The sequence below is a fragment of the Marmota monax genome, unplaced genomic scaffold, assembly GCF_021218885.2.
Source record: "Marmota monax isolate L192 unplaced genomic scaffold, Marmota_monax_Labrador192_F-V1.1 WCK01_AAM20220418_F8-fsc00050, whole genome shotgun sequence".
NCBI classification, from domain to species: domain Eukaryota; kingdom Metazoa; phylum Chordata; class Mammalia; order Rodentia; family Sciuridae; genus Marmota; species Marmota monax.
The window spans coordinates 11,546,981-11,691,159 of record NW_026694552.1 but is presented as its reverse complement, the minus strand read 5'-3'; positions in this window follow the sequence as shown (position 1 = coordinate 11,691,159).

Below are 144,179 nucleotides of genomic sequence, written 5' to 3'. Positions count from 1 at the left end.
TTCCTCTGTGAAGCCTTTACTGATTATACCAATTAGAGATAGCCACTCACTCTTCTGTGTCCCCAGACACTTTTGCACATCTCTACTTTAATAGCTATTACCTACTACTTTTATTTACTTATATATCTTGCTTTCCAAGTAGACTTTAAGCCATATTAGCATAATTTGAAAATCTTTGTATCCTCAGGGCCTAGCAGCAATCTCAACAAATGGTTGTTAAATGAATGAATGTTTGATTAAATATTTGAATTAGAATAAGAGATCTAAGGTGAGAGAAGAGGAAAGCAAAAAAGAGGAGGAGAAAAGGGGGTGAGCCCTCCACAACATGAATTTTGAATCTGAATTGAGGCTATAATATTTTCAAGTTGAAACAGAAGATAGGAAACTAAGGTGTTTATTTTGTAATGTCCAAATGCTTCACACTAGGCAATTATCTCTATAATAGGCTTCATTTCAATAGCTATATTTTGCGGCTATGTTTTAATTAAGTGAAAGTGATTCCACATGTCAAGGATTGGAAAACCTACAAGGTGACCTCATTATAGTTGATGAGAAAGGTCACATAGGCCACTGCTCACATGTGCAGTCTTACCTAGAAGCAGCCCAAGCAATAAAGGATATCTACGAACATTAATTTATAGTAAGTATCTCCTTTCTATAATAGTGCTATTATGTACAGTATCTGTGTAAATGCATTTTTTGTGAAAGGAATTTAACTCTTTAAACTAAACAGAAGGTGCTCACTTCCCAGAAGACTTATTTAGGGTGTTTCTGAGTTATTCCCAGCATCTCAGTTCTGCTTTGCTAATTCTCTCAAAGTAAGATTACTTTCTTTATTTAACCTTAAATGTGTTTCCAGTTATTCTTTTTGTATTTTATTTCTATTTAAGAATCTACTGTTATTAAAAATAGAGTAATAGAGAAAGAAGGTCTTTGGGATTAGTAGGAAAAGCACTGGGTGCTGCCATAGATAACCTAATTCCAATTCTTACTTTCTTAGCTAATTAAACAAATTGCTTTTAGCCTAAATCACTTTCATTTAGAACCCCAATTTTCTCTCTTGAAAAATGTATGTTTAAATACATTGGAGCTGGGGATGTGGCTCAAGCAGTAGCACACTCACCTGGCATGCGCGGGGGTGCTGGGTTAGATCCTCAGCACCACATACAAATAAAGATGTTGTGTCCACTGAAAACTAAACAATAAATATTTAAAAATTCTCTCTCTCTCTCTCTCTCTCTCTCTCTCTCTCTCTCTCTCTCTCTCTAAAAAATTAAATACATCATAGGTGGCAAACTAGAATATCACAGTTCAAGTGCCATATCAGATGGATTTTATTAAAAAACGCTTTGGTCTATGTAATGTTAGCAAATGAATTAGAAAGGTTCAGGTAGGCCTATGATCTCAGACTTGCCAGAGTCCTTCCCTTCACTCCTGAACTGCACATGCACAGAATATACCCAAAGAAAAAGTAACAAAGGCTTTGAGAACTGAATTTCAGTGTAAACATTGCCCAAACCCTATTCCCAACCTTGCTTTAATACTATCCCAATCTTTCTATCTTCACATATCAATCCTACTTCAAAGCTGTGGTACATTTGCAGATAATGTGCAAAATGAATTTGTAGCCTTTAGGATGAATGGCCGCTAAGGCCTCCTCCACTTTAAAATCTTGGATATTTTTCAGGAAAGTTCAGATAATTTTATATTTAGCTTGTCTCTGGGAAAGTCTGCCACTGCTATTATGAGGTTTAAATAGGTTTATGAAGGCAGTTTTACCCTATTCATTGACTTGAAGTTTAGCTGTCTGACGTCTTCTATAATATTGATACTTTCTGCTATTTCTTGAAAAGAGAACCAAATAAAATTATGTATTTTATATTCTTGAGTGTAGTTTTTTATATTCTTATCTACAACTTCTCATGGCACGTGGTACATAATCAACTACACACATACATACACATGCATTTTTCACTTTATTTTTACCAGGCTGGGGATGGAACCCAGGGCCTCATGCATGCTAAGAAAGTATTTTATCACTGTGTTGTACCCTCAACCCAATCAATAATGTGCAAAACAGAACCCAAAGTTACCAATAAGCAGAACTTAATTATAATTTGGGAGCACCCTATACACAAACTTGTATTTAACCAACATCTTCAAGTTAAAACATATTCAGGTTAAAAAGTATTGTGTATTTTAATAGCTCAATTATGGGCAGGGTGGAACTCAGTGGTAAAGTACTAGCATGTATGAGACCCGGGCATTCCCAGCACTGCTTAAAAACATAAAATAAAACAAAATTTAAAAAGTTTTTTTTTCTAAATAGCTACATTTAAAAAATAAAATGGAGAATGGTCAACCCAATTGGAAGCCAAAGGTAAGAGGAACTTCTGATAAATCAATTTAGATCACTGAACAATTATGTATTTCCAATTCTCTGAAGAAAGGACATCTCTAAATTTTAATAATATCATTCCCTGTGTTTTACTTATTTGTTTTGGTGTTAAGATAAGTAAATTAAATTATTTTAGGAGAACATTAGTGTCTTCTGACAGAGATTTGAGGATGCCTTTTACTTTATCTAACATTGCTCCTATATTAGCCAATCAGTAATTATTCAGAGTTTAGTTTCAAGGATTTGCTTATCTATAACTTTTAAACTTTCTTTTTTAAAATTTATGAATCACACCAATGTTTTTTAACGTGTGCAGAATTTTGGAGTTGAACTTACAGCTAAATATAATAGAATTAACAAGATGCTCTTATTTACTTGCATTTTCAATCTTTTTAAGTAAAGTGTAATTTTCTTAAAAAATAGTTTATATTTTAACTTAAAATCTTGAATGGTAATGACTGTAGGTCAGAGAAATAGGATGTAATGTAGGTTTTATTGGTGTACTGACTTGAGTAAATGTATCTACTAAAATGGGCTTCTGTCAATTTCTATGACCCATTTTATGACGAAAAAAAGCAGACTTATTCCATATTTTCACTTTCGGGGTTACTAAAGAAAAGTTTTATTAGTCTCTGATAATCATCAAAAATAGCAAACTCATAGGTTTGGTGATATGGCCATTTGCAGAAATTACCTGCTAAGAAAAAGTACGCAGTTATATTCTGAAAAATCACAAAATTATTACCTGTTATTTGAATATCTGAAATTTCAGTATGCCTGCTGAGGTGTGTCTTTTCCATTATGAGATCTCCAGTTTAGAAGGAATTGCATAGTGACTTCTAGTCGACTCAGATTGTTGGGGATACACTATATAAGCAATTGTTTAGAAAAGTGTTGTTTGGAAAATTGAAGATAACCTGACACCTGAAAAGTCGTTGCTAACTTTTTTTGGAAGCAAATTATAAGAACTTTCTCTTCTTCCTGTGTCTAGTTTGCTGACTGTGATTTGTCTCAAGATAAAACACTCTTGTTTTGTATTTAGGTTGAGATAAGTGAGATCTGCCTTCTCATTCAAAAGGAAAACCAGACAGCAGAATGAGAAGTGGAGTTCATGCAACTTTTCCTTCCTTCAACTTTAGGCAATGGTGATTAAAAAAAATTTAATGGGTGCATGATAACTATACATAATAGTGGGACTCATTGTGATATATTCACACATGCACATAGCATAATTTTGTCAACTTCATTTCCTCATAAGAACTGTAGATTTTTTAACTAATGGATTGCTGATGGTAAGGAGAGTTAGATTTCATTCAGAAAATATTAACATCAAGGTTTAGTATCTGCCATTACTTCACATTGTTATTTGTGAACTACATATAAAATTATCACTTAAAAATAAGAAGACAGGACATGATTCCAGCCACAATGAATAAGCCTACAGCATTACATTAATTACATATGAAAACTAAGACCAACAAATAAATAAATAAAATAAATTACCTGAGATTTAAAGTAAATGATAAAACTGGTTGTAGTGGTTCACGCTTGTAATCCCAGAGGTTTGGGAGGCAGAGGCAGGAGGATGGTGAGCAAAAAGCCAGCCTCAGCACAAGCAAGTTATTAAGCAACTCAGTGAGACCCTGTCTCTAAATAAAATACAAAATAGGGCTGGGGATGTGGCTAAGTGGTCGAGTGCCCCTGAGTTCAATCCCTGGTACCTGCCCCCCAAAAAAAGTAAATTATAAGCACATTGGAACAGGAAATCAAAACATAAGGAAAGACCTACATGTAGGAGGTAGTCTCTTGTTTTGTTTACCTTTTTCTCCTTGCTTCATCTTCCAGTTTTAACTCTGGGCCAGAACATATCAGTAAGTAGATAGCAGGCATCAGGAAATAGACCATAAATTTTTCTATCTTTCAGTGCAACAGAAAGGTAGAAATCTCCATTTTCTTTTACTGACTTTCTTTCTCTCAGCCCTGCCTTAACACTGGTCTCATCTAAGGCACATCAACTATGGCATGATCACCCAAAACCAAGACAGAAAGTCCATCTCTCTGAAAAGAGGAATCGGGAAGCAAGGGCCCTGTTTTGAACAGTGCAGGGGAAACCTCATAATTTGCATATGTATCTTTTCTCTTACCACCTCATAATTTGCATATTTGTATATTTTGCATATTTTCTCTTACCACTTGAACCGAAATACAGTCCAAGTGACAGGGACTTCTTGAATGGTTTCAAAATATTTAATACTCATGTCCATGAGGAGAAGAGATTCTTTATTTGCAGGAAAAATGTACTCGAAAAACTAATACTTGAAAAAAGCTAATGACAAAACTTATAAGATTTGGTAAAATATATAAATTAACATATTCATGAAGCTCTGTGAACCACAAACCAGAAAAACTCAAAAGAATGATGCTCATACACATCATAGGCTACTGAACACCAAAGATAAAGAAAAAAATCTTTCCTTCATAAAAGGGAACAACAATTGGAATAATTACAATATTTACAATTAGAAGCCATAGAGGCTAAAATACCTTTAAAGTGCTAGTGAAAATAACCTTTAGGAATGAAGGCAAAATCAGTCCATTTTTAGTTAAAAGAAAACTAAGAAGATTCACCACTAACAGAACTACTCTGAAAGAGTGCTAAAAGATCTTCTTCAAGCTGAAAGGAAAGGATACTAGAATAATCTTCAGATTATTTATTAATCTTCATATTGTTAAAGGAAGTAGTAATTGTTGTTGTTTGTTTGTTTGTTTTTTGGTACCAGGGATTGAACACAGGGGCACTCAACCACTGGGTCACATCCCCAGCACTTTTGTGTATTTTATTTAGAAACAGGATCTCACTGAGTTGCTTAGGGCTTCACCATTGCTGAGGCTGGCTTTGAACTAGTGATCTTTGTACCTCAGAACTCCCAAGTCACTGGGGTTACAGGTGTGTGCCACTGAGCCCAGCGGAAGTAGTAATCTTAAGTAATAATCTTCAGATTACTAAAGGAATAGTAAGAGGCATTAGCATCCAGGTAGATATAATGCATAATCCTTTTTCTCTTAAAATCTCTGAGCCAGGCATCACCCTCAAAGATACACCTGTAATTACAGATGATCTGGAGGCTGAGGCAGGAGGATCAAAAGTTCAAATCCAGCTTCAGCAAAGCTGAGGCACTAAGCAACTCAGTGACACCTTGTCTCTAAATAAAATATAAAATAGGGCTGGGGATATGACTCAGTGGTTGAGTGCCCCTGCGTTCAATCCCTAGTACAATATATATATATATATATATATATATATATATATATATATATATATATATATATACATATATATATATACACTTTTGGGGGGGGCATTTAAAAGTATATAGATGTTATACATATGAAAACTATAACATACAGGGGAGAGAATAATACATTTTTGTGGTTGTAAGACTGCAGTCACTTTAAGTAGACTGTGAAAATGTATACTAAAATCTGGAGTACAATCACAAAAAATGCAAGAGACAATGCATAAAAATCAATATAAGATAAAATGGGATATTAACAAAAATTCAAATAATCAAAACAATCAGAGCACTGTGGTTTTAGGAAAAAAATAGACACATAGATCAATACCATACTTCCAACAAGATAAAGATCCTTGTTACAACCACAAACTGGAGTATCATGCAGGTCTAAGATAGAATGAGGAAAAGAACTATAAACTGAGATTAAATGATTTCCAATCCTTATTAAATGAAAAAAAATCAAAAAGTATACATTTATAAAATCTTTTATGTAAAAAAAGGAAAGGTCCATAAGGAAATTGACAAGTTTTTATCTATTTGGCAAAATAAAAACAAGGAATGATCAAGAAACTAATGAGATTAGTCAAGTACAGGAAATGGGTAGGAATGAGGTGGACAGAACAGGGAAATGGGAACAGTGGCAAAAGTGATAAACACTTTTTATTAAAAAAAAGGGGATTTTTTGGGGATTTCAAAAACTACTTCTGACTTTTAGAACCATGATAGTGTTCTAAATGAACAAAAAAATTAGTAAATCAATGGACTCAAACAGAATACAGGGAATGAAGGAAAATAAAATGGAAATATCAACATGTCAATCTAACTTCATTATAAATCAATAACAGTCACAATGATGGAGGACAGTGAAGAATAGAATGAATCTAAGCAAATTTAGAAAATTGTGTTTTAACATATACATGGGTACGCTTTAGATATAATTTGAGAGTGTCCTTCAAAAGTTCATGTGTTGGAAGCATGGTTCTCAATGTGGGTAGCAATTGGTTCTCAACTATATGCTTGTGTGCCAATTTGTTTTTCATGAAGGTATGAGTTAGCTGTTCTAGAACTATGTGCATAATATGATTGAGCAAACATGTAAATACATTGTCAACAATGAGAGCTAGGTATTAGTGAAAATTTCTGGGTATTTTTGTTGTTTACTTCTTTTTCCTTTTCATATTTTTATTGGTGTATTATAGTTGAACATAATGATGGGATTTGTTGTTACATATTCATACATGCACACAATATAACTATATAATTTGACCAATACCAATCCCCAGGAATTCCCCTATCCCTTCCCTCCTCTCACCCCTTGATTCCTTACTTCTATGGATCTCTCTTTAACTTTCATTAGATCCCTGCCCCTCCCCCACACTTTTCTTTCCCTTTTTGCCCTCTAGCTTCCACAGATGAGAGAAAATATGTGACCCTTAACCTTCTGAGTTTGACTTATTTTGCTTAGCATAATGGTTTCAATTTCCATCCATTTTCCTGCAAATGACATAATTTAATTCTTCTTTAATATATATCACATTTTCTTTATCCATTTAATCATTGATGGACACCTAGATTGGTTCCATAGTTTGGCCATTGTGAATTGTGTTGCTATAAATATGGGTATTCAAGTATTACTATAGTACAGTGACTTTAATTCTTTAGGGTAAATACCAAGGAGTGGTATATGCCAATCTTTTGAGGAACCTCCATACTTATTCCCATAGTGGTTGTACTAATTTACAATCCCACCAACAGTGTAAAAGTTTTCCTTTTCCTCTATGTCCTTTCCAACAATTATTATTGTTTGCATTCTTGATGACTGCCATTTTGACTGGAGTGAGATGAAAAATTTTAATTTGTTTTATATATGACAGTAGAATGCATTTATGCACTTTGATATATCATACACAGATGGGATATCATTTCTCATTTTTCTGAGTGTACATGTTGCAGAATCATATTGGTCATGTACTCACATATCTGCATACAGTAATAATGTCTGTTTCATTCTACTATCTTTCCTATCCCCACATCCCCATCCCTTCCCTCCCATTACTTTCCTCTACCTAATCTAAGGTAACGCTATTCTTCTCTACTGCCCCCCCCCACCTTATTGTAATTAGCATCCACATGTTAGAGAAAACATTCGGCCTTTGGTTTTGTGGGATTGACTTATTTTGCTTAGCATGATATTCTCCAACTCCAACCATTTACTGGCAAATGCCATAATTTCACTCTTCTTTAAAGCTGAATAATATTCCATTGAGTACCACATTTTCTTCATCCATTCATTTATTGAGGGACACCTATGTTGGTTCCATAGTCTAGCTATTGTGAATTGAGCTGCTATAAATATTGATGTGACTGCATTACTGTAGTATCTTGATTTTAAGTCTTTTGGGTATAAACCAAGGAGTGGGATAGCTGAGTCAAATGGTGGTTCCATTTCAAGTTTTCTGAGGAATCTCCATACTGCTTTCCATAGTGGCTGCACAAATTTGCAGTTCCACCAGCAACGAATGAGTATAACTTTTTCCCCCCACATCCTCACCAACATTTATTGTTGCCTATATTCTTGATGATTGCCATTCTGACAGGAGTAAGATAAAATCTTAGAGTAGTTTTGATTTGTATTTCTCTAATTGCTAATAATATTTAACATTTTTTCATGTATTTATTGGCCACTTGTATTTCTTCTTTCAAGAGGTGTCTGTTTAATTTATTTGCCCATTTATAATTTGTGATTTTATTGACTAGACTATAGTTATATGAGGTTGCAATATTTGAGAAGGCTAAGGAATGGGTTAACAGAAAGTGTGTATTGTTTTTGGCACACACTTATAGTCTGAGCTAGTCTGGAAGCTGAGGCCAGAGGATCATTTGAACCCCCACATTTGAGACCAACCTGAGCAGTATAGTGAGATTATGTCTCAGAAAGAAAAAAAAGTATTTCACATCCTCATCTTAGTAATTACTAAGACAACGATACACAAATTGACAGAAATTTGAAAGAAATATATATATATATATATATTTTAAATTTTAGAATCATTTGAACTGACCAAAGGAAATTCTATGTAGCAAAACATGGGATACACAGCTTCTGTAACTACCTAGAGATTCTAAAATTACTTAAGTGTACAACTTCAGAAGTTAGAAAAAAATAAACATTACAGGTCCCAGTTAAACAAAAGTAATTTTTAAGAAAGGGCAAAAGTGGAAATTAACAGTATATAATTTAATCAAGAGAATCAACAAAGGCAAATTATTAAAATACTCTTGAAACAGTTGTCCACTTCACCTTTTGAATATAGCCTTTGCTGCTTATTTTAGAAGGGACATGTTTTTCTTTTCCTCTTCTTCCCTCTCCCCCTCCCTAACTTGGGGGCAAGGAAAAAGATTCCCCTGTGTTACCTGTGCTCCACAGGAAGAAGATGTCACCAGAAGAACCAGGAATTGACTTTCTCCCAATTAACAATTGACTTTCTCCCAAATTCAACACACCACCAGGGTGCATCTGGGAACCCCTGTCGAGCACACCTGGAATGTAGGCTTTAAAAATCTTGAAAAACCCTTTGTTTTCCTGAAGGGCAAAACCACATCCTCTGGGATGGGAGTCCACTGTGTTTCCCCTTTGCTAGCAAAGCAATAAAACTTATTTTTCTTTTTTTCTGGAAACCATGTCCTCATTATTAAATTGGCATGAATTGGTATCAGGGACAACGACTGAGCTTTCAGTAACATACAAATAACATTAAAAACCCTCAGGCACATTGATGGAGGCAAAAATCAAGAAGAGACACACATACATAAACACACAGCTTAGTAATTAAATAGGGAAATGTACAGAATTTACAATTATTGGTAGGTTACATACTTGAGGTAAATGGCAAAACTTTTTGAAAAATAGATGAAAATATATAAAATGTTAATATTATGAGTTTGGGGTAGGAAAAGGTTTCTTACAGAAGTCACACAAAATTGAAGCCAAAATGATAAAGACTGCAAAGTTCAACTACTTTGAAATTAAAAACTATTATTTATAAGACGATATAACAAAGACAGCAAAAAACAACCAGCAAATTGGGAAAAGATGGTGCTGTACATGTACCCATGTATAAGTACACTACGTATAATATATGTTTAAATATTCTACAAATCAACAAGTAGAAATTTAAAAAAAAAAATAGAAAGGGCAAAACACAGGAGCAGCCATGTCATAGAAAAGGGAAAAGTAGTGCCAATAAAAATCTATGAATAAAAGCATAATTTATTAAATAACATGGAAAATATATATTAAAATCTTACCATTTCACGCCCACAGATTATAAATCTGCTACTGTTGCTCATTTGTGATGATGTAAAACTGTTAAAACTTTCATACACTGCTGGTGGGAGTGGAAATTATTTCAACTCTTTTGAAAAATATATTAAGTATTATCTAGTCAAAATAGATGATATATGTACTATAATGTAATTATTCTGTCTATATATAGATCTAGACCTTAGAGAAACTTTCACATATGTCGTATGTATAAATATAGACAATGTGACATGTAGAAGAATGTGCATATCAGGATGTTAGAAACAAAACACTGAAAACAACCAAATTTATATAAAGAACAAAATTAATACATAAATAATAGTGTATTCATACAATGGAAAACCATATAGCAGTGAAATGGAAAGACTTATACCTATCCAACTTAACCCATTTTTGTCCCATTGTCCCAGATGTGGAATATCTATTAAGACTTAACTATAAACTGGGTACGCCTGTGATCCCACTGGCTCAGGAGGCTGAGGCAAGAGGATGGAGAATTCAAAGCCAACCTCAGCAAAAGCAAGGCCCTAAGCAACTCAGTGAGACCCTGTTTCTAAATAAAATATAAAAAAAAGGCCCCTGAGATGTGGCTCAGTGGTAAAGTGCCCCTGGGTTCAATCCTTGGTAGCAAAACAAACAAACAAACCAAAACAAAAACACAATAATAATAACATATACAAACTCTATATTAAATTTCCAACCCATTTTAATGCCCTCTGTGATTTCACTGAAATACTTGAAGAATTGAAAACTTTGGACTTAATGGGTTGATGCAGATGAATCTCACAAAGTTAATGAATAAAGTGATTACTGAAGAATACAGTTCAATCCTATTTATACAATTATGAATCCAAAATTAAAGAGTATTTTGTGTTGGGGCAACACCCAAATGGTAAATTATAACAAAAAGCAAAGCAATAATGGACAAAATTTAGTACTTATCTCTGGAAGGGAGGTAAATATGATCAGAGAGGGGTACACAGATGAACTAAAGCCTCAAAATATGGTATTTTGCTGCATGCTAGGTACACTATGCTGTTTTAAAAATTATTTTTAGATTATTTTAAGTGATGAAATATTTCATACTAAAGTAAAAATAAACATTATAAAATATAATGTGCTCCTGCTAATAGTCCAATCACATTTTTTTTATTTGATAGATGATGTTCAGCAAGTTTATAATAAAAGAATGCTGGAAAAATTAAGAGATTAGTATATAAGTTGATTTCAATGTGACCTTGATTCATTCTCCTTTAGCTAACTTGTTTATCTGTTAGAATGTTCAAGAAGATAGTCTATAATTACCTACCATGCAGGAGCTGTCTTTCCAAGTTGAAAGAAAGATGATACTGGTAACACAAGTAGCTTCATACATGTTTTTACCTTTTCATACTTTGTGATTAAGGATAAAGTAATATTTTCATAAAAGTCACTGAACCAGAACACTAGTAAGGACCCAGCCTTAGAGATGCCAAATAAAACGTGTATTTATTTGATTTGTTCATATTTTCTCTGAATGTGTCAAGGCTTATCTAAATAATTGCACTAGTAATTATCTCCACTTACTAAGAACCATTTAATCTTTCCCAGAGAGTTGAAATCAGGTTTTAAAGGGATCACATGCAAGCCAACAATCCCCTAAAAGCCAGTCCTGAAATGTTAACTTTGGTGATTCAGAGATCTTTGGGAGTACTAAATTGTAACAATAACCCTCAAACACATTTTCTAAATTCCCTGACTAATATACTGGAGATTAAATCCAATGAATCATAGTTTCTCTGATATTTATATGATTTTTTTAAGATTAATCCTTTAGTAGAAAATAAGTAGTGATTATTGTTATTATTTCTATGGAAGTTTGTTTTTAAAAACTTGAAGATGAGTCTTACCATTTACAAAATCCTACCTCATGAGCCTACTGTCCCACCTGAAGTACATGTCAGAACGGCATGAACTTTCTTTGTCTGTTTACTTACTGAAATATGCCACTTCTAAAATTGTGCTGATGCACAGTTTACTTTTAATGAACAAACAGATTTTTTTTGGGGGGGAGGGTAGGTATCAGGGGTTAAACTCAGGGGCACTTAAACACTGAGCAACATACCCAGATTTTTAAGTATTTTATTTAGAGATAGGGTCTTGCTAAGTTGCTTTGGGCCTTGCTAAATTCTTTGAAGTTGTGATCCTCCTGTCTCAGATTCCCAAACTGAACAGGCTATACCACTATGCCCAGTGAACAAATAGATTTTTAATGAAAATACAGTGGACTTAATCAGTTGAAGGAAAACAACTCCAAATTAACTCAGCTTCTCTAATTTTGATCATAAACATTCCTAAAGGATGTATTATCCATCAATGAAAATCAGTATGAGCTCTATGCTGCTACTATCAATACCCATATCCCTTGCAACACAGGGAGAGAATACAAAGTTCTTCATCTCCAGAGTTAAAGTGTATTTTCTTGTCTGTAGCTCAAAGTGATCTATATTCTGAGTATTATTCCTCTTAAAAACAGAGCCAGGTGTAGTGGAACATGCCTATAATTCCAGTTACTGGGGAGGCTGAGATAGCAGGACTGTGAGTTCAAAGCCAGCCTCAGCAACTTAGGAGCCACTTGCAACTCAGTGAGACCCTGTCTCTAAATAAAATATACAAAAAGGGTTGGGATTCAATTCCCAGTACCAAAAAAAAAAAAAAAAAAAAAAAAAAAACAGAAAATAATATTAATTCTAATTCTGGTTAAACTGATTACCATCTTTTAAAAAATTTTTAATTTGTTATATATCACAACAGAATGCATTACAATTTCTATTACACATATAGAGCACAATTTTTCATATTTCTGGTTGTACACCATTACCATCCTTTTAAAACATAATTAATTCAATTTTTTCCTTTGGTTTTCTTTCTTCCTTATGACCATTATATTTCTAGGAAAGTTATGGAACATCATGAAGGCTGGTCTTACATTAGCATCGTTTCACACTACGTCCTCTGTGATCATTCATTCTAGTTCTTGGATGTCATTACTCCTACATGTTGAAACGTGTCCAGATGTCCTCATTTGCATATGATAGTAGCACAGAACCAGCTTCAGAGATGAACCAGATGTTGGGATTACAAAACAGAGATTTAAAAATAACTGTGATTAAATCTACCAAAAGTTCTAGTGAAAAATGTGGACAATTTGAATGAATAGATATGGAATTTCAGCAAAAAGATGGAAATCATAAAAAACAATCAAATTAAAATGCTGAACATGAAAACTTGATAATACAAATGAAGAATGCATTTAATAGATCTTTAGATAGATGATGTTGAGAAAAGAATCAATGAATTAAAATGTAAGTCAAAAGAAATTACTCAAATTGATACACAAAAGGAAGACAATAATAGGAAAAAAAAAAGAATGAAGCATCCTAGAGCTGTAGAACAATATCAGTCTAACATTTGAGTCATATACCATAGCCAAGTATTAAAACAGGGAAGAAGAAATATTTGAAGAAATAAGAGCGTAGAAATTATTATAATCTAAAAGTTCAGAGAACCTTGAGCAAGATAATAAAGAACAAATTTAGAAACATCATCCTCAAACTGCTTAAACTTGTGATTAGGGGAAGATTTTGAAGGCAGTCAGAGAAAAATAAGACACATTTTATAGAAAAGAAGAAAGAAAATAATGTATATATCTTATCAGACAATATGAAACTAAGAAGACAATGAAATAACATATTTAAAGTAATCAAAGTAAATCATAGCAACTCAAATTCTTTATCAAGTGAAAATCCCTTAAAAATAAAAGAAAATATTATATACATATCAAGTTATCCTACTGTACCCCATAAATACATAGAGATTATGTGTTAACTGAAAATAAAAATTGAAAAGGAGAAATATACTTTCACATGTCAAATAAAAGTGAAAAAACTTTATTATAGGCCCCAAATGGATAAAGGATGAACTCATAGTAATAACAATTTTATTGCCACTTCTCTAAGCATAAGTATCTACAGAAAATAATTTGATATAGAAATAAAGACAAAACTAAGAACTACTGCAGATATAATTAAGGTGAAGATAAGTATAATGCACATTTTTACTCTAATCATTCTATAATATAAATGACTATAAAAAGAAATATGGAAGAACTGTGTGTCAATAATGTATGTAGAAGTAAGATGTGTTCACAGTACAAAAAAGGAGACAGAAGAAGGTATAAACATGTATGTTTGTTATAGTTATGGGACTGAATAATAGTGTAAACAAATGCAATAAGAAATAATTGAGGGCTGGGGTTGTGGTTCGCTGGTAGAGTGCTTGGCTAGCATGTATGAGGCACTGGGTTCCATTCTCAGCACCACATAAAAATAAATAAATAAAATAAAGGCCCATCAATAACTAATATATATATAATATATAATATAATATATATATGATGTAAAATATATATATCAGTTTTAACATCAAAGAAAAAAGCAGAAAATCAAAGTCATGCTTAGTCATGCTTTCATATTAGGTAAATATATTTAGAATTGTTATACAATCTTGAATAACTGATTCTTCTATTTTTGTGTAGTATCATTTTTATCACTGATATTTTTCTTGCTTTGAGCTCTACTTTCATGAAGTTTTTATAGAGCTAATAGAGCTACTCCAACTTTCTTTTGTTTAGTATTAGCCTCATACATCTTTCTCCATCCCATTATTTTTTATTTATGGACTCTTTAAAGGAGATTTGTTGTAGAAAGTTATATTTGGGTCTTGTCTTTTTATCTACATTAATAACCTCTGTATTTTAGTTGGCATGTTGGAACCATTCACATTTATAGTGATTATTGATAGATTAGAATTAATAGTGTGTACTAATTTCAAATGTATTTGTAACCACATTTATTCATTGACAAAAGTATCTTTTTCTGCCTTCTCTAGTTTTAACTGAGCACTTATATGATTATATTTAATCTATTCTCTTGGTGTAACAATTATTGTTATTTAAAAAAATAGCAGTTTCCCTAGAGCTAAAATATAGTTTTTTACCAATTCAAGTCGACCTTCAAATAATGCTATTCTCAATTACATGTATGCTAATACCTTCTAATAGAGTACACCTCATATCCTCTCTCCTTTCTCTTGAATGCTGTCATTCATTTCACTTATCCATGTGCTAAAATTATTCAATACATTGTCCCTCCTATTACATCAAAGTTATGTTTTAAATCATTAAATAATAATAATAAAAGATTTTATTTTACTTTCACTCATTTGTTCTCCAATACTCTTATTTTTATAGACTGAAGTTCCTGACCTATATCATTTTCCTTCTACCTGAAGAAAATATTTAATTAATATTATATTAATTTAATAAAGTTTAATATTTATTTAACAAAAATAAATATTTACTTTTAGAATAAATCTTCTGGTGACAAATTACTTCAGTTTTTGTCTGAGAAAGTCTTTGTTTTTCCTTCCCTTTTAAACAATTATACCACTGAGTATTGAATTCTGGATTGATAGATTTTTTTCTTTCAACACTAAATATTTTACTCCACACTCCTCATATGATTTTTGATTAGAATCCTGCTGTTTTCTTTTTTTTCTCCCAGTGCTGGGGATCAAACCCAGGGCCTCACATTTGCCAGGCAAACACTCTACCCCTGAGCCATATCCCCAGTTCTGCTATGATTCTTATTCTTGTTCCTGTATAAGTAATGGGCGTACCTCCTGTGCCTTCTTTCAAGTTGTTCTCTTTGCGTTTGTTTTTCTTCAGCTTGAACAGGATACTTCTAGTGTTTCTGGCACATATTCTAATTGGTGTTCTGTGAGTTTTCTTGATCTTTGGTTTGGCATCTGTCATTAATTCTGAATAGTTCGTGTCTACAATTATGTCAAAATTTCTTTCACTCATTTTTTTCTAATAATGCATATGTTACCCCTGTCTTTTTTTCTAATAATGCATATGTTACCCCTGTCTTTTTTTCTAATAATGCACAAGTCTTGGGTGTTCTTTTGCTTCATTTTTAAATTTGAATTTCAGTTTGAGAAAGTTTTTGTTAACTTATATTCAAGCTTATTGATTTTTTTCCTCACCTTGTCCTTTGGACTGATGTGCCCACTGAAAGTATTCCTTACTTTTTTTATGATGCTTTTGATTTCTAACATTTACCTTTGATTTTTCTCTCAGATATTTTTGTCTCTCTATGTACATTATGTATGTTCTTACATGCTGTCTATTTTTTCCATTAGAGCCCTCACCATATTAATCATAATTATTTTAAATTCCCTGTATGCATCTCTGTCATATCTGAATGTGGTTTTAATGCATTGTTTTTTTAGATCATGTTTTCACTTGACTTTTGGTGTGCCTTATACTTTTTTGATGAAAGCTGTGCATGATATATTAAGTAATAGGCACTGAGGTAAATAATCCTCTAATGTGAAAATTGATGGTGATGTGGCTAGCAATCAGGCCTTATTTAATATTTGCTTTAGCTATAGATGACAAAGTCTTCAAATTCCTCTGGTGTTCTTATTTTCATCTCCATTTTTGACTTGGTCTTTCCTAAGTACTCTTCCTTACAGTAAGATTCTGTATCTGGTAACTCTTTTGGCCATAATAATTTTTTATACTGAATTCCTGCTATTATGGTGGTTAGATATTGGGAAGCAGAAGAATTCTATAATCTTCCGATTAAATTTTTAGTACATCCGTCTTTGAACTATTACCTTCATAAATGTCTATTAGATAGACGGAAACATTTTTTTCCAGCTCCAAATTTAAATAAGACAGGAAGACTCTGGGACAAGGATTTTGCCCCTATGGAGAAGGCCTTTGTTATGGAGAATGCTCTGAAATATTTCACAAAGATTGCTCTTTTCCTTCCTCTTCCAGGGACTTGAGGAGATGTTACTTGGATTCTTATTGTGAAAATGTGGTGAGCTTCATAAGCTTCCCTAGACATAAAGCCTGAGAAATATTGGTGCCTCTCTGAGACTGCAGCCCCAGGAGTTTCTCAATCTGTCAGGCTCAGTCTCTAACAATTCATCAAAATTACCACTTGTTTCACTACAATCTCTACTACACTGAGTAATATATCTGAGCCAATATTGTACTAAAATTTTAGGAATAAATACTGATTCAATTCTACATATATTCCAAAATATTCTTATCTTAATATGGATTCTCTCTGTCAAAGTACAACATATAGAGCTAAGAAGGTAACTTGTAAATCTGTAAATAGCACAAACTGACTCTGCTATTTTGTAAACTTTTAGCATTGTAACAAATATTAAGTTGATATTTCCTGCCCATTTTTCCAGTTAAATTTTTCTAGATTAAGTTATGTTAACTAACTTACCTTTATTATCTGTACTTACTCTTCAGATTAAAAATAATCATGTTATATAATTTGTCCAATTTAAATGAAATAGTAAACATACTGAAGAAATAACACTCATAATCCTGGTATTAAATCAGTAATCTGAAAATTGGTAGAGAATGGAACAATTAAAATTATATCCTATGGGTTTTCTCAGGTCTTATGCCAAATGTTTGCATATAGATGTAGGTAGAGAATAGAAATTATCTCATTTTAGTGATGGCAAAAAGTAAAAAACAATTATAATACAATCAGTCCTAAAATGTATAATTGATGACTTTAAAGAGATCCAGACTATGTCACATACAATATGCATATTTGACATAAAATAATTTTTGAGCTAACAGCAATTGAGAAGCAGAAACTGGAGGAAAAGTTCTCCTTATCTTCCACTTTTTTTTTCTTTTTGCTTAAAGACAAGATATAAATTTTCCTTTGTAGAAATAACGCTTATTAGCACAGAAAAGGCACTACAAGAATTTGTAAAAAAAATTATTTCATTAAGTTTTTACCCATATATTTACTTTCCTACGGTTTTCCCACCTTTGGGAGCTGAAAACAACTTTGCCTTGTCTATCATTTCTCTCTGAATTTATTGTTCATTGTAGGAGATTCTATAAAAGCCACAATTCTAAATCACTGCCTTGAGTTATCTTTCATTAAGATTTCACCCATGTGATGTGCACTGCATCCATCAAGAAACTTGCTTGTTTTTCTCTTGTTAGTCTGTTTCTTTTTTGTTACAGGGACCTGTCCCACATACAAATTTATGAGGGTTAAGGAGAAATTATATTTCCTAATCAGCAGATTAAAAGTTCCTTGAGAAAACCATACATAAGAATGAACTCAAAATGTAAGGAGAGCAGTTAGCTGCCTCAAATGTGTAATTAGAGGGATGCTTCAAAAAATACCCTAAAGTCTCTATATATTCCTTACAAACTAACTACCATTAATTTTAGGAATTTTAATTTATATACTCTCTACATGTGATAGCTATGCTATTTGGCTATGTATAGTGAATATCCTTGAACCACTTCCTCCCCAACTCTATTTTCTCAAGTCTGACACCTGGTAAAGTTAGTAAGGTTATACTCTTTGTTACAATATTGAAATATTTCCTCATGGGTTAGCAAATGACTTTTTCCATAAGTTCCTGGGGTGCTACTTCCCACTACCCATTTACCCACCTGGCCTGGACTACAATCCTGCTTCTGCAGACACCTCAAAAATCACCCTTTATTTTCTGGGTTTACTATTCTGTCTCATGGCAGGGCATACATAATCCCAGTGTCTTGGGAGGCTGAGTCAGGAGAATTGCAAATTCAAAGCCAGCCTCAAGCAATGGCGAGGTGTTTAGAAACTCAGTGGGACCTTGCCAATTCCCACCCTAATATGTTTTCAGGATATGATATCAGTTCTTGATCTTTCTAGCTGCATGATTTTTATCTGTAATTTTCCCCACTCAAAAGTAAAATCAGGGGCTGAGGCTGTAGCTCAGTGGCAAAACGCTCGCCTAGCATGTGTGAGGCACTGGGTTTGTGCCCAAGCACCACATAAAAATAAATAAAGGCTTTCTATCCATCTACAACTACAAAAAAAAAATAAAGTAAAGTAAAATCAGGTAAGTCATGTGCCCAAACAAGAGTAGCTCTAATACTACCAGGAATAAATGAAATATAAAATAAAAAAATACATACATAGAAGCAGGGAAGTGTGTAATGTGAAATAAAATATTTTAAGTTTTTTTCTCCCTCTAAAATCCATAAGAAGATAAAGTAAGTATGGAGGTATGAGAGAGATAAAATCAGATTTATAAAATGTGAGTAATTAAGTGTGTAGCTAAGTACATGACAGCCCATTAAGCCAATATATCTGTTTTTTCAACCTTAAACATTGCCATAATAAAAGTTAAAATAAAAAAGAAAAGAAAAAATACACAAAATAGATGCAATCCAAAAGAAAGTGGGTATAGCAGAAATGATGTCAATACAGACATTTAGCTTAAAGGCATTTTGAAAAATAAAGAATGTATTTATATAACAAAATCACAAGGAGCATTTCACTAGGAAATATATAACTGTGGGCTTGATGCATCAAATAATCTGGTTTCAAGTATTAAAAAATTATACATATATACAGACATTATTAAGTCCAATTCATACTGGCAAGTTTTTAACACCTCTCTCAGATACTGAATATTTGTGCAAACCAATAATTCATAACAGTATAAAAATATTTGAATAACTTAATCAGCCAGTTTAATCTAGTGAATATATGTAAAATTGTGCACCCAATAGTTTTCAAATATTTGTTATTTTCAAGTACAAATAGAGTATTTCTAAAATCTGACCACATAAACAAAAAACAGTTTAACAAATACCCACAGTTAATACTATGTTGGCCACATTCTAGGACTACAGTGTATTAAAATTCATAATTAGTAATGATGATTAAAATAATTCTAGAAATTTAAAAATTTATTTAAATATTATTTGATCAATAGATAATCAGAAAGAAAGAACGTTGTTGGAGTAGATGACAATGACAACACTACACATAACTTGTAGAATACAGCTAAAGCACTACTTGGCTAATGGAGTTTATTATCTCTACAACATTTCTTCTGCTATTGTGCATGAAAGAGATTTTTCCCTTTTAACTTTATGTGTATATTCATATTAAGGGTTCCATCACTAATCTAGTCTCAAGTTTTCCATCATTCTTATGTGATCTGTCCTAGTTTTTCTGTATTTTTTGAAGTACTGGGTATTGAACCCAAGGGTGCTTAACCGCTGAGCCACATCCCCAGCTCTTTTAATTTTAAATTTTGAGAAAAGGTCTTTCTAAATTGCTTAGGGTTTCTATAAGTTGCTGAGGCTGGTCTCAAACTTGCCATCTTTCTGCCTTAGCCGCCTGAGTAGCTGGAATTAGAGGTGTGTGCTACCATGCCCAGCAGCTCTGTATGTTCTACAAATTTATCATTTGCATGATTTTATGAAGACTTACAATCCCACATAATCATGAATGTCATAAATTGCAATTTCCTCTGTAATCATCTGAATGAATTCCTCCAAAATTCACATGTTGCAGTCCTAACCATTAGTATCTCAGAATGTAACTATTTGGAGATAAGGCCTTTAAAGAGGTGATTAATTAAAAATAGGGTTACTAAGGTAAGGGCCCTAATCCCATATCACTAGGGCTCTTATAAAAAGAGGAATGGTGCCTGTGTGTACAGGGCAGCAGCAAGAAGGTAGTCATCAAGGCCTTAGAGAAAACCAACACTGTTATTACCTTGATCTTGGATTTCTAGCTTCCAGATCTGTTAGACAATAAATTTCTGTTGTTTAAGCCATCCAGTCAGTGCTATTTTGTTATGATAGCCCTAGAAAACTGGTACAATTAATTTGGACTCACCTTTTGTTCATTAAATAGTGAGAAACAATCCTATTTACCATAAAGGAAACCATTTCCAAATTAGAAAATTAATTATTCATTGAATTACTTTAGCCTACCCTACAACATTGATATTTTTTATTATTGGCTAACCAAAGGTAACTTTGATGTCATAGCCTACTTAAGCATCTTTCTAAGAGGTAAAATTTCAGATATGTTTTTGGTTATTTATCTTTTGTTGGGCAAAAATGAAACTAAAGTGAAACGTTGTGTGTGGTAAATCCACTTTCATACTTCAGTAATTGTGGGCTTAGGGAATCAAAATCCATTACATTTTCTAATCATCTACACAGAAATATTTACTCTCAGATATTTTTGATATTAAATTGAAAGGGTAATTCTGGAAGTTTTTAGAATGTGTTTAAGTACTTTTATTACTTATGATAAGGGACCAAATTAGTTAAATATTGCCCTAATATCTAAGTCCAATTTATTAATAAAATTTTTTACAAATAAAGAATATTAGAAAAGGATTTCAGATGGAAGAATAGATAACATTGAGTGGCCTTTTCTAATTTACAAGTAAGTTTCTCTTTTAGTAATTGCCCATTCATCAAATGAAGTAATTATATACAGGTCATAAACATGGGATGGATCCATGGAAAACTAGCCTCCACCTCAAATTCATCAATTAAAAGCTACTTATGATTCTATTATGTAAAGAAAAGTTTATAATTTTAAGTAGTACCTTCAGTCTTGTTGGATTCAGTCAAGTAAGAAAATTAAGGAAGTCTGAGCCCTAAGAAAGTAAAAATAAAGGACTATTCATTCATATGGGTGAAAATGTAGACTTTCAGGTTATTAATTCTTCCTCCATGGACTAATGACTATAATAAACTAGAGATGAATCAATCTAAACAAAATTAATAATAGAACTGAAAAATAAATGCTTAATAATGAACATATGACCATTTTCTCCATTTACTGTCACTCATTCTTGCTATCTGAATTCTAACAAATGGAATCATACATTTAGAAAGAACGTTAGAAATTAGTTATTTCAGTTTTTCCCAATGATAGAACTGTCTGCATCAGAATTCTGAAACACACAAAAAAATATAAATCTGGTGGTTCTACCCCATAGTCACTGAATTGAACATTCTGGATGTGGAGCCCTCAAATCGGTTTTAAGCCAGCATCATAGGTGGTTCTGATTTGAATCAGGTTACAGACAACTGAACCAGTCTAACGTCCAACACAATATAAAAATGTCTTCTAGGGCTGGGGCTGTAGCTCAGTAGGAGATACTAGCCTAGGATGCACGAGGCACTGGATTCAATCCTCAGCCCTACATTAAAAAAAATAAAGATATTGTGTCCACATAAAACTAAAAAATAAATATTAAAAAACTTCTGTAATAGAAATTGATACACTTTTTTCTGTATGTGGCTAAGTAATAAATATTTTAGAAATTGTAGCACATACAGTCTGTCATGACTAATCAGCTCTGTCATTGCAATGGCATACATAGACAATACATAAAGGAATGAGCATTGGCTGTGTCCTAATGAAATGTTATTTTAAAAAAAAATAGACAAAGAGAGGTCAGCAAAAATGGTGAAGTAAATTCCCTCCATAAAAGCATTGAGAAAGTGGACAGAAATTAATAGAATCAATCTTCTCAGAAGTGCAGAAATTCACTGAAAGCTTGCAGCAAACTGATGAACCTTTTATTCAAGCAAAAAAGAAAGCTGTCTTAGGAAGAACAGTAAGCTTGGTGGGTGGCATTTTAATTTGTCCTATTCCCATTCCCTTTTCTCTAGCTGCACAGTAGTCTTGAAAACCAAGATCCTTCAATCTCTCTCTCTCTCTCTCTCTCTCTCTCTCTCTCTCTCTCTCTCTCTCTCTCCATATATATATATATATATATATATATATAGTCATCAGAAGACCTATATTTTATTTATTTATATGGGGTGCTGAGAATTGAACCCAGTATCTCACACATGCCAGGCAAGTACTCTACCACTGAGCCACAACCCCTGCCCACATCCTTCAATCTTGTTGAACACAATAGCCTCATATCCAGGAGGCAGGATGGAATGGGAGCCCTTTCAGAGTTTCATCTCAGAGAATTTTCATTTTTCAACTTTCCTGTGGTTCTCTGGAAGATTCAACTTGCCAATCTTTCTTTATTTGACTAGATATAGAACTTGCTTAGTGTGAAAAACCTTTTCTCTGGGGAGATTGTCAAAAAAAAAAAAGAAAAGAAAAGAAAGGAAAATTGATTAAGGCAATGGCTGAATGAACAAAAAGCTTAAAAGGAAAATCTAGGATATTAAGATGGCCAAAGCGGTTTGGAAGCTCAGATATATTCCTGGAAATATAGAAGGCTGAATGCATGTGTTTACCAGTGTGCATATCCAAGAAAGATATGAGAAGTCGTTAAGCTTTCACTTTCTGCTAACTTTAAGACATTACACAAGTATAAAGTGAAAAATAAGTTGGAGTTTGCAATTGCCTGTCAAAGAGTTGAATGTGGACCTGAACAGTCACAGAGGGCTCTTTGGCAAACACTGGCAGAATTATTGGTTTCACATGACCACTAAGATAATTAAGTAAAAACTTCAGTGGCCACATACAACAAAGAATATAGATATCATGAGTCAGTTCAGAATAGTAACTAAACAAATGGATGACAATAAACAACTGCAAAATAGACCTTAGGGGTGATTATTAAAGTTACTATGTTAGAACATTTGAAAAGTCCTGTTTGCAAAAAAAAAAAAAATGAGATAAGGAAAGAAACAAGCAAAGTATGGCTCATGTACAGGGGGAAAATAATATAAATCTCCTTGAAAAGAGCCAGATGCTGTACTTGTCAGAAGAAGACTGTAAAATCAGCCATTTTAAGTATGATTAAAATAGGGCTGGGGATGCAGTTCAGTGGTAGAGACCTTGCCTACTATACACAAAGCTCTGGGTTTGATCACAGCATTGCCAAAAAAAAAAAAAAAAAAAAGGAAAAAACAAAACAAAACTACAACTGCAGAACTGATCTAAGCCATGTCTAAAGAACTTATATGAGGGATGGGGCTGTGGCTCAGTCGGGTAATGCACTTGCCTAGCATGTGTGAGGCACTTGATTCAATTCTGAGCACTGCATATAAATAAATAAAATAAAGGTCTATCAACAACTAAAAAAAATATTATAAAAAAGAACATATACGAACTATAAGAATGATATCTCACCAAATTGGGAATATCAATAAACAGAAATTATAAAAAGGAAACAAATTCTGAAGTTGAAATATATAAAAAAATGAAGGCTGAAATGAAAAATTCACTAGAAGGGTTCAATAACAGATTTAAGCAGTCAGGGAAAATAATAAGCAAACTGAAAGAAAGGTCAATTGAGAGTGTCTGATCTAAGAAACAAAGAAAAGATGAAGAAAAACAGAGACTCAAAGACCTGTGGGATACCATTAAGGATAATAACACGTTATCTAAAAGGGTATACCCAGAAGGACATGAAAGAGAAAGAAAAATGGGAAGAAATAACATTAGAATTAATAATGGGAAAATCTTATTAAATTTGATAAAAATCATTAGAGTACATCCAAGAAGCTCAACTAACTCCAAATAGAAGAAACTCAAAGAGATCTACAAAGAGATACCTTACATTCAAATGGTTGATTATCAGAGACAAAAAGAGAATCATGAAAGTGGAAACAAAGGAACAACTCATTATGTAGAAAGGATCCTCAAGAAAATGAACAGTTGTTTTCTTTTCAGAATCCATGAATACCAGAGGCAATGGGAAGACATATTTAAAACACTGAATTTAACAAAGAATTCATATCTGGCAAAACTATAATTCAAAAAGGGAAGAACTTAAGACATTCCCAGAAAAAAATATTGCTAATGGATTTGCTGCATAAGAAATACTACAGGGAGCCAGGTGCTGTGATGCACACCTGTAATCCCAGTGGCTCAGGAGACTGAGGCAAGAGGATTGTGAATTCAAAGCCAGCCTCAGCAATTTATTGAGGCCCTAAGCAACTCAGTGAGACCCTGTCTCTAAACAAAATATTAAAAAAGGGCTATGGCTATTGCTCAGTGGTAAAGGGCCCCTGGGTTCAATCCCCAGTACCCAAAACAAAAAACTCATATGAGTTTTAACTTGTTAACACAATCAAGTAATGACATCACAAGAAAACTACAAATCAATTTTTTATGTATAAGATGTAAAATTCATAAAGAAAAATGCTAGTAAGTTTAATCTACTGACATATTAAATGGAATACATATTGGGATCATATAGAATTTATTCTAGGAGTGCAAATGTTGTTGAATATATGAAAATCAGTCACTGCAATATACAATATTAACTAAAGGGACAAAAATATGTGATCAAGTCCATAAAGCAATAAAAACGATTTGAATACTCCAATACTCTTTCATGATAAAAATAATAAACTAAGAGTACAAAGGATCTCCCTCAAACCAAAAGGGATATCTATGAAAAGCACTATCTACTGTATGTTTTGGTAGAAGACAATGCCTATCCTGATCCTTAGGAACAAAACTATACTGTTCTGAAGGTTCTATTTAAGAAAATTAGACAGAAAAAAAATAAATAAAGGGTATCTATACGTGAAAGGAAGAAATAAAACTCTCTTTATTGAACATGATCTGACCTTGTATATAGAAAATCAAAAGGGACACACATCCACACACACACACACACACACACACACACATGCACACGTACAAGATTAGAGCTTATAAATGAGTGCAGTAAGATTTCAGGATACAAAATCAAAACACCCATCATTTTCTACACACTAGCAATGAATATCAGAAATTGACTTAAAAATTCATTTAAAGCAGTATGGAAAAGAGTAAAATACTGAATAATAGCTCTAAGCAAAGAAATACAAGACTTGATGTGGAGAAATTGGAACACTTGTGGATTGCTGGTGGTAGTATAATATGGTGCAGCCACTGCAGAAAATTATATGGCAGTTCCTCAAAATATTAAGCATAGAATTGCCATATAATACAGCAATTCAATTTCTGCAAATATACCCAAGAGAATTGAAAGCAAAGATTCAAACAGATATTTGTACACCAATGTTCATAGTAACATTATTCAAGATAGCCCCTAAGTATAACCCAAATGTCCATTGATGTATGGCTGGATAAAAACGAAAAAGTGCAGTGAATGTATAAACAGGAATGAAATTCCAAAGATATGCTCAATCCTGTAGGAAGCTTGAAGTTATGCTAAGTGATATAGTATCATTTCATTTATGAAGAAGCTATATACACAGTGGTCAAATTTATAAGGGCAAAAAGTATAGTGGTGATTGCTAAGGATGGCAGGGAAGGGAAAAATGGAATTGTTTAATGGTTTCCAATATGAGAAGATGAAAATATTCTGGATATTTTTGGTGCTGATGATTGTACAATAATGTGAATGTATACTTATAAGTGATCAGAATGGTAAATTTTATGAATATTTTTCTATAATACAAAAAGATCAGTGGAGAATCAGAGTAGAGGACAGAGTGACTGCAAGGAGTCATTAATGAAGTTTGGTAGTGATAAAACAAAAGCTCTGTATATTTACCCAGTGATAGCTAGAAGGGTATATGCTTTTATGTACTCATTCTATACATTGAAAAAAGTTTAATTATACTGTTTTCAAATTATACCTAAATAAAGTTGAAATAGAAAATTCTTTCAAAATATCACTTGCCTTTTAAGTTTGACAAAAGGATTAGACTGAACCTGAGTTGCAGTTGAGATCATAAATGCATAGACATTGCAGAGAAGCAGATGTCTTCTCTATACATTAAGAATTGAAAATAACATCTCACATTTATTGAGATCTTCCTACAAAGCAGGTATAATTCTAGTTTACATGTATTATCTGAACAGATAAAATCTCTCTAAAGTTAGTTGCTATTATTACACTCATTTTAAATATCAGGAAACTGAAGCTTAGTTTCTGTAGTTTCCCTGATGCCTTAAATATTGGATTCTAGTTTAGACAATCCATTACCAGAGCAAAAGTTATTAATCAGTATGCTATAGTGATAAATGGAGCATTTTAAAAATAAAAGTGTCAAAACAAGTAATTGTCTCCAATCTCTGGAAGTACTTGAGCAGGTATTGAGAAGCTATTTAATAAAGAAATTATAGAGCAGGAGCCAGGAATTAGCAAATTAAAGCCAGTTATCAAATCAAGAATTGTTTTTGTTGTTCTTTAATTGAGCTATAATTCACATACTATGAAATTGTCCTTTAAAAATTATGTTCAAGTTAGTGGTTTTAGTGTATTCTTCAAGTTAGGTAACTGTTACCACTATCTTATTCCAGAATATTTTCATCGCATTCCAAAACACAAAACACCATCTTCATTAAAAAGTCACTCTCCATTTTCTTCTTGACTCAGCTCTTGCTAACAATCCACTTTTTGCCTCTTTGAGTATGCATTCTATACATATTGTAAAAATGAAATTATACAATATATGTTTTTTTTGTGAGTTTATATGAGTTTTAGGATGGATTTTTATATTTCTGGAAAAATGTCAATAATTTGAATTTGATAGGGATTGTATTAAAGCCATAAATCACTTTGAGTAATATTAACCTAATAATGTTGTAGCAATATTAAATATTCCAATCCATGAACATGGGACTTCTTTCCATTTATTTTTGTCTTGTTTGATTTCTCTCAACATCATCCTATAGTTTTCAGTGTACAAGTCTTTCACCTCCTTAGTGAAGTTTGTTTCTAATTTTTTTCTATGCTATTGTAAATGGCATTGTTTTCTTGATTTCTTTTTCAGAATCTTCTCTATCGGTGTAATGAAATCCATCTTATTTTTGCATTTTGATTTTTTTGCAAACAGTCTTTTAAGCCAGCCGCCTAACCTACAGGTTAGAACATTGTAAAAATGTCTGCCTGACTTCCTCCTTTTTTTGTGGGGGGCATGGGGGTTCAACCCATGATTGAACACAGGGGCGCTCAACCACTGAGCCACATCCCCAGCTCTTTTTATTTTTTGAGACAGGGTTTTGCTAAGATGCTGAGGTTGGCTTTGAACTTGTGATCCTTCTGTCTCCAGCTCCCAAGCAGGTGGGCTTACAGGCATGCACCACTGCATCCAGGTACTTCCTCCCTCTTGAGTGATGGAATAGAGAGTTGGCCTGCTGCTTCTTCCCCACTGTATCCTGTCATGCTAGGGAGTGGGTGAGACAAGTGTGAGTACAACGGTTCCTCATTACATTCCTTGAATGTGACATTAACTTGGTTCCTACAGATTTTTGACTGTTTTCAGAGCTCCTATAAAGTTATTTCAGTCAGTCTCCAGGTTTCGTTGTTGTTGTTGGGGAACAAATGCCCATAGCATCCTATTGTGCTATCTCTGACATCATCCCAAATTCAAAAACAAGTGATTTTAAAAGCTAAAATGTGGCTTTTTATTTTCTAGGCTAAATATCCTATTTTCTTCAATTATCTTAGAAATAGCTATATAAATCCTCATGATTCTTGATACATGAACAGTGAAATTAGATTATTCCATTGACAGATTTTATGGGGGCTGGTAGATTCTCTTTGCCATCTTATAAACTCAAATTTCCTTCAGTTCTCTTTAATTACATTTTAAAGCTGTGCAATTACAACATATTTGAAAGAGCAGAACAGAATTTAAAAATGAGATCGCTTGTTCTTTCTTGTTGCCTACCAACATTGTATCATCTTCCCCAAATTCCACTTCATTTTGATCATGACCTGTCTAAATTCTCTTTTTGTATTCACCTTCAGTACAATTACAAAACTTTTTAAATCAATGTTCAACAAAAAGCTTTATTTGTAGTTTCACTGATTGCTTTAGGTGTTTGTTTTCTTTTATTCCTCCATGGTATTATTCATAGTCATACACTTGATTTATGAGAACTGCATCATCATTATCTTATGTTCTAGAGCCTCACATAATGGTATTAGACATGACACTTTGCTTAAACTTTGATCTCTTCCTTTCTGACATCCAAGAAATACGGCAGTATTCAGATATCTCAATTGCATGTGAATCTATAATTATCAAAATGAAGCTCACTTTTTGAAAAAAGGTGAATTTAAAAAAATGGAGCAGCCTCCTTGCAACTAATTATAAATGATAACCATTCCCCTATATGAACCAATTTGTGTCTCAGAAGCACAGGGTTACTCACTCCATAAGCACTTCCTCTCAGCCCCATCCAAGTCTGTATCTTAAAATTATATATCTTCATGTTCTTTATTCTCTTGAAAAAAATGTGCTTACACTCCTGTATAAGGTCACCAGGGCTATTGTAACAAAGTACCACAAACTGGGTGGCTTAAACCACCAGGGATTTATCCTTGCAGTGTTCTGGAAGCTGGAAGTCTGAAATGAAGGTGTTAACGCAGGGCCACACCCACTCTGAAATTTTTTCGGGCCTCCTCCTACCTTCTGGTGGTGGCCAGTCATGCTTAGTGTTCTTGAGTTTCAGGTGTATCCACTCCAATGTTTCTTTCTTTCATCACATGGTATACCCCCATGTGTCTCTGTGTCTTTTCTTATAAAGACATCAATTGCATTGTATTAGGACCACCTTGATGACCTCTGACTGCAGACATCATTTCCATGTAAGTTCAATTCACAGGTACTGGGGGTTAGAACTTCAGCATATCTTTTTATGGGGTACAATTTAATTCATAACACACAATGCAAAAAAGTGATTAATTCTAAAATAAAACCACCAGTTTTTCAATTACTTTGATAAGCATCACTGCAGACATGCTCCCTAAACTGCATCTTTCAGCAGTAAAGAAAATTGCTAAAGATGATGAGACATTTTAGGAGAACTAAATTCTAATTAACTTTGTTACTGATTAACTTTGTCAGTGTTCTTCAGGAAGCAGGGAAAGGATTTAAAGATTAATGCAGGTTGTCACAGGTGGCAGCAGACTAGGACCCAGATGCTTATGCATCCTTTCACCCCTTCGTGGAATATGTTTTGTTTCAAGTGAAAATACAAGGAAAAAAATTGGGAAAGCATGTAATACAAGTGACTTCTTAAAACTTTTCTCCTTTGTTGCTATCCATCTGTTAGTGAAAATAATAAGAAATAGAAATAGAACCAGAATCAAGGGATTGAAATAAAATTTTGATAAGAAATTTCATAAGAAAATCTGGCTTGGCTAATCAGTTCCTGAACAAAATAAATCTGTAATATATGTGTTAATATTTCTAATAAACATATTAGTATATTACTATTTTAGAGGTAAAACACATTGTCATTCATACCATACTATAAGAAAATGCTGTCCTGGCAATTTTGTACATTAAAATCAAAGCAATGTCTTTAAAATTTGGGAGGATTTTTCTCTTAGGAATTGGTGAGAAATAAAAAACTATAAGGCAAATTTGGACTTCTTCAGGACTCAAAATCCCATACTTAATAAGAATTGTGCCTCTAGATATTCAGATTATTGTTCTTTCAGATAGTGAATTATACATTTATTCAACCATTTATCCCTCCCCAATTAGAAGACAGTAAAGGGAAGGACTTTATACAAATTATTACTGTTTGACAGTGCACTTAGGATAATAATGAACACATAGTAGGTACTCAACAAGTACTTCTTGAATAACTAACTAGATTACAGGATCCTGGAAATGATGGGTATTAACTCCATATTAAGATTTGTACAGTCCTGATATTAACTAGATTTTTAATAATTTTTTAATTAAAACTGGATAATGAATATGAAAGAATTTTAAGTTATAAAGTCCCTTACAAATGTAAGCTATTCATATAATTAATGATTTGATAAATGACATTTTTAATAAATGAATGCTTTTTTTTCTTATGGGGCATTTATTGTTTCTCTTCAAGTATTTTATTTTTTTCATTAAATTAATTTATTTCTCTGGTTCTTATGGTAAGATAACTTTCAAATGTCTTTCATGGGAAATACATAGATATATATATGGCTGTGAGAATGGACAACTCTGCCTAATTATGTTGATATTGCAGGACTTGAAATACACTATTAAAATCAAGCTTCACCAAAGCTCAAATGTATTTATGAGAAAGCCACTTTGTAAAACTCTTCATAAAATCTGCACTGTTAAAATATGAGTTAACATAAGTTAATATTCTTTCAAAGAAATATAGGTAATTTGAAAAGTAGTGTCATGATAAGAGTTACTTTGAGGTAGTTATATAGAAACATGGTTAACGTTTAAACACTGTTTTTATTGGAAAGAGTAGTCTTAGGGTTTCCAATTCTGAATGAGAAAAGAAAAAAGAACTATGGGTGCGCAGGTTATATTGAACAGACAGCAGTGGGCTTGTCATCTCTTTACATTCTTGCTGCCATGCTCAAAACTTTTCTTGGCTAAATCACTGCAACAGACTCCTCCTTGGCTTCCATGATTCCAGTCTTGCCTCCCAACAAACCATTCTCTGTGGTCCCTCCAAAATTAACTTTCTGTGAGGTAAATGTGATCATGTTACTTTCCTGTTTAAAAATCTTTTAATGACAATCCATTTCCTTCTAAATAAAGGCCCAACTTGTTACCATAGCTTTTAAGATTCATTGCTCATGCTTTTCTATCTGGCCTCCCTTCTCAAGAACTTTCTGCTCACTGCTACCATCACTATCCCATCCTCAAGCTCCAGTTATAAAGAACTAATCAGAATTCCTCATTGTCAATATTTTCTCTGTAGCTCTGGGCCTTTATCACATGATAAACCTTTATTTATTTTTTGGTACTGAGGATCAAATCCAGGGCCTCACACATGCTAGGCAAGTGCTCTACCACTGTCTATATCACCAGCTCTCCTCTAATAATTATTTTGAACAGTTATAGGTTCACAGAAAACTGAATAGAAGGTACAGCCACCTCCCATATCCCCATATATCCTCTTTGCCACCCACATGAAGTGTTACCATTAACAACACCCACCACCCTAGTGTTATATTTGTTACAACTGATGAACCTCCATTAACACATACCTCCCAAAGACCATAGTTTACATTAGGGTTCACTCTTGGTGGTATAGTTTTGATGTCATGACAAACATATGACATGTATCCACCATTATGGTATTGTACAGAATAGTTTCACTGCCCTAAAAATCTTCTGTGCTTTTCCTATTCATCCTTTCCCCAAAACCCCTGCCCAACACTGAAGTTTAACTGTCTCCATAATTTCAACAGAATGCCATAAAATTGAACTCTTACAGTATGTAAACTTTTTTAGTTTGGCTTCTTTTAATTAATAATAATATGGAATTGAATTTTCTGTATGTTTCTTATGTTTTTGCATTCCCACCAGCAATGAATTGAGAGTTCTTGTTGCTCCACATCCTTGCCAGCAATCAGTGTTGTCAGTGTTCTGAATTTTGATCATTTGAATAGATACGTAGTGGTATCTCATTATTGTTTACTTTGCATTTCCCTGATGATATATTATGTGTATCATTTCTTGATATAGTCTTTTTCCATCTATGTATCTTCTTTAGTGAGTTGTCTTTTAAGACCTTTGGCCCATTTTAAAATCAGACTGTTTATTCCCTGATTGTTGAGTTTCACAGTTTCTTTGTATATTTTAGCCAACAGTCCATTCTTTATCAGATAAGTCTTTTGCAGATATTTTCTTTCAGTCTGATTCTTGTCTTTTCATTCTCTTTATAGTATTTTTGTAGAGAAGAAAATGTTAAATTTTAATTGAAGTCCAAATTATTGATTACTTCTTTCATTGATCCTGCCTTTGATGTTGTATCTAAAAAGTAACCTCCAAATCCAAGATCATCTACATTTTCTCCTATTTTATCTCAGCTCTAAAAGATTTATACTTTTGCATTTTGCATTTAGTACTGTAATCCATTTTGATTTAATTTCGAGGGGTATGAAATCTTTGTTTAGATTTAGATTTATTGCTCAGTTTAAAGAATGCTTCCTTGACATCTCTAGGCACAATTTAGCTTTTTTTCTTTGCACCTTTTACTCTATGAGCATTCCTCAATTATGATATTACTTTATTATATTTTTGTTCTTTGCTGTTTTAGTTAATGTTTGTGCTACTGTGAACAAAGTACCCCATAAGAACAACTTACAAGGGGAAAATATTCTTTAGGGCTCACAATGTCAAAGATCTTAGTATGTGGAAAACCAACTGCATTGTTCTGGGCCCAAGGTGAGAATGAGGGACCAGCCCAGTAGAAGAAATATGCTCAGATCATGGCAGGGTCAGTAAAGCAGAGAGGGAGGGGAAAGGACCACAGATGTACCCTTCCAGGGCATGCCGCCAGTGATCCATCTCCTCCAGCCACACCCCACCTGCCTACAGCTACAACCCAGGCAGTCCAGTCAAACAAAGATGGACTGGTTATATTACAGTTCATTTTATCTGTAAATATTCCTGCATTAACACTGGAGCTTTGAGGAGACATCTCATACCCAAACCATAAATTTGCTGCTCTCACTCTCTTCTTTATACATGGTATCCCAGCAATGTTTCTGATACAAAGCTGATGCTCAGTAAATATTTTTGGAATGCTAAACCTATCAATACCTCAACAAATCAACCCATAACACTTGTTATCTAAATAGTGATAAACAAGCAATAGATCTTAATGTAAAGAGGCACTAAAGCAGTTTCAATTGATTCTCAGAGCTGCAGAATAAAACAAAGAAAAAAGTATTATTTTTAGTGGTCAAAATTTATGAACAAGATATTTTTCTCATAGTATCATAGTTGAAACAAATTAATGTTTGTATTCACAACACAGATTTCTGAAACTATTTAGTGTTGAATTAATCTATAATAAACAATTATGGCAACTTAATTTTGAGAGGAAATTTACATGCTAAAGTAATTGTGTATCACTACGTATCACAAAAATTATTTTCTTACATGTGTTATACAAATATTTATAAATAGTATCAAGATAAATTTAATTACTAAACCAACTAGACTATTAGAGATGGGACATTTATAGCACTTTTATTCTTTCTAATTGTGGTGGACTATTTTGTTTTGGACCAATAATTTTTCTGAGAAAACTAGAAAATCTGAATAACATATAAAATAGCATCTGTTTGAATGCAGTTAAATGTACCAAGATGTTATGTAGTTATAGAGATAGGATCTCTAAGATAAGCAAAACCCAGAAGGTGAGACTCATTTAGCATAATTTTTCTTCTCAAAACATCTATCTGTTCACAGGCAGTGACTAAAAAGATAAGAGAGCTGTTTATAGAATCTCAAATCTGAAGGAGAAAAATTGGATGTTGAAACTTAACAAGAAGGAAGAGTCCTATTAAACACCTGGAGCCCTACTTTGGGACCCTGAAGGGTAAGGGTGAACTTAAAATAGGCCAGTCCTCACAAAAAGTAAAGCCCAACTTCAAATCAGTTAAACTTGGAATAAAATAATCTGCTTTGAGCTTAACTGCTTGCCAGAAGCAAAATTAAATTGTCCTTGGAGTGTAGCAATATATAGGGTTCAAATAATCTCAATTTTTTATATACAAAATAGTCAACAATCAAAACATAGAAGGCATGCCAAAGGTTAACAATTTAGTGAAAATCAAGAAAAATAAGCAATATAAATAATTCAAGTATAATCTAGATATTTACTTGTTAGACATAAACCTTTAAAACTGATTAATAAGTTTAAGAAATTCTATGACAACGTGAATAATACATCAGAAAACTAGAAAATAACCAAGTAGGAATTCTAGCATGAATATAATATAATACATATAATATATAATATAAATATAATAGTTAAACCTGAGAATTAATGGGTGAGTTTAACAGCACTGGAGATGAAGACAGAAGAAATAAATCGAAATAAGGGTAAGGACTAAGGAGAAGTTACACTGAAGCACTGAGCCAAAATGAGTGAAAAGAAAACAGGAAATCTATGGGACATGAGGAAGAATTCTGATGGACATGAAATTGGCATCACAAAAAGGGAGGAATCAAAAAATGATGTAGAATCAATACTTGCAGAGACAAAGGCTGAGAATTTTCCAAAGCTGATGGTAAGATCAAGCTAAAGATTCAAGATGTACTTATCTGATCATAATGGAATGAAACTGAAAATCAACGATAAAAGATGGAAGGAAAAAGCATACATCAATTGGAGAATGAACAATAGGTTACTGAATGATCAATGGGTTATAGAAGACATCAAGGAGGAAATTAAAAAATTCTTAGAGATAAATGAAAACACAGACACAACATATCAGAATCTATGGGACACATTGAAAGCAGTTCTAAGAGGAAAATTCATTGCTTGGAGTTCATTCCTTAAAAAAAGAAAAAACCAACAAATAAATGATCTCATACTTCATCTCAAAATCCTTGAAAAAGAAGAGCAAAACAACAGCAAAAGAAGTAGAAGGCAAGAAATAATTAAAATCAGAGCTGAAATTAATGAAATCGAAACAAAAGAAACAATTGAAAAAATTGACAAAACTAAAAGTTGGTTCTTTGAAAAAATAAACAAAATCGACAGACCCTTAGCCATGCTAGCGAAGAGAAGAAGAGAGAGAACTCAAATTACTAGCATACGGGATGAAAAAGGCAATATCACAACAGACACTTCAGAAATACAGAAGATAATCAAAAACTATTTTGAATCCTTATACTCCAATAAATTAGAAGATAGTGAAGGCATAGATAAATTTCTTAAGTCATATGATCTGCCCAGATTGAGTCAGGAGGATATAGAAAACCTAAACAGACCAATATCAATTGAGGAAATAGAAGAAACCATGAAAAGACTACCAACTAAGAAAAGCCCAGGTCCGCATGGGTATACAGCAGAATTTTACAAAACCTTTAAAGAAGAACTAATACCAATACTTTTCAAGCTACTTCAGGAAATAGAAAAGGAGGGAGAACTTCCAAATTCATTCTATGAGGCCAACATCACCCTGATACCTAAACCAGACAAAGACACTTCAAAGAAAGAAAACTACAGACCAATATCTCTAATGAACCTAGATGCAAAAATCCTCAATAAAATTCTGGCGAATCGGATACAAAAGCATATCAAAAAAATTGTACACCATGATCAAGTAGGATTCATCCCTGGGATGCAAGGCTGGTTCAATATACGGAAATCAATAAATGTTATTCACCACATCAATAGACTTAAAAATAAGAACCATATGATCATCTCGATAGATGCAGAAAAAGCATTCGACAAAGTACAGCATCCCTTTATGTTCAAAACTCTAGAAAAACTAGGGATAACAGGAACATACCTCAATATTGTAAAAGCAATCTATGCTAAGCCTCAGGCTAGCATCATTCTGAATGGAGAAAAACTGAAGGCATTCCCTCTAAAATCTGGAACAAGACAGGGATGCCCTCTCTCTCCACTTCTCTTCAACATAGTTCTCGAAACACTGGCCAGAGCAATTAGAGGAAAGAAATTAAAGGCATAAAAATAGGAAAAGAAGAAATTAAATTATCACTATTTGCAGATGATATGATTCTATATCTAGCAGACCCAAAAGGCTCTACAAAGAAACTATTAGAGCTAATAAATGAATTCAGCAAAGTGGCAGGATTTAAAATCAACACGCATAAATCAAAGGCATTCCTGTATATCAGCGACAAATCCTCTGAAATGGAAATGAGGACAACCACTCCATTCAAAATATCTTCAAAAAAAATAAAATACTTGGGAATCAACCTAACAAAAGAGGTGAAAGACTTATACAATGAAAACTACAGAACCCTAAAGAGAGAAATAGAAGAAGATCTTAGAAGATGGAAAAATATACCCTGTTCATGGATAGGCAGAACTAACATCATCAAAATGGCGATATTACCAAAAGTTCTCCATAGGTTTAATGCAATGCCAATCAAAATCCCAACGGCATTTCTTGTAGAAATAGAGAAAGCAATCATGAAATTCATATGGAAAAATAAAAGACCCAGAATAGCAAAAACAATGCTAAGCAGGAAGTGTGAATCAGGCGGTATAGCGATACCAGACTTCAAACTATACTACAGAGCAATAGTAACAAAAACAGCATGGTACTGGTACCAAAACAGGCGGGTGGACCAATGGTACAGAATAGAGGACACAGAAACCAATCCACAAAACTACAACTACCTTATATTTGATAAAGGGGCTAAAAGCATGCAATGGAGGAAGGATAGCATCTTCAACAAATGGTGCTGGGAAAACTGGAAATCCATATGCAACAAAATGAAACTGAATCCCTTTCTCTCGCCATGCACAAAAGTGAATTCAAAATGGATCAAGGAGCTTGATATCAAATCAGAGACGCGCCGTCTGATAGAAGAAAAAGTTGGCTATGATCTACATTCGGTGGGGTCGGGCTCCAAATTCCTCAATAGGACACCCATAGCACAAAAGTTAATTACTAGAATCAACAAATGGGACTTACTCAAACTAAAAAGTTTTTTCTCAGCAAAAGAAACAATAAGAGAGGTAAATAGGGAGCCTACATCCTGGGAACAAATCTTTACTCCTCACACTTCAGATAGAGCCCTAATATCCAGAGTATACAAAGAACTCAAAAAATTAGACAATAAGAGAACAAACAACCCAATCAACAAATGGGCCAAGGACCTGAACAGACACTTCTCAGAGGAGGACATACAGTCAATCAACAAGTACATGAAAAAATGCTCAACATCTCTAGCTGTCAGAGAAATGCAAATCAAAACCACCCTAAGATACCATCTCACTCCAGTAAGATCGGCAGCCATTAGGAAGTCAAACAACAACAAGTGCTGGCGAGGATGTGGGGAAAAGGTACACTTGTACATTGCTGGTGGGACTGCAGATTGGTGCAGCCAATTTGGAAAGCAGTATGGAGATTTCTTGGAAAGCTGGGAATGGAGCCACCATTTGACCCAGCTATTCCCCTTCTTGGTCTATTCCCTAAAGACCTAAAAAGAGCATGCTACAGGGACACTGCTACATCGATGTTCATAGCAGCACAGTTCACAATAGCAAGACTGTGGAACCAACCTAGATGCCCTTCAATAGACGAATGGATAAAAAAAATGTGGCATTTATACACAATGGAGTATTACTCTGCATTAAAAAATGACAAAATCATAGAATTTACAGGGAAATGGATGGCATTAGAGCAGATTATGCTAAGTGAAGCTAGCCAATCCCTAAAAAACAAATGCCAAATGTCTTCTTTGATATAAGGAAAGTAACTAAGAACAGAGTAGGGACGAAGAGTAGGAGAAGAAGATTAACATTAAACAGGGATGAGAGGTGGGAGGGAAAGGGAGAGAGAAGGGAAATTGCATGGAAATGGAAGGAGACCCTCAGGGCTATACAGTGGAGGGGGTAGAGAGAGAGGAGGTGAGGGGAGGGGAGAGGTGGGGGAGGGTGGATGATGGGAAAGGCAGCGGAGCACAACAGACACTAGTATGGCAATTTGTAAATCAATGGATGTGTAACTGATGTGAATCTGCAATCTGTGTATGGGGTGAAGGTGGGAGTTCATAACCCACTTGAATCAAAGTGTGGAATATGATATGTCAAGAAATTTGTAATGTTTTGAACAACCCACAATAAAAAATTAAAAAATAAATAAATAAAATAAATAAATAAATAAATATCCATGAAAATAAAAAAAAAAAAAGATTCAAGATGTAGTATAAAGTTCAAACAGGACAAATATAAAAAAAAGAAAGAGAAAATAAAAAGCCTCAACAACAAAAAAACAAAACACCACAGGTAGACTTCTCATAAGAAAACACCTGAAATTGATTTCTTTTTAAATAATAAAAGCAATCAATGGGAGGAGAAATATATTAGCTTCACATTTTGAGTCACTTGCCTCTATAGGTATTTCCCTTGGGATTACCCAAGTTGAGCTTTCTTCCGTGGGATTCACAACTATTCAAATAGGAAACATGGGAAGCACACACCTGTCTCTATACAGCCAACCTCTGAAGGTGTAGGCTATTTCTAAACAGTTGTGTCTTTTTTGTTCCACTACCTACATGCCTGATCCTATCTTCCACCTCTGATTTTTGAGACATGAATCAGGTACTAGCGACTTGTCCTCAAGATGTCCCTCTAGAAGACATGTTTTAATCTCCTCTGAAACACCATAATTTCGTTTGGTAAAGTATATTCCCCTTTCACATGGGATGGGGTTGGAGAAGTAGGTAAAGGTCATAACATCTAGTCCCTTATAGGCCATGATAAAGAATGTGTGCATGAGCTCATTTGTGTGGGTGGGCATATTCATGAATGTGTTTCCAAAATGCAGTTGGAAGCCTCACAGTGTGTTCAGAAATGATAAAATAAGTTTTGCATTTTAAAAATATCAATATATTTGGAATTTGGAAATAAGATTAGGTGGGGTAGTGTTTTAGTCAGCTATTTCACTTCTGCAACTAAAAGACCCTAACAGAACAATTTTAGAGAAGGTAAAGTTGACTTGGAGGTTCATGGTTTCATAGATTTCAATCCATAGGCAGCAAGCTCCATTGTTCCATGCTTAAGGTGAGACAGGCACCATGGTGGAAAAATGTGACAGAGAGAAGCAGCTCACATGGTGATCACAAGCAAAGAAAGAGACTCCACTTGACAGATACAAAATGTATACCACAAATCTATGCCCCCAATGCCCACCTCCTCCAGCCACTCCCTACCAGCCTTCAGTTAATCCCTATCAGGGAATTGATTCACTGATTGGGTTAAGACTCTCATAATCCAAACATTTCTCCTCTGAACCTTCTTATATTGTCTCACACATGAGCTTTTGGGGGATACCTCACATTTAACCACAACAGGTAGTAAAAGAAAACAGGGAAACTAATTTTAGGAGACTATTAAAGTAGTTCAAACTAAAGATTATGGTGGCTTGGACTTTAATGGTTACAGTAAATATAGAAATGAACAGATTATAAAAATATTTCGAGTGGTTCTCTAGAAAGTGGTCAGGGCTCCATTCTTTTCTGCTACTCTTATACATCATTTAAAAAAAATCTTTATTTTGTTTGTTTATTTTTATGTGGTGCTGATGATCAAATCCAAAGCCTAACATGTGCAAGCACCCTCCCACTGAGTCAAACCCCAGGCCCCCCATCCACATAACTTGTTTTTCAAGTCAGTGTATTCCAGCTTTTTGTATTTCTTCTTTTACATCAAATTCATGATTTCTATTACCATATAAGGAAACAAACTATTTTCTGAAATATTATATTTGCTAGTAGTTTACAGTGCTGTCCTTTATTTTTTCTGAAATATTTTTCTAAGTTTCTATATATGGTTCATTTCTCTACATCCCTTCTTGAAAGAGGTGATATTCATGTAGATGTAATAAATGATAATAGACACTAGCAATTCGTTTTTCTTTTTTGCTGTACTCACCATTTGCTTTCATGCAATCTTTTAAATAGAGACAAATAATGCAGAAAAGTTGCACTTCTGCTGTCCTTGAAGGGATTTACTTCTTTATCTACAAATTGGCTTTCTGATACTTGGATGCAAAATAGTTCTAGAAATGAAAAATAGTTGGAAACTGTGTTTGCCCTTAGAGCTGCTGACGAATCTGGTTTTCTATATAGGCATTGTAGGATGGTACTACCAATGGCTATTGAAGTTAGACAATGTATTTTCATTTGACTAATAAAACAGAGTGTCACTTATAGGGGAAGCCATGTTTAAAAATTCTTAAAAGTAATTTTTGTGTGTGTGTGTGGTACTGGGGATTGAACCCAGAGACACTCTACCACTGAGCTACATCCTTAGCCCTTTTTATTTTTATTTTTTTTTATTTTGAGATAGAAACTTTCTGAGTTACTCAGGCTGATCTTGAACTTGCCATCCTCCTGCCTCAGTCTCCTGAGTTGCTGGGATTACAGGCATGTGCCACTCTGCTTGGCACAGGAGAAACTTTTAAAGTCCAATTGGTGACTGACCACCTTCCTTTCCCAGTACTCTAGTGATAATGGAAGCTTCTGCCAAGATGAAGTATCCATCAACCTGAGTCCCAAAATAACAAAGGTAAGCAGAGCTGATTGTGCATCCCTGCCAACCTTCCTTGGGCTTTAAGCATGTGAAAAAACTTCTGTTGTCCTAAATCAATTTCAGAATTGTTTGTTAATATGGCAGCACCTAGGCCACCCTTATGTAGATGCCAACTTAGATCAATCTCTTGCTCCTAGTAGGACTTACCTCTAAAACAATGTAGTCTGGACATTTAACACTGATAGTGACTGAGAACTCACAAGCTTTTGAAGTAGTGTTTTCCAATTTTAAGCAATTAAAATGATTAAATTCCTGTCTTTGTTTTGAACCAAAAATTGCCTTTCTGTAACTTCCACTCAAGAACCAATTTATGTAGTGGGCTTAATTAATGAACAGGCACTTGTCTAAATTTTTTCACTGATATTCTGGAACTTAGAATTTATAACCTGCCTCAGGAACTGTTCTGCTAAAAATATTTTCTGAAAGAGCCTAAATCTCAAACAACAGAACACATTGAATATAAATTAAACAGCGCTCTTGAGCAGAAAATTAAATTGGTTCCATGACATGGATTTTAAGGAAGCCCACATAATGTAAACAGTGCTGCAATTGACTGATAAACCTGCAAACTCAATTGACACCCTACCTTGGTGATAATTGGTGGGGAAAATTAGAGTAATGTGCATGAGCATATCCCATTCAAATGCCTTGATTTTATTATCTAAACAGAACCAGAAAAATATTTTCAAGTAATTAATTACATTTTAGTCCTGAAATATCAATAGACTATATATTAATACATCCTTCTTTTAGTTTTTATAAGGAAGGATGACCAACTCAACACAACCCTGGTTTATAAGTCAAGTTTAATACTTCAGAATTCTTCATTTTAAGAGTCTGTTTTACAAGTAGTAGAGAGAAATATGTAACAACCTCCCCAGTATAATTTTAAAGGTACTAGAAGAGTGCCACTGCCTCAAATCTGTTTCCTAAGGTTCATTCACATTTTCTGGACTTATGTATAATTTATTAATTATTTTAAAGTACTTTAAATTAATATAAATTGGAGAATTCTTAACAGAATAATAGAAAAAGGAAAAGAATATAGTCTTCACAAAAGGAAAAATGGAAAAGGACATTGTAAGCATTTCCTTAAATTTCCTGGGAATTAAATAGCAAAATGAAAGGAACAAGATCCATTTTTCACTTGGTATTGACAATTGTGTTTTTAGTAATAATATCTATTAATCAGAGTTTGGAAAATGCACTCTTATTCACTGTTAATTGCAATGTAAAATGGGAGAGTAGAAGAGGGAGGATGGATATCAATTGTGTCCTCAGAATTAGTAACAGCAAACAAAGACTGAAGGTTGTATCACTAATCTTCCAGTATCAAGACTTGTATAATAATTGTGAATGGCCACCAACTTCAAGACAAATTCAACTGAACGGAAGGCATAATAGTGTTTGGTATCTCTTATATGTCAGTTCATATAATTTCATCTTCCACCCTGATTCCAGCCATGCCTATAGTGAACAGTTTTGCACAGGTGTCATCTTACTGATGGCCTATAATCAGCCATTGACATATGCTTTTCTACAATCTAGTATTCATTGTCTAAACCTTTCTGAAAAATTAGGTGGGACAGTAGAGCTTTACATATTGTTAGTTGGATTAAAGAGGAAGAAGTTGTGTTAGCTTTCCAGCACTGTGATAAGATACTGGAGATAAAAATCTTAAAGGAAGAAAGATTTATTTTAGCTCAGTTTCAGAGATTTCAGTCTAAGATTGGCTGGCTCTATTGAGGCAAAGCAGAATATTCATGGCTGCAGGAGCATGTGGCTGAGGAGAGGAAGTTGCTTATCTCATGGCAGCCAGGAAACAGAGAGGGTAAGAGGTGGGGTAGAGAGGGAGAGGGAGGGAGAAAAGAAGAGATTGGGAACAAAATAAACTCTTTAAAGGCATATCTTCAGTGCCCAACTCTTCTACTAGGCCCCTAAAGTTTCCAGCACTCCCAATAGTGCCACAAGCTGGGGACCAGACCTTCAACACATGAGCCTGTGGGGGACACTCCCAAACACAAGTAGATATTTAGCTTCAGGAATAGGGAATCCTTAAAGTAAATTAATTTTCCATCCTGACTATCTCTGAAACTTTAGAGAAAAATTAGCTAGACTAGTATATATACCTGTGGAAAATTGCAAGGCAATTTTCAAAGACAGTGGGATTTCGATATTTTGTGCATGTTTTCCAGATAAGAACAACCATATCATGGGTTTTATGGCTTAAATAAGAAAAAGAAGTGGGAGAATCAGAAAAGAGAAAAGCCTCTTACTCCTTTGATTGCTTCCCTGTCCACTTTTGTCTGTACCTGTTTCCTAGCCCCTCCCAAAACCAAAGAGGATAGAAAAATAATCTGATTTGTCATATACTAGGAAATAAATTAGTGAACAGTAACTTTGTGATAAAAGGTCATGAACTGCTTCATCCTTCTTCCTCTTTTTATATAGGGCAAGATTGGGAAGTTAATACTCTAGAATGTTTTCTCGTATGGATTCTTGGGAATTTAGGCTTTCTTATTACTTTGGGTTTAGTGAAAGGCTGTTTATAAATTTACGATTTGGGTTGAGGTCTAGTATGGTTTTCTCTTCCTCAGTCTTATGAGAGACGTGTGCATTTCAGTTTATATTGGCCTGGATAATAATAGAATAGTATTTTACATATTATTTATAATTTACAAGGGTACATATAGCTTTCTGATGAACTTCTGAGTATGATCTGGGACAGAGGCAGGATTTTGGGATCCCTAAATAATTTGGACATACTACCATCTAATACCACCACAAATTTAATTCCAAATACTAAGCACCATTCTTCTTTACCCAAAAATTAATAATAATAAGTCATTTGGACTTTCTACCTTGCTAGGTAGAAGAATGGATTCATGTAAAAAGTGCATTTCAAGTTAGGTGTCACTCTTAGATGTATGCATAGAATCCTCTACTTCTCATATTAGGTTTGTTGTTATTGCACATCACTCCTGTTATTTTCTAACTCCAAAAGGGTGAGAATTATTTTCAGCTTATTGTAGCTTATTTCTTATTCCCAGTAACACCTACATTTTCCTAGAATGAATTGATTATGAAATCAATAAATGAGTAAATTAGCATGTTTTGCATTATAAGAAAATTTTAAAAGTGTCTTAGTCTGCTCAGGCTTCTATGACAAATAACACCAGCTGGGGGGCTTCAATAACACATATTTGTTTCTTAAAGTTCTGGAGGCTTTGTTGAAGATCAAGGTGCCAATTGATTAGGCTAGCTTGAGGAGGGCAATCACCTTGCTATGCCTACACATAGATGGAGAAAGGGAGACACAGGGAAAACAGGAATGAAGGAGAGATACAGAGAGGGACACAGAGAAACAGACAGCTCTCTGATCTTTTCTTATGAAGCCGCTAATATCATAATGGGAACCACACCCTTATGACCTCATTTTAACTTAATTACTCATCCAAAGCCCCATCTCCAAATACTATTACAAAATTTAGTCCATGTAGAAAATAATTTGAAAAAAAATAGATATATTCTTCCCAGATCAAATCAGGGTTATAAGATCTTTTATGTAGGCTATAAAAACATGCTTATTTTTAAAGCTACTGTGAATCTGAAGGCTTGATTGATTAGACTGGTAAAATAACTTAATAAAATCAATCATAAAAATAATCACTATGACAATCTATTAGTTCTGGGGAAAATGGAAGGAGATGATTTCTTAAACTGTATTTTTTTTGTGACATGGCAACTGTTTTTTCAAATTATTTTGCACTTGAAATCACAACTGTAAGCTCGGTTTCATTTAGTTTTTGTTTATTTATTTAGAACTTGGGAAAATAACCTAAAAGCTGAATGTAAAGAAGTATTATTTATCTTTACTTTTGTCCTAGATAGATTTTAAAAGAGTTAACATTTTTATTCTCACTTTACAGGGACTGACAGATGCTTAAGACAACAAGATAATAACTTGAGGGAAATTAAAATGTTAACTTCAATTTTATTCTTGTTTTAATATATATGATAATAAGATATTCTGCAAATTCAGGGTAAATTATTCCTGATAGACTTGAGTCACAGGAGTCAAGCAATAGAAAAATAGCACCTTGCTGAGATAGCTGGGATATCAACCCAGGGGGCACCTCTAAAAGTATTAAATGCTCATTTACACCATAGTGAGTCAACTCCTTCTAAGTGATTCTTGAAAGTGAGCCGAGTACCTTTATTTGACCCAAATATATCTTCATTTGTCTGAATGCCTAATTGGATGATTCAGTTCATTTGCTCTTCTATTTAGCTGACAATTACCATATATACTTGATATGGATTACCCCTTTTCAACAAAATGACATTCCACGGTAAGGCAACACTGAACACAATTTATATTCTTTAATTACTGAGAAGGCACCTCATAATCCAGTTATAGGACCTCAGGGACGTCATACTAAATTTCAAACATCACAATGATGTATAAATGTCATGTAAGGAATTGATTGAATGGAATCTCTTGCAATTTCAGAAAAATATAAATCAGTTTGTATTTTATTTGGTAATATTCCCCACAATACAGTACATAAAACCATTATAAACACTTTAAACAAGTGAATTCCAGTGGCTCATCCATTTCAATCATTAACTCTTTTTTTTAAACCATAGAAATAGACATTATTTAAATTTTTACTATCATTAAAATGTGATTCTTTGCATTCTGGGAAGGTTTCTCTCCTTTTTCCCCTCAGTTTCAAAGCACTGAATAGTTTCAAAACATAGAAACTAGCCAAAATCTCTGTTAGGAAGGTTTACAATAAAAAACCTTTTAAATAAAAAACCTGTTCACCTCTCTTAAATAAAATATAGTAGTATAAGTTTAATACCCATAACTATGCAGTTTTATGTAAAATAGTATCACTTGGATAATTAGATAAACATTTAGGAATTGAACCTACCTAGTGAGTTGTGTTTTAGAAATTTTTTTATATAATTAACCTTCAACATTTAGTGGAAGAATTCACCAATTTGGGAGTAATAAATCTCAGCAGAGACCTGAGACACTATCACCTCTCTGACTGAATTAAATAATTAGATAACAACTGTCTAGTGGTAATTTCTGGACCTTTTGGTGATAAAAAGGAAACACACTATTTTTTATAATTGCTATAATTGAATGAAATATGAAAATAAAATGCCCAAGCAGAAATGTGATTTTTTCCCCCTATGGTCTCAATTTTCCCTAACTCAAAATTCTCTAGTAGTAAACAGGAGTCCTAAATGCTCTTCTTCTCTTTATTTCAAAAACCTAGAAATTCTGTTTATCTGTACTTGCCTGATAATCAAATCAGTGTGTTGAAGTGAGCCATTATATATATATATATATATATATATATATATATATATATATATATATATATATATATATATATATTTCATTCTCAGAAATTCAAAGTAAGACCTGATTGGAAATTTGTTTTTTAACAATGATTTGTTTTTACTGCAAAGCTTTACCTCTCTGGGCAATAAAAACAAAGTAAATTTCAGTGGTTGTGTTTTCTTTTTTAATTTTTGTTTTGGAGGAATAACTCTAAGTAAAATTGCTTTTAGCTTTCAAATACTATCAGTTTTGAACCTGGTGGACAGGGTTTCTTATTTGTTAACTCAATATATATTCTATCTTTGCTTAGTAACTGAACTATGGTTTTAATTGGGATTTCAACACACACACACACACACACACAGAATAAAAGACTCAATTTATTAGTTTCCCTTATAGGTAGATAAGGGCTCTAGTAAATATATATCTTGCAAGAAGAGATAAGTATTGGAATCAGAGAAGTGAGAACTCTAAGAGAAAATCTAACATGAATACTAGAAGTCAAAAACATTAAAACACAAATGAAGAAAGTCTTTGGTGGCACATCAGTAGATTGGACAAGGCAAGGAGAGAAGCATTGTGTTAAAGATAAATGAATAGAAAATCAAAACTACACCGAGATTCCATATCACTATGTTTAAACACTGACCCACATCTCACAGAATGGCAATCATCAGGAATACAAGCAATAATAAATGTTAGTGAGGTTGTGGGTAAAAGGTATATTCATACATTGCTGGTGGGACTGCAAATTGGTATAACCACTATGGGAAACAGTATGAAGATTCCTCAGAAAACTTAGAATGGAACCAAATTCTCAATTATCCCCCTCCTTGGTTTATATCCAAAGGACTTAGAATCAGCACACTACAGAGATGCAGCCACATCAATGTTTATAGCAGCTCAATTCACAGTAACTAAACTATGGAACCAACCTAGGTTCCCTTCAACAGATGAATGGATAAAGAAAACATGGTATATATACACAGTGGAAAGTTACTAAGTCTTAAAGAAGAATGAAATTATGGCATTTTCCAGTAAATGGATGGAACTGGAGACTATCATGCTAAGCAAAATAACTTAACCCCAAAGAATCAAAGGCCGAATGTTTTCTTTGATATGTGGATGCTAATTCACAATAAGTGGAGGTGGGGGGGGAGAAGGGAATAGAGGTATTTTGGACTAGACAGAGGGGAGGGAAGGGATAGAAGGGGTCACGGGGGTAGGAATTTTAGAGTGAATCAGACATTATTACCCTAGGTGCATATGTGATTACGTGTAACTCTACAACGTGTACAACATACATTTATGTATGATGTGTCAAAACACATTCTACTGTCACTTATGACTAATTAGAACAAATAAAATATAAATGCATAGACACTTCTATAAATTAAATGCAAAGAAAAAATATTGAAATTAGAGCACAGAATGTACATGAACTGCAGGACTAAATAAAAATATGCATATTTAAAATGTAATAAGATAAATTGCTTAGAACGTTATAAAATTAATGACACCAAGTGAACCATAGGCCCAGAAAGTTCAGGGAATACCAAACAATACATACAACCCCCCACACACATAAGTATACATAGATATATTATATTCAAATTTTAAAAATCCAAAGACAAAGATAAAACATTTAAGGAAGGCAGGGGAGTATGCTATTCAACTTATCCATACGGGAAAAAAATAAATGAGAATTTTAATAGACTTCTCATCCCAAATTATGAAAATGAGTAGAGTGAAACATTTAGTATTGAAGGAAAAACCACAAAACCCCCAAATTCTATCTCTAATGAAATTGACTTTCAAAAGTGAAAGAAAACAGCTAAATATCTACCAGGATAGCAAAACATTAAAATACTATTAACACCAAATTGTGATGAAGATGTGGAGAAAAAAGAACTCATATTCATGGCTGGTAGGAATGCAAAACTGATAGTCATTTTGGAAACCAGTTTGGCAATTTTTCACACAACTAAATATACTTTTATCATATGATACAGCAGTCATACTCCTTGATATTTACCAAAATGAGCTGAAAAGTTATATCCATTCAAAAACTGACACACAGATATCTGTAGCAGCTTTATTCATAATTGCCCAAACTTGGAAGCAATCAAAAAGATATGTAAACTATGGTGTATGCAGACAATGAAATAGCATTCAGCACCAAAGCAAACCAAGCAAAAAAACAAACAGAAAAAAATCTATCAAGCCATAAAAATATATGGAGGAATCTTAAATGTACATCACTACGTGAAAGCAGCCAAATTTAAAACGTTACATTCTGTATGGTTCCAACTACATAACATTCTGGAAAAAAATTAAAACTATGGAGACAGTATAAAGAACAATGATTGACAGGGGTTAGAGATGAATAGAAAAACACAGAGGGTTTTAAGGGTAGTGAAACTATTCCATATTATACTATGATGGGAGATGTGTGTCAGTATGCATTTGCTAAAACCTATAGACTGCATGAAACAAGAGTGAACTCTAATGTTAATTATGGATTTTGAATAATGGTAATGTGTAATAATCAGCTTATCAGTTGTAATCATTTTACCTCTCTAGCAGGGATGTTGATAATGACAGAAGTTGTGGATTTGGAGGCTGAGATACATAGAACTCTGTACTTCCCATTCAGTTTTGCTTAGAACCTGTAACTGTTCTAAAAAATAAAGTCTTTTTTTTTTTTTTGTAAAAAAGGAAATTCACTTGGAAGGGATATTAACATTTTTTTCTGCAGGCAGAATGAAAATAATCTAGATAAGAATCATGGAACCCCACAGGAAAAGAAAAAAACATTAGAGAAATAACAAAGACAAAATAACACATTTTCTTTTTGTTATTTTTCATTGATAAAAAACATAACTATTTATCTAACATGATGAAGATAATAACATGTTGAATAATTACAGCACATGAGTAAGTGAAATGAATGACAACAATGAAACATAGGACAGGAGGGAGAAAAGTTTTGAAAGTATTTTCACATACTGTGAGATGATTTAACTAGAAATCAATAATAGTAAGAGCCAGATAATCTCCAAATATTTGAAGAATAAACAACACACTTATAATTAACACATGGGTTTAAATAAGTCTGAGAAGAAATTTAATAATACTGTGAAATAAATAAAATTAAAATACAGCTTATCAAAACTTGTGGGATAGAGCAAAAGCAAGGTTTGGAGGGAAATTCATAACATTAAATACATACATTAGAAAAGAAAAAGTTCTAAAGTCAGTAATCTAAGCTTTTGCTTTATAAAAAGAAAAATTTAAACCTAAAGCAACCAGAAGAAAAGCCATTAGAATCAGAGTAGAAATCTACTATGGTTTGGATATTGTTTGTCCTCCAAGGTTCATGTGTTAGAAGATCAGTTCCTTACTGTTGTGGTGGGAGGTGGTGGACCTTTAAGAGGTGGAGCCTATTGGAAGGTTCTTAGGTCATTGGGGAAATGCCCTCAGAAAGACTGTGGGAGCTCAGTGTCTCTGGCTTCCTGTTTTAAGATGTGATCATCCTCACTCTCATTGCCATCCACCATGAGGTGACCCAGTGAAGGGATGCCCTCACACAAGCCTGATCCATGTTGTTTGGACTTTAAGCCTCCAAAAGTCCCAGTTCAATACAGCTGTTTTCTTTATGAAGTTAACCTGCCTCAGGTATTTTGTTAAACTAATGAAAAATTTATTAATACAAAAATTAATGAAATTGAAAATAGGCTATTAATAGAGAAAACCAACAAAACCTAACATGTGAAGATTTCATTAAGAAGGCCCTCACAAGATTCCAGCACCTTGATCTGGAACTTCCCAGCCTCCAGAACTGTGAGAAATAAATTTCTATTATTTTTAAATCATTCATCCTCAGTTATTCCACTATAAAAACACAAAATGGACAAAGATAGAAATCTGGAAGGGGAGAGTAGGATGGGGCGACATTTCTAAGTTATATCTAGATAGGAGAAATAAGATCTGATGTGCTATTGCAGTTGTGTTTCAAAAAGCTAGAAGAATTTTGAATGTTTTCACCATTCAATGTTTGAGAAGGCAGATATGTTTATCACAATTGAAACTTCACATTTTGTTACATGTACACACCCTATAAACATGTTCAATTTTGGAGTTTCTATGTATCTGTTAAAAATATTATCAGAAAAGAAATCTAGGTTTAGAACCACAAGTGTTTTGTTTAGAGTGCAAATATTACTCTTTGGGATTGGGCCAGGAATGAACAATTATAAGAAACATCACAGTTGACTCTGATATGAGGGTATATCTTAGGTTATAGTCCTCAAAAGTATATTTAAGATAAGAATTTACTTATTCAAAAGATGTTTTCAGGAGAAAATAAAATAAATGGAAAACAATAGAGAAAAAGGGAAAAAGCTAAACATAAGGGAACCTCCAGGCAAAGTACCAGATTTAGTCGGATTCCATGGAAAGCTCTGGAAGGATAAATTTCAACTTCAGTGTCTGTCCCAACTTCAGTCAAGAAAACCAGGTTTTCATACCCTGTCTCCATTGTCAGTCACAGGCTAAGATGTTAATTCCCAGGTATTAATGGTTTTGCATGTATATGTCTGAGTATGTTGGCTCCAGTAATTTAATCAGTCTCTCAGAGAAGTTTTGCCTGCAGGTTCTTATAAACAAATGTACATTCAAATTAGAGTAAAGAGAGATCCAAGGTGATGTCAACAAAGCACAAAATAATCATGTCTCCTACAAGGTTTGTGGAGTACATTTTGAGGGACACTGCTTTTTATTTTTGTTTGATTTGCCAAAACAGTAATCTGTGATAAAACTTGCATGATACTGGTACTTTTATAAAAGAGAAAATACTGGTACACCAAACGTTAGATCAAGGCAGTTTGAAACTAAGTGGAGATAATTTTCTGAATTAGAATAAAAAATTAATCCTGAAATTTGATAATGAAAGATCAGAGACTAAAGTGGGATCTGTAGGGATTAGATCATCCATAGAACTAAATTAGTATTCATGCTTCGTCTGTTCACTCATGAATTTGGGAGTAGAAAACATCTTCTGGGGGATCCCACCAGCCTTTTTAATGAGATTTGCTCATATTTCCCTCTATTTCTATTATTTGTGTCTTGCATTTAGCATAGGCAAGGTTAACATATGAGAAAATAAAGATTCTATCATCAAATCAATTTTTGTACAGATTTTCTTTCAGTTTTTTAAAAACATTTTCAATATTATCTCTGATAGAGTAATAAGCTTGTCTCCAAATCTTTGCTAGAATAAAGGGCTAAGTATGCTCTCAAAGCCTAAAGAAACTCAGAAACCCTTGATTGACTATAGAATACACAGTGAAGTAAGTTCAGCTAGGAAAATAGACTCTTCAAATGGAATCTGCTACTCATATGACATGTTTTAGAGGGCTTAGCATTCTATGTGAACATGATACCTGTTGGACACATGTTTGGGGAAGTTTAACAAATGGTAAAAAAAAAAAGTAGTAGATTGAATTTGACTTCTGGTACACCTACCTGTTCTGACTCTATTCAGAAAAGAGGGGGAAATGGTGAAATCTCTCAAGTTAAAGTAGAAAATAGATGTAAGAGTTTCTTACAATTTTAAGTTCACTTGTTTCTGTCCCACTTAGGTCTTTTTAAAAAAATACCTTTATATTGTTCATTTATATGTGGTGCTGAGGATTGAACCCAGCGCCTCACAAGTGCTAGGCAAGTACTCTACCACTGAGCTACAACCCCAGCCCCCAGCTAGGTCTTGATGCTGTAGAATAGTTTCTAAAAGTTGTGGGGAACAGGAAACTAAAAGTATTCAGATCAAAGATTAAGAACTGTTCTTCTGTGGCCATTCTGTAGGGATGCATGTATGAGAATAAATGCATAACAATATAAATGTGTGCCAATATGTGAATATTCATAATTGAGTAAGACTATAGAAATTTAAATCTGTCTCAAATACCCTGGTATTATCTAAGTGATATTCAATTATTGCCCTGGAAAAACATTTCCTAATGTGCTTATCTTTCTGAATTTCATATTCACTTTTATCTAGCACTAGAAATAAATTTCTATTTATCAAATTGCTGTGTAACTAATTGTACTATTAACCTCTTCACAAAATTCTTTCTTGTTTTTTTTTTTTTTTTTTTTTGCTTTATTTTTAGAGAGAGGGTCTTGCTATGTTGTTCAGGCTGGATCCAAGCTCCTGGGTTTAAGGAATCCTACTGCCTTAGCATCCCAAATAGCTGGGATTGAAGGAGCACACCAACATAACCTGCTTATGTTTTCTTTCTTATTCTTTCCACCTCCTTCAGAAGTTTATTTTCATAATAGAGAATTCTTTTTTTAATATTGAGAATTGAACCCAAGAATGCTTAACCACTGAGCTACATTCCCAGCCCTTTTTATTTTTTATTTTGAGACAGGGTCTCACTAAGTTGCTCATGGCCTTGCTAGGTTGCTGAGGTTGGCTTTGAACTTGTAATCTTCCTGCCTCCAGTCTTTGAGCCACTAGGATTTACAGGAGTGCATCATTGCACTTGGTCATAATGTGAAATTCTAACTTGAACACTCTGTCTTGAAATTACTGTAATAATCTCTCAATAAGCAACTGAGCAGGCAATATAAGATTTAGTCAATATAAGTCCTATGCTCCACTTGGCAATTTTATTGCTTGGTGTTAACAAATATATTGATCTTTTTTGCTTTTAAAAAATCACATTCTTAGGAGTTTAACTAGCAATCTCCAAGAGTCGAGTCCTCTCTAGTAAATTGATCAAATTGAGTGTCTGATTCTAAAATTGTGAAAATCTCATCAAGTATAGTCACTCTCTGGGGCCCTTTCTAAACAGTCAAATCATTCCCCTCCTCCCAAGACATTATCTACACACATGAACACATAAACACACATGCTTCCACACATAGTGCAGTAGTTCCTTTTCCCTTCCCCTTGAATATGAATGTTTTCCAATTTTATTTAAAAGTTAAATCTATTACCACCTCCATGCAGTGTAATTTCAAGCCTAGTTCAGATCTCCATACCTGACATTCTCAGGTGACCAAACATTCTTTACTCATGCCACTTATCAAAGTTTTATAATTCAAATTATATGTATAAAATATTTGGTTAAAATTTGTGTCTCCAAATAAGTGTAGGTACTACATGTGCCCAGAAGGCAGTACTATGCATGACATAGAGTGAACAGATATCTGTTAAATAAATGCATGAATGAGTTAACTATTTTTATAGGAATTAACAACATTACTTATCTTTATTTCACAACTCTTTCACTTCTAAATTACATAAAATCATTTTTCCCACTTTTTCAAAACTACTTTGTTAAGGGTTATTATAGTATTATACTTGGGAGACACATTCCAAGACCCCCAGTGGATACCTTAAGCCACAGATAATACCAAACCCTATATTTACTGTTTTCTCCTATATACATACTTAAAATTGAAATTTTAAATTCAGCATTTACACATTGTAGTTGTAGCCTTTGCAGTTTGAGGTCCAACAGCAAAACTAGCATGGATTTCTTTTTTTCTTCTTCAAAATTTCACAGAAGATAATTTGTTATTACCATAGATCTTAGCAACATTGGCATATGATTTCATTCTTTCCTCACTAAGTGAAGAACTTTCACCTTTTTACTTAAAGGAAATATTTCAGTACTTCTCGTTGGCATATCCAAATTTCTGGCATTACTGCCCCTGCACTTTAGGGCCATTATTAAATAAAATAAGGATTATTTGAACCCAAGCACTGCAGTGCCACAACAATGAATCTGATAGCCAAGATAGCTTTAAGTAAGAGCTAATGGTCAGGTAGTGTATACAGTGTGGAAACACTAAAGAAAGGCATAACTCATGTCCCACCATACTATTTAGAATAGCATGTGGTTTAAGACTTTTGAATTATTTAAACTTGGAATTTCCCATAGAATATTCTAGACCACAGGAAAGTGAAACCCCAAAGGAGAGGGAACTACTGTCATAAGTACAAAATTTACTCTGCACTTTGCTACTCTATCTCAAGTTCACAGCAGCATTTGAGACTGTTAACTGTACCTTCAAACATAGCTTGGAGAGAGTTTACTCTAAGATATTTTATTATTGTATCATATTCTACTTCTCCAATTACTTTTTCTTTATTTCTGTTGTTTTTAGTTTTTCCTCAGATTTCTTCAAATGTGAGTACTTAATTACCCTGGTAGACTCTATTTCAAACCCTTTAATTATCTTCTTTAGATCTTTGGGATTGGCCTATCCCATCATCGAGTTCCAGTTCCATGGTGTAAATTACCTAATGCACATTTCTGTGAATGTCCTTTAGTTACCTAGTCGCCAAACACGTGAATTCTCTCACATAAGAATGGGAAACCCATGCATCTTGTTCACCCCTTATTAATTTACCTAGACATGTCAATTCCTCTTTTAATTCCCTCATATGTATCAGTTCCTTTTAGTTCCCACCTTCAAATTCTCAAAACTTTGTACAAAATAATTTCTCTATGTCTTACTTCATGCTGGTGACCATAAAGTTCAATAAGCATATGTCTTTTTACCTATGTTATGCTAATCCTATACCCATTCCTAGGGACCCAATAATACAATTGCCTTTTACTCTCACCTATGAACACTTGGTCTTAGGGCACATAGTGGCATCAGTTACATAATGCTTTTATTAACTCATGACATATACTAATACACTAGAGCTTTTTCAAACAAGACTTTTAAATTACTTTGTGATATGAACCACTGCTCCACCAACAACTCTATTAGGCAGCAATATTAAGACTTTTTGAAGTATGGTGTCTTTGATGATTCTTCCATATTGCTGTATCATAGTTCAATTTTATCTAACCACCATCACACTTAAAAAGAATATCTCCTCATAAATACTTTCAAAGTAGAATAGTGCTTTTATGAATATATTAATGTACAATTTACAAGACACTTCCCATCTCAATAAGCCTAATCAGTGACATTGGTATAAATTGTTATATTCATTTTACAAATGAAGAAATCAACATTTAAAAAAAATTAATCAGTTACTTGTTTAAAAAATTAGACTCTTTGACATATCCATCCACTTAAATGAAATATTTCAAAATATAGAGAAAGCAAGAAGGTGTTGAGTACAATATTTCTTACAATAGTGTCAAATAAAGAAGATGAATAAATACACTTTTGGTCAATGGATAATTTGCAGCAAGTAATTCATTAAAATTAATTAACTCAACAAATATTTATTATATACCTATATCATGTACTGAACAAATACATGATATTTGCTTTCATAAGAATTATATTCATGTAGGGTGAGACAGGAAATAAAATTGAATATAAAAATGACCAAGAGTGAAATAATATACCAAGAGCTTTGTGAAAGATAAAAAGACAGAGAAAAGAAAGAAAATGGGACCATGTGAACACTATTAAATGGTATTTGTAAAAGTGTTCATTCAACAGGGAAACAGTCATCGGGATGGCTATTGAGTAAAATGTCAATCAAATTAATTATGCTAAAATGTGAAGTGGGAAGACAACACAGTGCGGAGCACACATTGTAGCAGCTAACTATTGTACCATACACTTTAAATACATATAATTTTATTTGTCAACTATACCTCAATAAAGCTGGAACTACACACTGATGAGAAAGAAGAAGCTCTAAGTTTGGCAATAAACTTGATCTATCTTAGACATAAATAAATACTGCCTGAGAGAGAGAGAGTGCAAAAGAACATGGAAGATTATTATTCTGACTCATTTCGCTGCTGAATTTCAAACATTTGTAATTTATATAGGCAAGAGATTTTGTTTATGCAGAAACATTATGGGCCACATTTCACAAAATCCACATTCTCTCTAGTAGATAAGGGAATGTAAATCAAGCACACAGTGTGTATTTACCTCTTTAAATGCATTTTCTCACAAAGCATTGTGTGTTCCTTTACAAATTATTATTACTTCATAGAAAAGAGAGCATACATTTTCATTTAGTTTTGCTGCCAACATCCCTTTATGTTAAAATTATTTAGAAAAATACAGTCTAACAAACCAACATTTGAGATGCTAGTCCTAAGAGGATGACTTAATAACTTGGTTGAGATTCTAAAAATATTCAAAAGAGTGTATTTCAAATGTTCACTTCACTTTTTAATTCTCACATCCAAACTAAATACACCCTTTTCAGTCACTCTCTTATCAAATATGAAGATCAAGTTATGTTCAATCTCAGAACTGCAAACAACCCAGTCTGTTATTAACTGAATCCAAAGAAAGAACTTGGAGAACTCAACAGAGAGGTTTCAGACATTTTATTATTCACTCACTCCTCTGCAACAGCAGGCCAGGATACAATAGAGAGCTCCACCATGACAATGAGCCAGGGGAATATATGAATTGATTGCATTCCCATTTCCCAGGTGGGTTTCTTCAGATACTTTACGGGTACTTTCTTTTACAAACTGGGTCACTCTGTTCAGATCCTCTCCTAAAGATTGGAGATAAGGAAAGTGGCCAGCTCCCCTCTCCATTTCCTTCAGTATCACATTCTTCAGAGACCTTCAAAACTTTCCTAGGAACTGATTAGTGTTTGACCCAACAAGCAACCAAATCTTGGAGAAGATTTGTAACGTGGAAGATGGCAAAGATCATAATGATGCCAACCATCAGAAGTAGCAACCCACAGACCTCAGCACTCTGTGTCTTCTAGGGTTAGTTAGTTACCAAGGCACTGATTTGAACAACCCTTCATGAGAAAAACATGGCATTATCAGTGTCTCTAGTTTGTACCAGTCTCTCTTGGCCAACAGGTGCCTCCCAATGGATGAAGCAAACACTTCTCCCGTGGGTGAAAACCCATTCTCTCCCTATTGAAAGCAGATATACTAGTGAGACTGGCTATGTGCCATGTGATGCACACATTAAAGAAGTATGAGGAATTTCATCACACACAGAGAACAGAGAAAGATTGCCTTAATAAATCAATCTTTATTAAAGCCTGGGGCAGCTCAGGACAGCTTAGGCATACAGTCTCCATATAAAGGAATGTTTCCGTCTTGGGGTGGTAGATGGGGAAAGGCAACAATTCCAGCCATGCCTGGCTTCTACATCAGATATGCTTTTCAGTTTCATTGTAGAATGTTTTCTGATGAAGAGCGACATTAATTATGTAGTATATATTTTTTTATTGTGGTTAAGAAAGACATAATACAAATGTACCCTTTTCACATATTTTAATGGCATATTACAGCATTGTTAACTGTATATTGTTGTTTCACATATCTCTAGAACTTTTTCATTTTGTATTACTGAAATTCTGCATTCATTAAATAACAGCTCTACCCATGCCCCACCCTCTGACAGTTACATTCTGTTTTGCCTCTTAGAATTTGATTATTTTAGATAGCTCATGCAATACCAAATGGAGTCAGGAAGGACTTAACTTTTTGTGATTGATTTATATGATTCATAATGTCCTTGCAGTTCATCTATGCTATAGTATAAAACAAAACTTTCTTTTTTTGTGTGAGGCTGAATAATGTTCCATTGTATGTATGTAACACATTTTCTATATCTAATCATCTTTTGATAGTTTGTGTCCACTTATTGACTCTTGTGAAAAAAAGATGCAATGAACCTGGGTGTAACCATATCTTTAATATCCTGCTTTCAATTCTTTTGATTATTTGCCTAGAAGTGGGATTACTGGGCTATATTGTGGTTCTATTTTTAATATTTTGAGGAAACTCCATCCTGTTTTGTACAGTGTCTATACCATTTATAACCCCACTAATTATGCACGAGGGTAAAAACTTCTCCAAATCCTTGCCAATACTTGTTATTTACTATTTTTAGATAGTTTCTGACATAATCAGTATAATTTCTCATGTGCCTTGCATTTGCATTACTCTGATGATTAGCAATGTTGAATGTCTTTTTTTCATATACTATTTGGTCATTTGTATATCCTCTTTAAAGAAATGTCTAATTGAGTCATTTGCATATTTGTTAAGCAGTTATTTTGGTATTATAAAGTTATAGGGATTTTTTTTTGTATAGTCTGAATATTGACCCTTAATCAGATATATGGTTTGCAAATATATCAAAATAGTTGCCTTTTGACTCTTAATTGTTTCCTGTGCTGCACAGAATTTTAAGTATGAGGTAGACTTGTTTGTTCTTGCTTTTGGGAGGTGTGCTCTTATCATCATATTCAAAAAAACAGTTGCCAATGCCAATACCATGAAGTATTCCATCAATATTTCCATCTAGGAGTTTTATAATTTCAGGTTTTATGTTTAGGTCTTTAATCTATTTTGAGTTAATTTTTGTACAGGGTATAAAATAAAGATCAAAATTCAACTTTTGCATATGGATTTCCAGTTTCTCCAACATCATGTGTTGAAGAGACTATCCTTTCCCCATTGTGTACTCTTTGCACCCTTGTTCAAGATTAGTGAACCAAATAGATGAGGGTTTATCTCTCTGCTCTCTATTCTCTTCCACTGATGTATGTGTCTGTTTTTATGCCAAAACACAGTTTGATTGTTGTGGCTTCATAGTATGTTTTTAAATCAGAAAATGTGAGGTCTCCAATTTTGTGGTTTTTCTCTAGATTGTCCCTATATCTTGTGCCCCAGGGAAAACTGGAAACGGATAAAGTGAAATATAACTTCTTACCCATTTCAATGAGATTGTGCTTGACTTTATGCTCACCTGGGGGTTTTACAACTTAATTGGTTTCTGGTGTTCTCATAAAGGTATTTTTTTTAGCTCACACAATATTGTTAATTCAGTGTGTTTGTGAGGAAAAGAGGAAAAGTGTCTTCCTATCCCACCATCTTGCTCATGTCACTCAAATATCTGCATGAAATTCAAACTTACATCTTGATAAATTCTCTAAACACATGAAAAGCCAAAATTGAAGCACTTAAACATCATTTTCTGTATACTTCACACATATGCATTTATTTTAACTGCCTCTGAACAGCCCAACTAAAATGGTACTTCACTCTTAAAAAATAATGCAATATGAAGAGCTGGGCTGCCGCAGTCTGGCTGGGCACAATTCACAAGCCACTTATCAAGCAGAAATGAACTTTATTTTTAGAACACACACACCACACCACATGAGCTCTTCAGGAATTCCCTCAGAGCCCAACTGCCACCTCAGGCACTCCCTGCGAGCACCTCTCCCCATCTCTTCCTGCTCTTGAGGCCAATTGGCTGGGTCACGTGTGCAGAGCCAAAAGAGTCCCCCAGTGAGCAGCTCCGTGATCTGAAAGGGCGGGGAAACAGCCCAATGAGCATCACTGCAGAGGAGCCAATCAGCTGGTTGCTGGGGCCACGGTGAGCCAATCATCTGGAAGTTTGCTGGGGCCGCTGTGAGCCAATCAGCTGGAAGTTTGCTGGGGCCGCTTCGGCTGTGGCTCTCAACATCTCCCCCTCTCTGTTTAATTAAACAACAAGCATGTGGCTTAGGGACCATGCCTGTCTTAGGTTGTCTAATACTACATATGGTTCTTACCTGTCATCGGATGAGCTGACCTCAAGGCATCAGCCTCCTGTTTTAGGTTGGTACCATTGCAATTGGATCTTACCCGTCATTGACTACTGGTCCAGCATACAGCCACACCTGTGGAGAGGTCTTTGTACCAGTGGGGGGTGAGGTCTTTGCCTCACCTCTGTTGGCCCCCAAATTTTAGCTGAACGACCATCACAAGCAGAAGGGAGGAGGATACACCAAGCCAATTGACGGCTCCTTTTGGAAAAATTGTACCACCAGTGACACCATCAGCAAAAATACCCCAACACTACCACAAGTCGCTGCACCAACAGATAGTTCATAATGCAAACAAGTGATACATAGTCCAGGCAAGTTCTGCAAGCAGTTCAGTGATAGCTATTGCAGAAGCTATAGTTTGGTTTTATCTTTGTCTTCACCGGCACTGGGATGAAGATAGGAATTCTGGCAGTAATGGCTAAAGAAAAAATTATGTAACATTCCAGCAGGCACTGAAAGAAAACAATTTTCTGAACAATTTAAATTATCCTGAACATAATTATTAAATATAATGAAAAGGAAAGGTGAAAGTAAACAAACAGATCTGTTAACCTCCTTTTTTGTTCACATATTAAAACAATCCTCAACAGCTGTTTACCCAATTTAAAGTAAACCATTTAAATCACGTGAATAAGAAAAAAAATGGATCCATTTTTTCATGAGCACTCATCATATATGATATATGGACATACGCACATACAAACATACAACACAAAACACAAGTGTGCACACATAATATAATACATATAACACATAAGATAATAGTAAAGGTCTTATAACTTTTTACAGGTGAAATCTCCATTGCAATGTTTAAAAACTCCATAGTCAAAAACTAGAACTGATCAGCAAAACATTAACCTAGGTCTGTATGAGCTCAAAAAACAAAATAGAACTTCATGATGTGGGAAAGGGCAATAATAAAATAGATATTGGAAAAAAAATGCCGCAGTTTGGCTGGGCACAATTCACAAGCCACTTATCAAGCAGAAACGAACTTTATTTTTAGAACACACACACGCCGCACCACACGAGCTCTTCAGGAATTCCCTCAGAGCCCAACTGCCACCTCAGGCACTCCCTGCAAGCACCTCCCCCCATCTCTTCCTGCTCTTGAGGCCGATTGGCTGGGTTGTGTGGGCGGAGCCAAAAGAGTCCCCCAATTAGCAGCTCCATGTTCTGAAAGGGCGGCTAAACAGCCCAATGAGCATCACTGCAGAGGATCCAATCACCTGGAAGTTTGCTGGGGCCGCTTTGGCTGTGGCTCTCAACACTGGTAGTGGTGGCAGACGCCTGTAATACCAGTGGCTCAGGAGGCTGAGACAGGAGAAGCACGAGTTCAAAGCCAGCCTCAGCAATAGCGAGGCAACAAGCAACTCAGTGAGACCTTGTCTCTAAATAAAATACAAAATAGGGCTGGGAATGTGGTTCAGTGGCTGAGTGCTCCTGAATTCAATCCCCAGTACCCCCACCAAAAATGCAATATGAATATTGAGTCAGCCACTGAAACAAGGCTTTAAGAAACAAGATGAAATATACTGGGCACAAAACTCAAATATCTGAGGTTATTCATTAAGATAAAGAGAGTTTACAAATATGAAAAAAATCATGAATTAAAAATGAAAACAGCTAAGGTAATTATTCATTACTATGTTCTTTACAGGAAACTGTCCCTTTGTCACCCATGAATAAGACTCACAGGACTACACCTTTGTCAGCTTCCAAGATAGGCTATAAAAGGGTGGCTGTGGCCTCTTTGATGTGAGGTACAAGGAAAAGACCTAGTCCTGATGTTGCCATAGGAAGCAACAGATGATCTTAGAACTACAAAAAAAAAAAAAAGTTCTTAGAATTACATTTCTAGGATTTCCCTGTTTTCCCAAGTTGCCAGGACACATCATTCTAAGCATTTGCTTATTGTGTTTCATTTGACTATTGCTGGCCAGGTCTGTGTGCAACAGGAACACAAACATTAATACTGAATGCTCCCTACCTCAAAAAAATTAAAAAAAAAAAAAGACATTCTGGAGGAGACTCTGCCATTCCCATGAATATTTCATTGGAGTGTGAATGAGACAACAACTGTTATGGTTCAGATGTGAGACAAAAAGCTCATGTGTGAGACAATGCAAAAAATTTAGAGGTGAAATGAAAGTCATGACAGTCTTAACCAGTGTTTTATTCCCCTGGTAGGGACATTAACTGAGTGGTAAGGGTATTAACTGAGTGAGAACTATTGGCAGGTAGGTTATGACTAGAGGAGGTGAGTCATTGGGGACATGCCTTTGGGATGTGTGTGTGTGTGTATGTGTGTGTGTGTATATATATATATATATATATATATATATATATATATATATATATATATTGAGCTGAGTTTAGTCTCCCTCTGCTTCTTGGTGCGATGTCTTGAGCCACTTTCCTCCACCACCTCTTTCACAATGATGATCTGCCACACCTTGAGCCTGGATGAATGGTTTCATCCATCTATGAACTAAGACCACTAAGACTTCTGAAACTATAATCCCCCAAATAAACTTTTAATCCTCTAATCATTTTTGTTTGGTCATAACAGCTGACTAAAACACCAACTAACTTCGACTGTGGAGAAAATGAAAGATGACTTTTCAAACTTGACTCTTACTTCACTCTTTTCAGTTTAATCATTTCCAGAGTACAATCTAACACTTACCTATATTTTATACCACAATACATGATATGTATTGATAGATTAATATATACCTCTGTACAGATTAATTGTACAAGTAACCCAGATATTTCCAGAGGTCCTTTTGACATTGAGACACATTAGACATATTAATATTAAGCATTTATTTCTCATTCTCTGAAGTCCAATGCTATTCTCAAAATTCCTACTTTCTGGAGACTTATCTTTCTGGTGCAAGTTCAATCTATTATGAATGTCTGAATCTTATTCTTTAATGTTATACAAATATTCTCTTCTCTAAACCATTTACAAGAAATATTTATAAAAGGCATTTGTGTGTATGTAGAATACTTTAATAGAGGTTTCAAGAAGTAGAAAAAAAATTTATATTGCAAGAATACCAACAACTTAAAATTAGTTAGTCATGCTCATAAGAACCTTTTGGTCACTTGAAAATGAATATTTCCTGTTACCTATGCAGCTATTGCTCCATAGGTCAGATTTCTGTAATTTTGACTTATCCTTTCTTTTTCTGTCTTTTCACCTCTCTTTCTCCTTTCTCCACATAAAAATTCTGTTCACTTCTCAGGCAGAGAAGTTAAGAAGTTAATTATTTTTTGTTGTTTCTTTCTAAATAATGACTTTGGGACCTTATCTTGAACAGCTAAAGAGTTTTCTTTTTTCTTTTTTTAAATAAAAAGGGTTCTGGAGAGGAACTCTGTTATCAACTATTAAAATGATATATTTTCACTCTACAGCATGTTTTCTGGCCTTATCATAATAATCCAGCAAACTAGGTATCATTATCTCCATTTTATAGATAGAAAACTAATACTGAGAAAAGTTAAGTACCTTGAAGTTAGAAAATGATAGCTCTAAGAATAAAATCCAAATATTATCCCAAAGCCTGTGCTGTTGTCTGTGTATGTGTTTATTTGTATATCTTACAATGCTTTGAAAGCCTGAATATGCATGAGAAGTCACCTTCATTTATTAGGAATAGCGTATTACCAGTTACATATAGAATTGGAGCTAATAGCTTTCAAATCTTTTTTCCATCCCTGGAATTTAATGAACTGTTCATAATTTGTTTCTTTGTTTACTTGCTTGTTTTGTTTTGGTGTAGTTTGGTTTTCTCTTTCTACATGTTGCAGAAAAATCATTTGACAAGTATGTTATAAAATCCTAATCTGTGATTTCTAATTGAAGAGTAGTTATTAACAATTTTAGATGTTTTCCAATTATATTTTTCTACTAAAAAAATTACCATTAGATTCTAATAATACCCTTTAAAGGCTGTATAAAGATATAATTCTTTGAATAAAGTTTCCTTGTTAAAACCATCTATAAATATAAAAATAAGAAAATATGAGAGTGATGTGCTGTTTTAAATATTACTGGGTTGTTCAGAAAACTGTGATTTCCAAGAGTGTTGTTTGTAGTACAGATTGAAACTTCATAAAGTTTTAATTTAACACCATGGATAGAGGGAAAACATAAACTCACATGGTCATAACAAATACTAAATACTAAAGTTTTTTCTATTTCTTAGTTTATGGTACCTCCCCTGACTTTTATGGACTCAACAAATATTTTCTACATTGAATCAAACTCGGAAGAAATTTATTTTTAATATACCATTTCATAATGCCAAATTTTTGCTAAATACCTATATGTAGAGGAGAAAGATTTAATATTTTAAAAGGTGTTAGATAATAAAGAAAATTTCAAGTTTAACTTAATGAATTAAAGCACTCATAACTCAGACATCAGTAATTATAAAGGTTTAGGGTATGAAAAATTATGCCATGCCAGCTTTGAGAACATAAAAAAATATGATTAAGCTAACTTCATATCTCTTAAAATTTCAGAATTGAATATGTGAAATTAATTGGTCATAGTTGGAAGGAGATAGTCTTTTAATTTTAATCAGAAAATTGAAAGTAGTACATTACATTGAAAATCAAAATCTAGTTGATTAACTCCCAAGAATTTTGTTAATATACTTTTTTACTATCAATACCATGTCATATCCTACAGGGTTAACCTATGCTGTCATATCTAAACTTTAAAATATTTATATCAGGATTTCATTAATAAAATGCTTAACAAGCTCAAAAATTCCATGGAGAGCATATGAGAATTTAAGATGAAAAAAAAATTTTTTGAAGAAACAGATAAGAGCTGACTCTTCATTAATGAGGTGGTACAGGTCAAATGGTGACTACATTTCAAATAATAAATATATTTTGAGAGCTGAAAATGACTTTGAAGATGATCTACTCAAAATCTTTCACTTACAGATAAGAAAATTGAAAGCCAGGAAGGTTATTTGATTTGCCCAAGGCCACTCAGCTGGTTACCGGAAGAATTTCTACAAGAACTTCACTTTTTTTTTCTCAGTTTTTTCCACAATGCATTCTTCTTGGGTTTATAGCTGACAGTTTGTCATTTTTGCTCATTTGTTTTTAATAATCATATTTATTGTGTACATTTCAATTCGAGAGTGCTTTATCTTTCTATTTTCCAAATAGCATTCCCTGCATATTACTTAGGTCAATTGAATCCAAAATCTGTAGGTAAAATTATCAGTTTCTAATATAACTTTTTTTTTCTATACCATTGGGTGTTAGGCTCAAGACCTTTCAGATGCCAAGTTCCTTAGCTTAATAAATATCTAGAGTATTTCTGATCATAAATAATTATTATAATGCTGATCTATCATATAATAATTGATATATGTCAATATTAATACACCAGACTGAATTTTAAATTCTTTTAATAGGAATGCAAGGAATGGAATGCAGAATGTAATAAAATCTCATCTTATTTCCCAATGGTCACTGATCATCAATTAGCAATTATATTTTCTACATTTCTATTACTACCCATAGTATACTGCTACTGTACTCCTCATATTCTGGATGGATGTGTGATATTGATGAAAAGCATTTTCGGCCCTCTAGTTCTCTAGAAGGCCCTGAGGTTTTCTTTTCAATTTTCTCCAGATAAAAGGAATAATAGGCTTATACTACGTCATTTCTTTTCGAGAAGCAAGAGACGATATAATCATAGGGGCAAAAGTAATTTTGGATCAGAGACTAGTGGGCATAGCACAAAACTAGTGAAAACCTCTGGAGAGAGAGGAAAAGAATGTTCATGTCTCCAAACAGCTAGAATACAGCAGAGAAGGGATGGAGAGCCTAGAGGAAGCCAATTAATGGCTCTTTTTATTTGATATCTGGTTAGGGATATCATTTAGCCCACCTTTAATATTTTGCACATTAAAATACAAACAATAAAACACATAGGCTGCTATTAATTTAATATTACTTTAATGATAGAGATGATAATATGGGGTTAAATTGATGTAACTAAGCTTTCCAGGCCCTTGATTTTAATAGGTTTTATTGAGTGAATTTCAAAATAAGCATGCCAATGTTTGTAACTATCTATTTCTATGATCAAATCTGTGCCATTTTAAGAGGTCCAATTGATTTTCTTCCATAGTTTTTCAATTTTGGATAATAAATCTTGGTATTTTAAAAATGTTCAGTATTACCAGAAGTTTATTTTAGATGTTTTGAAAGATGAATGATCAAATCATTATGTTATAGAACTTTTAATATCTTAAGTGAAGATTTATTTAAAGTCAACTTCCTTTCTTATATTTTTTCAATTGGAGATTGAACCCAGGGTTGCTCTACCACTGAGCCATATCCCCATCCCTATTTTGTATTTATTTAGAGACAGGGTCTCTCTGAGTTGCTTAGGGCCTGGCTTTTGCTGAGGCTGGCTTTGAACTAATTATCCTCCTGCCTTAGACTCTTGAGTCACTGGGATTACAGGTATGAGCCACCTTGTCTGACTTAAAGTCAACTTCTAACAGTAGATGAATACCAGGCACAGGGAAGTGGAAGTGGCCTACTTCAGGAACAGCCACTGAGACAGTACATTTGTTCGGTCAATTTAAAGAAAATGGATTAAATTTCTGAAAGTTGGAACTTTTAAACACATTCACTATACATTGGCAATTCTAAGTGATTTCAATAGTAAAACACTCCTCCACACTGGGACATACTGTTCCCACTGTTCCTCCATTCTTATGGTATGCCACTCTCTAGCAGTATGTGTTAACTATATGTGTAAACCTGCAAATAGCATCAATGCATGTGTACCCATCCATTGATTCTGTATGTTGATATGTTCCCAGAGCAGTGCAATTTCCTTCAGATATCTACATTAAGGAAGGAGAATTTTTGTTCTTTCCATTCATTTGGGATGTTTCTATTTGGATTATCCTGGGATGCTTCTCATTCCTATGATATGAATACCTGGAATCTGGCTCTGGCCCTGGGTTCAATCCTCAGCACCACAAAAACAAAAACAAAAACAAAACAAACAAACAAAAAAAAACAGATTAGCTCTAAGTGAACAAGAATATCTAGTGTCCTTAAAAACTATTAAAATAGCTGTTTTGGACTGGAAAGAAGCAACATAAGCAATCCTTGCTACAATTCTCAGATGTTCTCAACCTAGGTTACACATTTAAATCACCTGAGATTTAAAAAATTACAACACTCAGGCTATACCTGTGTTCAAGGACATCATAATTTGTGGGAGTAAGAACCATGACCAAGTGATTACAACACAGTCAAGTTTGAGAGCCACTGCTGTAGGTCAGTGGTTGCCAAATATGCTTACATAAGAATCATCTAAGATGCTTCAAAAATACTTTCAAGAATTTGTACCAGTAAAACCAGCTACCATTTATTGGGGATCTGCTATAGGTCAGGCAGGATCCACATACTTTTATATGTTACCACCTTTACATTTTATAATATTACAACATGCAATTATAGTATTTCTAATCTTTATGGTTGCTATAATTTTCTCCCATTTAGAGGCTTTAAATTTCCTCAGGATCATGTATCTTATTAGCCTCATCTTCAGAATATGGCATAGGATCTGGCAGAAATAAGAAAAGTAATACATACTTGTTAAATAAATAAACACATAGAATTTCATATGGGAAAACTTAGAGACTTTAAGCAATTTTCCCAAAGCTTCAGAGGCAGGATTTGAAGCCACACTCACTCAGCTGATTCATGAATTCATGCTTTCCTTTCTCTGCCATGCTGAATTTCTTGTTTGCCTGTGGAATAATATAAATTTTCCATGATAGCAACATCAGTATTCACATAGTTAAATGTCATGACTATAAGTCGAACTAATGCATCCTTTTGAACAATCTTTAGGACTCTAGGCCCTCCAAAGTGATCCTAAAATCCATACCAGATTCACCACTTACACTCATCAATGCATGTGTACACTGTGATAAATCTATCTTTAGAAGAATGAGATGCTACATGAGCTCCTCTGTCAAATCGAGCTAAAGCCAATCTTTTTCTTCCATGAAGCCATCCTGGAAAAATAACAACACAGCTCTAATTTCTCCCTTTCTCTGGATTCCTGAAATAATTATCACTTCTAAAACTCATCTATTATATCTTATTATTTATCTATCATATCTTATTAATGATGCAATCATACGTATCACATCCTTTCTTATGTGGCTAAGTTTCATGGATGTGTGCTCTTCATTCTGTATGAGAAATCTCTCAAACCAAGTAACAATACCACACACTATTCTAAGTATTTTACACATATTAACTTATTTATTCTTAGAAAGATCATTTGATTTAAGAACTTTTAATATACCTCTTTACAAATTTAAAACCAGTTATGTTGAAAGACAGTTATCAAAATGTCTTTGATATTTTACAGTATAGTAATATATTTGTTTTATTTTCTTACATTGGATAACAAGGTCTAGCATTATATCTAAAGTGATATAAGAATTTAAACATAGACCTAAATTATATATTAATACAATTACAACTTATGTAACATCAATCTGTGTTTTCTATTGCTGAAAAATCATAGAGATGGCCAGTAGTCTGTTGTCTATTTTCAAAATTGAAGGAATTGCTAATTTTCCGTTAGAGGATAGTGAAAATAGAAATGGAATTTTCACCATTCAAATTCATATAGCAGCTAAATTTAATCAGAAAAAAAAACAAAGATAAACAAAACAACAACAGCAAAAAACCCCTAGGATCCTTAAATTCTAAAATAAGACCTCTTGGCCCTAAAATCCCTATTAGGAATTGGTCACAGGTACTCAGTAAATGCCTACTATTTCATTTTTCACAATTTTGTATAGGAAAAATCAAGTTACAAGATGTACTTTATATTTTATTAGCTTACAAATATATTTTGGCTATATTTACATCAATTACCAAACATTTGGGTTGAGGTTTAGCAAACTTCATTACCTGGACTAGGTTGAGAAGGCAATCAGATATATTCTGAACAGAATTGACTTATATCTTGAATAAATTTTTCCAAAAATTTCTTCAATGCTCAGGAGATTGCAAATGAAAAAAAAAAAAAAAAAAAAAAAAAAAAAAAAAAAACCACATAACTGTTGCTTATCAGCTTCTATTTTTGTACATAGCATCTATTTAACCAAAAAAGTAGGAGTTTTATAATGAACATTACATTTTCCCATAAAGTACCAGTTCAGGCTACAAAAAAGCAAATTATTTTTTTTCATCTCAAAGTAAGATACTGATAAAAAGTCAAAACCTTAATTGTATCAGTGGGAACTTAAGCCAGATTTTGAATTAAAATTGGTACCTAACTTGTTAATGAGCACCAACACAATTTTTCACCTTATAAATTGCTTATAGATAGGGCTTTACTTTGCTTTGGATAAAATAATTTATGCAGGAAATATCCATGCTAGCGATATGATTTTCAGCTACATTTAATGAGTATATTTTTGCTTTTATGGAGTAGCTCTATTAGAGACAGTTGGTGGCATAGATTTAGCTAAATCTTGCCAGTGCTTATATGGCTCTCCCAGCTTAGGAGAGAGAAAATATTTTCTTAAGGGAATAAAATAAAACAATTATTATGAGTGCATCTTTAAAAACAACAACACTGACATGTGTTTAAATGTTCAATTAGTCACTGTTAAACTTCTAAAACTATACCAGACAGCAGCTCTTCCCAAGTACTTTCCATGGCATAGATTTTCCTTTCATTTGTTTCCCCTCTCATTTGACATTTTTAAAGGGCAACATGGAAAGTCTATCAACAAATCACAACAGACCTTTCATTTCAAACATTCAGGTTAATCGAAATAAAGTGCAATTTTTAAAGTGCAGGGACATAAACAAGTACAACAAGTGATTACGTAAGGACAATTAATTGCAACTTTTTCTTGTGAACTGAGTCTACCAGTCCTGCTCTGGCCCAAAGAGCTTGACCGTGTGTTGGGTGACTCACTATTGAAAATGAATTGATCAAAAAGGTGACTTAGCTTCTTTGATCACCTGTGGGAGGTTTGTTTATAGTGGGAATATGATGACATTAACAGCATGATTTAAATGTGAGGAAGGTAAACAAGATGTTATTAATACCAGAAGAGTGTTACTCTCCTCACAGTTTTTCCAAGTCCCTCTTATGGTTACAACTTAACATGTTACTTAGCAACATTCTATAGAATCATCATCTTTCTGCATTCAGGGAGGTTCAGGCCAGAGAATCGTGGGTTCAAAGCCAGCCTCAGCAAAAGCAAGCCATTAAGCAACTCAGTGAGTCCCTGTCTCTAAAAAAAAAAAAATTAAAATAAGGCTGGGGATGTGGCTCAGTGACCGAAAACCCTTGGGTTTAATCCTTGGTACACCCCCCCCCCCAAAAAAAAAGAACATATCATACCTGCTTACTTTATTTTACTTACCAAAGTAGACAATAAAGTTATAATTTCAAGTCCTGATGATTTAGTAGCAACAGTTTTATTTACATGAAACATAACAGCTATGTCATTGAATCTCAATGGTGGAATATGCTGCACAACTTTGATGGTTTGATTCATAGTTTAGGGTGTTTGTTTCAGAGTAGCCAAACATAAATTCTTGCTTTTTTATTTTCAGAAATTAAACATTGGCCTTCTCATCAAATTCTGTGTTATAAAATGGTTTGTACTTCAAGAAAAAAAATTATGCTTCAAGTAGCCTGGAGTAAGTCATCATTCATAAAATTTAAATTCCCAAAAGATCAGGTGGTTTTCAATTTAAAAATTATTTCAAATGATTGAAGCATATAGAAACTTGAAGGAAAAGTTAACTTGAAAGTTGATTTTTAATTTTTTTCTCCATACAGTTTTCTACTTAGAAATTATCAAAGTGGCCTGTATTGTCAATTTTGCCCAAAATAAATATTTACCGTTAGATGAATTTAAAATTTAATATATTAATTAAATGATTGTATTTGTGAAAACAAATATTTGAATGGATAAATTATTAGTGAACCAAGTGTAACTTGACTACTCCTTACTTATTTCCTTATTATATGAATAAAAGTATAATTTAAATAAAATCAGAAGAGCAAAATGATGAGAATTTCAAGTGTTCTAGAAAAGAAAAATATATGAATAAATTTATTCATGCACAGGAAACAAGTTAATGAGTACCTTGTAAAAATTGTAGCATTTCATTCCAAGAACATTAATAAAAAGAGGTTCTAATATTTCTCTTGATAAATTTTTCTACAAATATTTGCAAAGCCATAAAATGGAAAAATGCTTTATTTTAATAATCAATTCTGCATTTTTCTAGTCAAACATCTAGTAGAAGAAAGTTGGTTTTGATAAATTTTACTTTTCATGAGAATATTCGATTATTACTATTATTTTACCTTATGGGTCTGTGAAATCAAATGTAAATGAGAAGTGATCATAATATATGTCATAGTGTTTTCTTTCTAGAAGGCAACATGCAGGTTAAACTCTAATGATATTTTAATAACGAATGGACTTACTAAATGTAACTCATGAGTGAATTTTGTCTCAATGCAGAACCAATTCAAAACCAGAAGAAATGAAAATCAAATGTAACTGCCAAACTGATGCTTTACCATTAACAGTTGATATTCAATAAATTTCCACGTATGGGATGCCTTACACTTGGTACTTTCACTTGCATTGTATTATACTTTAATGTCCACAATAAATTATAAAATAAATTTTATGATGTTCATATTTGTACCAAGAAACTGAAGCTTAAAAAAGTTAAATAATTTGCCCAAGAAAAAGTAAGAGAGCCAAAACTGTTATTCAGGTTTGAGTCCAAAGCTTAAACTCATAATTATTAACCTATACCCTCTGAATTACCTTTATATCTGAAAAATTCAGTATTTTACAATGAACATCAAAAAAAAGAAAGCTGTGGGTTACAGGTGTAGCTCAGTGGTAAAGTACTTGCCTAGCATGTAGGACATCCTGGGTCCCATCCCCAGCAAAACACACACACACACACACACACACACAAACATACAGGCTGAAAATTCTGGATAGCTAAAGACAAAGAGAAGTGTAGTTATCAAATCCCCAAATTTCCTTTTCAAAGTATATGAAAACGTTTTGGAACCATGAACATTTCACACTGAAATCATACTGCAGCATCATTTCAAAACACCAAAAGTTGGAACCACAAAATGACTTTCAGAAAAAAAGGGGGAAATCAACAAAACTTAGCACACAGTCTCTTACACTCCTGTTTCAACACCTCTGGCCTACTACAGGGCTCTGTGATGAGCAACTGAAAACAGGAAAATTGAAGAGGATTGAGATTAGCAAAGGGGTCTAAGGGTGATCTGCAATGCACACCTAAAAGATTAAACTAACCTTAAATGTAAATGGAAGATCAGAGTATGGACTACTGGCAAGGAATTTCAAAATAAGCTTGATTTAAAGATCCAAAAGCAATGTATAGGAGTATATAAAGGGACAGTTTTCCAATCCTACAGCTTCAAGGGGAGAATAAAGGTTAAAAGGGTGGAAGAAGCAATCTGTGGTAATCAGACTGCGAAGGAGAAAAAAGTTAAAAAATAAAATGCTAAGTCCTGCAAAATAAAAGATAAATATAAGAACAAGTATTTGCACCCCCCCATTCCCACCAAAATATGCAAAACAGTGCTGACAAAATAAAACATCACTAAAGAGGTGGACTTGGTAGAGCTGGACAGTAAAAGGCACTGTTATACTTGGCATTTTATAAATCACCCAAAGCCATAAAAATGAACAAGAGGACACTAATGTCCATAGAGAAATATTTACAAAATTAGGAAATTAAATTTTACTAACTGAAGACCAACACTCAAAAATAGCTTTGAGCAGAAAAAAAAATGTAAGCCTAAAACAAGCACTTAAAGGATATTTTAAAAATTAAAAACTAATCCCTCCACAAAAAAGTAAATAAGGAGATATCAATAGAAGCTCTCATTCTTTGTTGATGGATATGTGAAGTGGAATGATAGACATTTCGAAGAGAGTTGGCAGTTTCTTATACAGCTCAACAGGGGCTCAGTGGAAGAATGCTTGCTCAGTATTCATGAGGCCCTGTGTTTAATCTCAGCACCATGTGTAAAATGGAAGGCAGGAATAAAGAAAAGAAAAGGGGGATGGGGAACAGAGAGAGGAAATGAACTATCAACAACAAAAAGATATGGATAAATCTCAAGTGCACTTTGCTAAGTAACAGAAGCCAATCTGCAACTTACTATATGTTTGATTCCATTTAGATGACATTCTAGAAAAAAGCAAAATTCTTGAGATGGTAAACAAATCAGATGGGGAGAGTTAAATAACTGAGTCACAGGGGATTTTTTTTTTAAGACAGAGGTAGGGAGATTCCAGAAGGGAAATCAGACTGTGAGACAAGACTCTAACTTTATTATATAGATGGTACAGCTTCACTGGAAATAGGAGAGGTGATAATGGGGAAGGGGGGAGGGAGCTATTCTAAGTAACATTGCAAATGAGTGGAATCATTAAAATCAAAGACAAAAGAAATTGTACGTAAGCACTATGATCTAGTTAATAAAGTGGTCTCACATCAGAGAATTGCTAAATAATTCTGAAACTACTATTCATGTATACTGGAACTGAACAATTAAGTAAATAAATGGCAGATGGTAGGAAGCAGATTTCTCTGTAATGGCTACAGAAGAGCAAGGGGAGAAGGCAAGAATTATTCATGTGGTGATACATTGGAGTTGGAGGCATCATTATGAAATCATGCTTAGTTTATTATAGATCCAGACAGTTGTGTATAGAAATATGTATAGGTATGAGCATATGAATGAGTTAGCATAAAACATATTTCTTAGCTTTCTCTGCAAAGAGGGCCTAGAAGCAATGAGACCCAAGAGAAATGAGTATAATAAGCATCCAGAAATTGGTGCATAATAGTACTGTCCAACAAAAGAAACCACATATCCTTGGAAAAGTATTTTATAGTTTATATACAGTATGAACTGTGGTTTCTTATAGTGCCAGAAAGTAAGACTATGTTTGGGCTGGGGATGTGGCTCAAGCGGTAGCGCGCTCACCTGGCATGCGTGCGGCCTGGGTTCGATCCTCAGCACCACATACAAACAAAGATGTTGTGTCTGCCGAAAACTAAAAAATAAATATTAAAAAATTCTCTCTCTCACTCAAAAAAAAGAATATGTTCAAACACACACACACACACACACACACAGATTTAAATATGCCAAAAGGGGACAGGAGCCTATTGAAAAAGATCACAGTAGCAAAAGCTGGAATAATTTGAGCAACAAGATAAATAAATCAGTCCTGAATTATAATGCAAAGTATAAAGTAAATATACATGAATTCATACTGATGAAAGTAAATGTTTGAATAAATAAATATGAAACAAATATTCTGAACACAGTATTTCCAAATGATTTATATAACTATTTCACTATCAAGGAGATGGACCATAATCTCTTGCTCCTGAGTGTAGAGAGCAGATAGTGACTTCTTTCCAAAAAGCAGGAAAAAAAGAATAACTTTATATTGGAGAAACATAACAAAAACTAACTCTGCTACATGGTCAAGGTTAATATTAAGAACTACAATCATATCAATAGTATGTTCCATTGACAAGATGTGATGAGAATGGCATTTTACCTCTGTGGTCTTCCTGTCAAAACACCCTATCCTTAATCTAAGAATGAGAAAATCCTCAAGTATATCCCAACTGAGGGACATTCTACAAAATTCCTGGTAAGTACATCTCAAAACTCATAGTCATCAAAAACAGGGAATTTTAAGAAGCCATCTCAAACAAGTGGAACCTGAAGAGAGAGGACAACTAAATATAATGTGCTAAACTGGATATGATCCTGGAACACTGGAAGGACATTAAATAAAAACTAAGAAAATGTAAATAAAGTGCAGACTTCTTTGACTAATCATGCACCAATATTCACTCATTAATCATGACAAATTTTACAACTGAAAGATGCAATAACAGTGTTAAGTATGGGGTTTATAGAAAGTTTGTATTATTGGGGCTGGGGAATGTAGCTTAGTGGTGGAGTGCTTGCTTAACATGTATGAGATCCTGAGTTCAATGCCCAGCACCACAAAAAAATTAAATAAATAAATAAATAAATAAATAAATAAATCAAACCCCTGTAACATCATTGCAATGTTGCTGTAAATTTAAAACAATTGTAATAAAAATGAAATTTATTGAAACTATTAAACAAACAGTGAATCAATGATAGTATATCCAGACAAGATATTCTTTAAATATAAATGTTTATTGAAATACAACTTGAAAAAAAAGAACTTAAGGAATTCTGCACTCATCAATCTTTCCTGAGGAATTTACTAGGGAATGCATTCTATATGGTAACTTTGGCAAAGCTGAGCATTTCAAAAACAGAAATGTGCATATACAACTAAAACCTAGGTGGAGGTGAGGGTACAGTAGTGATTGGCAGATGTTATATTTTAATAAAACAAATGTAATGTAATTTTAAAAAGTCAAAAAGAAAAAAAGGAAAAAGAAAAATTGATAGTTGTAAAAAATGAGTTTTATAAAACACTAGAGGAAAATAAATCTACTAACCAAACAAACAAATAGAAAACTTCCAAATCAGATCGAAAAAGATTAAATGAGAAAATAGAGACAGTTTATTAAAAAATAAAACAATGGTTATAAAAGTAAACAGTGGAATAATTTCCATAAGATTTTTATAGGATAGTATTAAATAAAAAAAGGCAAGTGCAAAAGGATATCTATAGATGTTCTATAAGTTATCCTTAATATTAGAAAGAAATGAATATAGAAAATATTCATGTACTTAAACATTTGATCAAATGGGTTAGTATACATACAAATATTTCGTAATTCTCTCTGTTGAGAGGACCCAGATACAGTGACAACCCAGGAGCAAAGCACATGACATGGTTTGATCTTGGTTTCTAAATACTGATGTCCAGTTCAAGAAACCAGAGCTCCTTGGGGAAAAAAATGGCTAGATCAGACAAAAGATGAGGTTGGAGCATCTTCAGTATCAGAAAGCACAATCATGCTTAAGAAACACAAGGAGAGGGCATACCAAAGGGACACAGGAGTTCGAAAGAACTCTCAATGGCCCAAACAGGAACCACAAAATAAATGACATAGCATTATATTAAAAATATTTATATTTACATTAATAATTTGTTGTATAAAAATAAATTAGATTTCATTACATCTTATATACATATTATTATATATTATATAAAATATTTTATATGTTTTATTATTTACAATTAAATTTATTTTGAGCAACAAAATAAATAACATGGTATTGGATTAAAATCCAAAGTATAAAGTAAGTATACATAATTCCATACTGATGTAAAGATGATATTGGAGAAATACACAAATGGAAGAGGAGGACAAATGTTATTTAGAAAATGAGTACAAATAATATAAGTAAATACACCCCTCTCTAAGAGATGGATCTTTGTTTCTCACACCCATCAGTGTGGCATAGACTTAGTTTTATGTGCAGTAACAGAATATGTAAGGGGGATAAATAGTAATTTTAGAGTGGATAAACATACCAAACACTCTTATAACATTCTTTTTAAAAATTTTTTTAGTTATAGATGGACACTATATCTTTATTTTGTTTATTTTATTTTTATGTGGTGCCAAGGATTGAACCCAGTGCCTCAACTTGTGCGAGGCAAGTGCTCTACCTCTGAGCCCCAGCCCCAATCCCATAATGTTCTTTTTTTTATTGATTGTTCAAAACATTACAAAGCTCATGACATATCATCTTTCATACATTTGACTCAAGTGGGTTATGAACTCCCATTTATACCCCAAATACAAATTGCAGAATCACATGGGTTACACATTCACATTTTTCCATAATGGCATATTAGTGACTGTTGTATTCTGCTACCTTTCCTATCCCCTACTATCCCACCTCCCCTCCCCTCCCACCTTCCCTCTCTACCTCATCTGCTGTTGTTCAATTCTCTCCCTTGTTTCCCCCCCCCTTTCCCCTCACAACCTCTTATATGTAATTTTGTGTAACATTGAGGGTCTCCTACCATTTCCATTGATTTCCCTTCTCTCTCCCTTTCTCTCCCCCCACTCATCTCTGTTTAATGTTAATCTTTTCCTCATGCTCTTCCTCCCTGTTCTGTTCTTAGTTGCTCTCTTTATATCAAGGAAGACATTTGGCATCTGTTTTTTAAGGATTGGCTAGCTTCGCTTAGCATAATCTGCTCTAATGCCATCCATTTCCCTGCAAATTCCATGATTTTGTCATTTGTTAGTGCTGCGTAATACTCCATGGTGTATAAATGCCACATTTTTTTAATCCATTCATCTATTGAAGGGCATCTAGGTTGGTTCCACAGTCTAGCTATTGTGAATTGTGCTGCTATGATCATTGATGTGGCAGTATCCCTATAGTACACTCTTTTAAGATCCTCAGGGAATAGTCCAAGAAGGGCGATAGCTGGGTCAAATGGTGGATCCATTCCCAGCTTTCCCAGAAATCTCCATACTGCTTTCCAAATTGGCCTCACCAATTTGCAGTCCCACCAGCAATGTACAAGTGTACCCTTTCCCCACATCCTCGCCAGCACTTATTGTTGTTTGACTTCATAATGGCTGCCAATCTTACTGGAGTAAGATGGTATCTTAGGGTGACCTTGATTTGCATTTCTCTGACTGATAGAGATGGTGAACATTTTTTCTTGTACTTGTTGATTGATTGTATGTCCTCCTCTGAGAAGTGTCTGTTCAGGTCCTTGGCCCATTTTTTGATTGGGTTATTTGTTATCTTATTGTTTAAATTTTTTGAGTTCTTTGTATACTCTGGATATTAGGGCTCTATCTGAAGTGTGAGGAGTAAAAATTTGTTCCCAGGATGCAGGCTCTCTATTTACCTCTCTTATTGTTTCTCTTGCTGAGAAAAAACTTTTTAGTTTAAGTTAAGTAAGTCCCATTTGTTTATTCTTGTTATTAACTCTTGGGCTATGGGTGTCCTATTAAGGAATTTGGAGCCCGACCCCACAGTATGTAGATCGTAGCCAACTTTTTCTTCTATCAGATGCAGAGTCTCTGTTTTGATATCTAGCTCCTTGATCCATTTTGAGTTAACTTTTGTGCATGGCGAGAGAAAGGGATTCAGTTTCATTTTGTTGCATATGGATTTCCAGTTTTCCCAGCACCATTTGTTGAAGATGCTATCCTTCCTCCATTGCATGCTTTTAGCCTCTTTATCAAATATAAGAAAGTTGTAATTTTGTGGATTGGTCTCTGTGTCCTCTATTCTGTACCATTGGTCCACCTGCCTGTTTTGGTACCAGTACCATGCTGTTTTTGTTACTATTGCTCTGTAGTATAGTTTGAAATCTGGTATCGCTATACCTCCAGATTCACACTTCCTGCTTAGAATTGCTTTTGCTATTCTGGGTCTTTTATTTTTCCATATGAATTTCATGATTGCTTTATCTATTTCTACAAGAAATGCCGTTGGGATTTTGATTGGCATCGCATTAAACTTGTAGAGAACTTTTGGTAATATCGCCATTTTGATGATGTTAGTTCTGCCTATCCATGAACAGGGTACATTTTTCCATCTTCTAAGATCTTCTTCTATTTCTCTCTTTAGGGTTCTGTAGTTTTCATTGTATAAATCTTTCACCTCTTTTGTTAGGTTGATTCCCAAGTATCTTATTTTCTTTGAGGATATTGTGAATGGAGTGGTTTTCCTCATTTCCACTTCAGAAGTTTTGTTGCTGATATACAGGAATGCCTTTGATTTATGCGTGTTGATTTTTTATCCTGCCACTTTGCTGAATTCATTTATTAACTCTAATAGTTTCTTTGTAGACCCTTTTGGGTCTGTTAAATATATTATCATGTCATCCGCAAATAGTGATAATTTAAGTTCTTCTTTTCCTATTTTTGTGCCTTTAATTTCTTTTGTCTGTCTAATTGCTCTGGCTAGTATTTCGAGAACTATGTTGAACAGAAGTGGAGAGGGCATCCCTGTCTTGTTCCAGATTTTAGAGGGAATGCCTTCAGTTTTTCTCCATTTAGAATAATGCTAGCCTGAGGCTTAGCATATATAGCTTTTACAATGTTGAGGTAAGTTCCTGTTATCCCTAGTTTTTCTAGTGTTTTGAACATAAAGGGATGCTGTACTTTGTCGAATGCTTTTTCTGCATCTATCGAGATGATCATATGGTTCTTATCTTTAAGTCTATTGATTCGGTGAATAGCATTTATTGATTTCCATATATTGAACCAGCCTTGCATCCCAGGGATGAATCCTACTTGATCATGGTGCACAATTTTTTTGATATGCTTTTGTATTCTATTCACCAGGATTTTATTGAGAATTTTTGCATCCAAGTTCATTAGAGATATTGGTCTGTAGTTTTCTTTCTTTGAAGTGTCTTTGTCTGGTTTAGGTATCAGGGTGATGTTGGCCTCATAGAATGAATTTGGAAGAGCTCCTTCTTTCAATATTTCTTGAAATAGCTTGAATAGTATTGGTATTAATTCTTCTTTGAAGGTTTTGTAAAACTCCGCTGTATACCCATCTGGTCCAGGGCTTTTCTTGGTTGGTAGTCTTTTGATGGCTTCTTCTATTTCTTCCTTTGTTATTGGTCTGTTTAAATTGTGTGTGTCTTCCTGACTCAATCTGGGCAGATCGTATGACTTAAGAAATTTATCGATATCTTCACTATCTTCTATTTTATTGGAATATAGGGTCTCAAAATACTTTCTAATTATCTTCTGTATTTCTGTAGTGTCTGTTGTGATATTGCCTTTTTCATCCCGTATGTTAGTAATTTGAGTTCTCTCTCTTCTTCTCTTTGTTAGCATGGCTAAGGGTCTGTCGATCTTATTTATTTTTTCAAAGAACCAACTTTTAGTTTTATCAATTTTTTCAATGTTTTTTTTTGTGTTTCTATTTCGTTGATTTCTGCTCTGATTTTAATTATTTCTTGTCTTCTACTACATTTGCTGTTGTTTTGCTCTTCCTTTTCTAGGGTTTTGAGGTGTAGTGTGAGTTCATTTATTTGTTGTTTTTTTCTTTTTTTGAGGAAATAACTCCATGAAATGAATTTCCCTCTTAAAACTGCTTTCATTGTGTCCCATAGATTCTGGTATGTTGTGTCTGTATTGTCATTTATCTCTAAGAATTTTTTTATCTCCTCCTTTATGTCTTCTGTAACCCATTGATCATTCAGTAACATATTGTTCATTTTCCATGTGATGTAGGATTTTTTCTTCCTTCTTTTATCATTGATTTCCAGTTTCATTCTATTATGATCAGATATGGTGCATGGTATTATCTCCATACCTTTATATTTACTAAGAGTTGCCCTATGGCATAATATATGGTCTATCTTTGAGTAGGATCCATGTGCTGCTGAGAAGAACTTGTATCCACTTGATGATGGTTGATATATTCTATATATGTTGGTTAAGTCTAGGTTATTGATTGTGCTATTGAGTTCTGTAGTTTCTTTATTCAGCTTTTGTCTAGAGGATCTGTCTAATGGCGAGAGCGGTGTGTTGAAGTCACCCATAATTATTGTGTTGTGGTCTATTTGACTCTTGAACTTTAGGAGAGTTTGTTTTATGAACGTTGCAGCACCATTGTTTGGTGCATACAAATTGATAATTGCTATGTCTTGTTGGTGGATGGTTCCTTTTAACAGTATATAGTGTCCTTCTTTATCCCTTTTGATTAACTTAGGTTTGAAGTTGATTTTATTTGATATGAGCATGGCCACTCCTGCTTGCTTCCAAGGGCCATGTGAGTGGTATGATTTTTCCCAACCTTTCACCTTCAGCCTGTGTATGTCTTTTCCTATCATATGAGTCTCCTGAAGGCAGCATATTGTTGGATTTTTTTTCCCAGGTTACTAGCCTATGTCTCTTGATTGGTCAATTTAGGCCATTAACATTTAAGGTTACAACTGAAATATGGTTTGTACTTCCAGTCATGTTTATTTATTTATTTATTTTAGTTTGGCTAGTTTTTACTCTTTGGTTATTTTCCTCCCCCTTTACTGAGATACCTCCCACTGTTAGTTTTGGGTGCTATTTTTCAATTCCTCTTCTTGGAGTATTTTGCTCAAAATGCTTTGCAGTGCTGGTTTTCTGGCTGTGAATTCTTTTAGCTTTTGTTTATTGTGAAATATTTTAATTTCATTGTCAAATCTGAAGCTTAATTTTGCTGGATACAGTATTCTTGGTTGGAATCCATTATTTTTCAGCGTTTGAAATACATTGTTCCAGGATCTTCTTGCTTTCAAAGTCTGTGATAAAAAATCAGTCGTTAACCTAATTGGTTTACCCCTGAATGTAATCTGCCTCTTTTCTCTCGTAGCTTTTAATATTCTCTCCTTGTTCTGTATGTTGGCTATCTTCATAATTATATGTCTTGGAGTTGGTCTATTACGGTTTTGAATGTTTGGGGTCCTGTAGGCTTCCAGGATTTGGCAATCCATTCCATCTTTCATCTCTGGGAAGTTTTCTAGAATTATTTCATTTAATAGGTTGTTCATTCCTTTGGTTTGAACCTCTATGCCTTCTTCTATCCCAATGACTCTCAAATTTGTTTTTTTTTATGACATCCCATATCTCTTGAATAGATTGCTCGTGAGATTTAAGCATCTTTTATGTGTTGACTATATTCTTTTCAAGTTGATAAACTTTGTCTTCATTATCTGATGTTCTGACTTCTACTTGATCTAGTCTATTTGTAATATTCTCGTTTGAGTTTTTAATTTGGTTTATAGTTTCCTGCATTTCTAGGATTACTGTTTGATTTTTTTTTAATATCTCTATCTCCTGGTAAAGCTCATTCTTTGCCATTTGAATTGTTTGTTTAATTCGTTTTCAAAATATACTTTCATTGCTTGGACTTGCTGTCTCATGTCTTCTCTAATATTCCGTTCCATCTGAGTTAGGTATGCCTTGAGTTCTTTCCCTATCCATGTTTCTGATGCTTCTAGGTCCTCCTGTAGATTTAAGTTGTCCTGCATTGTTTGTAATCCTGTTTTCCCTTGTTTTTTCATGTTGTTCACGTTACTTTCCAGCTCTGTTTGATTGTTGTGTTTCTGCTCTCTCCTATAAATTTGTTTTGGTTTTGTATATCTCTGTTGTCTCGTCTCTCCTTTGTGGTGGTAGACTATGCCTGCTAAAGTGGATTCCGCTGGGAAGGAGTTCTGACGGCCAAACTCCTGTGACGTCAGCTCTCTGCTATGGCGGGCCCCAGGCTCCTTGCCGGGGTGTCCGAAGGGAGGGGTGGGACTGGTCTGTCTCTGGTTGGTTTCAGCTTCCAGTTAGCTACTTCATGAAGGCCTGGCTATAGACCTCTTCCTAGAGTCTCTGCGCCGTACCTGCTGGGCTGCACCTCGGGGTCTAGCCGCATGGTCGCCAGCATGCGGGCGGTCTCCAGCCGCCCATTCGCGGGGGCCGCGGGCAGTCGCCTGAGGGAGGGCAATCTCTAGCCGCCCAGTCGCACGGGTAGCGGGCATGTGGTCGCAGGCGGGCGTGCGGTCTCTAGCCGCCCAGTCGCGCGGGTGGTCACCGGCCAGCGGGCGGTCTCCAGCCGCCCAGTCGCACGTGCAGCAGGCGGGTGATGGGTCACCGGCAGGCGGGTGGTCTCCAGCCGCCCAGTCGCGCGGGCAGCAGGCAGGCGGTTGCCGGCCGGTGGGCGATCTCTAGCCGCCCAGTCGCGAGGGCCTGGCCTCTCGTCCCCTGGCTTCTCCTGCTAGCCCTGGTTTCTCCTGCTAGCCCGGCCTTCCCCTGTGTGATGCCTCTCGGCAGTTCATACTGTCCCCTGGGCCTGCAGTTTGCTGGGTGTGGAGAGTGGCTATTGGGAACCCCGGCACCCTATTGTTTAGATTTTTTCCGCTTGCCCCTCCCCCAGTGCTGGGTAGACAGGTTTCGTTTTCCCCGCTGATGGGAGAGGGAGTTGAAGGTCAGGTGTCTCTACCTTTCCCCCTGTCTCTATGCAAGCTCGTTCTGATAATCCCTCCCCCGGAAAGCCTGGGAGAGATTTTATGCGAATTCCCTGCTGTATGGGAGATGGGCTGAGTAACACACACCTGTTTTATTGTTGCAATCTGTCAGAGAGTGGCGGTGGTGACATCAGCTCTCCAAGATGGTGGCCGCTGTCTTCCTTGGTGGACTTTCTGTTGTCGAGATAGAACTGGACCGCTTCCTTGCCCGTCTCAAATCCCGAACTCAGCCCGAAGCTCAGTGGGGGCACAGCCGGCAGGATTCCACAGAATCCGTAGCACTGTTTCTCTCCGCTTGCTGGTCGCTTCTCGGTGGCGCCCCGCCGTCTGTAGCAGCGGGGCGGGCCGCGTGACAGGTGGCGGATCAGTCAACCTGGAAATCCGGTCGCACAGTTGGCTCATGTTAGAGATTCAATAACTGGTCCTAAGTGCTGGAAATCCTTCCTCTAGGTTTCGGTGCACCCCTATTTTGCTGTAAATTCCTAACAAGATAGCTTTTTGTCACTCTAACTTGTTATTCACCTGCGCAGTGACGTGGTACACGGGGTGTGATGCACTCTATTCGTGGCCATCTTGGAGTTGAGGTCCCATAATGTTCTTTTAACCAGGATAATTAATATAAATATGTAAGACTCACCTGATACACTGCAGTATGTATTGTATTGTCACACACATATACACATATCTCAAGAAGTAACTGTATTCTTTACCCCCTGGTATTATTTATGTAACACAGCATAGCCCTGTTCTAGGCACTAGACAGCAGAAAATAAAATAGTTACATCCTTTAGCATTAAGTCTGAGCCAAGAGCCCAAATGAAGAGATCAATAATGTGTACATGCTCTTTGTCCTATGGCAACAGTGAGTAATTCACTGTATGTTGCTACCTGTGAAGGGAAAATGTCACTTTTGCTGACCTTTGAAGGTGGTAATTGACTTAGCCCAGCAGCTAGGTAGTTGAATAGGGAACAATGCTGGAGCTGGGGGAGAATGCTTGCCTGCAACCAATCTCAAATGTTTTCCCACTGACAAGCTAGGCTTTGTGCAATAGCAGTTTCATAAATACACAGTCACTCTTAAATCATTCATTCAAGAAAATACCGATTGCAGTCATTGCAGGAAGCAAGGCAGATTCAATACTCATTTGTTTTTATGAAAGTGTCATATCATCAAAGAGCTTGCAAAAGAAAGAACATCATATCCAGAGCAACAGCAAAATTCTGTCATCAAAAACATCCAAAACTGCTAAGAAAAAAAAAAGCTAGACTGAGCAAGGGTAAACACTTCAATGTAATTCTTTTGCTTCAAAAACTTCAAAAGCTAAATGCTGCTATTGTAGAATATGTGTCATTCCAATAGCAGTGTTGAAATGGGGTAGATAAAACTGTGATTGGAGGTCGTGGAGGCTGTAATCAACATGAAATTAGCAATCTTTCTTATCAAAAAGGCAGGTTCTAAGATCAGTATGACAAAAGTGATAGATGAATAGCTAACCTCTAGTTTCAATACATCATAAACTGTGTAAAAGGAGGAAGTTGGCAGAATATCAGGATAAGCATTGTGCTCAAGCAAAATTCAGTTTTCTAAACAACCAAATGTGGATGAAAAGTGCAACTAAACTAAAAGAAAATATAAAAGGAAAACAATTCTATGATATTCTAAAATGTATATCCACATGCTAAGGAGTATCATCCTACCATTCACTATTAAATGATACAGGACAAATTGTACAACCTTGAATAACTACAGAATAACTACAGAATAGTGAATGGAAAGCTATAGAAATAGAGTGATACTGCAGTACACACTGGGCTTCACAAGAGGCTACCAGGCTTTGATTTCTCCATGTGGCCCTGATCCTTCATCATAGATAGGATCTGGAAAAATTTCATATTTGCTTATGATATGTATTGTTTTACAAAATGTATATGTAAAAATAATTCAGAAAAAAGAGGAAATATTGGTCAGAGACAATAAAAATATAAAAAATAATAGGGTAGGGTTATATTGAGTAATATAATATTCTTCACCTGGTGTTTATTTTAGTAGCTCTTAGCACCTTCTGAATCCTGCACCTTAATAAGTCTTATGCAAACAAACTCCGGATTAGAACGTTTAGTACATTTTCCCCACATGAAGGGGATGGTAGGAAGACAAAAATCAAAAGAACTGAGATAAGTGTGATAACATTTTTAAGCAAATGAATGTAAAGCCTTAACTATCCCAGAAAATTCCCCCCAAATATCTACACGTTGGTCATCCCACACTACTAACATCAAATCAAAGAATGGCCAAGTGTTTAGGTATCCAATTTTAGTATATACATTGATCTCCTCTCAAGGAGTTTTTTGTATCATTATAACCCTACAGGTTATTTTGAGAATACATAATCAATAAAACTGTCACCAGTGATCCAGAAATAACAGCAGCTGCATGCCAAAGAGGAATGCTATTTTGCCTTCCTCCCCTTGGTGTTCTCCCACATGGATTATGTAATTTATCCAAGACTGAAAATTAGTCTGACATATTTTCATCAAAGTCTACAAGTATAAACTAAACCAGAAATGGACCCCAGGAGCTTGAGAACCTCAAGTGATAAAGTTCTTTACCAAGGTCAGTATGGTTAAAAAAATATATCAAAGCAGCTGTCATACAGAAGGGTGACCATGAATTCTGTCCTCTGGCAGACAGATCCCATACTGTGAAATACCTCAGACACAAGGTAATGATCAAGACTATTTTCTAACCTATCACATTTTTTTGAGTGGAAAAAAAATACAATGTGAAAAGAGCATTTCTTGGTTGATTTAAAATTGCAAACATTCAATTTTTTTCAAGTCTGTAATACCCTAAGTCTTAATAAAAATATTGTACCTTATAAAAAAGAACAGTAAAATTGTAAAAATTAAAGTAGTAATTTTTCATGTCAAATTTAAATCAAAACACAGTAGATAGAAAATAGTCATAAATATTGTTGATTACCTATTGCTTGTACCCAGATAATGGGCTTTAGAAACATTACCCTTTTTTTCCTTTTCATTGGTGCATTGTAGTTATACATAAAGATGGGATTTGTTGTTACATGAACACAATATAACAATACAATTTGGCCAGTATCACTCCTCAGAATTTCTCTCCTCTCTCCCAGCCTCCCATGCCTTTGTCTCTTTCCCCTGGTGATAACCCTTTGATTTTCATGAGATCTGTCTCTACCTTTATTTTCCTTTTTTCCTCTCTAGCTTTCCACATATGAGAGAAAACATAGGACTCTTGACCTTCTGAGTTTCACTTATTTCATTTAATGTAATGGTCTCTAGTTCTATCCATTTTCCTGCAAATGACATAGTTTCATTTTTCTTAGTAGCTGAATAAAACTTCACTGTGTATATATACCACATTTCCTTTATCCATTAATCCATTGATGGACACCTAAGCTGGTTCCACACTGGCTCTATTGTGAATTGTGCTACTATAAACATGGGTATGCATGTATCACTATAGTAAGAAGACTTTAATTCTTTAGGATAAATACCAAGGAGAAACACTACCCTTTTTATACTTAAATATAGGAAAGTATGAGTCAATGAAGTCATACTATAAGCTACAAAACAAATTTTAAAATGTTCATGCTAAGTCTGTCACTTGACAAATATAATATGTTGAATTATGTATGATTTTTATCATAACATTTTCTAAATTGCAAAATGTATAAGAAGTATGGCAAACTCAACACAATTAACTCCAGACTGGAATTTATTTTAAGACATCAAATTACTTTTTTTATAGTGAAAAAAGAGGGATAATATACATTTGGGGGGATTTTCAGAAGTTTTGCATTGCCTGTATAGATTGATTTAGGAAGAACTGGCATCTCCTATCCTGGACTAGATCTATGTGTTTCAATTATTCAGGCCCCTTTATATGAGTTTAAGAAAAACTGTTTTCTTTACATAGTACTTACAAAAATCTTGTTAGATTTGTCTTAGGTAGTTTAAATTCTTTGTATTGAATTGTACTGAGTGAATATTCTGATTGCACAATAAATTAAGCTAGTTTAAGCCAAAATGTGGAATTTATTAATTTGTGTGAATAAACAGTGGAAAATTCGGGAGCTAGACTGGCCCCTCTAGGAACACACACACACACACAATTGAGACACTTCTCAATTAAAAAAAATCTTCATATATTAGAGAACACAAATTTTACCTTTTTAAAATTCTATTTTTACTATAATAATATTGCCAATCTTACTGTTTCTGACAAAAATACTTAGAAATTAATTTAATCAAAGGGTTAAAATATGTATACTAGAAACTATAAAACACAGGTGAAATAAATTGAAGAAGGTAAAAATAAATGGAGAGGTAATCTATTCATGTGTTGGAAGAAATAATATCATTAAAATTGAAATACAAACCCAAACAACCTACAGATCCAATGTAATTTGTATCAAAATTTCAATGTCCATTTTCAAAGGAACAGAAAAAAAATCCTAAAATTCATGACACCACAAAAGACCCCAAACAGGCAAAGCAAGCTGAAGAAGAAAGAACAAAATTGAAGGCAACATATTTCTTGATTGCAAAATCTACTTCAAAGCTATAGTAATCAAAACAAAATGGCACTGGGCAAAAAAAAAAAAATATCACATTCATGAATAGAATAGAATAGAATAGAAAGCCCAGAAACAAATTTTATAAAATTCTTTGTATTTTTATCATGTGTTATTGTCTTTTTATAGCTGGTCTTGTTGAACTTAACATAATGGCCTCCAGGTTCATCATGATGTCACAAGTAACAGGTTTTCCTTCTTTTTTAATGTTAAATGGTATTCCATTGTGTATATATGACATTTTCTCTATTGTCTTAATTCACATTTTTATATTCTCAAGTGTGGTTGATGATTTTTCCTTATGTTCATTGAACATTTGCATTTTTACCATTATCTTTACTATTTATTATATTATTCCTATAAGAGTGCTCATGTTTCTTATTAATTTATAAAACATTTATTACAGTTGGCTATTTTGAATAATTTAATAGTGTCTTTGGCATTACCATAATTTGTTACTTTCATACTGTCAAAGCTGCCAACATTTTCCTTTATGTGTTTTCTTTGTAGGTTTAGAAAAATGGTTTTTTCCACACCAAAATTTTATAATCACCCGTATTTTCTTCTAATAATTTACTAGTTTTTTCCTCCACATTTGAATTTTTCCTTTTTTATCAACCTCAAATGGTTGGTGAATTTTCCAAACACAATTTTTAAATTATTTTCTTTTGCCCACTGACTAATACTGTATTCATTTAATAGTAAATATGTATATATTATTGATTCACTTTTGAGAATTTATGTTTTGTCCTTGTATTTAAAAATATGTCACCATCATAGCAATCACTATTTTATGCATGGTCACCTTATGTTACAATTTATATATCTCAGTACAGGTTTCCATTCAGTATTTTATTTTACATTTCAAAATTGACTTGACTTCTTTGAATTTTGATTATATACACTTTGCAGTCAATTTGTTACATGCCATAATTAATTCTCTTTTTAAATATTTTAATTGATTTTTAAAATGTAAATGACAGAGGAATGCATTACAATTCTTATTACACATATACAGCACAATTTTTCATATCTCTGGTTGTACATAAAGTATGTTCACACCAATTCGTGTCTTCATACACGTACTTTGGATAATGATGTCCATCATATTCCATCATCCTTGCTAACCCCCTTCCCCCTCCCTTATTCTCGCACCCCTCTGCCCTATCTAGAGTTCATCTATTACTCTCATGCTTCCCCTCCCTACCAGACTATGAATCAGCCTCCTTATAACAGATAAAACATTCTGCATTTGTTTTTTTGGGATTGGCTAACCATAGCATAATTAATTCTTATAGTCTTACTTTACATTTCTTAAATTTAAATAGTAATTTGGGAATAAATTATATGTCATAACATAGGCTTCAATCTCCAAAAATTTTGTTCATCTCTCATTTAAATTTTATTTAATTTAATGTATGCTTTTAGTATCTTTCATATTAAATTCTGGTATTCTTTAATGTAAAGGTAATATGTTTATTATAGAAAATTCAGAACACAGTATTAATCAAAGAAAGGAAATGTAATTGACCTGTATGGTCACTTCAAAGGGATAAAGAACATGTGCATTTTTTCAGAGAGAGAGAGAAAGAGAGCGTGTGTGTGTGTGTGTGTGTGTGTGTGTGTGTGTGTGAGCGCACATGCCCAGGTATGTGCACTTGTTTAAAAATAATTGGGTGATGCTGGGTAATATGAGTCCAACTTTTTATTAAACATCCATAACACTTCCTATATCATCAAGACATTTTCAGAAAATAATTTTAATTTCTATACAAAATCTCATTGCAGAGATTTTCCTTAAATTTCTGCAGAAAAAGAAATATTGGATGTGCATTAATTTGTTTATGCATGACCCTATGTTTAAATATATAAGATGTTTCCTATTCTCACAAGTATTATCACATTAATTATACTCAGAGATAAACTCCATACATCCTTAATTATTTCCTCAGGATAAATGTGTTGATGTTAAATTGCTAGACCAAATGAAATGCCTATTAATAACTTTGATGCAAATTGCTATCTTGTTTTTGAAAGTTTATAAAAATATTTACTCCAACCAACTAATAGTTTATATGAAAGCTTACTCTCATGCTCCCATGACAACTTTAAGTATTATCATATCATTCTTTTTAAAGTGTACTTATTTAATTGGCCATTTAGCTTTTTGTTATTCATTTAGTATTTTTGACTATGTGAATATGAACATATATTTATTTATTTATTGGACTTCTTTGTTTTATGTGACTTGTAAATTGATATATTTTGTCCATCTTTTATTTTTTACCTTTTCTTACTCATTTTTAGAACTCTTTTGATATACACACAATGGAATACCATTTAACATTAAAAAAGAAGGAAAACCTGTTACTTGTGACACCATGATGAATCTTGGAGGCCATTATGTTAAGTGCAACAAGACCACCTATAAAAAGACAAATAACACATTATGAAAATATAAGGAATTTTATAAAATCTAAAATGAAATTAAATTCATTGAAGCAAGGAATAGAATGGTATAGATTTCAGGGGCTGGGAGTTGGGAAAAATGGGAAGATGTTGGTCAAATTTTGTTGGTACAAAATTTCAATTATGTAGTATAAAGAAGTCCCCAAGATCTAATGTAGACAATGGTGACTATAGTTAATAATAGCATTTCATATTTGAAATTACTCACCACAAAAGAGGTAACTATATGAAGTGATAGTTATAATCATTTCACAATATATATATATATATATATATATATATATATAAACACCATGTTATATATTTTAAATATATACATTTTGTAAATTATACCCAACAAAACTGGGAAAAGACAAACACATACATGATTTATTGTATTTATACACTTAGATATTTATACTAATATGCTTATTTTATATATATATATATATATATATATATATATATATATATATACCTATACATTTGTAAACATATACACTTGTATAAAAATACAATCGCTTACACTATTATGTCTTCTATAGCCTATATGGCAAAACATATATGAGGTATCTAGAGGCAAATTTATAGAAATAGAAGGTAAAATATGCTTATAAGGGCTGGGGATGGCAGAAAAGGGATTAATAGTTTAATAGTTAGAGAATTTCAGATTTGCAGGGAGAGAAAGTCCTAGAGATGTGTGTTTCAACAATGTGAATATAATTAATACTCCCAAATTATACACTTGAAAATGGTTAAGATGATACTTTGCATTATGTATCTTCAGGGAAATGCAAATTAAGACAATACTGATACAGGACTAAATACCCATTATAATAGCCAGATTCCAGAGCACTGATAACACCAAATGGTGATATGTGCAACAACAGAAAACCTCATTCATTGCCCATGGGAATGTAAAATGATACAGCTGCACTGGAAGATTCTGGCAATTTGTTAACTAAACTAAATATATGCTTACTATGTGCCCCAGAGTTCATGCTTCTTGACATTTACCCAAAGGAGCTGAAGATGTATGTTCACACGAAAACCTGGACAAGAATGTTTACAGAAGCTTTATTTGTAATTGCCAAAACTTGAAAGCAACAAACACACTTTCATAAGTGAATGGATAAATAAGCAGTAGTACTTTTGGATAATGGACTATGATTCAATATGCAAAGGAAACGAGCTATCCATCCATGAAGATATTGTGGAGGAAATTTACAGGCATGTTACTTAGTGAAACAAGGAAATATGAAAAGGCTACATTCTATATAATTCCAACTATATGACATTCTAGAAAAGGCAAAACTATGAAAATGGTAAAAATATTACAGACTGCCAAGGGTTAGGTAGGAGAGAGAGATGAATAAGTGGAGCACAGAGGATTTAGGATAATAGGTTGTCACAAATGTGCCACTCCAATGGGAGATGTTGAAAATGGTGTAGGCTATGCATGTGAGGGAAAGGGGTATGCGGGAAATCTCTGTATTTTTCAACCAAATTTACTGTGAACCTATAGCTGTTCTAAAATATACTCTATTTTATAAAGGCCAAGAAGTTGGGCACTGTGGCACATGCCTGTAATCCCAGCGGCTCAGGAGGCTGAGACAGGAAGATTGCGAGTTCAGAGCCAGCCTCAACAAAAAGCAAGGTGTTAAGCAATTCAGTGAGACCCTGTCTCTAAATAAAATTTAAAAAAATAGGACTGGGGATGTGGTTCAGTGTTTGAGTTCCCTCAAGTATGCGAGGCAAGTGCTCTATCACTGAGCTACAACCCCAGCCCTGTTATGTGATTTTTAGCATAATAAAAATATATTCTGTAAATTTTGCTCCTTGAAAGTAGTTTTTGCTGATTTTTTAAAAAAATATAAAATATACATAATATGAAGTTTACTGTCTCCCCATTTTTAAGTGTACAGTTCACTAACATTAAGCATATTAACACTGTTATGTTATCATCAACATTGCCCATACATAGAACATTTTTAAATCTTGCAAAACTGCACCTATTAAACAATAACCTCCCCCCTTTCCCACAGATCATCCACAATTTGCTATTTTTTAAAAATTTCATCAAAATGAAAATTAGAAAAATATTCTCATGTCTTGCCAATCCCAGTGACTACATGTGGAGATCATAGACCAAATGCAGTCTAATTAAAATTCTTCACTTTGTAGATGAGGGAATTGAAGCCTGTCTGGTTCACATAGTTTGTCTGGTGTATTTTTGGCTCATTCTTGCTGTGAGGTTGCAGCCCTTCGAGTTTCCTGCTTACAATGGGAGGTGGTTGTTTATCACACTCCATCCATTTTTTATTAGACCCTGGAGTTTGATTTTTGTCCACTTCACTGCCAATGAACTCACAGCTCACTCTTTTAGCTCCTTTTTTTCTAGACTTCAAAATGCCTAAAGAAATATTATCTCCCTCACTGGGTTGGCATTTTGTTTGATTTTATTCCACTAATGTTTTTGTTATATTGTTATTAAAATTGTTTTTAAAAACATATTATCCAGAGTTTTGGTTTTCATCAATAGAAGTATTATTTATCTAACCTACTATTACTAAAAATAGAGTAGTGAAAAACTGAGGGCACAGAATATATGGCATGGTTCTAATTTTATAAAAAATAATTTAGTCGATAAGTTGGTGGATAAATATCTAGATGGAGAGGTTAACTGACATGAATAGGACAGTGGGACAGTAGGGATATGGGTGACAAAATATCATGTAGACCTTTGTAGTTGCAATAAAGAGGGGAACTTTAAATGTGTACCTTATATCTTTCTATAGTGCTTGGGGTTTTTTGGTAATAAAAAGCTCACACAAAAATAGATGAATGTGTCTTGAGACCATTTGAAAATTGTTTACTTTCAAATCTGTTTGAACAAATCATTAATAAATCTAAGTACCTAACAAAGTAAATAATATTTTGTGATTTATCTAGCCTTTGCCCCACATTACAACCAACTTTGAGAAGTAATGACATCATTTAAACCCCAAAATAGGGCTGAGAATGTAGCTCAGTGGTGGAGTGTTCCTGTACCAAAAGTAAATAAATAAATAGAAATTTTCATTATAATTGCAATAAATATATAGGTTAATTTGGGGAGAATGATTTATTCTATAGTATCATTTTATCTAAAAGCATGATATGGCGCCCTTCTTTTATTAGGCCATTCATTGAAATTATATGTAGATTGAGATAGATAAATGCTATGTAATTTTTATTTATAGACATTCCATAATTATTGTGACAAATATTATTTTAAATATTGTATGTTTTAACTAATGATTTATTAAAAAAAACATATTAAATTAATAATCAGGAATCTCCAAGTCCCCCTCCTTTTTTTTTTTTTTTTTTTGAGACAAGCTCTCTATAAATTGCCCAGGGTTAACCTGGGAGTTGTGATCCTCCTGCCTCAGCCTCCAGAGTAGCTAGGTTTACAGGGTATATACCCTGCTAGTATATATTCTTCATTCAGTATCTTGACGAGTTTTCTAGTCAATCACATTTCCAAGAAATTACATTTTTATTTTTTCCATTTCAAAAAGTTTTTATTCATGTCCTGATGTATTAAACAATCCCTGCAGAAAGATTTTTAAAAAATATATTTGTGGAAGGACTTCCTTTATTCTTTTTCAATGTGATCACAGATTCAATAGTATATATCATGCAGTCTGCTAGTTGGGAGATATATTCAATAATAAATTAAGAAAGATTTTTATTTCAAGGTTCTAAGATTTTGTTCCTAGCATAAATAATGTTGACTTATGTCAAATACCTTTTCTGTGCTATAAGGATCAGGGTACTTCTATCACTTGATCTATTTCTGTTATGATTTTTATGAATAGATTTTCCTTACACAGAATCATTGTTAAATTCCTGGAATAAACCATTTTGGTTATGGCACATTAATCTTTTACCATATAATGCTAGATTCCATTATCTAATATTTTATTTAGGATTTTTGCATCTATATTTATTATTCATATTGGTCAGTACTGTTTTGTGCTAGTGCTAATTATTTTTTTACATTTGTAATGGATGTTCAATTTTATCTCTCTTTTTAGCATCCATTGAGATGACCATATAGTATGTCCCTCAAAAGAAAATGATTTTGCTTTTAAAAAACTACTTTTGAATTATTGTAATAGACAACTATGAGGGTTTCTTGTATGTTCATAGGATATTTTCTTTACTTTTGTGATGTCCAAAATGTCCTCATAGGTATAAACCTATGACTTTCTTTTCATTTATTCTTACCAGAAAACCTAAATACTTAAACACAGAAATCCTTAAACATAGATTTCTTGTATTTCAGATTAAAACAATTTTGTCATTGATTATTTCTTCTAACTCATTTCTCCTATTTCTTCCCAGAAATACTTATATTTCCTAGATTACAACTCTATTTCCTTTCCTCTATAATATTTTTCCTATGAGTGTTTTTTTCTTGTCTTCATTATTTTACTTTATTGTTCATGACAGTTTATTACTCTTGTCACTATAGGACTGAATTATTTTTGATAGTCTTATTTTCTTTACACAGTTCAATGTGGATGTTAATTATATTACTATAGTACAGTTTCTTAACTTACTTTACCTCTTCTCCATATTTCAGCCATCTTCATTACATCCAAATTTCTTTTTTCTTATGATATCCCTGTTCCTTTTTTGAAAAGATAATACTTCCTTGCAATCAATTGAGTATATGAAACATCTTCTTTGAAATTTTTTAAGAATTATTCAGTAGGCTATTTTTCAAATATACAAGCTTCCTTTGAACTTGTGAGGTTTATTCCCACTCATTATTCTTGCATATTTCCCATAAATCTGAAGTATTTATGATGGTGGTGGTTGCTTATATTTTATTCTCTATTTTTCTTTGACTGAACTAAGCCTTATCTAGACTCATTTAAAGACTTAGGACTGACTTCCATTTACATAAATTAAAGACAAATTCATTTCTAAAATCAATATTTGGGGACAGGTTGATGTGCATAGTTTCCATCCAAATTTACTTTCTTTCAGCAGTACAATTTAGATGTTCTGAAGTGGGATAATTTTCTACCACTCTGACTGGTTTTCTGACACAAAGAACCAATTTAATATATTGCTCTCAGGACTCTCCTCTCTCTGTCCTCATTCTTCCCTGACCTTGCCCACTTTATTTCTAGGAATCATATTTCCTTATTTCTGTTTGTTTATATTTTGATTACTGCTATTTCTAAATATTTTCAAGATAGAGGAAAAGCTGTCTCCAAATTTCTGGTTTCTCCCTGTCCTTTTTAGAGAAAAGATCCATCATGAAGCAAAATGCAGAGAGTTCATCAGGCAAAATCTGAAGGCTTTTTCTTTTTAATATTTATTTTTTAGTTGTAGGTGGACACACAATATTTTTGTTACATTTTTTTACATGGTGCTGAGGATTGAACCCAGTGCCTCACACGTGCTAGGTGAGAGCTCTACCACTGAGCCACAACCCCAGCCCATCTGAAGGCTTTTTCTTAATTCCATTTCCATAAGAGTTAATAGAAATTGCTTCCAGAATCTAGCATTTGGTCAGTGTTAGTTTTCAGTAGTGACCTGAGATTTAATACTGTTCTATACATAGTTTTACTATTTTCATAGGAAACTGGGAAATTATGATTTAGAGTCCACTAATCTAATCAGGCATTATTTTACACGAGAAATCCTTCTGGGCACCTCTGTTGACATTCTATTTTCTCATGCTTGGTGTAATACAGTCCCAGATAGATAGGAATTAGGAAGTAAGATCACCTGTTAAGTCCAGAACTTTGCTTCTATTTTTATTGATCATTGTCCTCAGCAATTATATAGTCCCTTTTATTCCTTTGTTTGTTCAGTGTTTCCACCACATATTAGGCATGGTAAAGAATAGTCTCAAACTGCACCATTAAATTATTTTTAAAAGACACTCTTATTTTCTAATTGCCTTACAGAGAAGCAAAGCATTGGTTTTCAAGCATTCCTTTGTTTAAGAATAATTTCTCATCCCTTGTTTCAAGTTCATATTGCAAAGTTCATAATATATTACCTGGAGTTTCCTACCGGGAACAATCTCAACTGTGCCATAAATGTCTCAGACTATGTAGGTATGGGCATAAGCAATAACCTTTGGTTACATTTGATTTCAGAAAAAAATGAATAAAAATAATGTTTGGTGCTTTATTTTTTTAATAAGAACTTAAAATGTATATTCTTAATAGGATTTATATTCAATAGAGCAACTAGTTTCTGTTATTGCAGTCTTTATCATTTTCAAACAATGTCAAGTAAAACCAGAAGATAATGAATGTCACACATGATGCGTTAAATAATGACTTGAAAGTCATTTTCATTTTACTTCCAAAAATAAAATTGAGGGAACTTTGCATTTAGAATTTAGTAAAAATGTGGGTAGCCATACTAAAATATAAACGGAATATTATTTTATTTTAGAAAATATAATTTCCACAAAATTACAAACAATTATTTATAATGCAACTATTTAACAAAAGCTTTAAATTTTAAATATCAGTCCAAGGTTAATGCATGGTATCATTTCCCAATACTTTGAATAAGATAACTTTTTTATATATCAAAAATAACAATTTTAATGGTACTGAATAAGGGAAGAAATGTAGAATGATACACAGAGGAGGAAAGACATCATAAACTTATTTTATTCCTCTAAAAACAAAATCTCATATGGATTAATTATGAAATAAAACTAATAAAGGTATAACAACTATCCCTTAATGGGCCTGAGAAAAATGAATCTAAAACTAGTAGAATAAAAATTCAGTTGTGCAATCTCAGGCATTTTAAATCTTAAGTAATCAGATTTTACTTCATAGAAATAATTCTTTTTCTAATTGCATGTATTTATGGAAGACAATGATATTTTGACACACACACACACACACACACACACACATATATATATATATATATATATATTCACATTGTGAAATAATTAAATCAAGAAAATTAACATATCCATCATCTCATATACTTGCCAGTTTTTTGTAGTGAGAACATTCAAAATATACTCTTTTAGCAATTTTGAAATAGATGCCATTTTTAATGTAAGACCAGAACTGCTACAAAAATACATAGGAAGAGCATGTCCTTCATAACAGACTTCATTGTGTGCCAGTTTGTTTTCTCTAATATTAGGTCTCACATATGTGAGTTCTTGCTTAAATTGGAACTGCCCCTGATTGGTGTTGCATCCTACAACCTCCTACTCTGCAGTCCTACAAACCTATCAAATGAAAATCCTCTCAGGTACAGGGGACATTTTTCTATCAGTTGGTGGTTGTCTCAACCTGAACTTTCTTTAAAATGGTATAATCTTTAGAGGGTCTCTCTTTTTTGTCTGGAATGTATGGAATTTTACACACAAAAATATTACTAAGGAAGGTTCTTGTTAATTTCCTAGTCATGTCTCCATGGTTGATTAGCCCTTGAATCCATTAATTCAGAAAATACACCTCTGACTCAGTCGTGCCAGTAAACCAAGATGGAGGCAAGATAAACCAAGTCATTTTCTGTAAAAATTGTTCTTGTGAAACGATAATAATGTAGAATAACTGTAACAATAGTAATGAAAACCAAGGAGAGACAATAGAATATAGTTGAGCAATGTTGGGATTGGTGGCAGAGAAACCTGGACCTCAGCCAGTACTTACTCAACTGCTTATTGATCAAACAACTTTTGACAATTTTCATTGTTGGGTTTTATTTGTTTGTTTGTTTGTTTTTAGTCCTAGTTCTCTCATCTATAACTTAAGAACAATAGTAACTGCCTTATGTGCCATCAGGTTTACAATAGATGGTACTTCTGAAATGAAATGACACATAGTCAACATTTTATAAACACTACCTTTTTTGCGCTACAATACCATTGTGAGAGGTGAAAGAAAATTCCCTGGTAGCAATAGGAATCCTGAAACCTGGACTAAGATGGCCCAGGGCTTTTTTTCTGGGCTTTGTTCCATGTCTCTTCTCTTACCACGTTCCTTCTTCTCACACTTTCCTTTTATTCAGCCTCCTGTAAGATAATGAAAGCATTTCATTGATCACCATTTCTCCTCCAGTAATATTTATGCCAGTCATAATAAACTTCTTTGAAGCTTCTCAAGTATCTTATACTCTCTGTGTCTCAGCCCACACTCTTTCCTCTTCTTAGGATACTCATTATCTACTTCTTTTTACACATCTTAGGTCTTTTAGTAAATCTTCCATGAACCTCTGAATTAGGATTTGATGCCCTTTTTTTGTGTGGTATAGCACCTATTTCCTCTATAATAACATTAATCTCTCCTTATTTTCTACTTGTTTTTTTTTTACTTGTTTTTACTTGTCTACCTCTTCCCTTATAATGTCAGTGCAATGAGTGCCAAAATCATATCTCCCTTATTCACAGTGGCTAGCACAGTGAATCAATGAATATCAAATGGTAATTTCTCACTTGGGTCATTTATGGGAAGATCATGATACACTACTGTCTGCCAAGTTTATCCAGCCTAAATTGTTAAGTTGGCAGATGTTCTGTTCATAATGCCCTCACAATTTATAAACAATTTATATGATCCACCCATTCCTTTCTTTCAGATTCAGTATATTCAAGTCAGTAGCATTATTAATAAAACTCAATTTCCCTTGAGTTTTGGAAAAATATTCATGTGGAACAAAGGGGTCTGCTGTGACAGTATAAGAAGAGACCATACAGCATAATGGAGGGAATGCTGGGGATTGGGAACCAGGAATTTCAAATGTTGGTCCTCCCTCTGCAACCTATTAACCATGTAATCTTAGTTTAGTCTTGTTAGTACTCTGAATCTCACTTGCTTTATCTATGATCAAACATATCATTTCTAATTATTTCATAGAATTGTTGAAAAGGTCAAATGACAAAAGAGAAGGGCAATCACTCTGAAAAATGTATAATTTTATCATACAAAGAAACTGTGATGAAAGGCCTGATTTAGAAACTTTGCAATATAGGAAAAAGTAAATGTTATTACTTTCTGAAGAAAATCCTCATTTCACCAAAAAAAGTTTTAAAAATGTGCTATCAGGTACTGAGTAGTGTGTATTCAATTTTAAAATGTATATTGTATTAATTCATATTAATACATTTATAAAATGGAACAGCAATCTTCATGCAATAAATTTTTCCAGTATCTAACATGAGTATCATACATGTGCATAAAAATGATATATATGAAACCATTTTAATGCATATTTTAAAAACTGAGTCTTTTAAAATATAATAATACATTATATTATTATTTGAAAATTTGAATATTTAAACTAAGTCATTCATAAACCAAATAGTTTTCTAGTCTTTTTAGTTAAAATGTGTAGTTGAATACTATTTTAAAGTATGCTTAATCAATCTGTTTAAAATATATTTTCAATGAATATGACTTTTACAAACATTCTGAATTTGCCCCTTAGAAAGTACCAATCTCCCTTGAAATCCTTTTCCATACCACAGACCTTCTACTTTCTCTTTTATGACTTCTTGAGTTTGCACTTAGCTCCTAAAATTATGTGCAGAATTATGAAAACACTCATCAGTGTCACTCATTTCCATGGGAATATGGCCAGTTTTAATTTTTACCCAGCATCTACCTACTTGATGCAAGAAAAAAATTGGCATTTCTTGGAGCTGAGATTTCCTAAATTTAATTTCATGCATCCTTGACACCAGCTCAAATAGCATCCAGATTCTAAATGAGGTCTGAAATATGTATAAAAAACTCCACATTTGCTTTTTCCTTCAAAAACATACTGTATCTCTAGCGACCAGATATTTTCAAAGAAGTCAAGCTTAAAACATCCTCCAGGGTTTTTTCATCATTAAGATATACAGCAGTACCCCTTATGGATGACGAAATCCAGATATCCTTGAAGAAAGTGTTACTTAGTGAAAGTGTCTTCAAAAATTCTTTTGTGAATCAGTGAAGGTTTGAATAGAGAGGTCTATTTTCACAATCCCTAAAGAAAAATCATGAATAAAAGATTCCTGATTGTGTGTCTCCTAAATTAGATAAAACATTTCTTGAAATGTCCACATTACTGCTTACTTTTCTGGCTCATCTCATAACACTGATCACCTTGCTATCTGTAATCCAGTTATGGTAACCTTCTCTATTCTTTCTACTGTCTTTATATGTGCCATTCCCATTGCCTAGAATGCTCTCAGTAACTTGGTCAGGGCAAATCCTACAAATCCTTTCAACCTCTTATTCCGCTGTGATGATCAATAGACAAGGTATGGAAACTACCATCAGAATAACACAAAGTAGTTTAATGTTGTGTTAAAGATGTTACTTGTTGTAGAACATAAACCTAACAAGCCTGTGCCTGGGAGATGGAGAATATATAGCATGACACTGATAGATTCACTTTGAGATTATTGATGGCTCCAGTTTGATTGGGCTATATGTAAGTATATTGAATGGAGGATAAGGATAAGGGTTAATAGAAGAACAATGGGAAAGGATACACTAAAGAAAGAGGATAAACTCATCAAATCCAGAGGTCTGCCATATTTTCTCCCATGGATAAGTTAATAAGGTAAAGATAGTATAAGTATAAATGGAGAAACTATGGAGGAGTGGGGAGGTGGATCAAGATAAAGATTTTTTCCTCTGTAATGTTATTTGTTCTCCACTTTAATTTCCTTACACAAATATTGACTCAATCATGTGAAAATTGTCAAAATTTTAAGGAAATTTAATTTGTGATAGTAGAGAAATTACATAATGGAATAACAATCTATTTAAAATATATTCTTTTATTCTTTTCTGTTTTTCTTTTTATTTCACTTTTATTCTGTACAGCCTCATAATTTTGGTATTTAATCATTTACAGGGCTTTAATAATACACATTGGATTCTCCAGTTAAAATAGTAATAATATTAAACATTAAAACATTTTCTTATTGTGTCTTTGGCAAGATTAAATGGAAGAAAATGTTCAAAGCGTGATTTTTCCTTGTCAATATACTATTGGTAATATACAAACTTGAAATTCAGAGTAGTAAATATCCAAGAAGTCATATATGATATCAAAACAATAATAAATAATAATAAATCAAAATAAAGGAAATGAACAGAGCATTTTATTTGTGCATAAGGTCTGTCTTAAATTACACCAAAAAATTAGTTCATTTATTGCAAAGAAACCTTCTTTTCTACTAACTTCTTTACTTTTGGTAGGGCTAATTTCATTAATCTACAGAAACCAACTCTGCTTGTTCACAAGGGACTGAGGATTGTCCTGGCATATCAGACTTTCAGTGCTGGAATTGGCCAGATCTCAGAGCTGCAGTTATAGCTCAGTGGTAGAGTCCTTGCCTAGCAGGTGTGTGACACTGGGTTCCATCCTCAGCACTGGAAAGAAAGAAAGAAATAGAGAAATAGAGAGAGAGAGAGAGAGAGAGAGAGAGAGAGAGAGAGAGAGAGGAAGGAAGGAAGGAAGGAAGGAAGGAAGGAAGGAAGGAAGGAAGGAAAGGAAAGGAAGGAAGGAAGGAAAGGAAGGGAGGGAGGGAGGGAGGGAGGAAAAAAGAAAGAGAGAAAGAAAGAGAAAGAAAAAAAGAAAGGAGGGAGGGAGGGAGGGAGGGAAGGAAGGAAGGAAGGAAGGAATGAAGGAAGGAAGGAAGAAAGAAAGGTATGTATGTATATGTGTATGTATTGTGTCCATCTACAACTAAAAACAATTTTTTAAAAATGTAAAGTTAAAAGGCTGGGCATGGTGGCACATGCCTATAATCCCAGCAGCTGGGGAGGCTGAGGCAAGAAGATTGTGAGTTCAAAGCCAACCTCAGCAATGGCAAGGTGCTAAGTAACTCAGTGAGACCCTGTCTCTAAAGAAAACATAAAATAGGTCTGGGGATGTGGCTCAGTGGTTGAGTGCCCCTGAGTTCAATCCCTGGTACCAAAAATTAAAAAGGAAAAAAAAAATAATTGACCAGCTCTCAGGCAAATTTTACACCATAATCCACCTGATTCTTATAATAAGGTACTGATTTATGGTTTTGTGTGTGTTTGTATAAATATATATGTGTATAATCACTTAATCCCTCTTAGAGGTTGAAATTCTCTTGGCATTTGGACCCAAATCAGATTCTACGTATAATTTTCCCATCATCATTTTCCAAGATTTCTCTATAAGGAACACATGACAAAATTATCTTTATAACAGACAGGGTTAAATCAGTGGGTTAAGTTGGAACAACATAGGCTTAGATGCCAGGCAAAACAGAGCTTGAAATCTGTCTCCAGCACTCACTAACTGTCATTGAGAAACATAATTTAACGCCATAAGTGTCACGTTCTACATAAGTAAAGCAGAATGGAACTACTTAGTTTATAAGTTGGTGCTTTAAAAAGTGCTAGTTTCATTTTCATCCACTTCATTGAAAGTATTGAAATGGGAAAAGAAGCATGTGATTTCTTCTTTCTCAACAATTCAATGATCATCTCAGCAGGCTTAATCCCCATTTTTGTGTTATGGAGTGCATTAGTCAAGGTTTTTCAGAGAAACAGAACTAATAGGATATGTGTATATATGTAGAGAAAGATTGAAGGAATTTGCTCATGCGATTGCAGAGGCTGGCAAGTCTAGACTTTGTGTGGTAGGCCAGTAAGAACCATGATATGGAGGAGCTACAGTTTATGTCTGAAGTGGTCTTTTAGCAGAATTCCCTCTTCTTTATACGTGGGCCAGTTTTATTCTGTTTAGGCCTTCAACTGAGTGTATGAGACCCGCTTCTATTATAGAGAGTAATATGCTTTACTCAAATTCTAATGATAAAATGTTAGTCCCATTGTAAAAATACCTTCACAGAAACATCAGATTAATATTTGATCCAATATCTGGGTACCACAGTATAGCCAAGTTCCCACATAACTGTCACATGGAGAGAAAGTAATTCATGCTCCCTAGCCAAAATCTACAGTGATAATAGATGTTTTTCCACTTCCTTTCACTAGGCTTTGAAGAGATTGCCATTCTTTGGCTATATATAAAAGGTCTGAGGTTAATAAAAGATGATGTAATAAAAATACTGGAGAGTCTCTGGAACCTAAATGGATCTCTAAGCAACTCAGGAACTGAGGTTAGCTGTCCTTGGGGAATTATGTTTCCTTCAAACAAGTTTTAGAAAAGTAATATATTTTTAATGTTAACTGGTTTTTAGAAATGCAGTATAAATGCCCAACATAATTTACACAACCAGGGTCCAGTCAAGAAATCTAGGGGTTAACCAAGAAGAATTAGGAATGTAGAGAACTAGGTATAATTCAAAGAGAATATTAAAACAAATACTTAACTATGTGCATATTTGAACCACAGTTTAGCATTCAGGGTATAGTACTATGGAACTGATTTGACACAAAACAGTACCAAAGGTAACTATAAAGACTGGTAAGATTCCCAAAGTACACCTCAAGTTTGTTGCTTTTTTTATAGCTAACCTGGAATGTCATCAGCTCAGAGAGCAGATAAGGAATAGCATCAAATCATGGAAGTTAGCAAGGTCAGAAAAAGGAATGACAGAAGAGTCAAGATAGCCATTATATAGAAATAGTCTGAAGTTAATCAGAGATAATAGGCTAAAAAAAGCTTTGGAAAAATAACATGGTAGTTCAAAATGGGTAAAAAGAGTATCTTTAAATTATTATTTGCATTTTTGGCAACATTGTGCACATTTGATAAAATGCTCTTGTTATAACTGAGCTTTCATCTTTCAATAGAGCCATCATCATTCATAGAAAGATAATGTGCATTAGATCAAATTATTCCAACTGAGCAAGATGTTAAATGTCATTTCAGGTAATGAGATAAATGAAGGAAATTTGTAATGAGTGGAACAGTCTCCCGGGGACACTCTGGAGAATTTTAATCTGTTTTCATGGTAAAGGTTAACAAACACTCAGATAGCTCCTACTTGTACTTGTCACTTAAAAAATATTTTTCCTGCAAAGAGTTCAAGGTGGTAGCATATTTGCTCTATTATAGAGGGTACAGGGTCTCCTTTGCGGGAATGATAATTTTATCAATAATATCAAGAAACATTTATTGAATACTTTGTCATTGTAAGGCAGTAGGCTAAGTGCTTGGAACACAGAAAAGCATGAGATACAATCCTTTTATAAAAGGGGTAATCTTTCTACAACATAGTCTGGAACACATTTTCTTCAGAATATAGGTTTCTAACAAAATATAGATACTATCTATTTGAGTGAGTAGTCTTCAGAATAGAAAAGGCCACATACTATTCAAAACATCCCAGATAATTTAACAGGTATTTAAATTACTATTTCATGATATATCAGCAACTGTGATCCTAGATCTACATCTGCTTGATGGAAACAATGAGGATAGTAATAAGGATGGCTAGGACTAAGTTAAAAGCTTACTGAATCAATGACCTTTGAAAACATTGTGTTTAATTAAATCCTCTATCTTTTTGGATTAATCAAAATCATAGCCAAAATGTCTTAGAAACTGAGTGGGTCAAAACCTCATTAGCCATGGATATAATGATTCACTTTGTATTAACTCACATAGCTTTCTTGGATTTCGAAATCGTCATTTGTTATCCTTCTGAATAATTTAATATTAAAGTCTAGAATGCAAACACTATTAAAACTGCTACAAAAGAAGAATAAGAAACTCTCATAAAATTACAAGAAGTGTCCCATTGTGTTATAGTAGTGATATCTGGTTAGAAGTTTTTGAAAGGGAGCTAATATACCCAGTGGGTATGGATCTTCATTGAGGATAATTGATGGCTCATTAGTAAGAAATAGAAGTCAAACAAATCTCTAATCCTCTTAAAAATTATACTATTAAATTTGAAGGGAGAAAAGAGTACAGATATTTACTTTTAATATCTTGCTCCAACATGGATCCCAATATATTAGTTCTATATACTTTACCAGTACATAAACTCTCATCCTTGTTTTATAAAATATCATAAAAGGCATAGGCCTTTGGATTCCAGGAAAAGATGGCGTAGATTCACTTTTCCCTGCTCATCCCCTCTAAATTGCAACTAAAAACCCTGGAAATAATTCAACAATCATAAATGTCCCTGAAAGATGGAAAGAAGGCAGATTATACCATACCAAGCCCCTTGGGTTTTCCCACATAACACAGTCTAGGCTTTGGAAAAGTAAATATACTATCAACCCCAAATTGTTCTCTGCAATCTGGATCTCCAATGGGTATAGAAGAGGAAGAGAAGGAAACAGGAAAAGCCTGACCTTGCTGGCTAGAAGAGCTCCTCCCTCCAAAAAAAGTAGCCCAACAGAGACCTGATGCAGAGATCCACATAATTCTATATCCAGGGTAGCATATAACTCAGTCCCCCAGTACCCAGGATGGAAAAGTAGCCCAGCAAGCAGCAGAAGGAGCAAGAAAACCCAATACATACATAATGACATCTTCACGCTGGAGCAGTAGCAGGCTTCACCAAACACAGGAGCAGTAGTATTAATAGTGTCTGGTACAGTTTGGATATTGAGTGTTGCCCAATGTGGCATTATTGGCAGGTGTAGTCTTCTGGGAGGTCCTTAGGTTATTGGGTATATGTCCTCAAAGGAATCTTGGGACACTACCAGTCCTCTCTTCTGTCTTCTGGCTCATTACCTAACTGGTTTGCTCTGCTATATACTCCCATCACAATGTGTCATTTTTACCAGAGACCCAAAGTAATGGACCACCCCAATCTTGGCATGAAAACTTAGAAGCCATGAGCCAAAATAACCTTTTTTCTTTATAAGTTAAATATTCCTGTTCTTCCGCAGTGGTAGTGACAGGGCATCTCCTCCCAATGCCCAGAGAGCAGCAGCAGCAATACCACTCAAAACTTTCCAAATTTGGTGAAAGAAGTTAACTTATAGATTCAAATAGCAGAGTAAAACACAAATAAGATAAGCCTAGAGAAATTCATGCCAAGACACACCATAATCAATCTTCTGAAAATAAAGACTTCAACAGTCAGAAAAAAATGACATATTGCCAATAGAGGAACATTGATTTAAATGATGGCAGAGTTCACATGTTAAACCATGAAAGTTGTGAAAATGTGTCACAATAATTCTTCAAAGAAAATTACTAGCTTCAAAACCTACATCCCGATTTGTTCATAATAGCCCCACAAAAACTACCCAAATGTCTTTTGTCAATACCATGGGGATACCACTGAGCAATGCAAAGAACTATTAATACACATAACTTGGATGAGCCTCAAAAGAATTATGCTAAATGAAAAAAAAATCCCAACAGAATACAAACTGTATGATTCAGTTTTATAATATTTAAAATATTTTATAAATATTTATAATATTTTATTTATATAAAATTATAGAGATGCAGAATGGTTTAGTGGTGATTAGAAGGAGGGGATGGCTATGAAGGGACAAAATGAGGGACCCTTGTGGTGATAGTAGTTATGTACCTTTGTTTTGGTCACATGAACATACACATATGATAAAATTGCATAGAACTCTGTGTGTGTGTGTGTGTGTGTGTGCACATACATACTATTGCTTGAATAATTGGTGAAATCTGAATATGTTTTAAAATTTTTACCCATGTCAGTTTTCTGATGTTAACATTAGAAGAGTTTAGGGAAAGGTACAGAACACTTTTCCATACATTTCTTTGCAACTTCCTGTGAATCCATAATTATTTAAAAATAAAAATTTAAATATACTAACAACCCCAAACCACAAATTGTTCTCTGTATGTCTTCCTCTAAGAATACCAGATCCTTCCTGATGGCAATGAATTGAAAGAAACCTTACTCAAAAATAACCTAAAATAACCTAAGATCTTTCTCATGGCCTTATGAGGGAAGAAGTAGTCAAAAGGATTGGTATAAATGGAGAGGTTTATTCAATAACATTGTGCTCAGCACTCCTTGGATGTTGCCTGTTGAAATTTCTGCCCTTCCATTCTTTGAAAGTTACCAGTCTTAAGAAGACCAAACTGAGGTATTTCATACTAACTCATTAACAAAAGGAAATTTCCAAGAACCATATCTAGGATAGATCAGGCTCTCAGCAAACAGCTCAAGTCAGAAGAATAGAGCAATAGTCACACTGCTTGGAGGGTGCAATACTGGTTTTTAAGAAGCCAATGACTCCTTTTAAACCTTAAACATTCAGAAATGCAGAAAAACCAAAAGGGTAAGGAAATGAAAAGAAAAGGAATGGAATATAAGCTTATCTACTTAGTACTTTGGCCAAGAAGTAGTATTGGTACACTCCACATACTTCCTAGTTTCAAGTCCTATTCACTCACTCACACATACAAGTGTTCAAGTAGTGAAATCTAGGAGCAATCAATGTTCTTCTAGAAAACAGTCAATATGCTTAGTGTGTTAGCTGTCATTTGTTTTTACAGAGATGTATAAGACATAATCTTGGCTTTGAAATTTATAATGAAGTTGAATTGTAAGAAAGATACACTGGAAAAGGTATCTAATATTATATATGCCTGAGATAAACTTGTATCCATACCTGTTTTAGTTAGTTTTTTTCATTGTCATGACCAAAAGACCTGACAAGAGTGATTTTAGAGGAGGAAAAGTTTATTTTGGAGCTCCCAGTTTCAGATCTCCATCCATAGATGACCAACTCCATTCTTTGGGGCCAGAGGTAAGGAATAACATCATGGTGGAATGTGTGATGTAGTAAAGTAGCTTAAGGCATGGTAGGGGGGGGGGAGAGAGAGAGAGAGAGAGAGAGAGAGAGAGAGAGAGAGAGAGAGAGCTTGAGCACGCGCGCGCAAGCATTCTCCTCACCATGACAAAATATAAACACCAAAGGCATGCTCCTACCTCCTAGCCACATCCTAACTGCCTATAGTTACCACCCAGTTAATTGCTATCAGGGGATTAATGCACTAATTAGGTTAAGGCTCTCATAACCCAATCATTTCACCTTGACAGTTCTTGCATTATCTCACACATGAGCTTTTGGGGGACACCTCACATCTAAACCATAATAATATCTATATTTACATATCTGATAGATAAGATATATACAAGGTGTTTTATAATATTTTAGAAAAATACTACAGCCCAGGTCAATCAAGCCATTTTAAAAGTAAGATTGACTTAAGTGAACCTTTGACACATGGACAAGAGGGATGGGTATAAGGCATTCTGGGCAACAGAAAATTTGGATACAAGGTGTGGAGGCAAGACTCATGAGAAGTGCTAATTGGTGAAATTATAAATCAGTAGATAGAAGGTCAGTATAAGAAATATTTTTTGCAATCTTAATTTTTAAAAATCTGAATTTCCTCAAGCAAATCACTTTCTGAAATTCGACCACTAAAATAATGCTGAAAAGATAATTCTGCTAATGTATTTTTGTCAAAATAACATTTCTACTTTCATGTGCACAACATAGAAAAAAATAAAATGTAACAAAGGTTATCTAAGAGCAATAATTGCTTTTGAGTAATTACTAAGGATCTGAACAGAAATCAACACAAATTACTCTCATAAAATGGTTAAAATATATTTGCATGTTGTGGTAAATATCACAGAGAGACTGTCGAAGCATCACTGCTATTCACTCTTACTATTTTCTCAAACAGAGACTATAAAGAAAAAAATACTAAATTTTAAACATTTACAACTAGGGATAGCCATGTTTGTATTTAACATGAGGTTTCAGAGGCACCAATGAAATCATCTACTAGCCAACACTAAAATTCCTGGCTTTTTTAAGTATAAGGTTAAGATGCAAATATCAAATAAATGTAACACTTGAAGTTATTGGTTTTATTTTCATCAGTGCATTTTACATTGCTTTCCTGAGAACATGTTTTAAGACTGGGAGCACAAGGTTCTGGGGCTCAGAGGGAGGGACTGCCACCAAGAGGACAAGTTACAGAGGGGAAAAAAAGGTGCATAATGGGAAGGCTGGGTATGTTGTTTACTGCCTCACATTTTTTCTACCTTGGACATGAGGGGTCTTTCTGTTGTAACATTATAAGGTGCCATGTACTTTTATATAGCATTTTGATATGTTTCAAAATTTCCTAATTCCTTTATTATAATTTATAATAAAGAGTTTTTTTTTAAGAAATATCTTTCTTAAACAGGGCTTTCTAAAGTTAAAATAGAAAACCTTGAAATGAATACCTTGACTCTCTGGATGTATTTATACTTATGATAAATGAATCATTCATGTGGATCTTCCAGAGGATATTCAGAGTTTGGATGGTTGTTTAAATTTTATGTCCCTCCTAAAACTAAGGCTTCATGGCGATACTATAATTCTTGGTCCCAGAGTGCCCATCACACTGTTCTGCTTGTCTGATAACAGAATCACACTGACTACCCATGTGCACTGTCAATGATTGTCTATTTCAATACTCTCTAAATATTATGCTCTACATGCCTGCTTTGAATCATCCTATAACCTCCGCACATTCCCCAATTTCAAACCTATTCCTCTAGGAATGATTGGTTTTCCATGTCTGAACAACCTCCCATAAGCTCAAATCCAAGTTCTCATTCTAATTCTTGATTGCTTCTCAAATATGAGGATAAATTTTATACCCACGTTCTTAAGTCTTCCCTTTTTTAAGCTGAATAACGTTCATTATGTCTAATATATTTTCAAAATCCTTCAAGAGTTCACTTTAAATCATTTTTTCTCATCTTAATATATTACCCAGATTCATATATGTGGTCTAACCAGAATAGAATAGAATGAAACTCTATTAGCCATGTGACAACATTTTATTTTAGTTCCAGCTGAAGTTGGTGAACTAGAATATATGCAGCATCCTCTTTTTCATGTCCTAAATCACCAAAAATGATAGAAATAGTCTAAAAACAAATACTTAAACTGTTACTGGGTAGCAAACATATTATGGTTTGGATTTGAACTCCTGTGTTTGTATAGGGATATTCAGAGGTGAGATGACTATGTTGTGAGAGCTGTAGCCTAATCAGTCCACCCTGGTTTTAATAGTTACCACCTGACTGGGTGGTAATGGTAGGCATGTGGGTGTGGCTGGAGAAGATGGGTCACTGGGGATATGCCCCGGAAGGGTTCATCTTCCCTGTAGCTCTTTCACCATCACCTCTTTCCTTCCTGGTTCTCCAGAGCTGAGCAGATTTCCTCTGCTGAGCCCCTTCCCCATGATGCAGGACCTCACCTTGGGCCCAGAGCAATGGAATTAGTCATCTGTGGACTGAGACCTCTGAAATCATGAACCCCAAATAAACTTTTCCTCCTCTAAATAGTTCTTGTCATGTGTTTTGGTCACAGCAACATAAAACACAAAGAGGAGACTTTGTACATCAAAAATGTGAAAATTCCTTAATGACAAAAAATAAACAAGATAAGATTGAAGAAACTAGTTGAAGGCATCCAACTTATGGGAAATTATGTAGTCATTGATAGGAATTAAGTACATCCATTTGAGCTAATATGGAAAATATATATAAGTTATTGCTAAGTAAAAAAGAAAGGTGAAGAACCATGTATAGTATATTTGTAAAATTCAGAAAAATACATTTGTAGATACACATACACACCAGAATATATATTTTTTTTGTTCCGATAACTTTTTTTTTATTGGTTGTTCAAAACATTACAAAGCTCTTGACATATCATATTTCATACATTTGATTCAGGTGGGTTTTGAACTCCCAATTTTACTCCAAATACAGATTGCAGAATCACGTCGGTTACACATCTACATTTTTACATAATGCCCTATTAGTAACTGTTGTATTCTGCTACCTTTCCTATCCTCTACTATCTCCCCTCCCCTCCCCTCCCATCTTCTCTCTCTACCCCATCTACTGTAATTCATTTCTCTCCTTATTTATTTTCCCATTCCCCTCACAACCTCTTATATGTAATTTTGTATAACAATGAGGATCTCCCTCCATTACCATGCAATTTCCCTTTTCTCTCCCTTTCCCTCCCACCTCATGTATCTGTTTAATGTTAATCTTTTCTTCCTGCTCTTCCTCCCTGCTTTGTTCTTAGTTGCTCTCATTATATCAAAGAAGACATTTGGTATTTGTTTTTTAGGGATTGGCTAGCTTCACTAAGCATAATCTGCTCTAGTGCCATCCATTTCCCTGCAAATTCCATGATTTTGTCATTTTTAGTGCTGTATAATACTCCATTGTGTATAAATGCCACATTTTTTTTTTATCCATTCATCTATTGAAGGGCATCTGGGTTGGTTCCACAGTCTAGCAATTGTGAATTGTGCTGCTATGAATATCGATGTAGCAGTATCCCTGTAGTACGCTCTTTTAAGGTCTTCAGGGAATAGTCCGAGAAGGGCAATAGCTGGGTCAAATGGTGGTTCCATTCCAAGCTTTCCCAGGAATCTCCATACTGCTTTCCAAATTGGCCGCACCAGTTTGCAGTCCCACCAGCAATGTACAAGAGTACCCTTTTCCCCACATCCTCTCCAGCACTTGTTGTTGTTTGACTTCATAATGGCTGCCAATCTTACTGGAGTGAGATGGTATCTTAGGGTGGTTTTGATTTGCATTTCTCTGACTGCTAGTGATGGTGAGCATTTTTTCATGTACTTGTTGATTGATTGTATGTCCTCCTCTGAGAAGTGTCTGTTCAGGTCCTTGGCCCATTTGTTGAATATATTTTAATAAAGAAATGATAGCAATGTTATTGAGAGTTAACTCTCAGGAAAAAGAATAGTGGGTAGGAAGTATGAGTAGCATTCACTTTTCATTTTATATTTTTTTGAATTTAGAAATTTAAACAAAATATTCTTTAAGAGAGACAGACTTTTTGTTGTCTCATTTGTACTTCTTGCTAGAGAAATAAAAAAAACATATTATAAACAGAGTTTTATAACAATTGCCTTTTTATCAACCATGTCACATAGTTGAATCAGGTTGAGTCAGAATGTTCAGGCCTTTTCTGCCCAGTGTTCCGTAAGTATTTGCTGGTTGACAGTTAATTAATTGAACAAAAGGAATTGGAGAGGCAATATGCAAAGGCAACCACTGTGAAAGATTTTCAGATACACTTTTCTTCCCTTTAGAACACTACGTATTCATGTCCATATTTTAAAAGTTCCAATAAGGTACAGGAGGCATTTTGTATTTTGTAAGAACCAGAAGCTAGAAGCACAGGTCAGATAAGGCATTCCTTAACTTATGATGGGGCTCCATCCTGAAGAATGCATTCTGAGCTGAAAATATTATAAGGTGAAAATGCATCTAATATACTTAAGCTATGGAACAGTATAGTTTAGCAACACTAGTGGACTGTGGTCTCTAGTGATCATGTGGCTGACTGGGAGCTCCTGCCCAGCATGCAAAAGAGTATCACACTGAAAATTGCTAGCCTGGAAAAGACTGAAATTCCAAATTCAACGTATATTTTCTGTTAAATATATATTGCTTTTGCACCATTGTAAAGTCATATCTTAAGCCAAGCTTTCTTAAGTTGGAACTATCCATATGGATTACGAAGCTACTTCAGTAGCATAGGCAAAAGATGATTAGAATGAAAACAGAAGAGGTGAGTAGACATGAAGAGATTTGGGACACATTTTTGGAAATGTAATTGGCAGGTCTCAGTGATAAAAGACTTATAGTAAATAATGAGGGAATAAAATTTATGCTGATAATTGTTGACACATGAGAAGTACTACAAATTTATATCTATAGTAATGAGAAGGTCATAATGCGGAGAAAAGGAGATAAAAACAATTCCATGCTTTAACATAAATCAAATAGATGCCCACAATGGTGATTACTTTATGAAATCTACTTGATGGTTTTGGTATTAAAGACTTGGGTTTGAGTCACCTTTCTGCCATGTAAATAAACTGTGGCTTGAATTGGTCTTTTTTTTTAAGTGGGGATAAAATAATAACACCTAACTCACAAGTTTTTTATGACAATGAAATCAGGAAATATATATGAAAAATTCCTTTAGAAAATTCAAAACACCCTTCAAATATTAATTTTAATATTATTACTATTTTAAAACAGTGAAAATTGACACTGTCTTCAACTAAAAATCCTTAGCAACAACATTCCACACTGTATATAATCTCCAACCATTAACTAGTCTCTGTGTATCTTCTATACTCAACACTATATTTTGAAGATTTATTCAAGTCAGTACTTCTAACCATAGTTAACCCATCTTAATTGTTGCATAGTATTTCATTGAATGAACAAACACCTATGTATTTCTCCTTCATCCTAGTGAAGTATATTTAGAAAGTTCTCATTTCTTTTTCACTGTTACAATGCTTAAAAAATATATTCTCATGTTTTCTCACACAGTTATGTGAGCTTCTTGCAATAGTTTGTGTGTTACTCATTTTTTCATGTCTGTAACCAAAGTAGCTGATAAAGGCAATGCAGAGGAGGAAACATTTATTTTGGCTCATTGTTTCAGAGGTGTAGTCCATGGTGGGCCACTTCATTGCTCTGGACTGAATGTGAACATCATGGAGGAAGGGCAAAGCAGAGATGCTCTGCCCTGTTCATGTCCACCAGGAAGCAGGGAGAGAAAGAAAAGGAGGAAGAGTCTACAGGGAAGATAAACCTCTCCAGAGAATGCCCCAAGTGACCTACCTCTTCCAGCCATGCCCCACTTGCATAGAGTTACCACCTAGTCCATTCAAACTAGGATGTACTGATTAGTTTACAGCTCTCATAATTTCATAATTCAACCTCTGAATTAACAAGAACTTTTGGGACACATCTCATATTCAAACCATAATAGTTTGGATCTACAATGTCCTCCAAAGGCTCATGTGTTAAAAGCTTGTTCCCCAGCCTGTGGTATTATTAGGAGCTAGTGGAATCTTTAAGAGATGGAGTTCAGGAGAAAGAAGTTAGGTCACTGGGGCAATGCCCTTAAGTGGATTTGGGGACCCCAGCCTCTTCTCCCTCTTTGTGCTTCCTGGCCACCATAAAGGTAAGTAGCTGTGTTCTCCCATGTGTTCCCTGCAATGATGTTTTACTTTACGGTAGGACCAAGCAACCATGGACTGAAACCTCTGAAATGATGAACCAAATAAATGTTTCCTCCCTTTAAGTTGATTTTCTCAAATGTTTTGACTGATAAACTTCTATAAGATACACACCTAGGAAACAGTAATAGTGTAGGGTATTGCAAACGTTCTTATAAGTGTTTGAAGCAATTTATACACTTATCAGTAATGTATGAATTCCTGATTCCTCAAAGCCTTATAGACACTTGGTATGTTATATTTATAAAACATTTGCTAAATCTAATGAAGGTAGGGCTAGAGATGAAATGTCTTTGTTGTTTATATTTGCATTTTAGTGGGATTGTTGATTGATTGTATATCCTCTTCTGAGAAGTGTCTGTTCACATCTTTGGCCCATTTATTGATTGGGTTATTTGTTTTTTGGTGCTTAGCTTTTTGAGTTCTTTATATACCCTAGAGATTAGTGCTCTATCTGATGTGTGAGGGGTAAAGATTTGCTCCAAGATGTAGGCTCTTTATAAACCTCATAGATTGTTTCTTTTGTGGAGAAGAAACTTTTTAGTTTGAATTAATCCTATTTATTGATTCTTGATTTTAATTCTTGTGCCAAAGGAGTCTTATTAAGGAAGTTGGGGCCTAATCCCACATGATGCAGATTAGGGCCTGCTTTTCTTCTATTAGATATAGGGTCTCTAGTTTTATTCGTAAGTCCTTGATCTATTTTGAATTGAGTTTTGTGCATGGTGAGAGATAGGGGTTTAATTTCATTTTGTTGCATATGGATTTCCAGTTTTCCCAGCACCATTTGTGGAGGAGGCTATCTTTTCTCCAATGCATGTTTTTGGCACCTTTGTGCCAAAATAAGATAATTGTAATTTTGTGGATTAGCCTCTGTGTCCTCTATTCTATACCATTGGTCTACCAGTCTGTTTTGGTGCCAATACCATGCTGTTTTTGTTACTATTGCTCTGTAGTATAGTTTAAGGTCTGGTATAGTGATGCCACCTGCTTCACTCTTCCTGCTAAAGATTTCTTTAGCTATTCTGGGTCTGTTATTTTTCCAGATGGGTTTCATGACTGCTTTTTTTATTTCTATGAGGAATGTCATTGGGATTTTGATTGGAATTGCATTAAATCTGTATAATGATTTTGGTAGTATAGTCATTTTGATAATATTAGTTCTGCCTATCCAAGAGCAAGGAAGATCTTTCCATCTTCTATGGTCTTGCTTGATTTCTTTCTGTAATTTTCAATACATAGATCTTTCAACTCTTTTGTTAAGTTGATTCCTGGTATTTTTTTTTTAAGGCTATTGTAAATGGGGTAGTTTTCCTCGTTTCCCTTTCTGAGGATTTGACACTGATATACACAAATGCCTTTGATTTATGGGTGTTGATTTTATATCCTGCTACATTACTGAATTCATTTACTAGTTCTAGAAGTTTTCTGGTGGAGCTTTTTGGGTCTTCTAGGTATAGAATCATGTCATCGGCAAATAGTGCCAATTTGAGTTCTTCTTTTTCTATGTGTATCCCTTTAATTCCTTTCATCTAATTGCTCTGGCCAGTGTTTCAAGAACTATGTTAAATAGAAGTAGTGAAGGAATGCATCCCTGTCTTGTTACAGTTTTTAGAGGAAATGCCTTCAATTTTCCTCCATTAAGAAAACATTAGAAAAATTAGGGATAACAGGAACATATATCAACATCATAAAGGCTATCTATGCTATGCCCCAGGCCAACATCATTCTTAATGGAGAAAAATTGAAGGCATTCCCTATAATTGTCTTTTAATATCTCTTGTCTATTTTCTTTTAGTAAGGGCAATTGTCTTTGGACTAATTATTTTTTTCATATTTCAGATACAAAGTCCCTTCTTATTATTACCACGGAACAATAAGTATTTCTTTCCAGTCTGTGACTTAAATTTTAAATTGGCTATGGTTTCTTTCATTTTAGAGTTTTTTTTTAATTTTACAAATTTTATAAATATTTTTCCATTAAGATTTAGACATTTAACATTACTTTAAAATATTATTTCCTATACTAAATTCATAAGTTTCCTAACAACATTCTTTTCTTTTAAATTTGTCATACATTTAATGAAGAATTTAATTTGAACTTTTTATTTTTTGGTTGTTGTGAGTTAAGGATATAATGGTTTTCTATGTAAATAGTTATCATGATATCACTTATTTAGTACTTTTTTTCAATTTCTGACTAACAATATCTGTAAAGTTTTTATATACTCATAACTGTATTTCTTTGGTATCTATTCTGTTCTGTTAGTCGATTTTTTTCATCCCTAAGTTAATATCTCACTTTGTTAATTCCCATAGATTCATAACAAATCTATAACAGAATGAAACACCTTGCTTTTATTTGCGAAATTTGAAAATTTTGTAATTCCTTACCTTATAGTTTTCCAAATGAATTTTAGAATCAAACATTTCAAGTTTATGGAAAATAAATTTCCTGGGATTTTGAAATAAAATCCCACTGGATAATAGTTTTATGTTTGTGACAATGTCTTTATCATACTGAGTCTTCCCATTTATTAACATAATAGATCTCATAATTTATTTAAGTTTTCTTATTCTCTTCCATATTTCTTTAAAATTGGGTGCACATAATTATTAAAATGTATCATTAGATTTCTTATAATTTTGTTGCTATTTTAAATTATATGGTTTTATTCCATTTTATAATTCATATTAACAATATACAGACATACTATTAATTTGTTACATTGATATTTTGTTTGATAAAATTACTGAACCTTACATTAATAATGACAAAGTTATCATGTTTTTAACAGAACATTGGAAAATAAAGATTGTTGATATCCTTGTGTTAGATAGATTATTAAATAATATTTCCTTACTATTACCTCTAAGAATAAAATTTGTTTTATATTGAGCATATTGTTCTAGGTTTTTGGTAGAAAGCATTTATCAGGTTAAAGAAATTTCTTTTCATTCTTAATTTTCTAATAGCTTGTATCATGGAATATGGATGATTTTTAATCTACTGATTTGTTTGGACCTACTAAAATGATCATTCCTTTTCTCCTTTAATCTAGCCATAATATTTTTGATGATTTTTTTAAAGGAGCCTACCTTCCTCATCTTTCATCTTAATGTATTTACATACAGACTGCTGGATTTGTTTTAGGGATATTTTTATTTCAGAATTTTTACATGTTTTTTTCATAATATTTGTCTCAACTTTTCTTTTTCTTGTGCACTTCTTATGTGTTATGACGTGCAAATTAGCCTTATAGGTACAATCTATCCTTTTATTTTTGAAGCAATTTGTATAAGATAGGTAAAACTCAATAATATAATAAGACATATGTATGATGGGGGGGCAAGATAGGAAAGAATTGAATTGTTTTCATTAAATATCTTTAATATTATTTGCTTACATTTTCACTTCTGTTTGTCAATATCCATAATCAATGTTATATGTAATTTTTTTCATTTTATTTGAATTTTTTCATTTAATGGACTGGATATTGTGTTATTGCAAAACCACTACACTATGTTAATTTATAAATCTTTCCAGAGCCAAATATTGTTTATTTTTGCCTTTTTTCTGATTTATTAATCATCTTTGACAAAGATTTATCTATTTTATTAGTCCTGTTAAGTAAGTCATTTTTCTCAATTTTGTTCTTGTTCCACACTTTATCAATTTCTGTTCTTATCTCTAGTATCTTATTAATTCTACATTGTTTAGGTTTGCCCTGTTATTTTTCCCTAGCTTTTTGAGTTGAACATTTAATTTATAAATTTTCAATCTTCTTTGACTTTTCATAATTTATTACTACAAATTTATCTAAAGTACTTATTTAGCTACAGAACACTGGAAAATGGAATTTATTTCTTACAAGGACACTTTTTGTACCCTCCATATTTATTTTCCTTTTCACATATACATTATTTCAATAGTGCATTTTTAATTTCACTATCTCTCATAAACAACTTATTGTTAATTTCTAATATAGGTTTTATGATTAAAAAAACAATTTATGGATTTTTATTAAAATTAATTTCAAATGAGGTTAAATTTTAAATGTTTATAATATCCTTGGAAGTAATGTGCTTAGTTGGGCATTTTTTTTTTTTTTACAAAATACCCCCAGCCCTAATTTGGGCATTTCCATGCACATTGACAAATGTATTTTGTTAGTTGTGCTTTTGAAAACTTGAGAATTTGTCCTGCTTGACTTAGTTTCTTATAGTATTGTGGCAAATCACTATCTGAGCCAATGTCTTCCAAATTTCCTTTTATAATGTTTCAATTTTTACTTCACATATATATAAGATCTCTGTTTTTGAATGTATATATACCTTTATTTTTTTATATTCTTAATTATTGCTTGTTTCTTTATATATTATATTTCTACTAATATTGCTTTTTATGGCATCTAAGAGTTTTAGATGCTGTTAGCAAGTCCAAATATAAAGTTTTTGCATGCTGTTGATAAACACTGAAACTGCTTTTTTATGTATGCCTAGTCAGTATTTCCTACTGACCTGTTACCATGATTAAGAGAGCTACACTTTCTGTGCTTCATTTTCTATTTATAGAATACCAGGTTATTATCCATTATGAGATTCATGGCATTACCTTGAGTGTTACCTAATAAAAAAGTTATAAAATGTAATCAGCCATGAATATTGATTTAGATCATCAGTGATGACACTGCAACTATCAGAAAAACATAAAAATACCGCTGCAAAGTAAATGACCTTTTATTCTATGTATATATAATAACAAAATAAAATTTATTCAAATGAATATGATTTAAGACTATCTTTGCAGATCATAGATTGTAGGATAGCTCATAGAATCATTTGGAAGCTGAATTTTGACTCATACTACTCATATTACCTGTGATTAACATAGAGACTTAAAAATGCTATATTAATATCACATCATAAATTCTCTTAACTCACCATTTTAAGCTGAGTCCTACAAAATACTAGAAGGGAAGAAAAACTTGTGAATCTTTGAAAACTAAATTAATCTTTAGCTATCCATTCAGCAAAAAGTTATTGAGTACATATTATATGGAAGACATTGAAAACTACCTTTCCATCAGCTTTAAAATGATGATTAAGATGTTCTTTCAATCAATACAGTTATAATACAATAGTATAGATGAGGCATTGTGGCAGAGGCTATTCCTTTCCTCTTAATATAGATTATTCCCATCTTATTTAATAATAAAACTCATATTTTTTACTGGGGATCTGGTCCCTGAGAAATAAAACTGCATTTCCAAACTTCCTTTGCTAAGTGTGTCCATGTAAATGAGTTTTGGCCAATGGTACAAAATAAGTGTCTTGAGGGCCATCTAGGAAGTGAATGTACCTAGAGGTAACATGCCCTCTCTTTATTCCTTCTTCTGGCATATGTGATGGCTAGAGCTAAAGCAACTATTCTATACAATGTAGTGGAAGACACAAACTAAGGAAGGTTGGATAATAATGAGGCTATTTTTATTATTTGGTGAAGCTGCATAGTAGGATTGGACTATCTACTGAGGTTCTCTTCCTAGTCATTTAAGGAACCTCCATACTGGTCTTCATAGTGTCTGTATTAATTTACAAACCCACTAATAGTGTATAAATGTTTCTTTCTCCCTGCATCTGAGCCATCATTTATTATTATTTTTATTTTTGATGATGGCCTTTCTAACTGGAGTGAGATGATATTTCAATGTTGTTTTGATATGGATTTTTGATTGCTAAAGCTATAAAAATTTTTTTCATACATTTGTTATCCATTTGTATTTCTTCTTTTGAGAAATTCTAGTTAGTTGTTTTCCCAGTTATTGATTGAGATATTTGTTTACTGGGGTTTTTCTTGTGATGATTATTTTTGATGTATTAGAGGCCCAGAAAAAAGGTAGAAAGTTAAAGGAACAGATAAAATATATAAAGAAAATCTAACCAAAACTTTTCAAAAAATAAAACTTATAGATTTTTACAGAAAACTTATAGACAAACTGACAAATTTTAAAAACTCCATAAAAATAAGTATAAATAAAATATACTTTAAATGTTTAAATACAAATAGAGAAAAATCTTAAAGCCATCCAGAGAAAAATGATCCATTATATGCATGAAAAATAATAAAAAGAACAGCTGAATTCTCAGCAGATACATTACAAGACCATGAAAATATGACACCTATGACATCCTTCAAGGAATGCTGGAGAAAAGAATCTTGTATCCAGTGACAATATCTTTTCAAAATGAAGAAAGGAAGATATTTTCAGGTAAATGGAAATTGATTTTGTCATAGCAGGCATAAACTACAAAAAACCCTAAAGGAAATTCAATATGCTCATGGAAAAATGATACCAGATAGAAATGCTCATGTACAGAAAGTAATAACAAGCATAAAAAGGTAAGTATGAAGATAAATTCAGGTGACTTGATGATATGACATTGAGAAACCAGGAATTTTAATTATTAAGTAAAAGAAGATATTCTGAAGGTGCTACATACTGTAGGATTCCATTTAACATTTTAGAAGGAAGAAACTACGGAGAGACTAATAAAAAGTCTTTGGTTGCCTGGGGCTACAGAGGTGATAATGAATAGATGAATAACAAAGGATTTTAGGAGCACTGAAACTATTCTATATGAAACTATTTTAGTCATAGGTTATCATAAATTTGTTGAAACCATAGATTGTAGAACACTTAATGTAAACTATGGGGCTTCGTGTGAAAATAATGCATCAGTGTAAGTTCATTGATTATAACAAATGTGCTACTCACCCATGACAGGTTCATGATAGGAAAGCAGTGCATGTGGGGAAACAGAGGATATGTAGGAAAAGTCTATATTTTCTGGTCAACATAGCGAGAATGCAAAACTGCTCTAAAAAAACAGTATCTGTTAAAAGAAATTTGAACCTAAGAGAAATGGAATCATATGTCCACAAGAGAATTACATATGGAATTTTATAGCAGTATTATTAATAACAGTCAAAAAATGGAAGCAACCTAAATATCTATAAATGGAAAAAACATATACAAAATATAGAATCCATACAATTGAATATTATTCAGTTATAGAAAGGAATAAAGCATGGATACAAGCTACATCATGGATAAATTTAAAAGCCATTATTATGGGTAAAAGCAGATAGTCACACACACACACACACACACACACAAAAAAAAAAAAAAAAAACTACATAAGTAACCTACAGAGAAAGAAAGTTGACTGTGGTTTCTCAAGGCCCAGAGTGGGGGTGGGGATTAAAGGATTGTTAGTTAAGGAGTATGGGGTTTCTTTCTTTTCTTCCTTTTTTTTTTTCCTGTGGTGCTGGGGATTGAACCCAGGGCTTTGTGCTATATCCTTGTGTCCTGGGGTTTCTTTTTGATGTGATGAAAATGTTTTAAGATTGATTGTCTGATGTAGTTGCATATAACTGTGAATACCAAAAAAACCCCATTCAAATGTACATTTAAATGATGAAATTGAATAGTATATAAATTGTGTTTTGATAAAACTGTTAAAAATGGAATGTAATGTGTCTATATACTTTATGATAAATAAGTTATATTTTAAAATAAAAAATAGCATTACACATTACTGACAAGAATGAAGCAACTAGAATTCCCATCCATTTTGGTAGAAAATAAAAAATATTACAGGCACTTTGGGAGTTTGAAAATCTCTTATAAAGTTAAATACTTACTTATCATATGTCTAAACAATCTCATTTTAAAGTATTTGTCCAATAGAAATGAAAACATACGTTTCTACAAAGCCTGTAAAGAAATATTCATAGTTGCTTTATTTATAATGTGAAAATAAGGAAATAACACAAATTTCCATTGTTTTAATCAGCTTTTTTTGTCTCTGTCATCAAAAGACCTAACAAGAAAAGCATAGAGGAGGAAAAGTTCATAGTTTCAGAGGTTCAGTCCATGTTCAGCAGACTCCATAAATCTGGGCCCAAGATGAGGCAGAACATCTTGGAAGAAGGGCATGGAGGAGGAAAGCAGCTCAGGACACGGCAACCAGGAAACAGGGAGGGAGTTCTGTTCACCAGGGACAAAATATAAATTCTGAAGGCACACCGGCATTGACCTACTTCTCTTAACCACATCCTACCTGCCTATAGTTACTGTCAAGTTAATCACTATCAGTAGACTAATCCACTGATAGGTTGCACCCCTCATAATCTAATCTTCCACAATGCATTGTCTCAAACCTGAGCTTTTTTGGGGAAACCACATATCCAAACCATAGCAACCATCAACTTGCAAATGGATAAACCAATTCTTGTACAGCTATCAAATGAATACCATTTTGCAAGTTTCTTTGCAACAAGAAAATAGAGTCTTGAAACTATTATACTAAATGAAAAAACTAGGCTTAAAAAGGTAACATATTGGATGGTTCCATTTATAATTATTCTGGAAAAGGCAAAGCTATCAGGAAAGGATACATTCAATAGTTGCCAGAGGATGGGAATGGAACAAAGTGGTTGAATCTAAATTACAACAAGGAACTTTTGGATGTGATGAAAAAGCTCAATGTTTATATTTTGGTGGTGATTACACAGATATATGCATTTATTAAAAATTATAGATTTGTTCTACTCAAAAGATGAATTTTTAATATATGTATAAACTATTCTTCATTAAGCCTATCTTTTATAAAAATTCATACTAGAACTATTTTTATTAAGTTGTATGAGCAAATCCATTAAAGCAATTTATAATGTATAATTTTGATAAGAGGCTGAAAATCTATGTTTATAAAAGTATTTAAAGGGAGAAATTTCTCAAAATCATAAAAATATTTTATAATAAAAACAAAATAATTGTTAATATTAAACTCAACAAAACCTATATGGAAGAAACTACAAAATTTGGAATCATATAAAATAAGACAAGAATTAATAGAAAGACACCTTTTTCTTAAAAGAAATGACACTACATTGTATAGCTGAACCATTTTTTAAATTAGCATAATAATGTAAAGAAAACAGACCATTTTTTTTCTTTAGCTTTTCAATATCCAAACATTTCAGTGGATGTGTTAGTCAGCTTTTCATCACTGTGACCAAAATATCTGACAATAACACGTTAAAAGAAGAAATATTTATTTTGACTCATGATTTCAGAGATTTTAGTCCATGATTTGACAGTCCTAAGCAAATTATTATTGCATGTTCTTTAAATTGGGAAAGTTAAAAATACTAATAGTACTGTATTTCCTTTGTAATAGGCATGTTCTTATATTGATGGCAAGAATGCAAATTCGTTTATACTTTCAAAAGAAAATTTGGCAATGCGGATGAGTTAACTTTAAAAATACGTATTTCCCTTGTTCTCATTATTCCATTAATAAGATTTTATTCTAAGAGTCACAAATAAGTATATCCTCATTTTAATATTATTTGTGACACAAAATATATTGTAATGATTAAAAATTATTCTCTTCACTAATATTTGATGGCAATGGAAAAACTCAAGTTATATTAAATGAGAAAATTAAGTTACAAAGTATATGTGCAATTGATGCTAAATGTATTTTGTTATTTTCAGCTATCAAGCTATCATCTTTCTGCTCACTAACAGAATATATACCTTAAATTTAACTGTGGTGACATCTGTGTGGCAAATTAAGGATGATGAATATTGTAGGAAGAGTAAATCCAGTGTGGTTAGAAGTCAATAAAGTATAAACAAAAGAATTACAAAGCATTCAGAAGAGCATAGGTGAGGAGGGAAATAGGTGGTAGGTATTGTCATAGCATTTTATTAACTCTTATTAACTCCCTAGTAGCTCCTAGCATTCTAAGAACAGGTAAGAAGTTGATCGCTCAAGTTTGTGAGTGATCTGATGGTAATGGTGAAAGGTCAAAAGTCTACCTAATTCTAGGGACCATGCAAGGATATCAGTTAAAAGGTTTAGTTGTTTCTAAACTACAAACTTTGTTTCTACAGGCTAGGTAAGAAAGCCAATGAGGTAAAAACATCTATTTTGGTAAATGTGGAAAATACTGTGAAATTGAAAACTATTCGTGGCAGGCATGGTCGCGAATGCCTGTAATCCCAGCAACTTGAGAGGCTGAGGCAAGAGGATTGTAAATTCAAGGCCAGCTTCAGCAACTTAATGATACCTTCAACAATTTAGTGATACTTTGACTTAAAATTTAAAAAAATAACAATAAAAATGGCTGTGGATGTAGCTCATTGATAAAGCACCACCTCTGTATTCAATTTGCAGTACAATAAAACACAACTACTCATATATATGGGAAATACTGTGAGATATCAATCATGCCAAGGTGAGATTAAGGGTCACATATCATGGTGAAGGTATAAGTAGGAGTTAGACTCGGGGGATGAAATGAGTAATACAATGTAATAGTAATATAATCCTAGAGGTAAAAGAGCTTTTTTTTTTATTTAACTTTTTAAAATTTTCATTATGAAAGAGTTTTAGGCTTTTAAAAATGTTGCAAAAATTATAAACACCACTCTTGTGTAACACTTATCTGTATTCTAAAAATGTTAGCATCCTATATAATTAATCAGTTAAATTAACCAAGTCACAAAATTCACATTGATACAATTCTATTATCTAATCTAAAGATCTTATTCAAATATTACCAATTTCCTTCTTTCTTGTTCAGGATCCATTCAAGATCAAGGGATACATCAATTACCACATCTTTAGAGGGGATGAATTTTAATGATGACAATGTACAAGTGCCAGTAGGTGACTAAAATAGACAGGAAATGAAATCACACTGGGGAGGCTGACAGAAGTCCCAGAATATCATTCATTTGTTCATATACTCAACAAGTTCTTTTTGAGTCTCTAAATATGTGTTGGGCTTTTAGTTATATGCTACATGTTGGCAATAGTGGAATAAATATGTTATAGTCTCTACCCTCAAAGAGCTCAAATTATACTCAGATATCAGTGTCTTAATGATTCTTACCAAAAGAAAAGTTCAAAGAGTTTAACAGTTTTATAACTTACCTTGAAATACCTCTAATTAATATCAACCAAGCCAAGGTCTGTCTTGCTATGTTGTGTGTTTTATACTTTCCTTTGCATATTGTTGGAATTTAATAAAAGTAATGATAATGATCAACATCACAGTCTAAAGATCCAGAGGACACATTTACCACCACCCCCAAATATAAAGAGAGAAGAAATAGGAGTCAATTTTATTCTTCCTATGAGATTTTACATAGAGAAAATTTAATGTTGTGTATCACCATGGGTTGTCATGCTAATAGTGAAACTACAGTTGCATTTCCACATAAATCTCTGCATTCCATGTTAAATGATACATAATAGAATGCTGAAGTGCTTCTGTCTTGAAAGGAAGTGAATTACTAATAGTGCTCCGTGGGTCCTCATTGCCTATAAGATAAAAGCAATTGCTTAGTTTAGCGTTCAAACTTTCTTATAACCTAATTCTGACTTTTCTCAACATTCTCCAATTTTTATCCTGCATGAAAGCCTTTCTCTATTTCAACCAAATACTAATTCACAGCATATCCTGTGCTCTCTCTCTCCCATTGGTACTGCTCATGTAAAATGCAAAAACTTCTTCCTCCGTAATTATTAAGTCACCATCCTCATATAGTAATTTCACAATATATGTTTCCTGATTAAGTCCCTTGAATATAAAGGAAATAAAACCTTGAGATCATCATTCTAAGAACATTGGTTTTACCCTATCAGCAATTAGAATGTGTTACACACAATGCAAGTAATGAAGACCCTGCGGAATCTTTTCAGGTATTCATATTTGTAAGCTATCCTGGTTGTTTTTGCACAACAAGCACTTTCGTACAGAAACTATAAAAGTAAATGGGTCATAAATGTCTCTTGCAATCTATACTGCATAGTGTTCCCAGGGGTTCATTCTCCTGAGTACTATATGTTATAAAATTATAATACAAATGAGTACAAATAGCACTTCTGGAATATAAAAGGTTGATAACAAATCTAAAAAAGTGCAATCACTCAGGCACCTTCATAGAAATATCAAAAATAATGATTGCTGCAGTAAACATTAGTCCTTCCAAGATCAGAGAAAAAAAATAGACTCAATTATATAGAAAAAATAAAGTATTATTAGATTAAAAAATAACTACTCAAGCAGGTGCCATAGCCTTCTTTAATCTTTCTTTTACATTTTTTTTTCCTATTGTGTGTGTCTGTGTGTGTGCACGCACACACGCTGGGGATGGAACCAGGGCTTGCACATGATAGGCAACTGCTATGCCGCCAAGCTACAACCCCAATCCCACATATCTTTCTTTAAAAAACTAATCAGCAAGTTGTGATCCCAGCCCACTCTCAAGAATCAGCCCATGCCTGTTTTGGAGCCACTTTGAATGAATTGGAGTGGAGCCTTACTCTACTACTGTATTACCAGTCTACTTACCAATTCACAGATAATAATGAACTTTTCATTATCAGCATAACATCATCCCAGAAGGTAGCAGCATGTTGATAGGAAATACTTGAATACCTGTCCACTCTGACCCAGCCATAATACACATGAACATGCTCTTTTTCTACACTGGCTACCTCTATTCCTATTTCCAAAAAATTTGGCTATATTGTATGGTGAAAAATCATAATATATAAAATTCATCAGTATGTATATGCGTATTGGAGTTCTCAACTGTTATAGTTCAGGCAGACAGATAGGGTACTACAACCAAACCCCAAACCCATAAAATGATATTTCTTGGTAATATTGTCTATCATTTTTCTTCCTGACAGTCATCACAAAAAAGGCCATTTTATGCCTTCTCTGTGAATGGCAAATATGTGAATGAAAATTAGCAGTGGAACCTTGATGTTTAAAAACAATGAGAATTGCTATTGAATCATGCATCACTGTCTTTAAAATCTGCATCCAATTTTTGTGATCCAACTTATTCAAAGACTTACTGCAAGGAGAGAAAAGCAGAAGGGACAAAGTAGTTGAGAGCACTCAATCACTGTGATATGGATATTTTTGTTAGTTGTTCCTCTGGATTATCTGACAAGTACATTCCCAATGTGACATTTCCAGAAACTACTAGAGCCATAACTTTTCCACATCATCCATGTTAAATGAGAAAAGCAGTGAAATTGATAAGCAAATAAGTCTTTTCTTCCTTAATTTTTAATTTTATTTAATTAACTTAAATTTAAATCCCACATAAATTGCTTCATATCATACATTTAGATATCTAATCTCTCAAAAATGCATTTTTACTATATTATACTGAAGCAATCAAAATTAATTTTTCTATGTGATGATCCAATTGATTCAACACTGTTTATTGAAAAGTCATCATTTTACTTCTCTGCTACAATGGTGCCTACATAAATCCAGTAACTACATGTGTGGCTCCAGTGTCAGAATTGTCTATTCTTCAAACAAGTCTTTGATAGTAAAAATACTTTTCCTTTTTTACCTCAACTTGGATATTACTAAATATGCTCCTTACTAGAATTTTACAGTCCTTAACTCAACCTCATTCAAATTTATGTGGAGGTTCTCTATTCCATACAAAAGATAAGTTGTTTTTTAAAATATTTATTTAGTTATAGATGAACACACAGTATCTTTACTTATTTTTAATGTGGTGCCTCACACATGCGAGGCAAGCACTTTACCACTGAACTACAGCCACAGCCCTAAGATAAGTTATTAGTAAAACTAAGAGGTAGATAAAGGTAATTAGTGGTGGCCTCCTTTTTCTCTCCCTTCCCATTTCATGTGCATCTTCTCTCTCAAACACCAACTCTTTCACTTACCCAAAATTTATCCCAAATCCAATTCTGACTCTTTCTTCCTACCAACCACAAAGAAGATGTTCACTCTAAATGCCATATTCACAGTGTCTGGATTACTCTCAGAGAATCAGAAAATCAACATTTTTTAAGATCCAAAACAAAAGATCTAATTACTAAACCAATAGGCTGGTGAAAGAAACATTTCCAAAGAAATTCTGCCCCTAAAATCCTTTTATCTATTCTGACTATATCAAGTACTATGTAAAGAAAAAAAAAAAAACATTTTACCATGCTAGACACAAAAGTAGCCAATAAATTATTGTTGATTTGCTCTGCATTGCAATTACAATGCCAAGTACCTGAGAGTACATGTCACTTAGTGCTTTGTAACCTTGAATGTCCTAAGCACATAATCATCCTGCCGAACAAAATATTTGCAGTTTGCTTTTCCTCCACTGTGAACAGATAGCAATGTGTGCTGCATTTGCAGGATAATATTTGGAGACTGCAGTCCAGCCTGTGGTCAGTGGAAACGTCAACCTTGAACTTAATGAATCCCAAGCAGAGCATTAGCTCACTGAAATGGAAAAAAGGACAGAGTACAATTTTAAGGCTTCATTTGAATTTCAAAAAAAGGGAAGAAAATTACCATCTCTATATAGGCTTTTTACCATGAAACAGCCAATGGAGAATTGCCAGCTCCAGGTTTCACCAATGACAAATCCTGATCTTGGAACTATGTTATCTTCATGAGAAATGCAGTGGAAAGTTTGATGGACTTTTCCTGATGGTTCATGATTCTAATTAATGTTGCCATGAAAACAATCCCTATAACAAGGACTCTTTATACCATATATCTCTTTACTGTTGTCAGGGCCAGAGAAAAACAAAATAAAAAACTACTTTTCTTTGGAATACAGAAACCCATAGGTGATGAAGGACTCCTGTGAAACAATGCAAGAAAATTTAAAGGTGAAATGATTGGGTTATGGGTGTTTTAACCTAACCAGTGCATTCATTCCCAGATAGGGATTAACTGGGTGGTAACTATAGGCAAGTAGGGTGTGGCTAGAGGAAGAGGGTCATTGGGGGCATGTCTTTGGGGTATATATTTTGTCCTTGTTGAGAGGAGCTCTCCCTCTCTCTCTGTTTACTGGTGCAATGCCTTTAGCCACTTCCTCCACCACACTTTTCTGCCATGACATTTAGCCACACCCTTGGGAAGAGAGTTATAGAGTTGTTTGTCTATGGACTGAGACCTCTAGAACTGTGAGTCCCCAAATAAACTTTTCTTCCTAAAATTTTTCTTGTGGTATATATACACAACGGACTTTCACTCAGCAATAAAGAATGAAATTTTGGTATTTGCTAGTCAAAGGATGGAACTGGAGAACATTACGCTAATGAAATAAACCAGACTCAGAAGTCTGTTATGCTTGAATTCGGGACCCCCAAAGACCACCAGAGACCCAAGATCGATGCAAGCAGCAAAGAGGTGTTTATTGGGAGCTAGCTCGGTCCTCCGCATGCACACCCAGCAACTGGTGATGCTGAGAGGCCCCGAGCCCAGGGTTTGCAGCATTTTTGTACATTTTTGGAGAGGGCAGGGACTTCACATACATCATAGCATCCCTTAGCAAATCATCACACACCGCAGGGAAATCAAATAACAACTCTAAAACATGATTAGCACATTCACTGGCAGGAACAAGTTGGGTAGGGGTGATTGGTCAGTGCAAAAGGGGTATTCGTTTGAACTGATTGGTTTAAGCCAAGAGCGGTGTACGTGCTGAACTACATGGTTTCCCAATATGTTATCAACCACCATAAACTACTGGGAGGGTCATCTGGCATCCCAGGTATTTCCCTGTCTCATGCTGATTGGTGGCTGCTAGGGGGCTGCTATGGATCCCCACCTAGCCTGACTGAGTCAGGGACACCTGGCGCAGCAGATCTCTCCTGTTATTTGTAGATAAACCACTTAGCAGGGTGGGAATGTGCCTAGGAGTGCTCTGTGGGATTTTCCAAGGACAAAGGTCATGTCCCTTTCTTGGACAGGCTTTGCTCTGACATAGAGGCTGGTTTTTCAGTCAAGGGTAGAAATCTCTCATATGTGGAAGACAGAAAAATTTTATAAAGCAATAAAAAATGCAATCTCATGAAAATAGAAGGGAGATCAATAAAGTCCAATTAGGGAATCTACAAGGAGGGAAGAGAAGAAGGCATGAAACATACTGGAGAATGAAATCTACCAAGTTTTGCTATGTCCATGTATTAATATATTACAATAGATCTCTCTTTGGGAATGAGATTGATAAACCATGTCATGTGCATATATGAATATGGCATAATGAATACCCATATTATTTAAAATAATAATACATCAATAAAATGTATTTAATCTGAAAAAACATTTCTTGTCAGGTCTTTTGGTCACAGCAACAAAAAATTGACTAAAACAGAGAGCAAGGTCAATGTAGCTAAAAGTCAACTGATACTACACCTCTAAGATATGCTTAGCTTTCTCAATATGTAAAGGCCTGCTTTCATACCAATTAATGAGTTTGCAAAATAATGTCAGTTTGGACAGGCAGGTATACAACAGTCCTCGTGGTGATAAAAAAAAAAAAACCAGTAATAAGACACAGAAATTTTTGCCTGAATAGTATATTAATAAAGAAAATAATTATGTACTATCAAAACAAGACCACACTTTAGACAATTTGTTATTCAAGTTTAATATTTTACCATAGATGAGAGGGATTACCTCTGTCTTATTCAGGATGTCAATCATCACATGCACTATATCTCAATAAATGTGTCATCTTCTCATTCCCAGTTTTCCCTTAAGGATATAGGGGGAAATTACCCAAAGGGGCATCATGCAGGAATCATATTTGACATAACTAAGATTTTATTAATCATCAGTTGATATCCTATCTCAAGTCATTGTAGTACCAACAAGTGATTTCATTAGTTTGGGTGCTCTATTCTGCATTTCTTAAAGCACTTGCTTACTATACTCATCATCTTAATGTTTACCTAGACTTCAGCCCTGTGATGAGCTAGAGCAATGGATTGGAAACCTAAAAAAGAAAATGGAAACTGTGGCAAGTGGGCACCCCCTCTCTAATAGTAAAATAATAGACTTGTAGAGGAGAGGAGATAAGGTATTTTAGGTCAATCATGTACTATAGCAGGCGGGGTCTGAACTACCCAGAAGGGTTCATTTGCTTGACAATGAAAAAGCAGTTGAACTTCAATGTGCTACTTAGACATCTTGTCACACTCATTGAGTCTTTGGACTTCTGGAAAGGGATAGAACTGAGTTTAGATTCACACACAGAAGGGAGATGCTAGTGAGCTCTACTGCATTTCTTTCTAATTCTGACTTCTCAAATAGGCCATTTGTTGCCTGAGGAGGGTACAATGAAGACAGACTTTCTTTTCCTACCCTCCCTTTTCTCATTTCCTCTCCATTCAAGCAAGGAATATATTTTGATTTGCAGCACAATAAGCAGGTTGTTTAAATTGTGTCCTTTGGCTACACAGCAAAGAAAGGGTATAAGTGAAGGAGGTGGGATGCTAGGGGCAGGAGCAGCGGAAACCTATTTCATCCCAGAACAGTATTCTTTGTAGGGAAGGAAACAGGCAACAGGAATAGTTTCAGCAGAGCATTAGTCCAATTCAAATGTGACAACAGTGAGAAGTGAGTAGATGTGGTATAAAGAACTGCTCTCAGTCATTCTGAACTTTGCCAGCACCTATATCTTATTAGGAATTCATAGAACTCATTGAGGGAGATGTAGAAGGGCCTAGGCAGCCAGGGCAAGATGATGAGTGAGAAGGTCTGGGACAGGCCAGAACAAAGGAGCATTAAGAGGGTCTTCTAGTGAGGTCAATTTCCTGTTTGACAAAAGTGCTCATGGACACAAAATGAGGGACCCAATCAGACAGACACTTCTGGGATTGTGCTCCTAAATGGATGTTCCAATAGAAAAGATAAAACAGATGCATGGACACAGAGGGGAGACCAATCAATAATAGTGAGGAGTGCATGGACAGGGGAGGAGACAAGGAAAGGAGGAAATTCCAGAGACCATGCAAAGAGCAGACCAAAACTCTCCCACTGGATTCCCAGCTCTGCGGTCCCTTCTCTTTAGAGAAGTCTATTTCTGTCACTTTTACAGTAAAGAAGCAACCTGCTTCTTGTTTGCTATCTCTGTGTCCTGTTCTTCATTTCTTTGCAGAACACAGACAGGGAACCCAGTACCCATAGAAGGTAACATCAAGATGCATCCAATAGAGTCTCTTTTTCACAATTGCTGTATGCACTGCAGAAGAGGATAGATAAGAGAACTGAAACAAACAACAAAAAAAAAGCTTGTTAATGTGGCCTTTGTACTCTTTCACTTAGCTGTCAAGTTTGGAAAAGGCCTGGGAGAACATTGTGGAATCTCTCACTGTACTGCTTAGGAGGAAACTGGCTAGTTCTAGGAATATTCCTATTAAGGAAAGAGACACTAGAGCACCTTAATTGAACTCCTGCCAGTACTTGTGCCTGTAGATTCCACTCAAAGTATACCTATCCTACAGCATTGCAAATACATCTTCCCAGCTGACTCACCTCTTGACCGTCACCCTCCATAAGTAGAAAAATCACCAATGCTGGAAATTCTATGTGTCAGCATCAGAACATTGTAAGAGTCGTTTGGTGTTTATATGCCCCACAGAAAGAGTCCCACAATATTCTTTTGTGATCTGCCACTGTGTAAAAACCTAAATTCTATGAAAAGTCTCTAAACAAACTGTTTACTTAGTAGCATCAGGGTGAAACTAAATAAGGCCTCACTGAAGTAAGCTGATTTTACCTGGAGTGGCACAGGCTTTAAACAACTCCATGTTTTCTCATAAGCTGTTCCAATTTGAGTGGATAATAGGGCACAGATCTAGAAAGGCTTTGTTACCAAATACTGTGGGAGAAGATTGGATTTCTAACTTACATGTATCAGCCAATGGCAGCTGGACCCCAGCCTAGTAGCTCTCCTGAATACAAAATGTTAAGGATTCTGTAGTGTTTTAACTCATGTCAAAGTCTCAGCTTGGGTGAAAAGGCACACTAATGTTTAGTATTTGGTATCAAAGGGAAAAAAAAAAAAGAGTACAATTTTTGCCTGGTGTACATGGGTACAGGATATAACCAACACAATAATTTTGGGGAGGGAAAATGTGGACAATGACTATCATTAGTTCTTTAACAATGGAAACAAATAAATTTTGGGTATTTATAAAAGTAGCATTAGAATTAATTTGAACCAGTCAATCCTAGGTAAACTGGTAGATGGCCCTTTCTGCATCCTTTTTCTACCTCAGTGACATGCTCTCTCCTCTGGAACCACCTCAAATGTTTACTGCTGAACCATTCAATTTAGAATTTATCTCAGGGTAATGGAAAGTGCAGTGGACTGTGAAGCAGGAAATTCTGGTACAGATTCTGCTACCAACTAGCTGTGGGGAATTTGAGTAAGTACCTCCCCTGTTCTGGCTCTATTTCTTGCCAGGGAAAAATTAGAATTTTGGATTTGAAAAATCACTAATACCTAACTCTTCTACTACCCAAATCTTAGGATTTTAATATATTGCTCTCAATCGGCCTTATTCATGTCAAATAATCACAGGATTCAAAATGATCATCATAGTCTTGTCCACACACCTACTTGATGTTTGAAATACTATAATACAACACAGATGCCAAATGGCCATGAAGAAATACTTCAGTGCTCAGAAACTTGCAATCTATTCTTGTGGGTCTTTCCATCTGTTTATAGCTGAACCTATTACGAAGTTCTTAAAATATATCAAAATTAAGTATTTCTGTTCATTGAAAGACATTATGGATAAGAGTAATGAGCAGTGAACTGATTAGAAAAAATAATCAAAGTACCTAAAGCTGATAATGATTAATATCAAATATATAAAAAAACTACTAAAAATGATCAAGAAAATACAGAAATCATATGAGAAAACTGAATAAATTATTCTAATAGATAGTTTACTGGTGAGGAAACCCAAATAGTAACAAATAGTGGAAAAGATGATCTAGTTAATTAATAATCAGAAAAGTGGAACTTGAAATAGTGAATCCTTCTTTATATAACCATTACACTGACCAAAATTTGAGAAGTAAATTACCTGCCATGTATTGGCAAGGAATGCAGGGCTAGATCAGGCCTCTGTGTGATCCAAAGGCCAAATTAAGGCAAAATGTACATCCTGCAAGATAACAATTTTTTTTTTTTACTTTTTTGATGTTTGATTAAAAGAAGAGGAAGGAGGAAGGAGAAAAGGAGATAGAGGAAGAAGACAGATAGAGACTCTATATGACCTGCAAAGCATACATATTTATTATTTGGTGCTTTACAGAAAAAAGTACACTAATTCCTGGGATCTAGGATCCCTTATGTACTTTCTTGAAAGGAACCATTCTATAAAGCAAGATTAAGCTATTTAGTCCAATTACATGCACGTGTACTGTGTGACCCAGAATAAATAGTCTCACTGAAGTATAAAAGGAAACATGTCCAAGATATTTACTACAATAATTTTTATGGTGGCAGACAGTTGAAAGGGTATATGATACTCATCACTGGGATATTTGCTAGGTAAAATACCATAGAAATATATTATGGAGATTTTGTAGCATTTAGTAGTATGAAATAGATATATATCTAGCAAATTAGATAAAATTTAACAAACATGTCAGTTAAAAAGGCAATTAAATAGAATGAGATCTATCTCAAAATGCTGCTCATATAAACAAAAAACACAGAAGCATCAAATAACAAGACATGTTTTACAAGTATATTTAAACATTAAAAGATCAGCAATATGAGAGATGAGAAATAGAACCAGATAAAAACAAACAACAATGGTCTTTGCACGCAGCAATGACATCAGTGTACTATCAACAGAGGAGATGCCATCCTCCTGAACAGACATGCAATAAGGAAAAAAAAGTTTTTAAAAAACATGGTACATATACACAATGGAATACTACTCAGCTCTAAAGAGAAATAAAATTATGGCATTTGCTGGTCAATGGATGGAACTGGAGACTATCATGTAAAGTGAAATGAGCCAATCTCCAAAAAACAAAGGCTGAGTATTTTCTCTGATACGTGGATACTAACTCACAATAAGGAGGGCAGGTAGGAAGTAGAAGTACTTTGGATTAGACAAAGGGGGATGAAGAAAAGTGAGGGGGAATGGGAATAGGAAAGATAGTAGAATGAATGGCCATAACTTTTCTATGTGCACATCATGTGCAACCAGAAGAATGGTATTTATATTCCATATATGTATAATATGTCAAAATATATTCTATTATCATGTATAACTAATAAGAACTAGAAAAATAAATCCTTGAACCAAAAAAATTCTTAAAACAGGATGAATTATTTCTCTATGTAACTTCTATCCACTTTGGTCCCAGTTGCATGCTCTATCACTCAAAACAAGTATACAATCTTTCTTTTAAACATGCTTGTAACAGTTCTTACATCCTCAGGCCCTCATTTTTCTTTTTATTTGAATTTTTTTATCTTCAGTGTTTTTTTATTTATATATGACAGCAGAATGCATTACAATTTTTACTAAACATATAGAGCACAATTTTTCATATCTCTGATTGTATACAAAGTATATTCACACCAATTCATGTCTTCATGCATGTACTTTGGATAATAATGTCCATCACATTTCACCATCATTAATAACCCCATGGCCCCTCCCTTACCCTCCCATCCCTCTTCCCTATCTAGAGTTCCTCTATTCCTCCCATGTTCCCTCTCCGTACCCCACTATGAATCAGCCTCCTTATATCAAAGAAAACATTCAGCATTTGTTTTATTGGGGGATTGGCTAATTTCACTTAACATATATTTTCTCTAACTCCATCCATTTACTTGCAAATGCCATGACTTTATTCTCTTTTATTGCTGAGTAATATTCCATTGTGTATATATGCCACATTTTTTTTTATCCATTCATCTATTGAAGAGTATCTAGGTTGGTTCCACAGTTTAGCTATTGTGAATTGTGCTGCTATAAACATTGATGTGGCTGTGTCCCTGTAGTATGCTGGTTTTAAGACCTTTGGGTATAGACCAAGGAGAGGAATAGCTGGGTCAAATGGTGGTTCCATTCCCAATTTTCCAAGAAATCTCCATACTGCTTTCCATATTGGCTGTTTCTATATACACAGTTCTAGCTTCTAGATGACTTTCCATAGTGTGACAAACAGAAATGAACACATTATTCCAAGTATAGGCTGCCTTAGTCCATTTGGGTTGCTATAACAAAATATCTTGGACTTGGTGATTTATAAACAATAGAAATTTATTGCTCACAGTTCTGGAGACTGGGATATCCAAGATCAAGATGCCAGCAGCTTTGATGTCTGGTGAGGGTCTCTCTCAGATTCATGGATTGTACCATATTGTTTCCTCCACACATGATAGAAGAGATGAATGAACTCCCCCAGACATTGATTATAAAAGCACTGATCCCATTTATGAGGGAGGAACTCTAATGACCTAGTCACCTCCCCAAGGCCACACCTCTTTATGTCATCACTTTAGGGAGTAGGTTTCAACCCTATGAATTTGGGGCATGGGATAGCTTAATCATCATGGAATACAACGAAACTACTGATTTCATTCCAGATATAATATTCTCAAAGAAATTTAACCTGAAATTGGCGATAAAGACTGAAGGGTTATGCAAAATAATATTTCTACACGACAGTCCCCAGGAAAAAATGGAAAGACAGTGTGGCTTGGGAGGAGAGAAGGAAATTAGCCAAACATTAAAACTCTCCCAGTAAATCCTTTTCCAGGAAAAATGGGCCCTGAAGAAAGGAGGCAGAGACTGAAACACTGGGCCCTGGACTCTTACCCTTTCCCATTGCCAATAAGTCCTGGAAGAAGAAGAGCAAATAGTGAAGCTCTGGATAACAATGGGTCCCAGAGGAAGAAGATAAGGAGTGAACATAGAGTTCTGAGCTTTTCCCAGTAACAATGAGTTCCAGGCTTTTTAGAATTTCTTTCCTGACTATCTAGACTATCACATCTGCAGTTTCCAATGATTAAATCTCCCTCAATGTAAACTTTAAAACTCAAACCCCTTCTGTAACTGCCAGCCATTTTCATACCCAGAAAATTAGCCCTCCAGTGCCAGATTGATTGACTCCACTGCAGAATAAAGGAAAGTTTGCTGATACATTTGAGGTCTACTTCTATCCTGGCTATTTGTGTTTTCATAATGGTGCTAAAACCATGTTGGCTATTTTTGCTTATAGGAACCATGTATTCTAACACTAACCTATCTTGCATCAAATTTAATCTTGCACTAGACATATATTAAATGTACTATATGTTAAATATTTTATAAATGTTAAATATTTTATAAATGTTAAATATAATTGATTGCACACAAGCATGCAATGCTCCATTAGATAGAAATTAAAAATAATTTGCTTAACTCAGGCTCAGTTTCTTGTATTAGATAGTATATTCTCAACATGTAGCCAATAAACAAATCTATCATGCTCTCAAGTGATACATTTTAACAAACAGCAGAGAACTGAACTTTCCTATAGGTAGATAAATTCAAACACTAAGTAAAGAAACTTTACATTAAAGGAATCATATGTGCAGTGTTTATGAGATAAAATGAAGCAATTATTTTCCAATGGATTGGGGCTTTGACACAGTGTCAGTGAGTAACTTGTCTATATGAGTGGATATATGTAGTTAACTGACTTCTTTAGATTATAAAAATAGTTGTTCTACTAATGGCTCAATTATCTCTCATTTCTGACTTCTAACTCCAAATCCATCTAAAATTGTTGATTTGACTATGATGATAATCACAAAACTGAGCGTACATCTAGATTAACAAAACTTTTTAAAAAATCACTTTAATGATTTTTAATCTTTAATGTCAGTTAAGTATTTGAGCCAAAAATAATGTCTCTGCAGCTTACAGCTTTCTGAATATTTTCTTCTAATGCAGAATTAAATGAATTTGGGGGGGTAGGAAACTTGGATGAAAAAGAAGCAGGAAACTAAAAAAGAAGAAGAATACTCTCCATTAGATTTATTTAGAGGCATTATTTTTATTCTTATCAGTGTTTTCCATAGTAGAAAAATGTCTCACCTCTTCCCCAGTCCAAAGCACACTGGAAAATATCATAAGTTTTCACTGTCTCTTTCCAAAATTGAAAGTTAACTTATAAAAGAATTTGCAGCTAGAAAACCATCTCTTCAAAACATCCTTGGCAAAACATTACAGAAAGAGGAAATGGAAAATAACAATGAAAACCAACAGTGGGAGGTAGGACAGTAAAGGGGGGAAAAATAATCAAAGAGGAAAACAAACCATGTTTAGTAACATAAATAAACAAATATGGCTGGAAGAACAACCCATATCTCAATAATAACCCTAAATGTTAATGGCTTAAACTCACCAATCAAGAGACACAGGCTAGTAGAATGGATCATAAAACAAGACCCAACAATATGCTGCCTACAGGAGACGCATTTGATAGGAAAAGACATACATAGGCTGAAGGTGAAAGGTTGGGAAAAATCATATCACACATATGGGCTTCGGAAACAAGCAGGAGTGTCCATACTCATATCAAATAAAATAGATTTCAAGCCAAAGTTAATCAAAAGGGATAAAGAGGGACACTACATACTGATTAAAGGAACCATACACCAACAAGACATAACAATCATAAATATATATGCCCCAAACAATGGTGCAGCTATGTTCATCAAACAAACTCTTCTCAAGTTCAAGAGTCTAATAGACCACCATACAATAATCATGGGAGACTTCAACACACCTCTCTTGACACTGGACAGATCTTCCAAACAAAAGTTGAATAAGGAAACTATAGAACTCAATAACACAATTAATAACCTAGACTTAATTGACATATATAGAATATACCACCCAACATCAAGCAGTTACACTTTTTTCTCAGCAGCACATGGATCCTTCTCAAAAATAGATCATATATTATGTCACAGGGCAACTCTTAGACAATATAAAGGAGTAGAGATAATACCATGCATCCTATCTGATCATAATGGAATGGAACTGAAAATCAACGATAAAAGAAGGAAGGAAAAAGAATACATCACTTGGAGAATGAACAATAGGTTACTGAATGATCAATGGGTTATAGAAGACATCAAGGAGGAAATTTAAAAATTCTTAGAGATTAATGAAAACACAGACACAACATATCGGAATCTATGGGACACATTGAAAGCAGTTCTAAGAGGAAAATTCATTGCTTGGAGTTCATTCCTTAAAAAAAGAAAAAACCAACAAATAAATGATCTCATACTTCATCTCAAAATCCTAGAAAAAGAAGAGCAAAACAACAGCAAAAGAAGTAGAAGGCAAGAAATAATTAAAATCAGAGCTGAAATTAATGAAATAGAAACAAAAGAAACAATTGAAAAAATTGACAAAACTAAAAGTTGGTTCTTTGAAAAAATAAACAAAATCGACAGACCCTTAGCCATGCTAGCGAAGAGAAGAAGAGAGAGAACTCAAATTACTAGCATACGGGATGAAAAAGGCAATATCACAACAGACACTTCAGATATACAGAAGATAATCAAAAATTATTTTGAATCCTTATACTCCAATAAATTAGAAGATAGTGAAGGCATAGATAAATTTCTTAAGTCATATGATCTGCCCAGATTGAGTCAGGAGGATATAGACAACCTAAACAGACCAATATCAATTGAGGAAATAGAAGAAACCATCAAAAGACTACCAACTAAGAAAAGCCTAGGACCGGATGGGTATACAGCAGAGTTTTACAAAACCTTTAAAGAGGAACTAATACCAATACTTTTCAAGCTACTTCAGGAAATAGAAAAAGAGGGAGAACTTCCAAATTCATTCTACGAGGCCAACATCACCCTGATACCTAAACCAGAAAAAGACACTTCAAAGAAAGAAAACTACAGACCAATATCTCTAATGAACCTAGATGCAAAAATCCTCAATAAAATAATGGCGAATCGGATACAAAAACATATCAAAAAAATTGTGCACCATGATCAAGTAGGATTCATCCCTGGGATGCAAGGCTGGTTCAATATATGGAAATCAATACATGTTATTCACCACATCAATAGACTTAAAAATAAGAACCATATGATCATCTCGATAGATGCGGAAAAAGCATTCGACAAAGTACAGCATCCCTTTATGTTCAAAACTCTAGAAAAACTAGGGATAACAGGAACATACCTCAATATTGTAAAAGCAATCTATGCTAAGCCTCAGGCTAGCATCATTCTGAATGGAGAAAAACTGAAGGCATTCCCTCTAAAATCTGGAACAAGACAGGGATGCCCTCTCTCACCACTTCTGTTCAACATAGTTCTTGAAACACTGGCCAGAGCAATTAGACAGACGAAAGAAATTAAAGGCATCAAAATAGGAAAAGAAGAACTTAAATCATCACTATTTGCAGATGACATGATTCTATACCTAGCAGACCCAAAAGGCTCTACAAAGAAACTATTAGAGCTAATAAATGAATTCAGCAAAGTGGCAGGATATAAAATCAACACGCATAAATCAAAGGCATTCCTGTATATCAGAGACAAATCCTCTGAAATGGAAATGAGGACAACCACTCCATTCACAATATCTTCAAAAAAAATAAAATACTTGGGAATCAATCTAACAAAAGAGGTGAAAGACTTATACAATGAAAACTACAGAACCCTAAAGAGAGAAATAGAAGAAGATCTTAGAAGATGGAAAAATATACCCTGTTCATGGATAGGCAGAACTAACATCATCAAAATGGCGATATTACCAAAAGTTCTCTATAGGTTTAATGCAATGCCAATCAAAATCCCAACAGCATTTCTTGTAGAAATAGAGAAAGCAATCATGAAATTCATATGGAAAAATAAAAGACCCAGAATAGCAAAAACAATGCTAAGCAGGAAGTGTGAATCAGGCGGTATAGCGATACCAGACTTCAAACTATACTACAGAGCAATAGTAACAAAAACAGCATGGTACTGGTACCAAAACAGGCGGGTGGACCAATGGTACAGAATAGAGGACACAGAAACCAATCCACAAAACTACAATACCTTATATTTGATAAAGGGGCTAAAAGCATGCAATGGAGGAAGGATAGCATCTTCAACAAACGGTGCTGGGAAAACTGGAAATCCATATGCAACAAAATGAAACTGAATCCCTTTCTCTCGCCATGCACAAAAGTGAATTCAAAATGGATCAAGGAGCTTGATATCAAATCAGAGACATGCCTTCTGATAGAAGAAAAAGTTGGCTACGATCTACATACTGTGGGGTTGGGCTCCAAATTCCTCAATAGGACACCCATAGCACAAAAGTTAATAACTAGAATCAACAAATGGGACTTACTCAAACTAAAAAGTTTTTTCTCAGCTAAAGAAACAATAAGAGAGGTAAATAGAGAGCCTACATCCTGGGAACAAATCTTTGCTCCTCACACTTCAGATAGAGCCCTAATATCCAGAGTATACAAAGAACTCAAAAAATTAGACAATAAGAGAACAAACAACCCAATCAACAAATGGGCCAAGGACCTGAACAGACACTTCTCAGAGGAGGACATACAATCAATCAACAAGTACATGAAAAAATGCTCACCATCTCTAGCAGTCAGAGAAATGCAAATCAAAACCACCCTAAGATACCATCTCACTCCAGTTAGATTGGCAGCCATTATGAAGTCAAACAACAACACGTGCTGGCGAGGATGTGGGGAAAAGGGTACACTTGACATTGCTGGTGGGACTGCAAATTGGTGCAGCCAATTTGGAAAGCAGTATGGAGATTTCTTGGAAAGCTGGGAATGGAGCCACCATTTGACCCAGCTACTCCCCTTCTCGGTCTATTCCCTAAAGACCTAAAAAGAGCATGCTACAGGGACACTGCTACATCGATGTTCATAGCAGCACAATTCACAATAGCAAGACTGTGGAACCAACCTTGATGCCCTTCAATAGATGAATGGATAAAAAAAATGTGGCATTTATACACAATGGAGTATTACTCTGCATTAAAAAATGACAAAATCATAGAATTTACAGGGAAATGGATGGCATTAGAGCAGATTATGCTAAGTGAAGCTAGCCAATCCCTAAAAAACAAATGCCAAATGTCTTCTTTGATATAAGGAGAGTAACTAAGAACAGAGTAGGGTCGAAGAGCATGAGAAGAAGATTAACATTAAACAGGGATGAGAGGTGGGAGGGAAAGGGAGAGAGAAGGGAAATTGCATGGAAATGGAAGGAGACCCTCAGAGTTATACAAAAGTACATACAAGAGGAAGTGAGGGGAAAGGGAAAAATAATACAAGAGGGACAAATGAATGTCAGTAGAGGGGGCAGAGAGAGGAGGGGAGGGGAGGGGAGGGGAGGGGAGGGGGGATAGTAGAGGATAGGAAAGGCAGCAGAACACAACAGACACTAGTATGGCAATATGTAAATCAATGGATGTGTAACTGATGTGATTCTGCAATCTGTATATGGGGTAAAAATGGGAGCTCATAACCCACTTGAATCAAAGTGTGAAATATGATATATCAAGAACTATGTAATGTTTTGAACAGCCAACAATAAAAAATTAAAAAAAAAAAGAAAGTTAACTTATGAGACCCAGCATACATTTTTCAGTCTCTGAGGGTGAATGTACTATGACTTCCTGCTATATATCAGCTTGGAAACTTTCCATCCCAGAGACTAAGCATGCTTGAATAAAGCTCATTTGCATATCTGCAAGTCAACAGGGCCACAAAGAGCTTCCACAATGAATGGAAAAATACAAAGTATAACAGAAACAGATGTGACTCTCCAAACTTTAAGAAGTCCCATGAGCATCTGGAGATAATACATCTTGCTGCGTCTTCATTGCCAGTAGGTTTATCACAACTTGCACAGTTTGATTTTTAAGCAGGCTGAACTGTAAAAGTATTATTGTAATTAGCCCGCTAAAGTGTGTTAGGCAAATTAGAGAAGAATAATTCATTTTCTGAAGACTCAGGAAGTCAGGTAAGGGACTTTAATTTTTCTCAGAACCTCTTTGGGCATAGATAAGAGTCAAGAAACTGTACTGAATTGAGGTTTATATCTGAATGCAAAATATGGTTAAAGTTCTTTGAAACAATTTTTATTGCTTTTATATATAATATTTTAAGAGGGAGGAAATAGTTAAGTTGGGTAAGTTTGCCTGGTTTTGTCTCAATGATAAAACTGGCTATTTACAACACTGTGATAAGCTAGTTTAAGCAATTACAATAGCAGTTTGATTTGAATACCCATAAGCATGGTCTTAGGCATGACAGAATCCTTACTAGGAAAAGACCCATTGGGGAAATCAACTTTTTTCTTTCCAGAAATGCTCATCAAAATTATAGGTCTTGTTTTAGTATTTATGACTTTATAGAACACCCTGAAGAATAACTTTCGCTACAACAGTTGGTTGCCTACTAAACATCCACTTCTCCCTCTTTTTTTCTTGCAAAGAAACATTTATTGCATGTATCCACTCCTGTCCTACATGACTTGAGAACTCAGAATTCTTTTCTCAGACCCAGACATAAATCTTGATCAATCTTGGCCTCTTTTTGTGGCCCTATTTTCATTACCAGTGACTGGTTTAAGGGCAATCATATGAATTGTGGCCAATGAGGTGACTGAAGATCTTTTGGGTACTTCTGAGAAAGATTTCCTAATTCTGCAAAGATACTGATAAACTGGCCCCCTTACTGCCTCTGGATATTTTCATATATATACATTTTCATATACAATTTCTGGATATTTTCCTGTGTTTTATATATTTTCATAGACAATTGCTTGTTAGTATAAGGGAAAACAGTATTAATATGAAGCTGATAATGAATTCAGTAAAGTTAAAAATGCAAAGATTTATGTACCTGATTGTTTAAACTTCATTCATTCCAGGCTTTTAAGGAAATAATATCATTTATAAAAACTCCCTACAATTGCTATGCCTTCTTCATCTAAGTTCTCAAGGACAATTAATAATGCTATCATCACTTGATCTATCTATATTTTAAAAATAAACTATGGTTAAACAGTGAGTTGAATGAATGTTTATCTCTATTTCCAACTGAAACTCATAAATAACAATAATAATAATATTCTCTCTTTCAACAATGGTGGGGATTGAACTCAGGGCTTCATGCATGCTAG